Source organism: Phalacrocorax carbo, chromosome 28 (genome assembly GCF_963921805.1).
Source record: "Phalacrocorax carbo chromosome 28, bPhaCar2.1, whole genome shotgun sequence".
NCBI classification, from domain to species: domain Eukaryota; kingdom Metazoa; phylum Chordata; class Aves; order Suliformes; family Phalacrocoracidae; genus Phalacrocorax; species Phalacrocorax carbo.
The window spans coordinates 963,426-1,091,504 of record NC_087540.1 but is presented as its reverse complement, the minus strand read 5'-3'; the positions used below and the strand labels follow the sequence as shown (position 1 = coordinate 1,091,504).

Sequence of the window (128,079 nt, the reverse complement as noted above, 5' to 3'; positions counted from 1 at the left end):
GAACATCCACCCACCCCTTGGGAGCTCATGGGGTCCTGGCCATCGGCGGGGCAGAGGGCCATGCTGAACCCACAAGGGCTGCAGGTTTCTCATGTGGACGTGGCCAGGAGGGAGAAGGTGAAGAGGAACAGGAGGCAAAGCCCAAGTTTTCCACAGCCCCTGGCTGCAACGTCTCACCTCGGGTAGGGCTCAGTGCTGCCTTGGGCTCAGACCTCTTCATGGGGTGGCCAGCAAAAGGAGCAAGGGGCAGCCCTTGGCCCTGCTTTTGCAAAGCCCAAGAGACCCCCACTGCATCCCTTGGTGGCTGAAGCCTCCATGGTTTCGGTGTCTTGGAGGCTGGGAAGTGGCTCAGGGCAGTGTCGTCCCATCCCCACGACATGCCAAAGGAGGAGGCAGTGGGTCAGGTGAGGGAGTAACACCCAGGCTGATGCTGATGCTGGGTTTTACCCTGCTCCTGCCTCAAATCCTGCCTTGGCTTTGCCTTGGAGAGGGTGGGGGGATGGGCTCGGCTTCCCTGCCTGGTGGGTGATTGCAGGGGGGTGTTTCTTGCCTATGGCACAATTCGGCACGTTGGCAAAGAGCCACCCAGCTGGCTGAGCCCTCCTCCTGCCCCCACAGGACATGTGGGGGCCCATCCTAGACCCCAGTGTCAGGAGATGCAGTGGGTTCCTTGGGCCGTGCCTGAGCCATCATCTTGCTTAGATGAGCTGCAAGGTCGGTGTCAGCGGGGCGGATGCTCAGGGCAGTGCAGAGGTGCAGGGCTGGGGACCAGGCTGGCTGCAGGCAGCACCAAAAAGTCTTACCGGGCAAGGCTTCTGCAGCAGGCAGGGTCGCGGCACAGCAGAGCGGCACCTCTCTGCCAGGCCATCCCCACCGCGGTGTTATGCCACGTCTGCCAGTTGGTGCCTGGGCCAGGCAGCCTCCCTGGAGATCTTGTGTCTGGAAACTGGAGAAGCCTTGGCGCTGCCCCCGCCACCTCCCCGAGCAGCAGGGAGGTGCTGCTGTCAGCCCAACACCTGCAGCTCAGCCCGGCTGTCAGCCTGCTAACTGTTCCCGTCCAGAGCGCTTGGCGCTCTGCCTCAGGAGCAACGAGATCCCGGCGCCAGCGATGTGCCGACAAGAGCAGAGGAGTGTTTTGTGCTCGGGGGAGGATGCCGGGGCCGTGCAGCTGGGCTGGAAGGGCAGCGAGAGGAAGGAAGGATGGACCACGGGTCCATCGCAGAAGCCCGGCTCTGTGCCCGGCATGCTCCGTGCAGAGGGGCTGGGATGCAGGAGCTATATCACTTCCATCCTGAGTCTCCAGTAGCCCGTGCTGTGTTTTTGGTCCAATGCTGTGAGTTTTTATCTGCACAGGGCTCTGTGTTCGTCTCCATCCCTGTCCCACCTGATCCTTGGTGGCACCACATTAGTTTGCTCCGTGCAGGGGCTGCAGCTGGTTTCCAATTCCTGCTTTCACCCAGCAGCCTTGTTGGCAGCGTGTCCCGTCTCCTGGCTGGCTCACCAGGACTGTCCGCTGTCCGGGAGCGTTTTTCCCCTCTCTCCTCCCTTTGTAGCATGCTGTTGGCAAAGGAGCCCTGCGGGGGGAGAAATGGTCCGGCGTAGGGTGGTTGCTGCTCAGGGAGAGGGAGGTGACGCTGTGCTTCTGTGCCACCGCCGGGGTCAGGACATGGTTGTTTCTCCCCACACCAGCATCAGGTGGGAACAATGGGGTGCTCGCTGCAACCCGGAGCCCCACTGGGTGCCCAGGGACAAGCGCTGCAGGCAGTGCAGCCCCCGGTGAGGGCTGTCTCCTCTCCCCATCCCCGCTGCATCCCTTGGTAGGACGCCAGCCCGTTATGGGAGCTCGGCACCATTTATTACCAGGCTCTGCTCTTCTAATGAGAAGCAGTTTCTGAGCCCTGGCGCCGTGCCTGTAAAAATGAATCTGTGCCTGTGCTTTCGGTGCCATGTGCTTTGCAGCGAGAGCAGGGATCTGCAGAGCGGGGTGGCATGGGGCAGCGAGGGGGTGCTATCCCTGTGGGTGAGCACCCCCAGACTGCTGGGAGCCTGAGAGCTCTGAGCTGCAGCTGGACGATCCCCACGCCACCCTGGGTCTCCAGGCTGGGGACTTCTCCGAGACAAGTGACATCTCTGTCATAAGTCCCGGCCTCTTCCAGAAACCACTGGGTGAGGGTGGCTGCGACGCTGGCAGCCCCCAGAGCCCACCCGCCTCAGCGTCCCTGTGGACAGTTTTTGTCCCAGGTCTGGACTCGCCTCTTCTGTACTGCACACGTCAGACACGAGATGGTGCTGCCGTTCGCTCCTGTTCCCTGTCTGGGAAGCCAGGATGTGCTGAGCTGAGCCTGGGACCCTGTGCTGCTGGGAGAGCACCCTGCTGCTAAACACAGCCTCTCCTGGGGGACAGATCCAGGGTCGCCCATGGTGTGTGTGACCCTGCCGTCGCTTCCCGGAGAGCTGGCGGCTCCCCTTGGCCACCGCGTCTGCGGGCTGCAGGCAGGTGGGGGCAGAGAGGCTGGGGGTTGCGGGGTCACACAGAATCCCAGAATGGCAGGGGCTGGAAGGGCCCCCTGGAGCTCACCCCGTCCCACCCCTGCTGCAGCAGGCACCCCCAGAGCAGGGGCACAGGGCCGCGTCCAGGCGGGGGGTGAATGTCTCCAGGGAAGGGACCCCACAGCCTCTCTGGGCAGCCTGTGCCCCTGCTCTGGCACCCGCACAGGGAAGGGGTTTGTCCTCATGTTCAGGGGGAACTTCCCGTGTCCCAGCTTGTGCCCGTGGCCCCTTGGCCTGGCGTTGGGCACCGCTGAAAAGAGCCCGGCCCCATCCCCCTGACACCCGCCCTTCAGATATTTATAGGTATTGATGAGATCCCCCCTCAGCCTTCTCTTCTCCAGGCTGAACAAGCCCAGGTCTCCCAGCCTTTCCTCACAAGGGAGATGCTCCAGCCCCTGATCACCTCCGTAGCTCTCCACTGGCCTCTCTCCAGCAGTTCCCTGCCCTTCCTGAACTGGGGGGCCCAGAACTGGATGCAGCCCCCCAGATGTGGCCTCACTGGGGCAGAGCAGAGGGGGAGGAGAACCTCCCTCGCCCTGCTGGCCACACTCCTTTCCATGCCCCCCAGGTACCGCTGGCCCCCTTGGCCCCAAGGGCCCAGTGCTGGCTCAGGGTCACCTCGCTGCCCCCCAGCACCCCCAGGGCCTCTCAGCAGAGCCGCTCTCCAGCAGGTCCCCCCCAGCCTGTGCTGCTCTGCGCAGCGAGAGACAGTTTCATGCCGTGTCTTTGCCGGTGCGGAGCCCCATGGGGCTGGCTGGCTGTGCTGGCCTCTTGCTGCCACGGGGAAGGGAACCAGGGTGGACCCAGCCACGTGGCTGCAAAATCACACAGCTGGTCAGACCCTGGGTGTTGGCACTTGCTTGACAGAGCTGATGTCTGTGCAGAGCACGTGGTGTGGATGATGCTGTGTAATCATTAATAATGCATGGCTTTATTTGTATTATGGTAGTTTCCAGCATCCTCGGACGAGAGCAGGGCTTGGCCTTGCAGGGGGCCATGTAGATATGTCCTGCCAGAGGGGGTGCGTTACTGGACCTGTTGGTCACCAACGCAAGTGAGCTGATCAGAGGCGTTAAGATTGGAGGCAGCCTGGGCTGCAGTGATCGTACACTGGCGGAGTTCGCAGCCTGAGGGGTATGGGACAGGTGAAGAGTAAAGTCAGGACCCTGAATTTTAGGAAAGCAAAATTCCAGCTGTTAAAGAAGGTAGTCAATAGGAGCCCCATGGAAACTGCCCTCGGGCAGAAGGGAGCAGAACAGACCTGGCAGATCTTAAGAACACTTTCCGTAGATCACAAGAGCTCTCAATCCCCAGGTGCAAGAAATCGGGAACGGAAGGCAAGAGACCAGCATGGCTGAGTCGAGACCTGCTGGTCAAACTAAAGAGCAAGAGGGAACTGCAGAGGCAGAGGAAGCAGGGACAGGTTCCCTGGGAAGAGGATAGGGATGCTGCCCGGTTGTGTAGGGATGGGGTCAGGAGGGCCAAGGCGCAGCTGGAGCTGGATTTGGTGAGGGATGCAAAGAATAATAAGAGCATCTATAGGTATGGCAGCCAGAAAAAGGAGGTCAAAGAAAGTCCCTCCCACTGTAAGAGAAGATCAGGTTTGAGACCGCCTGAGGAGCCTGAACATACGTACGTCCATGGGACCTGACCGATGCGTCCCAGAGTCCCGAGGGAACTGGCTGATGGAGTCGCCCAGCCACTCTCCATGATATTTGCGAAGTCACGGCAGTCAGGGGAAGTCCCTGGGGATGGGAAGAAGGGAACATTGCACCCATTTTTAAAAAGGGTAGAAAGGAGGACCCAGGGAACTCCCGGCCTGTCAGCCTCACCTCTGTGCCGGGGAAGATCATGGAGTAGACCCTCCTAGAAGCCATGCTAAGGCACATGGAGGACAGGGAGGTGATCCAAGGCAGCCAGCAGGGCTTCACCAAGGGCAAGTCCTGCCTGACCAAACCAGTGGCCGTCTGTGATGGAGTGACCGCATCAGTGGACAAGGGAAGAGCTACGGATGTCGTCTGTCTGGGCTTCTGTAAGGCCTTTGACACGGCCCCCACAGCATCCTTCTCTCTAAACTGGGGAGATACGGATTTCATGGGTGGGCTGTTCGGTGGATAAGGAATTGGCTGGATGGTCGCATCCAGAGGGTTGTGGTCAAGAGCTCAGTATCTGGATGGAGACCGGTGACGAGTGGTGTCCCTCAGGGGTCCGTACTGGGACCGGTGCTGTTTACTAGCTTCATCAGAGACATAGTGGGATCGAGGGCACCCTCAGCAAGTTTGCAGATGACACCAAGCTGAGCGGTGCGGTTGGCACGCCTGAGGGGCGAGGTGCTGTTCAGAGGGGCCTGGGCAAGCTCAAGAAGTGGGACTGTGTGGGCCTCATGAGGGGGCTTATAAGAAAAATGGGGACAGACATGATAGGACAAGGGGTGATGGTTTTAAACTAAAAGAGGGGAGATTCAGACTAGGTATAAGGAAGAAATGTTTTATGCTGAGGGTGGTGAGGCACCAGCACAGGCTGCCCACAGAGGTGGTCAATGCCCCATCCCTGGAAACATTCAAGGTCAAGTTGGACGGGGCTCTGAGCAGCCTGATCTAGCTGAAGATGTCCCTGCTTGTGGCGGGGGGTTGGACTCGATGGCCTGTAAAGGTCCCTTCCCACCCAAACTATTCTGTGATTCTATGATTCTATATGCTTAAAGAGATCATCTTCATCCAGAGAAACTCCCAGGTGAAGAGCTAAGATGGGAGAAGGCTGGGAGAAGGCACTTACCGCAGTCTGAGGCACGGACCTGTGCATCATGGATGGATGAGCTTTGAGGACTTCATGGCTCGCTGGAAGGTGGAGGGGATGTTTTATGGGGTTGACTGAGTCCTGCAGACCAGGCATGGCAGAGCTGAAAGGCCAGTGGGGGGGGGGCGGCCAAGCTTTGCACGGAGAAGTGCAAAGATAGAAGTGGAAACTCACCTCCAGCACAGGAACGGGAGGCCAGTTTGGTGCTCTCTGTGTTTGTTGCTGAAGCCAAGGGTGTTTCCTGCCTGTTCGTGAGTCATTCCCAGTGGGTTTGTCCTCCAGCCCCTCTTGTGCAGTGGTTGTTGGGGCTTGTGTGTGTTACCATCATGGACAGCTGCCGTTGGGCCCCACAGCCTCCATCCTCTTGGCTCTCTGCAGCAACTGGGGTCTCCACCGGTGCCAGCACGGCCAGCACATCCCCCTTTCCTGGTACCACAGGCTCCATCCTCCCCAGTCCAGCTCAACCCTCTGGTTTCAGCTCTGCCATCAGATCAAAGGCAGGGATCTCCCTGGCTTCCCCCGTCTCAAACCACGCTCTGCGAATTTGAAACAGCGGCTGAACCACAGGGCTTGCAGATCCCAGCCTGCAGCCACAGGGCACTTGGCAACAAGCAAACAAACAGCCCGGTGCTGAGCTCGGCCGCTGGGCTCCATCACACCGCAGCCCGTAATTAATAGTGAGGACAGAAAGGCCCGTTTGGCTGCTTGGCCTCTCCTGCCCGGCACAAACCCGAGACGAGGCACTTTTACATCACATTTTTCCTTTGATGTGAATCTATTCATTTCCAGCCTCCGCTGCCTTTTACATCCAAACCCCATTAGGAAAGCTCCCACATACGCAGAGATGCTGCAGGATCAGCTCAGATTAGCAGCGCCAGCGAACCTCAGCCGCGTGGGAGCTCCGGCTTCGCCCCGCGTTGCCAGCCTGCAGCTCCCCTTGCAAACCACAGCCTGGGCACTCCCTGCTGCCATTTCAGGGGCTCCAGTTCCTTTCCCAGAGCCAACATGCAGAGCTTCCCCCCCATGGGGCAGATTTGTCCACCCTGCTTTGGGGAAAGACTTTTTTTTCACCCGTAGCAGAGACAAGAGCAGCCTTGGGGTTGCTCTAACTCAGTGGGGTCTGGGCTGGAGCAAGCAGGTGGTAAATCCTGCGTCCCCCTCGCTCGGACAGTCTGTGCCATGCTCTGGCCATGGCTTCGTGCAATGTCCTGCTCTCATTTCTGCAAGTGAGCCCGTTTCTTTTTCTCCTGTAATCTGCGGGACTACCCCAGCACTTCCGTTTTGTGCTATTTTGAGTGCAAGTTTTTTTTTTAATATCGCTTTTTTACAGCACTCAAGTGTGATAAAGCCAGACAACCCACATCCCTCTCCTCTCCCACCCCAGCAGAAAAGCTGAGCAGGGCTGGGAGGGAGGGGTGGTAGTAAATAGCAGGAAAACACCCCTGTTGCAGAAAGCTCTGTAAAGGGAAATGAATGAAAGGCAGCTGCTGACGCACCCGTCTGGGCTCACGGTGTTTGGCCGGCGCAGCTTCCCCTGTTGAAGGGTTATGGAGAGTGATGGTTCATCTCCAGGAAATACAGAGGGGTGCAGAGGAGGGAGGGTGCTCGGCTGCAGAGCAGCCCCCACCACCCAGGCCCTGGGCATGGCTTGTGTCCCCTCCCGGTGCCCAGCGGCGCTGCGGGAAGGTGGGTTCCCCCTCCAGGAGCCTCTCCGAGCAGCTCTCCGCTGCAGGAGGAACCCAGGGGATGCTCAACATGCCAAGTGCACGGGGAGTGTGAGTCAGGCCTCGGGGCCGGGAGATAAATCGCCATAAACGCTGTGTTTTTCCCTTCGGATCCTGCTCTCTGAGCTTCTCAGCGTTGCTCGGTCACGCTTTAAGTTGCCTCCGCAGCAGCAAGGGTTGCAGATTTAGGAGGAAAGAAGGGAAGAATTGAGATTTCCGTATCCCTGTGATTCAGGGCTGAAAGAAGCAAACACTGTCTTTTGTATGAGAAAACCTCCGGGATGTTTCTTGCAGCATGTAATGAAACTGAGGCGTTCGTTGCTCTAGGATTCAGGGTGGCCAAAAGGACAAAAAGGCTCAAGAAAGGGATGAGATGGAGTTTTTGGTGGAATAGCGAGTTTATGAAGCATCTCTGGCACAGGAAGACCTCAAGCTGCTGGTGGCTGGATGCTCTGGGGCTAGATTTCCTTCTCCCAGTGTGTGAGATGGGTCATCCCCTCTGCTCCCGGGTGGACATGGATGCTGGCCTCTGGAGACCTGAGCCCTTCTCCAGGGAGCTGCCAAGAAGTGACAGAAGGAGCCACCCCTGGCTCTGAGACAGTGGCACCCGCCCAAGGGAACGGAGCTGCGCGGGGACTGCCGGGGAGGTGGGGACACCGTTTGGAAACACGGGGTGCGTCCGCTCTGTCCCGTCTGTGCCAAGGATGCCAGGAGGGACACGCCGAGGCTGGTGTGTGCCGACGCTCACGGGCCATCCTCTGCCTGGTTCTCCCTTTTAAAGGCAGCAGAAAGGGATCTGAATACCCACGCAGCGGGTACGGGGCTCCGGGTGTTCGTCCTGGCACTGTCCCAGCCCAGGTACCTTGTCCCTGGCCCCATCACTGTCCCCATCCCTTCCCCAGGGCTGCGGGAGTGACTGAGCGATGCCCGGAGGCGGCTCTCTGGTACAGGGCAGCCTGGCCCTGCACAGCCCCCAGTAATACAGGGATTTTTAATCCCTGTAGCAGCCTGGAAAGCAGGAGCAAAAGTGCTGGGCTGGACACTGTGCGCATGGGCAAAATGTGAAAGTAGGAGAGGTCACCTCAGAGGTAGGATTAGTTCATCCTGAAACCGTCCCTGGAGTTATTTGTCTCGTGCGATCCCAAAAGTCCCAGGCAGTAGAGACCTTCGAGCGTGTGGCTGTTTTACCATAGCAGCAGCAACAGCCCCTGGCTGCAATTTCTTGCACCCACAGCCATCCACCTCAGGGCTTCCCCAGGGATGAAGGAAAGGCACCGGAATCCCAGCAAACCTGGGCATAATTTGCCCTGAGGCCGGGTTTGGGGCTGGGCTGGAGTCATGGAGGATGCTGGGGAAGCTCAGCAGGGTTGTGGTGAGCCCTGGAGGCTTTTATCCACCTTTCCTGTGAACCTTTGGCATGGCAGCCAGGGAAGGCTGAGCACTGCGACTGTCCTGGATCTTCTCCAGCTCCATCCTGCACAAACATCCCCTTTGGCACCTCCGCTGCCCTCCGAGGAAACTGGTGAGCTGCCACCCCATTGACACAGCCGGGGATTTCTCTGGCCTGGGATGAGGGCAGGCAGATCTGCATCCTGCCCATGGCGTTGGCTGCCGGACCTGCCAGGGCTCGGAGGCGCCGGTGTTTTGCATGCCAGGGCGAGCTGGCACAGCCTGCACGGGAGGAAAACCTCCGCAGCCCTGCAAACCACATCCCTGCCCGTGCATCCCTGGCTGTGCTGCAGGCTGCCCGCGGCTGCATGAGAGGCAACACCGCGGGACCATCCTCAGCCCAGCCCAGCTCGAGCTGTGGCCGGGGGGTGCTCAGGAGGGAGCCCCCAGCCCCGTGCCTTCACACCACATCCCGGCTGCAACCAGCCCATCCCTGCCTGGGAGCACCGTAAGGGACACGGCTGCTTTAGACCTTTATATAGCACAAATAGTGAGAGTGGCCAGGAATTACCACTAGCAGCTCTGCTTTTTTATTTGCAAAGCCTCTGGTCCCCCCACTGTGCCCTGCCTCGAGGCACCGCGTGTCTGCGGAGAGCACCCGCTGCGGGAGATCCCCCAGCTCCCCGCCGCGGCAGAGATGACTCTGCTGCCGCCTGTGTGGGAAGCAGAGATTAATTTCCAGCAGTGGTTAAGGTTGCCCTAATTTGCCCCAGGTGTCTGGGCAAAGCGCAACGGGATTTTTAACTCTTTCGAGCCCCCGCCTCCAGATTGACGGGGGGTGAGCCAGGCTCCCGCCAGTCAGCTGCAGGTATGGGTGTCGTTCCCGAGGTGGCATTTAACGGGGTACATCCCATGCTGGTGCGTGTGTGCGTGCCTCCGTCCTCTACCCCATGTTGGCCCGGGCTGGCGCCAGCCCATTGTGTTCGCTTTTCCTGCGCGCGCCAAGCTCGCTGCTTGGGGGAGAAATGGTCGTAAAATGTGAGCGTGACCCCAACCCAGCAGCGCCGGGGGGTTGTGGGGAGCAGAAAACTGGCTTGCTCAGGATTTTACACTCAGAAACTTGCTCCTTTCAGTGAAATGGGATATTTCGGGTGGGTATACACATGGTCTACTGACTTTATGGAAAACAGATTGATTTGCTCTGTAGGAATGACCCTCAGCAACGCTGGGAAAGGGGCAGGAGGGCTCAGCACCCCATCCACCCCGATCCCCAGCGTACTTAACGTGCGGGTTGGGTAACGGGGCCACAAAGCAACGTGACACCAAAACAGCTTTTCCTTTAAAACCCTCCCCTCGTGGGGAAGCCATGAGATATATTTTCCATTGGGCTGCCTGGAGCGGCCGCATCTTGCCTCTCGGCAGCCCAGCTGCAGCACCAGCGCCCCTGGGTTTGGCGAGAGTTTGGCGAGCGCAGAGCGTGCTGCAGGCCCCGGGGCGTGCTCCCCTCTGCCCCAGCACTGTGCGTGTGCTCCTGCCTCTGCCGCTGCGCCCGTGGGTCCCTGCTGTCTTGCTAAAGGGGGATTCGAAGGCTGGATTTTAGGGATGCTTTTGCACCACTTGCGGGTGGACACAGGCACCCCCTTGGGCGTTGCTGCAGGGCAGGCGTCTGATGCAGCCCAAGCAGAGCTGTTCCCATCTCGGGAGCTCAAGCAGAGCAGAAGTGATTTGTTCCAGTGCCCCAGAAGGACACAGTAGGGACCCCATGATCCTGTGTCTGTACCCATGGAGCCCCATTCTCATGCTTGGCATGTCTGTCTGTCCATCCGCTCTGTTACAACAGTTCAGCTGCTGATCACGGCGGTTCACAGGTGCTCGTGGTTCCTCGGCTGTCTTGGGCAGAGGGGCTTGGACAGGATTCGTGCCAGAGTGGCTCCGCAGCTGCTCTCATTTCTGCTGTTGGCATATCAGAGCACACCCATCAGCTCTGCCCTGGATGCCGCTCGCTGCAAGTTTCAGCCCTCTCAATAAATACAACTGGTAAATCTATTAATTTTACAGCTCTAATTGATGTATTGCTGTAATTACTTTTTATAACAAGGCAATTAAGCCCTATTAAAGATTATTAGCTAATTAAAACTCCTCTGTACACAGACACCAACCCCCTTATGCGCACAGATCGTTGGTGGGGGACACTGGAAGCCCATCACATTCGGGGCCTTGCAGGTCAGCGCAATCCATGCCATGATGCGGTGGGTTGGGATGCTGGATGGGGGGGAGATCCGGGTTCCCACCCCTCCCTCTACCACCGCCTCTCTCTTCATCCTTGGGCATGTCACTTAAAGCCAGAGCTATAGGGGAGGGGGACTGGTGCGTACGCCCAACCCTGTGATTTTTGGCTGTCTGGGATCAGATGGGAAAAAAACTTGGAGACTGGGATCTTCTCCTCCTGGGAATAGGGCGGTTGGGAACGTAGGGTTAATGGTACTATGTCTTGTTGGCCAGGAGAGAGGGTTGGGAAGGGAAAAATCCCCACTTGGAGTTGGGGTGTGTCTGCTTTGGAACGGAAATAGCTGGAGAAACGGCCCAGTGCTGGGGCCGGGAGCAAGGGGAGCGCATCGGCCGGGGAGAGCGCTTGGAAGGCGTCTGTGGGATCGGGGTGGCTCGTCCTCGATTGCTCTGTGCCTGCAAAAGCAGGTGACAAAAAGTTGCGCGCGGCCTGGGAAGTGAACCCCAGGGTCCTTGGAAAGAGCCCAAAAGAGTTGAAAAGCCATTTGAAAAGCAGTCCGCAGGGCTCCCATCCAGGACACCGCCTGACCCAATGGCACATCCCCTTTCCCTGTCCCTCCGTGCTGGAGCAGCCGCATCGTGTGGGGGTCCCCAGAGCTGCAGCTCCTCCTGCTGCCCCCAGAGCAGCTGCGCTTCATCGCTGCCCACATGTGCACATGTAAGCTTGCATTGCAGCATTTGCTGGCACCCAACGTTTCCAGGCTTTGTTTTTTGCAGGCCAAAATGCTTTGGAGGCTGAAAGGGGGTTGAAATTCCGGGGATGTGACTGCTTTCTGCCTTCTGAGTCATGCCAAGGAAGATACAGCCCATACTGAGAGGTTCTCCTCAAGCCACACAGCCTCCCCGTCCATCCATCGCCCCTCGCCTGTCCCCCTTCTCTGCTGCAGCACCATGCACGCCGCTCCCGCTCCCTGAGCACTCGTGGAAACCGCAGGAATTCACGTTTGTGGGCCGACGCGTTGCGCCGTGCCCCAGCCTGTGCTGCGCCGCAGCGGGGAAGGGAGGTGCGGAGTGGAGCCTGTCCTCCTGGCTTGCCTGTGACGCAGCCTGGCTCATCTGGTTTAGATTAAACCCCTCCTGCCTTGCACAAGTGACAAGCGCCTCTGCCAGACGTGAACCAGCCAGGCCCAGTGAGCGGCTCACAGCTCTGCCGGCGATGGGCTCCTCTGCCTCCCCGCACGCGTGCCGGGTCGGGATCCTCCTGCCCTGGTCTGAGGCAGGGCTGAGGGCATCACCCCTGCAAACTTGCTTGGGGCTGGCGGGGAAGACGGAGCAGCGCGGGGCTGTCTGCACCCAGGAGAAAGGGGGCTTGCGTGGGTGCGGTGTCAGGGGCACCGCTGTCCCGTCCCGGAGGGGCTCTGCATGGAGCAACTAGTGCAAAGGAGACAGAGCGTGACCCTCTTTGGGGCCTCTTTACTCTGGGCTGCCGACGCCACCAAGGAGGATTGCAAGAGCCCTGCGGGCTCCCCAGCCAGCAGACTCCCTCCAGGCCCCCCCTGTGGCATCCTGCCCCCAGCCCAGGGGAAACCCTCAAAGTCAGCCCCCCGGGGCAGCAAAGCATGGGATAAAGTGCCAGGGTCCCATGCACGGTGGGAGCTCTGTGTGGAGCACAAGGAGCCGGGACGTGCTGGGGGCTGCCAGAGCAGGGACAGGCTGTGCGATGACCCTTAGCTGTCATTTTTAGCTATTGCCCAAGCTGGTCCCTCCCTGCCTTTGCCCTGGCCACAGTTTCCCACGTTAAGGCAAGGAAGCTTTAACCCTGCTGTCCGTGTCGCAGGGGATGCTCTGGACCCTGGTGAACATCGCCTGCTCGGGGAGCACCCGGAGGCAAAGGGTACAAAGCTCTTTCCTTCCTGCCCCAGGGTTACTTTTTAAAACAAAACAAAGCTGCAGAGTGGAAGGAGGCTGTTTGCGTCCCACAGTGCCCTGCGGCTTGGCAGCCGCCACGCTGGAGCCGTGGGCCAGACCCCGCCTTCCGCAGCAAGGCTGCGCGGCACGGCCGTCCCGGGGGGCCGCGAGTCCCCAGCCTGGCCCACCGTGGTGCCAGGGCCACCATCACCATCCCTGCCCACGGCCCCTGCCTGCATTGCCAGGACCCAGGAACCTGCATGCTCTCACCTCCCTCGGGGCCGCGACATGCGCGGGGGTCCGCAGGGCTGCAGTGTGTCCCACCCCAGGGAAGAGGATAAGTGCATGGGGGAACGTGGGGGAGGAAGGGCAGCCCGGGACTCAGGAGGAGGCAGAAGGAGGGAGGAAAAGGGGAATTCAGCTGCAAATGCAGAGAGGAGGAGGACTGAGCAAAGGAGTGGGGTAAAGAGAGTAGACACCCCCGGTACCAGCAAGGAGACCAACGCTGGGTGGGTGGTGGCACGGTCACCCCCTGCACACAGCACCCAAGGGTGCCTCTGGGTGCAGAGAGGGACCCCCAGCGAGCAGGGATGGGGAAGGGGGTGCAACAAGGCTGGGGGAGCTGGGCACCCCAAATACCCCCGCAAACCTCTCCCCATGGCTGTGCCCAGGCTGCCCCAGCCGCCGCCGCCCCCAGCAGCTTCCCAGCATTGGGCTGTTGCTTTTTGAAAGTTGGATGCTGGACTTTTTCGGCGGTCCCTCTCCCCACCCCGCTACTGTTCGCTGGCAGCAGTGACTCATCGGTGCTAGGAGAGGAGCGGGGATTAATCATTCATAAAACGCGCATGCACACACGTGTGCGTCTGTGTGTGTTTGCGTGTGTTGCTCTGGTTGCTGTGTGAGTCATTCCAGCCTGCCTGGGGGCTTTGCGGCACTTCAATCAGCTGGGAAGCGAATCCAGCTTGATTGCAGCGCCGGGCATGACGGGCTGGGCCAGCCGTGGCTCGGCAAGCTCCGCTTTCGCCGTGCCTTTGGCCTTGCGTCTCGCCGGCTCCGGAGCCCTCCGTCTGCAAGGGGGTGGCTGGGGTGGGTCATGCTTTGGGGCGGGCACCGCCGCCCAGGCTCTCACCAGTGTCCCCAGCCGTGGGGTGCAGCTCCCTTTCCAGCTTCCCTCGCTTCAGAGCCCAGTTTTGCCAGCAGGAGCTCTCAAAGGAGGAAGCTGGAGCCTCCACGACCACTACCCACCGAGTCCTGGCTCAGCCCCTCGTTTCTGGGGTGCAACGGCATTGCTCCTCTGTTCCCCTTGCCGTTCCCAGTTCTCCCTCGCCTTTGCGGTGCAAAGCACCGGGGGACGAGGTCTGAGGAGGGGACACCCCCACCGCGGGAGCACTGGGGAGTGCCAGGAAGCATGCGACGGATCTGGAAGTCATGTGCCGCCAAGACTCAGCAGCGCTTCGAGGGAGGCAGGGCACCCTGCACCAAGCAGGGCTGGGAATCACCTGTGCTGGGAACTGGAGATACTGGAAGAATGGCTGAGCGCTGGTGGGACTGGGAATGGCTGGCACTGGGAGGTTGGAGAATGGGAAGCAGTGCAGGAAACTGGGGCAGGAGAAACTGGACTCAATGGGTGCTCAAAATTGGGGGAGTTACAAACCGAGGACATCTGGCATTGGAAACTGGGAGGAAGGATAAAACTGGGCACAGCTGGTGCTGGGGAGAGCTAGGAAATGGGAACAGCAAGGGCTGAGAGAGCAGGGCAAAGCTAGTGCTGGGGAAACTGCGTGTGTACGGGGGGGGGTGTTGGGGTCCTCTGGTGCCCCAGAGGGTTCTGGGGTACCCTAGGTAATGGTGTTTTGGGTGACCTGGGACTGTGTATTTGGGTCCCTGGTGCCCAGAGTTTGGGGTGCTGCAGGGTCCTGTGCAAGCCGGGGCTCCTGCATTCGGGTTATGCCAGGACCCCCCAGCACCCTGGGGTCAGCTCCTGCCCTGTCCTGTGGGACAGTGGTATCCTGGGGGTGCCCAGCCTGGGGGTGCCTGGCTGCACCCCATTGCTGTAGCCTCTCTCAGGGTGCACTTTGCCCTTGCCAAGTCCCCCTAAGCTGAAAGCCAGCCTCAGCTGGGGGAATTGCACTAGAAAAGGGGACACCCTGGGCTGCCCACCCTTTTCCCAGGGATGCTTTTCCAGCCTTTCCCAAGCAAGGGCCTTGACTGATGCAAGTGGGTTGTCTCCACCCAGCTTTCGGATAACTCCACCCGCCGCCTCCTCGCAGCTCCTCCTCCCTGTGCACAGCCCAGCTGGGATATAAGCAAGTCACTCAGACAACCAGGAGCAGCCGAGACAGCTGGGTGGGCGGTGTGGGACACCGAGCTGTGACCTGTGCCGTGTCCTTTGCCTTGACACCGGACCCCATGGCGACGCCTTCGCAGAAGAGGAGCACCCGCAGCGGGGCTTCGGGGACCCCCTTGTCCCCGACCCGCATCACTCGCTTGCAAGAGAAGGAGGACCTGCAGGAGCTCAATGACCGCTTGGCCGTCTACATCGACAAGGTGCGCTCGTTGGAGCTGGAGAATGCCGGCCTGCGGCTCCGCATCACCGAGTCGGAGGAGGTGGTGAGCCGTGAGGTCTCGGGCATCAAGGCCGCCTACGAATCGGAGCTGGCGGATGCCCGCAAGACCTTGGATTCGGTAGCCAAGGAGAGAGCTCGGCTGCAGCTGGAGCTCAGCAAAGTCCGGGAGGAGCACAAGGAGCTGAAAGCCCGGTGAGTGCCCTGGGGACGGCGGGGACCGTGGTGGGATGGTCACTGTCGTCATGCTTGGCAGGGAGCCGGGAGGGAGGAAGGAGTGACCTGGAGGAGGCAGGGAGAGGGGAAAACCTGTGACTTGGCTGGGGCAGGAGTGTCTGTGGCAGGGACCGAGAGAGGAGGGAAGCTCTCCCGGCATTCCCACTCTCCCTCCAAGCGCCATCTTTGGCCGGGATGCCCTTGGAGGGGGGATCTGGGAGCAGAGCCACGAAAACTCGGGGCCGGGGCGGAGTGGCCGTGCCCCGGGGTGCTGGGGAGGGTCTGTGCGGCGTGGGCGCAAGTGCTGGGCTGGCGGCCCCTCCGCATTCGTCATTCTGGAGCTATTCCTAAACACGCTCCGGCGCAGACCGGGAAGCGGTGCCAGCCAGCTGGCTCTGTCCTGCCCACAGATCTTGCTTGCTCGTCCTATTTTCCTCTGCTGCCTTTGGCACCCGTTAAAGAACCTGCTCAGGTTTTGTCTCCCTTAACCCTCCCTGTGCCGAGCTGTTCCCACTCTGTGGGGTCCCCTGCTTCGGGACAAGCAATGCCGGGGCAACGCCTGCACCGCTTCCCCATCAGCTGGCTCTGGGTGAGGTGCTCCAGGTCTGCTTTGAGGCTCAGATCCCCCCAGCCCCTTCCTGTCGGGTTTATATCTTTCTCCTCCTGGCATCAGAAATGCCCAGCTCGTCGCCACCTCCCTGCTGGTGTTGGGTGCCTCTGCCCTCCCCTCCTCGGGACTGGCAGATGCCCAGCGCAGGCGCCCTGAGGACACGGGTCCCTGCATGGGGCTCCCTGGCCGGTGTCACGCTGCTGGCCAGGCAGGGACGGGCCGCTGGGCTTCCCCGGGGCTCTGCCAGCCCGTGCGGCGCCGGGACCGCGGCCCTGTCACGCTCAGCTCCATAAGCCTTGCTCCACCGACGGAGCAAGCGAGTCCTCTTCTGTCATCAGTTTTGGCTCGGGGCAGGGTCCGGGCTGGGCAGCGGTGGGGCAACCCCCTCTTCCTCCATTTGATCTTTCACTTCTTATTCTGGACGCCTCGTTCTGAGTCTGTACTAAATGAGGCTAAAATTAACTTCCTCAGAAGATGCCATAAATATTCTACCTACTGGGATGGGAGTGAAGCCTTTTACAGCTGCCTTTGAAAGCAGCGCAGTGTTTTATATTTAGCTTTCTGTTTCCCGTGCGCTGCTGCGGCTCCGTCCCTAGATAAGGCGGCTTTGCCTGTGTCCCGCTCGCTGCGAGGCAGATCCCTGCTTGCCAGATCCCAAGGATCTGGGAGCTAGCGAGTTGAGGAGCTGAGCTGTCTAAAAGCTTTTGCTGCGTTATGCAAACCCAGAACTATCTTGGCCACGATCTTTCAAGGGCTAGAAAAAATGCCCGGCCTGCAGCTGTCCCTGGCTGAGAGCTGCGTGCTCAGCCTGGAGCCGCTGTGCTGCAGAGCAGTTCCTGCGAAAAATGCGTGAAGCCTTTTCCTGCGACAGGCTGCGCCCCTGGAGCTTGCCGTGCCTCTTCCCCAGTGCTGACAGATTCCCCCTGAAAACACGCTTTGACTCGAGGGGGATTCCCAAAGAGCAATTCTTGGTTTGGAGGTGGGTTTCAGTGGGGTTTCAGACCGCTGTTTTCGGAGAACGGGTGGTGAGCATGGTTTCTGAAGGAAAGAGATGTTCCGATGCATTGAGTCGTCTCTGAGTCACGGTTTGTGAGGTGGAAGAGCGGCTCCTCCGGGGGAAGCCGGTGCTAGCCATTCCTGCCTCTGGCATGCCCCTGCTTCCTTGGGCGGTGGCATCGGGGCTGCTTTCCACCCCCCGCAAATCCTTGCAGAGGGGCTGCAGCTCATCGCGTGTCACTGGGGACCCTCTCGATGTGGCTGAGCCGCTCAGGGAGGGGCATGGATCAGCTGCCAAGCAGCGAGGGTGCTCCTAGGGCTCACTTTGGCTGGGGGGCCCCGAATCTTTCGGGCGTAGGGGAGCGGGGCAGCCACGAGCCCGACCCTGCAGATGAGTCAGAGCCATTCGGGGGGTCAGGAAGGACCTGTGTGCGGCTCTCGTAGCGAGGCAGGCGGTGCAGACGTTGCTCCACTCCCCGTCACCCAGCTGGGCAGGGATGTACTGGTCCTGCCGGCTCTGCCTGCCCTCCCCGAGCCCCTGGGTCAGCGCCTCGTCCCGGGCAGCTTCACAGACCTCGGTGCCGCGACCCTTTGGCTAATAAGCAGCTCGGCACCCTCTGCTCCCCTCGCTGTCCCCGTCACCCCGGGGGAAGCGCTGGGTATCTCCTACGGGGCAGGCGGCTCTGGGGCCACGTTATCGGCGCCCGCAGCATCGCTGCTGCCTGCGGCCGGGGTTGTCTTGCCTGTGCAGGAGGGAGGGCTGGGGGTGCCGGAGTGTGGCGTGTCGGGCTGTGGGCACGGTGCCCGGCGCTGGTGGAGTCAGCGGGTGCTGGGCCTGCCCTGGGAGGGAGAGGAGCTGGGTGTTCCGCCTGGGGTGGGGGAAAAGGTGCTGGCTGGAGGAGGGGGACAGGGTGTGCCAACAGGAGACAAGTCTCACCAGCTGCTGATGCACTGGTGCGAGAGCCGTGTGGGTGGAGGAGGGTCTGGCCAGCCTGGGGCAGGGCTGGGTTGTTTGGCTGCTCTCGATGGCTGGTCCAGGAGGGGTTTCCCAAAGCACCCACCCTGGCTCCTCGCACCAGGGGACCCTCACCCCTGTGCAGTAGGGGCTGGCTGGGCCCCTGGACAAGGGACCCCCCCTCTGGGCACCTGGCTCTATGCCATGCGTGTCCCTGGCTCCTGGGCCTCCCTGTCGGCTCCGTAGCCCTGTGTGGCCGCTCACTGTGCCGGAGCCACGTTTGAGGTGAAGTAGAGGCTGTGGCAAGGGTGGCTGGTGACTTGGGGGTGCTGGCAGTGCCTGGCATTGTGCCCTCCCAGGCTGTGGGGAGAGCCAGGAACAACCTGAAATGTCCCTGTCCCAGGCGTCCCTGACCTGCGGTCCCCGAGGAGGGGCAGGTTTTGGAGGGCACAGGCTCCAGCTCAGCACTGGGCTGCTGCGGAGAGATGCTCTGCACCCCGGTCCTGCCCATCGCCCCCTCTCTCTGAGCTGGCTCCTGACTCACGGGGTGAAAACAGGAGCCGCAGCCCTTTCCTTGCTCCGCCTGATCCCAGATCCTCGAGGCAGAGGCGTTTGTCAGTGCAAGCCCCGGTTTGGGGGTGCGGGTGGGTATGGATACAGCCTGTGGGTACCTCCATCCCCAAGAGAGGAGTCCTGGGGGGATCCTCAGTGCCCCATTCCCAATGGCAAGGGGTGGCTGCGCTGTGGCCGCGCTGTGGCCGGCTCCTTCCTCCGAAACAGGAACCAGGCCCTAGTTAGCAGTGCGGCTGATGAGCAATGGCTTCCTGAATTGCAGCCCCTAACCTGATTAAGCCACTGCCTTGGCAGCACCTCTTCCTCCAGGCCCAGATCTCATCCCTGGCCTTAACAAGGAAAAATCTCCTGTTTTCCAAAGGTTGTTGCGATGGTGAGGGGGCTGGAGCTCGTCCAAGGGCAGAGCGAAGCATGTAGGAGGGAGGGTGCCACGTTGGCTGGGGTGAACCCCACAGCCCTTCCCCATGCCAGATGGATTTTGCCCTGTGCTGGGCTCAGTGATGACCTTCCAGAAAGCAGCAGGCAAATAGGACCAGTTTACTGAAAAAATAAGCGTGGGGGAGGGGGGGAAGCCTCCTCGCCGTGGGGCTGGGCGCTGCCGCTGTGTCGCCTTCAGCAGCCGAGCAACATGCTTGCGCTGGAACATTTTGCGTGGGGGAGAAACCTCAGGCTCCTGCGCTGTTCTCCCCCCCTCCTTTGTCTCATAGAAACTCTGCCAGGGAAGGAACAGTTTGGCTTGGAGGAGGCTTTGCCCTTTCGGAGCAAACAAAGAACAGCTTGTGCAGCTGGTTGATGCTTTGGGGGAGCAGGCAGCGTGGAGCCAGGGCTGCTCCGGGACACCCCAAGCCCCTCAGGGACCCTCTTAAACACCACCACCCGAGTCTCCGGCGCTCCGGACAGGTTTATTTTCCCCTGACATCCACACCCGGCAGCTTGGGATGGCTAGGGATGCCTGCCCTCCCTGCGTGCTGCGGGGCTGAAAGGCAAAGCCATGGTGCTTCGAGGCTGAGGCTTTCGTTAACCCCCGGCCGCTTCTGCGGCGGGGTATTTCTTGTCTGTGCAAACATCCAGCTTCCCTCTTTTCCCGGCTCCCTGAGCAGGACGATCTCAGGTGGAGGAAGGGGCTCCAGCCCTTTCATTTTGTGGCTCTGCTCTCTGGCTGTGTTCGCCGGTGTTTTCCAGACGGGGCTGTGACCCCATCCTGCTGCGGGGCCGGGCCATGCCCTCGCCGTGCAGCCTGTGCCTGGGGATGAGGGCAACAGGAGGAAATCCCGTTGCCTTGAACATTTTCATGACAATAGGATCCACCCTGGCAAATTAAGGATTTTAACCTCAGAGCTGGGGGATTAAAGAGAAGCAATTGCAAAGGGAGACGGGGCCGCTTTTGGTGTGGGAACGCATCCATCCCCTGTACAGCGCCTACTGCGGCGCGCCCCAGCCTGCCCTGGCCACGCTTGCTGCCACAAGTGTTTTTCAGCCTTATGCGTGTCACTTCAGTTGTCTGAATCCCATTAACACTTAAACTTTGGAGCCCAGCTGAAGTGAGAGCCTTTTCCAGTGCGGTGCTCGACAGAGGCATGTGAAGAGAGCGGCGTGGCCGGGGTGGGGCACGCCGAGCTGCTGCCAGCTCCGTATTTTGCTAAATTCATGCCCTTTGGGAGCAGCAGTTTCCTTCCCTGATGCTGACAGCCAGGGTAGGAGGAAGCCACCAGAATATTGCCCCTGGTCCTGGCCAAAATCAGGGCTGGCATGGAGGAGTCCCTGGGAAGCATCAGCCATGGGGATTTGGGATGGGCTGTCCCAGGGTAGAGCTGGGAATTGCCTCCCTCTGTCCTGCCACCAGCTATGCCACCCGTTTCCCCATCCTGCCATCTTTGGGAGGCTGTTTGCTGAGCCTGTTCCTCTGTGACTGGCTCGGCGTGTTCCCGAACAGCCAACGTTGGTGCCGTTTGAAACCCGTATCTGTCCGCAGCTGCCGTCGGTCGCCCGCAGCCCCTCACTGGGGCGTCGGGGCTGGGTGCCCACCTGCCTCCGCTCCCTTCCTCTCCCTGCCAAGGGCTGAATAGCCCCAGTGTGAAGCTGAACAACTGCAAGGGGCTGGCACGGCCCCCCGGCCCCGCTCGGTGCGGTGGCAGCTGCCGCCCCGTGCACTGGCCCTGGCTCCTGGCCGTCCTGGAGAAGCCCTGTTTCGGTATACGAAGGGTATGGCAGCACGTCTGCGAGCCCCCACGGGGCAATCTGGGGCTGTGAGTATTAAGGGGAGGCAAAATGGGTGGAAGTTGGTTAATGGAGTGCATTGAACCGAGCCCACAGGGATGCCACAAAACCAAACTGGGGTTAAGACACCTCTGTTCCTGAGCGACGCTGACTCAGCATTGCCTGTTGTTAATCGTTAACCAATTTCCTTTCTACAGTGAAGGTGAAGGTGCCTGTGGCTGGGGTTATCCTCCAGGCTGTAGCCAGCTGTGATGCTCTGCTGCTGCCTTCCCATGTTTAGAGCCAGGAGGTGCAATAGCGATAGGAACAAAGCTCCCCAGCAGCTGGGGGAGCGTGCACGGTGAATGCCCCACCGCCTGAGCGCTGCCCTGCTTAATTACAGGGCTGTGCCCTTGTGGGCATTGGTGCCGTGTCCCAGCAAAGAAGCGATGGAGGCAGGGTTAGGAGCAAATAACGGCTCTTCTGAAGCTTTTGAATTTTTGCATCGGGGCTTCAAGTGGCCCAGAAGCACCTCTGAGGGGGGAAAGTTTCTGATAGCTGAGGTCTCTCAACCCTCTTGGACAAAAGCCACCTCCAGCCGCTTGCTCTGGCTCTTGCTTTCAACGTCCGTGTCCTCCTGCCATCCAGCTCGGTGCCCCCAGCCCCGCCTGAGCAAAGCTTGGCGTCTCCCTGCCGTGGTGCTCAGCTGGAGGCCGAGCTCGGCAGTGCCCATTTGTTGGGGTTTTATTTAATAACAGTTTAGGGACATGCTTCTCCATTAGAGCCCTAGCTCCGAGTCACGTGAGCCCAAAAAAGTCCAAGCTCTTGGCATCGACAAGTAACGTGGGCTTCAAAGCGGTGGGAGCCCAAAGGAGACTTGGCCCCGGTGCTCATGGGCACCCGGCTCTGCCCCAGCACTGGCGGCGGCCCGTTGCCCCATTGCAGTTCCCACTCCCCGCTGGGAAGAGCTGCTTGTCTCGCCTGCTCCTTGCAACACGGTGGCCGAGCAGAGCTCTGGGCTTGCTGGTGGCTTTGGGGAGGGCTCTGGGTCCAGTCTTGGCTGTGCTTGCAGAGCCTTTGCAGCCCGGCGGTGAAGCAGGACGTGAACGGTGGCGATAAAACCTCCGTGCCACTCTCCATGGCATTTTTTTATCTCCTGCCCTTCTCTGTGGGGACAGGGAGGAAGACTGCAGCGGGGCACGAGGGGGAGGATTGGAGACTCGCACTGGGGCACAGACAGGGAGATGAGTCACATGCAGCTGCGTGTCTTTGAGCTGGAGCAGGGTGCGGCCGCCGTGGGGCCGTGCTTCGCCCCGTCTTCGGGAGGCCCCCGCCGCTCCGGCAGTCACGCTCGCCTGCCCCTTCCTTCCCGGCATGATGGGTGCTCGTGGATAACCCTGGCAGCACCTGGGGGGGGTGCAAGGATGCCCCCCCGCAAGGCACTGTGCCGCGCTCACTCGCCCCCCCATGCCATCTCCCCACAGCCCTGCGGGCACTAGGAAAAATTAGGGGGAGTTTTGTAAAGCTAAGCCTTCACGCTGCGGGCTTTAGGGGGGGAAGCAGAGCGCTGGGGGGAGCAGCTTTCCTCCTTGGCATCGTGCTTTTGCAGGCTGGCTTGCACCCGGAGCCACCATCTGCAGGGCAGAGATGCAGACCTGCGGCACGCGCGTCCCAGCTAGCAGGCGACGCTGCTTTTTGCAGCCCGGCCTCGGCTCTGTCGCTCTAGTGCAAAAGGCTGCCGGACTGGGGCTTGCCCTGTGCCTATGTGGGCATGTGGGGCTGAGCGGGAGGGAGGTAACGGGGAGGCTGAAGCCTCCTGCGGTGGCCCCGTTTGCAGGGCGATTCTGTGCGTGCAGCAATTGGGTCTAAATTGTGCTTTCTAGGGATGCAGTCCTTGCGGGTGGGGGAGCGGTTGTTTCCCGCACCCGCATCGAGCGGGGCCTGGGCTTCATCCCGCCACAGCGCAGAGAAAGTGGGCAGAGGTGTGCTGGGAGCATCTGCCGCGCTGGCTGCGTATGGCAGAGCGCGGCAAAGCACCGGCGTGGGTCTTTGCTACTTGCTTGTCCCTGCTCCAAGCTGCGCTTTCCCATCGGCATCGCATTCAGAGCCATCCCGGCAGCCCCCCTGACGGAGGCTGTGCAGCCGGGAGCTCGCAGCGCCAGCGGTGACTCACGCCGGCAGCTGAAGCGGGCAAACAAGGCGGCTCCCGGCGCGACTCACGCCGGCCTCGATGCTGCTGCTGCATGCAAACAAACCTTTGGCAATGTAAACACCTCGCCCACCTTTATCTGCGCTCTGGAGCTGGGACAGCAGACCTTTTTGTTCCCAGGAAGAGGGATGGCAGCTGGAGCCAACAATTCCCTGCTTTGTTCCTTAGGCAAATTTTGCCGGCTGGAAGCTTTGCTTACCCACGTTTATGGAAAATGGGCTGAGCTGCTGCTGCTGGAGAGGAACAAGGAGACCTCGAGCTTGCTCCCCATTTTGCCTCCCTTGGGTCCATCGTGCCCAGGGCTGCTGCTCCCAGCTGCGGATCAGTGCGATGCAGCAGGCACCGGCTGGGGAGCAGCTTTCTCCCCGCAGCGTAGCCGGGACAGCGAGCCACCTCCTCGTTGCTTTCCATCACCTCCCGTAGGGGCTGCAAAGCTCTGCAAACAGAGATGCTGGCGGGCCGCGCGTGCGTGCAGGGGGACAGGAGGCCACCGCCGCACTTTGCATGGTGGCAAAGCCTTTCCTTGCTCCTGGGGCTGGGATTTGCATCCTTGTTCCTCCTCTGCTGCCCCAGGTCCCAGCGAAACACGAGCTCGGAGCTGTTTTTGTCCCCTGCCCCAATATGCCCTGCCCCAAAGATATGATTAATATGAGTGACTCATCTCACTGTTTTTAATTACATTGGTAAGGCCTCCCCCCCCCCATGTCAAATCCCCGAAGGAAACAGTGGAAATCCGCGCTTTGTCCTCATCCTTTATGGTGGTGTTTTATAGGCTTTGCACTTCTCATTCATCAAAAGAAGGGTGTAGTAAAGTAGATTTAATGTTCTGGGATTTCTATGGAGGTGCAACGCCAGGAGTCATTTGAGGGGTAAAAAAAAAAAACAAATTACATACAAAGCTTTTCTATTAAGTTTGAACCCAATTATTGCAAAAACTGGAATTTGCTGTCTCAGAGCAAGATAGTCAAGACTGAACAAAACACCTTAAATTTCATTCAGTCCAAAATGTAATTGTTGCGTGAATATTTGTCCATTCTATTAAAGATATGAAATGGCGCTTGTGTGTTCGCAGAATTGCAGCGAATACTTTCAATTTCCTTTTTCTCTCCTCTTCCCAAAGGCAGAAGTATGCACGACGCAGGCTTAAGCTTTAAACAGGCTTTTATATTATATACAACACTACATATTGTGAGTAAAGCCTGGACTGGAAAACCAAGCTTTCTTCTTGCACCTTTTCTACCGAAGCCTTGTCCTCAGAAGATGGCAAGCGAGCATCGTGGAAGGTGGTGTGGCCATGTTTGAGCTACGTCTAAAAAAATTCTCTTTCCAGCACAATTCCAGTCTTTTTTTTCCCAAGTTCCTTCTTCCTGATGAAGGACATTATTGCTTTAATCTATATTTAAGATGGTTTAAGTCCAGGCCATCAAGTGCCTTTTAGATTCAAAATTCATGCCTTTTAGATTTAAAATCCGTGCCTTTTAGATCTAAAATTCTATGGGAAGCCAGCAAAAGGCAAGCAGGCGTGTTCATAACACATGGTTTTGGGTCGTGCCGAGCTTGGGCTGGCAAGCGGGGATTGATGTGTGTTCGCTCATGGTTTTCCGAGCGGTTGCGATGTTCAGGTTTTTAAAGTCTTTGGTGATTTTTTTTTTTTTTTTCAATGGGAAATGCAGTTTTTGCAAGTGAGGAACCAGCCCTCCTCTGGAAATCCCAGGATCAGCCGTGCCCTTGGCACCTGCCTAGGCAAAAACACGAGCCAGGTTTTTTCCTGCGCACCGTGCAGAAAAATTGCTGAGCCCTTCAAAAGCAGCTTTGGGGACAAACCTGGGGCTGGACCAGTCTCGCTAAATCAAGTTTCAACGGGTGGCATTTTGCATGTAATCCCAGCCTGGAGGCCTGGGCCTCTGCTTGTTCCAGGTTACCCAGGGTTTTGGTGGCGAAGGTGGGTCCGTAGGGAAATCCTGCCCTGGTTTTGCTCGCTCGCCTCTGAGGCTCAGCCGTGAGCGGTGCCGGGGTCTGCGCGCTCCTGCCGCTGGTGGCTCCCAGCAGCCCGCGCTCACTCGCGCTTTGCGTCCTGTTTGCATCTGCCTCCTGCGGTTTGCTGCACCCTGGAGAAGTTAAAGGCAGCTGTGAAAGAGGGTTTCACAGGCAGCCGGGCACCGGCAGACCCGGAGGGAAGTTGTTATGCCTGTGCCACGCCGGGGCACGCGTCGGTAGAGAATAAATCCTGCCCCTTGTCTATGCAGACATAGATTTACGCCTGATGCAAACCTCACCCGGGGCCCCCAAAAGCAGAGGAAAGCCAAGTGCCGCCCGTTCCCCCATCGACTCCTACATGGGAGCCAGCAAAACCCCTTTTTACATCTTCAAAACCGCAGAGCCCTGCTGTTACTAGGGGGGACTCGGCCCAAACAGCAACATCACTTGATGACTTGGGATTTCCATTTCGGGCTGCTGGCAGAGGCTGGGATGAGTCACCAGCGCTGGCGTGACAGCCCAGAACGGGGAGTGAGTGACACCGGGGCTCCCCAGCCAGCGTGGGGTGCTCCAGGCTCTATAATCTACTATTTATTCTCTGAAATCGATGTTTCTGGCTTTTAAGCAGCGAGGGGGCCATCGGTCCACGCCGCGGTCGCGTGCATCAGTTCGTTGCAGTGCTGGTGAAGCCTAATCGCTTTTCTCCATCGTGAGAGGCGAGGCTGCGGGGAGATGCTGCGTGGGCGTGAGGCGTGTGCTCCGGCGTATCCAGCGAAAGGAGACAAGCTCCTAAAGGCTTTGTGGGGTGTATTTGGAGCTGATTCCTGGAGGTATCAGCTATGATCGGATCCAGGCGCGCTGGACTTTGTATGCACCCGCACTTCCCAGCAAGGCTCCTGGTGGTGGGGTTGGTGGAGGGACAGGAATGACTAAGATTTTGGGAACCTGAGACTGAAGGGTCCGTTTGCATCCCTGCGAAATGCTCTTTGGTTCCCAACGAAGCAGCGGTTTTGGTTCGTTTTTAGGATGCCAGTTCCAGGAGGGGGAAGCCCAGCTCTTAGAAGATGCCAACAAGCTGTTCTCGCTGCGCTGGGGCCACCTGGAGCTGAGCAAGTCCCTCGGCCCCAGGGATGAGCGTGCCAGGAGCGTGCAGCATGGCCGGCCCCAGCCCTGGCACTGGGAGGGGGCTTTGGCACAGCTGATGCTGGAGGGTGGGGACTGTTTCCACGCATCCTTGAACACAGCCAGCACTGGCATCCCCTGGCTGCCATTTGGCAGGGGTTTTGGTGCCTAACAGGATGCTGGCTCCGTGCAGATGTTGTCCCTGCTATACATCGCGCTGGCTATTTACAGCTTCCCTGCTAGGAGACCAGCTTACGTTTATCCTGGTGATTTGGCAAAGGCACAGCGGCACAGATGAGTCACGAGCTGGGAGAAGTTGCTTTGCCACATTCCCATTGCCCCACCGCAGACATTTTCCCGAGACCGCCTTTCCTCATGCCGTCCCTGCTGCTTGCCCTGTGGGACCCTTGTCTTTTTTTGCAGGGGAGCAATCCCTGTGATGGGGGAGCGGACCCCGCCACCCACCCCGGGTGCTGGAGGCAGCACAGTGCAGAGCAACAAGCTCAAGGTGGGGCAGAGCCGGTTTTCTGGGTCCTCCCAGCAATCGGCTCCATCACAAACCTCCTTGGGCACACGATGCCTCTCTCGCCTCAGTTTCCCAACCTGTAAATATGTCGCAAAGCCTTTTTGGGAGTAGCATTTCCCCAGTCCTGTGGCTGGGTTGCAGGGGAGCGGGCTGGTGCGTCACCTGGCTCCGTGACAGCAAGGTGAGAAAGAAACCCCGCAGTCCCTGGGGATTTGCAGACTTGCAAAAAGATTTCTAGATGGGGCATGAGGCTGCGAGCTCCCCTGACTCGGCACCTTCTCTGGGGTGGGGCGGCTGCGATCGGGAGGCAGGGAAGGAGGGGAATGCCTGTTTCTCCCACTGGCTCCATCCCACCCCGTTGGTCCCCCCTTCGCGCATGCGAACGCTGAACGGCAGCTGCGGGAGCGGCCTCGTGCTTCCCAAATGGCTTGTGGTGATGAGTAGTAGGGTGAAACCAAAGGGTGTTTCCTAAAATGCATCTCGTGGGCTTTGGCTTCTCGGAGAGGGTTGGCACCTTCCCGCCAGCCTGGCAGGGCTCGCGCCCGAAGCTGCTCGCCTCCCGTGAGCTCCGGCGGCTCTCGCCTGTCTCAGCTTTTCCAGAGGGAGTGCCCAGATCTGCCAGGTTTCTGGGCTGGTATTTCGGGACAGAGTGAAGGGGAGCAATAGCAGATCCCGGGGGCTGTCGCTGAACCTTCTGCAGGGACCGACCACCCCAGGGGTCTTCAGCCCTGGCCCTTTTTGAAGCCATCGCATGAGCTTTGCAGGCTTGTTGCTGTGCCTGTGCTGAGTACAGTCAGAGGAGGTCCAACTTTCCATTAACATTTGGATTTTCTGGCAGCTCAGCTGCAATTTTCTTTTTTTTTTTTTCTCCTTCCTGCTTTTAAAGGCTAAAAATAAAATGTCTTGAGGCCCCTTTTCCCTCCATCTTTTCTCTTGAGACATTTGTTTCTTGAGGATTTGGTGCCTCTGTTGTGTTTTCTCCTCTTGGCTTTGATAAATGCTTGTTTTTACACCCGACTCTCCTGGCACAGGGGGTTAGATCCTGCAGGATGCTGAGCCCTTGGCCGCAGGCACGCAGCCCTTCGGGGTGGATCTCTGCTTCCCTTTTGGCTGGCAGAGGATTTGGGATCTTTTCGGCTCTAGCAGGCAGGATGGGGAGACGAGTGAAACCCCCCGGGAGGAGGAGGAAGGTCCCTGTTTGTCCCCTTGCCAAGGGAAGCGGGAGCGACGCAGCTGCCGTGAAAGTTTTTATTTTTAGCCCAGCGCCAGCTGGAGCCCGGGACGTTGCAGGGGAAATAAAAGCAGGACCTGACGGGAGGCGAGGGGAAGACCCAAACCCTGGCTGGGCAGGAGCGGGGATCACCAGGGCTTGCGCGGACCGGTGGGCACAGGGGTCCCTGGCGCTGGAGGAGTCTTGCAGATGTGCTGAAATCCTGTCTGGAGGCTGCTGTGTTTTGAAGGAACGTGGGGGGAGATGCTCAGGTCCCAGAGGGCTGTGTCACGCAGACCTCCGGACTTGCTGGAGGAAAGGACAGGACAGGATTCGTCTCGCCCCTCTCCTGCCTGCAAAACCGCTCCCGAACTCAGCCCTGCAGCCACCGCCGCTGCAGCCCAGCCTCCGAGCTGCCGTCTCTGCTCCTCCCTGGTGTAACGCGGAGCCGAGCACGGGAGGCTTTTAAGGAAAAGGGGTTTGTCCTCAAGTCTTGTGGGACTTACCATGGGGCTTTCTAGGCATTGGTGCATTTTGCCCTGAGCAAAATCCCTGCAGTCCCTGGAGAGGGTGAATCTGTCACCGCTGCGGAGACACAAGTGTTAACCACCTAGTCGGAGCATTTTCCCCTCCGTATTTCACTTATAAATAGCACTGGTGTCCCCTAAAGAGCCGGAGGCTTCAGGATATGCCTGGCACTGTGCATGCCACGGGCACCACCCCGACGAGCCAGTGACCCCCGGCTGTACCCAAGTGTCTGCAGCCGACGCGGGGAGCAAAGAGCTACAGAAGCAAAACGCCAAGGGCAAGCCCTTCCCAGAGTTAAGCGGTGGTTACCTCGATCAAGGACAGCAGGATTAAACCCTGCTGGCAGTGCCGGGGTGGCCACGCTGGCTGCAAGGGCGAGCCACCGCCAGATGGGAAAACTCAGCCTCAAATGTTGCTTGGAATGAGCCGAGGAGGCTCCGGGTCTGCTCCCAGATGGCATTTTTGTCCTATGAGTCACTGGCATGAAAGGAGCGGGTTGCACGGGAAGTACCCGCTGGCGCGGTGCTCGGGCTGCCGGCTCTGGCGAGCAGGACCCCCGCAGAAGGGGGCTAATCGGGTATAGCAGGGCCTCACGCTGCGTGAGTATCTCAGGAAAAAGTTCTCCCTGCTGGGTCAGGTCAGAAAGAAATGCAGAAAAAATCTGCTCTTGGCCGAGCAAAGAGCTTCCCACATACGTGCAAGTCTGGGAATGCCAATTCCTGCCATCCTGGGGTCCCGGTTCCTTGTGGGCAGGAGGAGAGGAGTCAAACCACCTCCTCAGCATCTTGCTGCTGACGTCCCCCGTCCTGCCCTGGGGCTGGATCCTGCAGCTGGGGCAGGCTGAGCAGCGTCTCTGCCACAAGCCCCTCCCTGGTATTTCTTTTACTCATGACCTAAGAGCGCGGGTGCATGCTCACCGCCCCAGGAATGTGCACCGCGCGCCAGCCTGCAGCCAGCGCTCGCCCACGGCCGAGGGGGCACCGCAGCCGGCCGCCACGAGTCCTACACCCGATTTTGAGGGAGGTGGGGTGACAATCTCTGCCATGAGCCGGCAGTGTGAGCCACCCCAGCGCTGATGGCCGCTGGGTGCCTCAGAAAGAGCATTGGGTCTTTTCTTTTTATAGGCCCTACCGAAATAGCATCAGGTTGCGTTTTGGTGGTTTAGTTGGATCAAATTGCCTAGGCACACAGCGACGTGTCTCAAGGCTGCTGTCTGTGAGAAACGGCCTTGACCTGCTGCCAGAGGGCTTAAAAAGCAAGGGGGGAAATGGAGGCAGGGGATGGTGCGGGGGCTCTGAGGTTGCACAGCAGTGCTGGAGGATGGGAGACCCATCGCAGTCCTGTGCTGGGAGGGGGCTGAGCCCGGCCTCGGGCCAGAGCGGGCTGGTATTGCTGCTCTGCACCCACCAAGGGAGCTCATGGTGACACCCGTCCACACCTGGGGCAGCCCCCGGCCCCGGCTCATCGGCCCACACCCTCCGTCTGCTCCAGGGAGAGCTCCCAGCACTGACGAGGTGTCGCGGGTTTCTCTGCGCTGCCGCTGCCAGCTAAGTAGGGCAATTCTGGCTACAGGGGAGCTTCTGCACCCTGCAGCACCCTCGGCCCTCCCCAGCTGCTGCCGCACCACGCAGCACCGTTCTGCACCGCGCCGCACCGCGCTCCACCGTATCACGCCACGCTGCACCGTGCCACGCCATGCCGGACTGTGCCACGCCGCACTGTGCTGCACCGTGCCGTGCCACGCTGTGCCACGCAACAGCATGCTGCTCTGAGCCACGCTGTGCCACACCGAGCCACGCACGCTGCACTGTGCCACACCAAGCCACGCCACACCGTGCCGCACCACAGCATGCCACACCGTGCCACACCACGCCACACCAAGCCACGCCACATCGTGCCACACTGTGCCTCACCATGCCATGCCATGCTGCACTGTGCCACACCGTGCCACACTAAGCCACACCATGCTGCACTGAGCCACGCCACAACACCGTGCCACACCGTGCCACACCACACCGTGCCGCACTGAGCCATGCCATGCTGCACTGTGCCACACTGTGCCACACTGTGCTGCACCACGCCATGCCACGCCACACCGTGCCACACCAAGCCATGCCATGCTGCACTGTTCCACGCTGTGCCACACCGTGCCGCACTGAGCCATGCCATGCTGCACTGAGCCACACTGTGCCACACTGTGCCACACCACAGCACGCCTCACCGTGCCACGCCACACTGTGCCACACCAAGCCATGCCACGCTGCACCGTGCCGTGCCACACCGTGCCACACCACACCGTGCCACACCAAGCCATGCCACGCTGCACTGTTCCACGCCGTGCCGCACCGTGCCACGCCACTCCGTGCCGCACTGAGCCATGCCACGCTGCACCGAGCCAAACCATGCCACACCGTGCCACACCACAGCACGCCACACCGTGCCACGCCACACTGTGCCACACCAAGCCATGCCACGCTGCACTGTTCCACGCCATGCCACACCGTGCCACGCCACACTGTGCCACACCAAGCCACGCCACACCGTGCCGCACCACAGCATGCCACACCGTGCCACACCACACCAAGCCATGCCATGCTGCACTGCGCCATGCCACACCGTGCCACGCCACACCGTGCCACACCAAGCCATGCCACGCTGCACCGTGCCATGCCAAACCGTGCCACACCACACCAAGCCATGCCATGCTGCACTGTTCCACGCCATGCCACACCGTGCCACGCCACACTGTGCCACACCAAGCCATGCCACGCTGCACCGTGCCATGCCAAACCGTGCCACACCACACCAAGCCATGCCACGCTGCACCGTGCCATGCCACACCGTGCCACACCACACCAAGCCATGCCATGCTGCACTGTTCCACGCCATGCCACACCGTGCCATGCCACACCGTGCCACACCAAGCCATGCCACGCTGCACCGTGCCATGCCACACCGTGCCGCCCTGGCACCGGCCTGGTCCGCACTGACCTCTAGTGGGTAACAGCCTGCCGTGGGTGTGCGTATTGCACCCGGGCCTTACAGCCCTGAGACACCTCCTGCTCAGCCAGCTTTTCCCAGCCTTTTCTGGTTTCCAGCCGCTAAAGCGGTGCGGGACCAGCCGGCCCCTGTGGTGGGTGGCTGTTAGGTACAATCCTGCGGCTCTTGTGGGGACAATCGGAGGGGTGATGCTCCGTGTGCTTGGGGCGCGGGTGCAGGGTGCAATGCATGGTTTGTCCCTGCTGTGCCGCTCACCTGTGCCGTCCGGTGCGTTGCAGGAATGCCAAGAAGGAAGGGGACCTGCTGACTGCCCAGGCACGCCTCAAGGATGTGGAGGCTTTGCTTAACTCCAAGGAGGCTGCGCTCTCCACTGCCCTGGGCGAGAAGAGGAATCTGGAGTCTGAAGTGCGGGACCTGAAAGCACAGGTGGCCAAGGTGAGCGGTGGCAGCCCCGTCCCCAACTGCTCCAGGGACCCCCCCAGGTCCCCTCTGTGGGACAAGGGCATGGCTGGGCGGTGGGTCCTCGGCTGGCGCTGGGTGCTGTGCCTAGACAGTCCCCAGGAGCCCGCCGTGACGGCCCTTCTCAATTCCCTGCAGCTGGAAAGCGCCCTGAGCGAAGCCAAGAAGCAGCTGCAGGATGAGATGCTGCGCCGCGTGGATGCCGAGAACCGGCTGCAGACGCTGAAGGAAGAGCTTGAATTCCAGAAAAACATTTACAGTGAGGTGAGCCGCGCCGCGCCGCCGTGGTGCTGGGCTCGCTTGGGATAACGCTCCCTGTGTGTCGTGTCCCCGTCCCCAAGCCAACCCCACCCCGAGGTGACACCGTGTCCCCTGACCTGTCCGCAGGAGCTGCGGGAGACCAAGCGCCGCCATGAGACCCGGCTGGTGGAGATCGACAACGGGCGGCAGCGGGAGTTTGAGAGCAAGCTCTCCGAAGCCTTGCAGGAGCTGCGGAGCCAGCACGAAGCCCAGATCAGGCTTTACAAAGAAGAACTGGAGAAGACCTACGGGGCGAAGGTGAGCAGCACCTGCGCGCCGCCGTCCTCTTCCCACCCTGCCCCGCGGGGTGCTGGTGGGCAGGGGGTGCTGGGGATGCTAACCCACCCGTCCTGCCCTCCAGCTGGAGAATGCCAAGCAGTCGGCTGAGAGGAACAGCAACATGGTGGGTGCTGCCCACGAGGAGCTGCAGCAAACCCACATCCGCATCGACAGCCTCTCCTCTGAAGTCAGCCAGCTGCAGAAGCAGGTGAGTCAGGACCAAGGGATTCTGCTGGGTATCCACCGCCGGGGATGGTCCCCTCCTGGGGATGGCCCCAGGTGGAGCAGCCACCCTCACCTTCCCTCCCCACACAGCTGGCCGCCAAGGAGGCGAAGCTGCACGATTTGGAGGATATTCTGGCCCGGGAACGCGAGACCAACCGGCGCCTGCTCTCCGACAAGGAGCGGGAGATGGCCGAGATGCGGGCACGCATGCAGCAGCAGCTGGATGAGTACCAGGAGCTCCTGGACATCAAGCTGGCTCTGGACATGGAGATCAATGCCTACCGCAAGCTGCTGGAGGGCGAGGAGGAGCGGTGAGCACAGGGCACTGTACCTGGTGGGCTCTGCGGGTTCCAGCCCTCGTGTCCTCACTGGCTCCGTCTCGCCTTCTCCCCCTGCCCAGGCTGAGGCTGTCCCCCAGCCCTTCCTCCCACAAAGGTGCATCCCGTAGCCACATGTCCACCCCGGGCTCCTCCAAGAAGAGGAAGCTGGAGGACAGCGAGAGTCGGACCAGCTTCTCCCACCATGCCCGGACAAGCGGCCGCGTTGGCGTGGAGGAGGTGGACTTGGAGGGCAGATTCGTCCGTCTCAGGAACAAGTCCAACGAGGTGCGTTTGCCTTCAGGGAGGATCCCTGGGATCCCTGGGGGTGTGGTTCGGCCCCGCTTCACCCCATGGGCAGGAGGTGAACTGGGACAAGCCGGGGAGGAATCAGGGGATCTCATGGTTGCTGCTCTCTCTCTCTCCAGGACCAGGCGATGGGGAACTGGCAGATCAAGCGGCAGAATGGGGATGATCCCCCCATCACCTACCGCTTCCCCCCAAAATTCACCCTGAAGGCTGGCCAGGTGGTCACGGTGAGTCACTGCCTGGTGAAGGATCCAGCTGCGATCCCAAACCCAGCCAGGCTGTTGGTGACACAGAGCAGCTGGAGCCAGGGCACAGGCTCCTTGGCATGTGGCTTTTTTGGGGGGTCAGACCCACATTCCCGGGGTCTGGACTCTGCAGACCTGGGACATTGCTTTTCTCTGTGCTTTTCTCCCTAGATCTGGGCGTCGGGGGCTGGGGCGACCCATAGCCCCCCCAGCAATGTGGTGTGGAAAGCCCAGAGCAGCTGGGGCTCCGGGGACAGCCTGCGCACTGCCCTGATCAACTCCAACGGGGAGGTGAGAACCCGACAGCAGCACCACTCGGGGCGCAGGGGGGTTGGCAGACACCGAAACCCCCCAACTCCTTTCCCGTCCCCTGCAGGAGGTGGCCATGAGGAAACTGGTCCGCACCGTGATCGTCAACGATGAAGATGAGGATGAGGACGATGATGAAGTTAACATCCACCACCGCCATCACCACGTGAGTATCGTGCTGGGGAAGGTGCTGGTCCCAGGGGGGTCTGTCGCGGGGGTGCTGGGGGAGCTTGGCTCCGCTCCCAGTCAGGGTGGGGGGCGGCTCAGCATCACACAGGAGAGGCCTTGTGGGAGAAGGTAGTTGGGAGGCTGCTGTGGAAACAACCACACGGGAGAAGCCAAGAGACCTCTGGCACCTGGAGAAGATTACCGCTTGCCAAAAAAGCTCTAGAGACCTTGCTGGAAGCCATCTCCAACCCTGAGCGACCTTGACCTGCCACGAAAAGGGCTGGAGGAACCAGGAGGGAGGCTGAGCTGGTACCTTGCATCGCTTGGAGGCAGAGGACAGGATGGCGGCAAGTTGATGGACAACACTGCTCCGCAGCAGCTGCTCCATCCTCTCCGCTTCACAAGGGTGCTGGAACGAATCCAGAGGTGACTTCGTCCTTCCTCTCAGCCCATCGCTCCCCTCACAGAGCTGAAATATGCACGAGGAAGAGCGGCGGGCAGCGAGCAGGCAGCGTGCCAGGAGCAGAGCTGCAGCCGCTTCTCCCCATATCCAAGAAACCTTCCCTGGCCGCAGCCCAGGAGACCCGCCAGCCCGTCCCGCAGGGAGAGGTCTGTCTTGCACGCAAGACGCCCCGCGGGAAGCATGCACGGAGAGATGCCGTCACCACCACGCTGTGCCTCGACACTGGTGAATCTGCCAGATGCCGCTCCCCGGGGCTCTGCGTGACAGGAGGAGGATGGGGCGTCCATCATCTGCTTTCCTTTGAGTTCTCTGCGTCTGAAGAACCGTGCCGAGATGGATATCGATTATCCCTGGGTGGAGGAGCCAAGCTCCTGTGGGCCGGTGCTGCCCATTCGTCTGGGGGCTGAATCCTTTCCAAGAGCGAATTTCCCGTTGGAAAGCAGTCAGCTTGCGCTCTCCCCGGCAGCGAGGAAGAGGATGCTCTTAGATAAGCACAAGAGAAGCACAGTTAAGATGTCTCCTGTGTGCTGAGAGCCCAGGGTGCAAGGAGAGGGCAGCAGGGGCAGTTCACCCATCTGCAGCGTGCCAGCCCCAGTAATACGGGATTATAAATATAATAAGAAGATTATTAAGAATATTTTATGATTTTTAAATGACATGATGGAGAGGATGGGTGGAGCGCGGACCATCTTTGAGGATTAACATGAAGAGCCCTCCTGGGTCACACTGGTGCTGCTGGGGTCCTCTGGGCAGGGTGCTCAAGGCAGAAGATGCTCGGGTGGGCGCCTAAGGTCATTTTGTCTTGTGTGTGTCGTCCCCCCCACCCCATCTAGGGTAGCTGTGGTGGCTCTGGGGACCCCGGTGAATACAACCTCCGCTCGCGCACGGTGGTCTGTGGCACGTGCGGTCAGCCGGCAGACAAGTCCGGCAACCAGAACACCGGTGTCAACACCATGTCCTCGGGCTCGTCCACTTCCAGCGTGACGGTCACCCGCAGCTACCGCAGCATTGGTGACTCCGGCAGCATTGGCCTTGGGGACAGCCTGGTGACCAGGTCCTACCTCCTGGGCAACTCCAACCGCCGTAGGCAGGTCAGTGCCGTTCCCACAGCCCGGGTCCAGGTTGTCCCTGTGCTGCCGGGTCTCCGCCCTGTCCCCGCATCATCCTTTCTCAACAAGGCAGCGCTGCAGGGGTCCTTTCCCCTCCTTCCTCTCCTCCTCTCTGCTTTTCCTCTTGCTCTGGGCACCTGCGGGCTTGCACAAGCCTCTCTGTGAGGGGAGCGTGGAGTCTGGGAGCGATGGGAGAAGGATGTGGCTGTAGCGTCTCCCCGCCCCATCCCACGCCCAGCCCCCTCGGCAGCCCCAGAGCATCCCTCATCCTCCGCGGCTCCTGCTCCACCACCGCCGAGCATTAGTCGTGCTGGGAACGGGAATATTTCAGCACTTGAATGTTAATACCCTCAATATTAGTCAATATTATTACCTTCATATATTACCACTAATTCTCAAATTTCTGATTTCAGTGCTCGAAATACCTCAGCCGAGCAGTATTTATTAACCCCGAGGGTCAGGGCGGGCGAGAGCCAGGGGTGCTCATAATCTGGGCATCCAGAGGGTCCCGCTTGGACTCCGCTGCCCCCTTTGCAGCCAGAGCAAATGGATAGTAACCCTGGGTTAGTTCTCATTTTCTTCTTTTTCTTTCTTCCTCCCAGGCTCAGGCCGTGCAAAACTGCAGCATCATGTAACTCCGTGGCACCATTCCTGTGTTTCCTGGCCGTCTTGAGCTAATTTTTTCCCAAAGCAAATTTTTTTTTTTCCTTTAAAAAAAAGATATCAAAAACCAAAGTTGGGTTTTTTGTTTTCTATAGCAGGAATTTTATATATATATATATATTAAAAATGCTAAAAGATGCTTTGATTTTTTTTTGTAAAGAAAAAATCTATTTCTATAAAAAAAAAAGAAAAAAAAGCTTTTCAGCTTCAAAATTTTTTTAAAACTTCAGCCAAAGACACCAAAGAATTGTGTTTACTGAACAGCCATGCAAGAGGAGATTGTAGTTTAATAGCTCTTTAGATTATATCATTTTTGCCAAAGCTTTTTATATAGGATTGGGAGAAGCGAAGCCATCCCCGTCAGAGCCGCGTGCGACAGGCACCGCGGCGCGGCAGGAGGGGGTCTGCAGGGGTGCTGGGGCGGAGGCGCTGAGAGCCCCGGTGCTGCTGCAGCTCATCCTGATGGCGCCGGGGGGCCCGTGCCGTGGAGGGTTGCCGTCTCAAGCAGAGCACAGTGCCTTTGCACACACACACCTTTTTTTTTTTTTTTTTTTTTTTTTTTGGACCTGAACCCAAAATTTCCTTTCTTTTCCCTTGTTAAATTCTTTGTTTCGCTGCGGTGCTGGCGTGGGGGGCTCCCGGCAATGCCCCCATGGCTCTCCACGCCCGCGCGGGCATTACCCCGTCTCCCAGCCCCGTGCCCGCACGCACCCCCATCGCTCCACGTACTGTATTTCCCATCCAAGGCACCACTTCCCCTTTGGGTTTTCTTTTTTTTTTAAGCAGCCGAGTTGTGCCTTAACCGAGGTGGGGGCAGCTCCGGAGCAGGGCTGGGAGCCCCACGGGACCCCACACGGCATCCAGGGTAGATGGGGAAGTGAAAACCCACCGGAGCTGTGTCCTGGGACCAGATGGATTTGGCGGATGGGGTGATGGACCGCACTCCTGCGAGCTCGGACCCAGTGGGACCCCCTTGGCCCTCCTTCCTGGGGCCTGCCGCATCCAGCGGGGTTCACCCCTGTTCTTCCCAGCTGTGGTTAGTCGGGCTCTTCTCCGGTGGCAGGAGCGCAGAAGCCCGTTTCACGGCAGGATGAGGCCAAGGATGCTCAGTCCAGGACAGGGCTGGTTTGCCAGGAGGGCGCTAAGGGAGGCTTTTTGTTTGAGCGAGGGGAATTTTGGGGACCCTCTCTGCAAGGGTCCATCCAGCCATTGACAGAGATTTCAGCTTTTTGTCGACTGAGGAACGCCCGCAGCATCCCCGCCTCGAGTACAGCAGGATCAGGTCCCCAGCGCAAGCCCCCTACTCTGGCGGGGTCTGGTGAGACCACGTATGTATCTGTGCTTGCAAAGCTTCTGTATTACTGCCTGTATTTTCTTCCAGAATCAATACAGCCGAAGCCTTCCCACCCCGTGTGCTGTCGTCATTGCTGTCCTGGGCAGGGACTGAGGGGGCACTTTGCTGCACCCCAGCGTGGCGCTTGCTTTTGGCCTGGGGGGTAGTTGTCTCTTTTAGCCCCACAGCCAGAGCTGGGGCGCTGCACCCTACTGTGGATAGGGGGAGAGCAGGGTGGCCCCGTTCACCCTGACTCAGCCAAGGGGGTGCCTGGGGAGGGATGCTGAGAGCTGGGGCCGCCGGGGTCCTTGCAGGGACAGGAGCCCCCAGACCCGGCACTGATGCAGAGAGGTGCTGGTGGGGAGAGGACGGCATTTGGGGAGAGGGCTCAGAGATTTCCACCCCCTGGGGTTTTAGGGAGCAGACATTCCCCTGGGTGGGATGGATTGGGGCAGTACAGACCCTGAGCGCTCCTACGATGGGGATGGCCCCGGCACCCTGCCAGGGGGACTCCCCTGCCCACCCCGGGGCCGTGCCAGGCACTGGAGCAAGGCGGGAGGAGATGCTGGGGAGAAGGAGAGAGCCATAAAGCCGGCGTGTAATCGGCTTTACCGGGCACAGCGCTGGGGAGCCGTGATGTGAGGGAGCGCGGGCAGGCGGCCGGGGCGCAGGCACAGCCAGGTAGGTGCCCAGGGTACCCATCGTGGGGTTACCCCCCACCCCAGTGCTCAGATGCCTGGGTCCCCCCAGCCACGTGGGGTCACATTGGCCCAGACTGGGGTACAAGCAGGGCTGAGCCCCGCAAGGGCAGTGGGCACCAAGCGGCCTCTGGGGCATCATTGCCACCTTCCAGCTTTGGGCTGGCTTGCGGGCTCTCACCGAGGCACCCATTTTCCAGGAGGGGGGATCTCAGAGGTGGGTGCTCTTGGGGTGGCAGGGGACACACTGGCTTTAGTGCCACCCCCTCCCTGTGCTCCTTTTGCCCCCCGTCTCTCTGCTAGCTCAGGGATGCCAGCGCGGCAATGCAGGACGGGTACCCTGGACAGCTGGCAATGCCACGGAGCTGCAGCATGTCCCCTCCATCGTGTCTGGCCCCGAGGCTGGAATCCAGCCTGACCCTGAGCCCTGCACCACCAGGCCCCAAAAGTCATGAGGTTGCACCCAAAATAGCAGGTTATTGAATGGCTGGGGGGAACCAACCATGCTGCTGGGACTTCATGCTCCTGCCCAGCCATGCTGCGGGGAGAAATTAGGTCAGGAGGCAAGGGGAAATGTCACGGGTCCTCCCCACACCCCGTCATGGGACCCAGGCACCCTGCCATGGCTCCACGGGGACCTTGCACACCCCCGTGGGGACCTTGCACAGCCCATGGGGAGTATGTATGGTCCACAGGGACCTCACACAGCCCACGGGGAGTGCACACGAGAGTGCCTGTGACAGAACTCCAGCCGAAGCACCGAGTCAGGGTCAGCTTTCTCCCGCTCCTCCTGCAGTCCCGTGGGCTGAGCCGGGCTCCGGGCTCCCGCGGGGAGCTGGCAAGAGGGAAATGGGAGCCCAGAGCAGGGGGCCGGGACGCAGCCTCGCTCATTTGTGCACTGAGCGTCAGGGTTTCTGCGGAGGCAACCTGGGATGTACGGCTGGGTGGGAGCACAGTTTGGGTATAGCAAACAAACATGGGGGGCACACGCTGGGGACTGTCAGGCTTTTTGGGGGAAACAAACCTCACACAAGGGAGCCTTGGAGCAGTCAGTGGGACTGACCCCAATGTCTGGCAGACACCAGGGTTTACCCAGCTGGGACACAGCTGAGTGAGTGCTGGGGGCTCCGCAAGCCCCACTCTGGCCCCCTCCAGGCCCCTGCGTGCCCGGGGGGATTAAGGTCAGGCTGCCCCGCTAATCCCAAGGGTGGTTTAAGATGTGAATTTATGCCTGCTGCCACCCCACCAAGGTTGCACCCTAAGGTGATGCATGTTGTGGGACACCCACAGAGCACCCCTGGGGAGACCAGGCAGCCTTGGGGTCTCTCCCTTGGGGTGGGAGGGCCCAGGGCAGCTCTGCCTCCCCGCAGCAGGCTCCAGCTAAGCCTCCAGTGCCGGTGGGCCGGCAGGCACGAGGCACAAGCTCCTTACGATTCCCAGGCAAAGGCTCCTGACCTCCAAGCCCTGTGGGAACCAGGGCAGCAGAAAGCGGGGAGCAGCCGAGGGGGCACTCGGGCCTGCTCCCCAGCTCTGGGTGGGGCAGGTACCCCCAGCACGGGGTGGAAAGGGGCCCCTGGACAGGCCTGTTCAAAAGCTCGCTGCTTTTGAGGGTGTTGATACTGGCACCCCCAGCCGGTGCAAAGCAGCAGGGCTGGAGGCGTTCCCAGGCGCTTCATGCATGGCTGTGCAACTGCAGGCTGGGGACAAAGTGACTCACCTGAGGTTGTGCAGGGAAGGCTGTTGCAGAGGGAGGAAGCAGTGATGGCCGGGGATCCTGTTTTGGGGCTCCCCACTCCCACACAGCTCGGAAGGGGAAGGAGGGCAGGTTCCAAAGGAGAAGTGGGATCTGCTGGCACCGGTTGGGCCAGGCTTCCCTGCAAGGGAATTTTGGAGGAGGGGAAGTGCCATCAACCATATTTGGGTCCTGAGAGTGCTGTGGCAGCGCGGGGGTTACGCGTGACCTGCACAGGACCAGATCCTGGCTGCTGATGGTGCCATGGCTGGGCCCCAAACCACCTCTGGGGCCCCCCCAAAGTGAGGTAGCACCGGCAGCCAGAGGCAGCATGGCTCATCCAGGACAGGCGAGGGCGATGGGGGGCCTGAGACAGGGAGGCTGGGATGGGGGTGCAGGGATGCAGTGTGGATATGGGGGTGCAGGGATGGGGGTGAAGGGATGGGGTGCAAGGATACAGTGTGGATATGGGGGTTCAGCGTTGGGGATGCAGGGATCTGGTGTGGATATGGGAGAGCAGGGATGGGGGTGCAGGAATGGCGTGCAGGGATGCAGTGTGGATATGGGGGAGCCGAGCTGGGGGTGCAGGGATGGGGTGTGGATATGGGGGTGCAGGGATGGGGGTGCAGGGACATGGTGCAAATGGAGGAAGCAAAGATGGGGAGGAGGGACACGTTGTAATTAGGGGGGGCCAGGAATGTGTCAAGGGAAGTGCTGGACGGGACACGTGGGTGCACGGGGGGGTGGGGGTGCCTGCCCACATCTGCGAGGGGCAGCGTGCGTGGGGTGTGCGCGCATGTGTGTGCACGGTCACGCGTGTGTGTGTGCACGGTCACGCGTGTGTGTGCGGGTCTGCGCGTGGCAGCGTGCACGCCGCTGTGCACCCCATCCGTGCCTATGCACGAGCGCGGGGTGCGCAGCCGTGTGTCCAGCTGTCGAGCTCGTCCGTCTGTCCGTGCGTGGCCGCGGCCGGGGGTGCGGCCGGCCGAGGTGAGCCGTAGCCATGGCGACGGGAGCGGGATCCGGTGGCCCCGCAGGGATGCGGGTCCCGCCAGGCCTCCCCGGCCGGCCGGGCGCGGGTGCTGCCACAGGTCGGTACCACCGCACCGGGAGCGGGACGGGGCTGGGGGCGGGCTGGGAACCCCTCCTCGGCGGCGTGGGGCAGAGCCGGGGCTGGGGGCTGGTCGCCATAGTGGGGACGGGCTTGGGGACCCCCCGGACAGCTCCGACACTGCCGGCAGTGACAAAGGGGCTGAGGTCCCAACCCCAGAGAGCCCCCCTGCATCCCCCACCTTGCATTCTTGCTGGTGCACCCCTCCCATATCCCCCTTTCTTCCTCCCAGCTCTCTCCTTTGCATGGTTCCACATCCCCTCTACCCTCCAGTTCCCTGCTGTGCATCCTCCTGTCTCTTTCCTGCACTACCCACATCTGTCCCCACCCTTTGCATCCTGCCCTTTGCATTCCCCACCTCTTGAATCCCTCCCCTATCACCCCCCCAGATTCCTCCCCTGCATCCTGCCATACCCTTACTGCATCCCCCCCCCGCCCCCTTGCTTTCCATCTCCCCCGCACCTCCTCCTGCTCCAGGTCAGGGGGGCTCGAAGGAGCCACCCCCGGTCTGAGCTGGGCTGCCCCAGCCCCTGACTTCTGCCTGGGTGTCGGAAGGACCCCTGCACCCCCCCTATGCCACAGGGATGCTCCTGCGTGGGGGGACATGGGCAGGGGATTGGGGTCAAGCGGCAGGGATGGACCACATTCTTCCCTGCCACAGGGGGACCCCAGTTCCCAGCTGTTTGGGAAACTGAGGCACAGGGAAAGTGTCGGCAGCCAGATCAGTGCTGATGTGGCCACATCTGCCCTGTGCCATCGTGTCTCACCGTGCTGAGCACATGGGCTGGGTCTGGCTCTGTCCCAGGGCAGGTTAAACCGCTCTTTGCAAGGAGGATGTGTGTTTATTGGCAGCATAATATTCCCCAGCTTAGAGGGAATCTGGAGAGAGGGTGGGGCAGGGGACCAAGTCCCATGCACCCATGGCCATGGCGAACCCAACAGCACCAGGGAAAACTAAACCACCCCAGTGTTGAGAGGCCCTTGGTGATGCTCACTTCCACGTGCCAAATCGAGCACAGGGAGGCTGTAACGCTCCCCCTTCCCCATATCCCCAGCCAGAGGACCCAGAAAGGAGGAGGGACAGGGCTGTGATGGAGCTTCAGCTCCCCATGCTGCTGGAGCAGCCTTGAGGCTGCTCTCGCTTCACACCCTGTATCAGAGCTGGCTCACACCAGGGGAACACTCTCCAGGGGCTTTCCCCAGGCCCGCCATGGTCCCCATGAGCCTTCAGCCTTGCTGAGAAGCCTCAGCTCCCTTTCCCATCCCTCCTCCTCCTCTGCCGGCCCCAGTGGCTCTGGCCCAGGGCAGAACAATGCAGCTGGTCCAAGCCTCCTTGCGGCCCCGTTTCTCAGCCAACCCTTCGCCAAGTGGGAAATCCGGTGCAGAGTAACCTAGTTTCTGTACTTACAAGGAGCTTTCTGTCCTGGCCAAGCAAGGTGGCGGGGAGAGCGCTGCCCTCCCAGGGCTTGGTGTCCCAGCAGGCGGATGGTCACACTGGGGGAGGCAGGTAAGGAGGCCCCGACAGGGCAGGATGCTCCTTAGCCTTGTCTGGAGCAGGATATTGGGGTACCTCACATGTGGTTATGCTGTTGGGGGGGACCCCAGGGCTTGGGGGGGACCCCAGGGCTTTGGCTTCAGTGGGTTTCTTACCCACAGCCATCCCAGAGCAGCCTGGAGTAGAGGATGGAGCCCCTAGGGAGCCTGGCAGCCGGGACAGCTGCGGGCTGTTTTTTGCAGTGATGCTCAGCCTCATGGGGCTGTTTGTGGGGGACGATGCTTGGCCCTGGGGGGGCTGTTTGTGGGTGCAATGCTCAGCCTCATGGAACTGTTTGTCAGGGGCGATGCTCGGCCCCAGAGGACTGTTTGTGGGGACGATGCTTGGCCCTGGGGGGGGGGGGGCTGGTCAGAGGGGTGATGCTCAGCTCCAGGGGGTTGTTTGTGGGTGTGATGCTCAGACCCACGGCTGATCCTCGCAGTCAGCAGGAGAAATTACATTGCTTTTCTTGAACCCCAAATATTTCCCCAAAGCCAGGAGGGGAACCCAGGCATCCGGGCACCCCAGTTGGAGGAGCAGAGCGCTCCAGCTCCCATCCCAGCTCCCTCCGCCAGGCTTCGCTGCCCTCCCTGTGGGGATGCAACGCAGGCAAGGCGGGAGCAGGCGCCCGCTGCCCCAACCTGCTGAGGCTCGTCCTCTTCCAGCAGGACTTTCTGGTTCCCGCAGTCCCTGGCGGGGCCACGCTGGGCTGGGCTGGGCTGCAGCGAGCCCTGCCACGAGCCGGGCTGGGAGCCTGGCAGCACAGCTGGACCTTGGCGGGGCGCTGGGCATGGGCCCGCGAGGGTCTCCAGGCCACAGCCCCCTGTGGCCAGGTGCCTGCCGGGTGCCGATGCTCCAGGGGCGGAGATGAGCCAGCTCTGTCCTCACCCGCCAGAGAGGTAATGCTGCTTGTTGGGGACTCGGTGGCTGCCTGCAAGGGGTCCTAGGGACCACACGGTTCTTGAGATGTTGCTCTTTCCCCATTGCTTCTGGCAAGGCCTGCAAGAGGGGGGTGTCCCATCCCACCCAACCCCCTCCCCAGTTTTATGGACCCTCCGGCCACTGATGGAGCTGCACGGAGGAATTCCTCATGGGGTCGGGCACTCCGAGGCTCTGTTGGGGCAAAAGCAGGAGCATCTGGACACCCCTGTGCTGGGGGGTCCCGGTGCAGTGCGCCCAGCAGGGCATGGGGACATCTCCGCCTGTGCCAGGGTGGCAGTGGGAAACTCTCACCCATATCTGGGGGCCATGTGCAACTTGAGGCGCCAGGGCCCCACATCCCCCCCCCGCACCGGGTGCTGGCTTCCCCCCAGTCCTCTTTCATTTCCTCTCAGTGACACACAGCCCTGGCAGCGCTTGCCCTAACCCTCACCCGTCCTGCAGGGATGGTGCTGGGACGCTCAAGGGGCGCATCCCTGCCGCCCCCCGCCATGCCCGCAGCTGCCCTCTGCCTGCTCTGTGGTGTGGTGATGCCGGTCGCCATGCTCTGCGCCGAGCCCCAGCCCCGCGTCGCCTTCTCCAGCGGTGAGTATGACACTGTGAGAGCGAAAGGGCCGGGGAGGCGATGGGGACAAGCTGGGCTGGGGGGGGGACATCGGCCGGGGAGAGCACCCACCTTCAGGGCTGAGCATCCAGCATCAGGGACCCATGGGCTGCTCTCCATCACAGCCTCCCCGTCTCGTTACCCATCTCATTAGCCCTGCGCCAGGCTGGGGAGTGAGGCAGTGGCTACGGGGCTGGGGACAGGTGCTGGTGGCAGCAGGATGATCCAAAAGTCTACGGTGCCACCGCAGGGGCAGATGTAATGAGGCTGGTTGGCACCCACCTTTGGGAACGGGAGCAGGGTGCGCCCCAGAGATGCTAGAGGGTGCCAGCTCTAGCAGAGCGATTTTGGCACCCACCTGGCACCCAGAGATCTGCGCAGGGCCACCCTGGACCGAGGAAAAAACTGCCTCCTCGGTGGGACAGGGCACTGTGTCCTGCCTTCGTGTCCAGAGAAAAGGCATGTGGCAGAGAGGGGCTTGGCAGTGCTGTGGGACCGTGGCGTTCCCACAGGCAGGAGAGGTCTGTGCCCCCACAGCAGGGCCGTGCCCTCCCGAGGCCCCCGCCTGCGCTGCCACTTCCTCTTCCCCTTCCCCATGCAACTGTTCTGAGAATTACAAAAAATCTCCATTTTCTTTTTCCCTGTTTTGATGGCTGGTGGGGGCAAACAAGAAGCCTGTGGCCCCAGATGTGCTTGAGAGCACCGTGGGGGCTTGTAATCCCCACCCGGGCTGGCATCTGGCTGTGGTGCATCCCCCAAACGGAGCATCGCCCCATGGACACGGCCCCGAAGCATCACGGGCAGAGCTTGCAGCCCAGCACAGAAAATTGCACTCTGTTTCTTACTGGACAGCAAAGCAGTGTCAGAGGGCGAGGGATGTGAGGGCTTTGCAGCCTGGGGACGTCCAGCTCTTGCATGCAGGACCCAGAGGGGACAGGAGGGGAGGTGGGGACCTGGAGGGGGAAGTAGGGATGGCGATGGGGGGCTGTGGGGGAAGCAACGCACCTCATTTCCTACGTGAGGTGACACAAACCACAATGGCAGCCATTGCTGCATCCGCCCAGAGTTGATGCTGGTGGTGGTGCTGGGACGTGCGTGTCTCTTGGTCCCCATCATCCCCCTTTGCTCATCCCAGGGGACCCCCAACGGACCCTGACCCATTTCAGCCAGGACAACGTCTCCCACTACGACATCTTCCTCCTGCACGAGAGCGAGGAGGAGCTGTACGTGGGGGCGCGTGACCGGGTGCTGGCCCTCACCGTCGGCACCCCGGGCAGCATCCGTGCCAAAGCCTCGGTGAGCAGCGGCCGCTTTTTGGGGAGGTTGGGGGGGTGCCCTCCCCTGTGCCTCGGTTTCCCTGCTCGGGCTGGGCAGTCATGGCCTGGCTCAGGAGCTGTGGGCTTTCTCCTTTCCCTCTGCAGATAATGTGGGGACCCACGGCCGAGAAAACCTCCGAGTGCGCTTTTAAGAAGAAGAGCCAGGATGTGAGACAGCACCATGGAGGGCTTGGGGAGGGGGAGGGGGAGGTCCCACCGAGCTGCAGGGGTGCTCAGCCCCCACCTCTGATCTTTCACCCCCTCAGACTGAGTGCTTCAACTTCATCCGGGTCCTCGTGGCCCTGAACCAGACCCACCTCTACGTCTGCGGGACCTACGCCTTCAGCCCCGCGTGTACCTACATCGTGAGTGTCCCCCCAGCCAACGACGGGGAGGGGGAGCCCTCCAGGCGTGTTGCGGCATTGCTGTGAGAAGCCACAAAACACTGGCCCGGGAGCACCAGGGGGATGGGGGATTTGAGCTAACTGCATCGCGGGAAGTCCCCTGGATGTGGGGTGCTGGATGAACCTTTGCGTTTCATGCACTGAAGGAGCCCGTGGTGTTTCTTCTAACCATGGCTGCCAGCAGCTTTTCATCTGCCAGGTCAGATGCAGGTGGTAAACCCCTCACTTTGGGTGCCAGTTCCCTCAGGTGACCGCAGACATCCTGTCCTGCCTCGGTTTCCCCACTTGCTGCGCATGTGGTGAGCTCTGCAGCTTCCCCACAGGCCAGAGGGAGTCCACAGCCATTTCTTGCAGATTTTGGGTTTGTTTTAACTCTGTCAGCTGATTTTTCTGCCCTTTCTCACAGCACCTGGAGAACTTCACGCTGGTGTCCAACAGCAGAGGACAACCTTTCCTGGATGGGAAGGGCCAGTGCCCCTTCGACCCCCAGCACACCTACACAGCCCTGCTGGTGGGTGAGTACGGGGCCAGTGGCCCCCATGGGTGGGCACCCATCCCTGGGATGGAGCAGAGGGTGATGGCGGGAGGGTCCCAGCGTGGCTCACCCCCACCCCATCCCCGAGCAGACGGCGAGCTCTACGCCGGCACCATGAACAACTTCCAGGGCAACGAGCCCATCATCTCCCGCTCGCTGGGCAGCCGCACCCTGCTCAAGACAGATGCCTTCCTCCGCTGGCTTTCGGGTGAGCAGGGAGAGAGTCCTTGGGAGGACCCCTGGCCCCCCTCACCCTCCCCGTGCCAGGGGGTGCCTTGTTCCAACTCCTCACCCACCCGCCCTGGCCGTGCCCCACAGCCGACGCCGCCTTCGTGGCCTCCTTCAGCATCCCTGGAGATGACAAGGTCTACTTCTTCTTTGAGGAGACGGCCGATGAGTTTGATTTCTTCGAGCGGCTCCTGGTGCCGCGGGTGGCCCGTGTCTGCAAGGTGGGTGTGGGGACGGTGATGGGACGATGATGGGGGACGCTAGGGGTACCCAGCTCCTGTCTCCCCGGGGCTGAGCATCCTCCCGGCTCCTGCAGAGCGATGTCGGGGGGGACAAAGTGCTGCAGAAGAAGTGGACGACGTTCCTGAAGGCCCAGCTGGTGTGCTCGCAGCCCGGCCTCTTCCCCTTCAACGTCATCCATCACGCCTTCGCTCTGCCCCGCCGCGAAGGCGGTGCCGACTTCTATGCTGTCTTCACCTCGCAGTGGTGAGTCCCAGCACCCAGGGGTGCTGCGGGTGCACCGGGGACCCGCATCCTCCCCGTGCCTCCCTTGCTGTCCCTGCAGGCAGGCGGGCAGGGCGGGCAGCGCAGCCGTCTGCGCCTACAGCCAGGAGGCTCTGGAAGAGGTCTTCGAGGGCAAGTACAAGGAGCTGAACAAGGAGAGCTCCCGCTGGACGGTTTACAGCGGCCCCGAGATGAATCCTCGGCCGGGCAGCGTGAGTGCTGCCCACCCGGGGGACACGACCCTCCCGGGGGACACGACCCTCCCGGGGGATGATGCTGGTCCCCATGGGGAGGGCTTTATCTGTCCCATTTTGCCCTGTGTGCTTGCATTGGGGTGAGACGGTGTTGCAGGCGGGGTGGGAAGGGGGGGGCGTTTCTTCGCACCCAACTGATGCTGGCGCGGGGCAGCCTGGTGGCATGTCCCCCTTCCTCCCTGTGCCTCAGTTTCCCCACGTCAGCACTGACTCCTCTCTCCCTGCAGTGCTATATGGGTCCCTCCTCTGACAAAGCCCTCACCTTCATGAAGGACCATTTCCTAATGGATGGGAAGGTGTCACCCACCCAGGGGAAGCCGCTGCTGGTGAAGACGGATGTCACGTACACACGCATCGCGGTGGATGAGACTCATGGTGTCTCAGGGGCCACCTACCGTGTCATGTTCCTGGCCACAGGTGCATTTACTTGGGGGTACACACAGGGTGCCTGGTCACCCCTCCTACCCCTTCCTTGGCCCCCCCCAAACCACCAGTGATGTCCCCTGTGTTCCCGCAGCGGAGGGTTTCCTGCACAAAGCCGTGGAGCTGCCTGGGGGTCCCCACATCGTGGAGAGCATCCAGCTCTTCAGGACACCAGAGCCGGTGAAGAACCTACTGCTGGCCCCAGGGAAGGTAGGGGATGGGGATGAGCCAAGAGCCCACCCCAAGCCCAGCATGGGTGTGCAGCGGGGAGGCTCAGCCCGATGTCTCTCTCTCCCCAGGGCATCCTCTACGTGGGCTACTCTGGTGGCGTCCTCCAAATCCCGTTGGCCAACTGCAGCCTGCACCGGAGCTGTGCCGAGTGCATGCTAGCGCGGGACCCGTACTGCGCCTGGAACAGCCTCGAGGGCTCCTGCCAGCCCACCCGCGCCGCCACCGCCAAGGACAGGTGAGCTGGAGAGGCAGTAGGGTGAGGATGGGAAGGGGGATGCGGAGGGGATGGGGGATGCTGATGCCGCTCTCCCGGCCGCAGGAGCGCGTGGCTGCAGGACGTCGAGGCGGGGAGCCCAGCCACCATGTGCCACCGCGGGAGGAGCGTGGCCATGCCCCGAGCCTGGGGGGGACAGGAGGATCCTGCCGCACATAGTTGAGTATGGGGACGCAGTGGGACGGGGTGGGGGTGCAGTGGGATGGGGGATGGAGGGTGGGAGAGGGCTCATGGGGTGCACTGCATCACCCTGCTCTCCCCCTCCACACCCCACAGAGTTGAGCCCCCCGCTTAACGCCATGGTCCACCTGCTGTGTCCGCGCCGCTCCGCTCTGGCCAACTACAGCTGGCAGCAGCCCGGGGGTCCGGGGGCCCAGGGAAACACGGAGCTGCTGCCTGACCACACGCTGGTGGTCATAATGCAACGGGGGACCGCTGGCACCTACAAGTGCCAGGCCACTGAGAACGGCTACACCTGGACCGTGGCTCATTACCAGCTACAGGACCCCAGTGGGGCAGCCCCCCAGTCAGACGAGCTGGCTGAGGAGGGGTTGGCCAGGGGGACCTCAGCCCCCGGCACCCCCCGGTCTTACTGGCCCCAGTTTGTCACTGTCACTGTGCTGCTGGCCGTGACGCTGGCTGCTGCCGCCTGCCTGGCCCTCCTCGCCTACCACGACCAGCTCAAAGCCAGGAGCAAGGTGCGGGGGTGCAGCACACCCCACAGCCCCTCATCCCAGCACCGGGAGAAGGTACCCCTCAACGGGGAGACTGGAGACCCCCCAGCACCTGTGGTCCCCACCGAGCAGGAGGAAGGTTCCTGCGCTTGCTGCCTCCAGCTCGATGGGGACATCGATCCTGATAACAACACGCTCCATGTCCCGGCAGGGGACACGGCGTGATGCCACCGCCGGGTTGGGGAGACTGTGGGGAGGCAATGGGGGGGTGTGGAATATGAATGTGAAGGGGTTTGTTTGGTTTTTTTTTTTTAATTTAATACACGTGTTTTAATACAAGGTAATATTTTGGGGTAGTGGTGAGGGGCAGCAGGGTGGGATGGGCCCGTGGGGAGGCAGCAAGGGGGTGAGATGAGGCAAGGAGGAGGGATGCGGGGAGAATAGGGAGCAAGGGAAGGGCATGGGGACAGGGGAAGGACGTGGACACAGAGGAGGGACGTAGCCGTGGGGGAAAAGATACGGGGCCAAAGGCAGGACTTGGCCATGGGGCAAGGACGTGGGGCGAGGACGTGGGGCGAGGATGGGCAGAGTTGGTGGATGCTGGCACTAGTGTCGCCCCAGGAAAAAAACCCTGGGATCCATAAAAGCTCCAAAAGGGAGAAAAGCTGAACCTGGATGGGGTCCGTGGGCCAACCCTGCAGGCACCCACCCTGCACTGCCAGACCTCCCCACCCCACTCCCACCTACCTGGGTGCTGGGGGGGACACACACCTCATCACCCTGACCCTGGACAGCCATGGTGGTGGAACCCCCCACTTCTCACCAGCTGCCCCCCCCAGGGTTGGCCCCTGCTGCTTTTTTGACGACATTGAGCCTTTTTTTTTTTTAAGATGAACCAGTTGTAAATTTTTCTGCTCTTGTATACTTGCTTTTTTTATTAAAAAGGAAAAGCTACCGCATTGTGCAGCCGCATCCGAGGAGCCGCCCCGGGGGGCAGCCCCAGGGCGCGCGGCCTTTTGGGTGTATGTGCACGCCTGTGGCACGCGGGAGCGTGCATTCACGTGCAGCGTGTTTGCAGAACGTGCGTGCACATGCAAGGTGAGGGTGTTCGAGGCGTGCACAGGTGTAACACGCGCATGCACGTGCAGCATGTTCATGTCCGGCGTGTGAGGGTGTGACGTACCTGCGCACATGCGGCGTGTGCATGGAATATGCGTGCATGGGCCGTGTGTGGGGTGTGAGAGGCATCCATGTGCAGCAAGGGGTGAGGAGTTGGGGGAGTACCTGCCCCCACTCCACAGGAGGGAGGAAACGGCCCTCTTACCCCCGCTCATCACTCCCTTCCTTTCTGTGCAGCTCTGCTGTTTTCCCCACCTTGCCGTGCCCTCTGCCCCAGCAGCAGCCAGCACGTGAATTCTTCTCGGGAAACAGAGGAGTCGCACCCAGTCGTTAAGGGCCGCTGGCCCTTTAAGAGCTGTAATTCGGCGCTGTCCCTTTAAGGTGAGGGCACCGGCGAGGCCTCCCGCTGTGCGCATGCGCCGTCCGCTCCCTGCGCGTCTTCCCGGGGCTCCGCGGGCTGCCGTCCTCTTTACTGCGGCCGGAAGTACGCGGGGCCTCTTCCGGAGCGGCGTCAGCCCTTCCCCAAGATGGCGCCGGTGCTCGAGCGCTGATTGCTCGGGCGGCGCGCGAGGTCCCGACGAGCTGCCGTTGCCGCCGTTCACTTCCGGCCGGCGGCCGCCGACGGGGAGCGGCCATGGGGCGGCGGGCCCGGCCGGCGGCGGGGCGCGGCGGGGCGGGGGGCTCCCGCCCGCCGGCCTGAGGTGAGCGGGCAGCGGAGGCCGGGCCTGGGGCGCGGGGCTGCGGGGCGGGTGAGCCGCGGGGAGCTCCCGGCGGGGGTCCCGCGGAGGGGGGCGGGGACCCTGGGGCGGGACCGGAGGACGCAGTTCGGTGCGAGAGCCGCTGCCTGAGGAGGCGGGTGCTGCGGCACTGAGGAGCCCGGCGGGGGGGACGGGGTGGAGGTCCCGTGCGCCTCCGGGGCTGCAGGAATTGAAGCTGCGGCGGAGGGGGGCCGCGCCTGCGACGTGAGCCCAGGTGCTGGGAAAGGCTTCTTAGAGACATGGAATGCCCTGAGCTGGAAGGGACCCGCAGGGATCCTCAAGCCCAGCTCCTGCCCCTGCACAGGACACCCCAAATTCACACCGTGGCTCTGAGGGCCTTGGCCAAGCGCTTCTGGAACATCGCCAGGCTGGTGCCGTGATGCCTCCCTGGGGAGCCTGTGCCAGGGCTCCACCACCCGCTGGGGAAGAGCCTTTCCCTAATGCCCAGCCTAACCCTCCCCTGGCACATCTCCCTGCCGTTCCCTCGGGGCCTGGCGTTGGGCACCAGAGAGCAGAGACCAGCCCTGCCCCTCCTCCTGCCCTCGGGAGGGGGCTGCAGAGCGCCATGAGGCTGCCCTCGGCCCCCTCTGCTCCAGCTGAACAAACCCGGGGACTCCAGCCGCTCCTCGTACGGTTTCCCCTCTAAACCCTTCCCCAACTCCGTGGCCCTTGTCTGCACAACTGCTAATCCACTCAGTGACCTTGAGAGGGTCCTGTGCCAAACTTTGCACATGTTCGCTGCCTTTAAAGCACCTCAGTTGGTTTGTTTTTTTTGTCTCTGGCCAAACACAAGCGCCGATAGCTTTACTTCTAAGGTAGGAGGGCAGCTTGCTGCACCGGCTGCCTGCCCCCTGCCCGCAGCCCCCTGCGTACAGGAGGTAGGGGGAAGGCAGCGCAAGGCTGTGGGTGTTGGGAAATGCTGGCCTTAGAGTGTCTCTGCCTCCTCATTTACAGAGAGACGACTGCTCGTGGAGGAACTGCAGATCTTCAGTGAGGCTGTTTTTATACCCGCTTCCATCCTGGGGTAAATTTAAAGGAGTCCAACGGTAAAGACTTTGAAAACGGAGCTGCCTACTTAGACCAGGTTCAGCGTAATGTGGCACAGATAAAAGGCTTCAGATTTGAGAGACTTGTAGTGGATTTGTTTGATCTCGTGCTTTCCCACTTGAGAGGATCTCCACAGGCAACCGCGTATAGCGGTGGGGGCTTAGAAAGGCAGCCTCGCCGCCTGCTTCTGGATGGTTCCCAGGCCGTCGTGCTAGGGCATTAGTATGCTGGGCAGGAGACATCCTTGGTCAGGGGTACACAAAGGCCTGTCTTTATTTGCCAAAGAATCATATTTAGATCCAGCTGCAGCAGAAATCGTTTGGAGAACGGACTGGTGGGGCTGCGTTCAAAAGGAGATAAATTGGCAGGGTCGCATAGTAAGTTGCGGTCTGTGTTTAGAAGACTGAAGCTGAATCGTGTAAGTCAAACCGCAAACTAGCAAGAGAGCAGAAGCAGGTAGTCTGCGTGGTGATCCTCTCCTTTAATTTCTGGGCAGAAATTCAAGAAATGCTTTTCTCTTCGTGGTGAGAAGTCACCACCTGTATAGATCTGTTGAAGTGTAGTTCTGGTGCGGCAGCTGTTCAAGCACAAGCTCCGTGGCCTCGGAGGGAAGCTGGGGTACTTGTATTTCCCTTTGGAGGGCAGGTCAGTTCTTTTGAGATTCAGCAATTACTTTTATATCCATCTCCCCAGAATTACTTGAAAGGTCATCAGAGAGTTACTGAAACTGGATGCGACAGGGTCGCTGCTCTGAGCGAAGCCCTCGATTTAATTTCTGGAAAAATAAATGCTCCGAGCAAAACTCTCGTCTTGGCAGAGCGAGAATTGTGGTGGCGGTGGTCAAATGGGAGCATCCCTGGTGATGCCAGGATGCCTTCCCTCTCGCCTCCCCGCAGGAGGAACTCGTGGCTTTGATTGCTTGCGCGCCCTGGGATTAAAGTGACATTGTCTTTCTAATTTCGATCCTGAATGGAAGTTGTTACAGTCCAAAGAAAGGACAGTTATTTCCTTAAGGAGGTTGTGGCTAAAATTCTAAAAACAAAGCATTACGGCACATAAAACTAAATAAAAATCAAGGATACTTTAAAGATAATTATTATTATTTATTTGTTTGTTGCAGCAATGAGGATTTTTCTTAGCAGGTACACCTTACCTTTCATGTGGGGAGCTCTGTTACGTATGGTTCAGTTGTTGGCTGGCAGAGGAATTTGGAGTGTGGATTAAAACCTCAGGCTTCACCAGGAAATTGCATTGGCTAGGCTTTATTTTATTTTATTTCATGAAATATTAAGCTAGTGGGACTCCTAACAAAAACAAGATGATGTTTTTCGCAGGTTCTGTGTGCAGATAATTCCTGTGCAGGAAGGTTTATGCTGTTTAATTATGCCTGTATTAGTGAACCAGTAATACTGCAATTATAATTAAAGCAATACAACTTTTGTTTAGCCAAGCCGTGGCATTTGTTATGCGTTATCTGTCAAGCCAATTGACTGCAACAATGAAGTGTAGTTTTCTTCGTACTAGGAAAAGCAGGGTTTACCCCACCCTCCCTGTTGGACCCAGATGCCCTTGAGTATTTTTAACTTCACCCTCCATCAGCAGGAGCCTCGGCAGCCTGTAATGCTGTTTGCTGATGTTAAGCAAGTGTTTTGTTGGCAGATAGGCAATAAAATGGCCTGTTAATAGCACCCTCCCCACCCATAATTTCATAACCATAATTTCTTCTCTGTGCCAAAGGTAAATAATTGCCCGTTGTTTTGTTTTTGCGTTTCTAACCAAATGGCTCTTGCCTGTTTGAGCTCTCTTCACGAAGCCTGAAATTTGGAGACATTTATGCTGTGCCCTTCCTGCGTTATACTGATAACGTAAAATGGCCCCCGGATCGGTGCACGGTGTTGGCTGCGCCTCCTGTTAGATTTGAGTTCTCGCTCGGTCTGGGCTCGGAGTGAATCTGTCTTCAGATCTCTGCTTTTGGCACACTCGCTCGAGTTTCTGCGCTCGCAAGTGGGGCTGCCTGGCGTTGCTCTGCTCTCCAACAGTTCAGCCCGTGCCTGTGCACGGGCTTCGAGTACCCATCTGCCAGAGCCTGGAATATGAGCTGTGGTGCAGCTGCAGTCAAGCCCTCTCTAATAATTCAGCAGTCGGTTATTCCTGAAGACTGTAGGCTTTTTTGATATGGAAAGAAAGTCCTTGTGGTCAGTGAAAAAATCAGTTTCATGTTGGGGTGGTTCTTTGAGATGCTCTTCTCTTTTTGCTTGTATATGCCTGGCCCTGCAAGGAGGTTAGCTTATTCCAAGCTTGGTTAATCATGCACCAGGTTAGAGCAAATTACAGCCAAAAGGGAGGCGGGTGGAGCTCCCGAGAGTCTTGTCCTGGGGAGGCAGTTGTTGGTGACTGCTGGGACGTGGCTGCCTGCGGGATGAGACACAGCGGTAGCGCATCAGGGGCAGGAGCTGGGCTCGGGAAGGGACTGCAGGAAGAGGCTGAAGCAGGATATCCCTGCCTTGTCCCCCAGTCCTTGGTCCTCTGAATGCTGCCAGAATTGGAAGGATGGCAGGTTTGTGAGCGCTTTCGTACCAGAAGCGATGATGCAGTACTGGAAGTGAGGATGAACTTTGCTCCCCTTAGCTGAAAAGCACAGTTAGGCACCGCTCAGCTGAGAGATCCCTGGCCTGTGATTTTTAACCCTTTTCAGGGTCTCTGTCATCAATGTGGAGGCTCTGCGTGGCTGGCTGCATTTGCCTTGTTCTCCCATTGTTGCTCCTCTTTTCACCTACCTCTTCTCCCTTCCCTGGCTTGCATCACCCTCCAGCTTTAGAAAGGTTGAAATGGAAATGCCCAGAAAAAAACATGTCTAATTTGTGCAGGGAATCTGGGAACACAAATGGACACTTGTCCCTTCCTTCTTTGCACAGAGCCTGGAACTGAGAAGTGATGTCCTGACATCTGGGAGCATCACAGACCCAGAATGACTGGGAGAAGCTGCTTTGGTTGCCAGTTCGTATTCCTGCGTGCTCGTTAAAAGGTAGTGCTTGCTGTGGGAGCAGCGCTCTTCCTCTGTAGGCCTCAAACTGCTTTGCAAAGCCTGGCAGGCTTTGCTTTGCAGCGGAGTAGTCTGGACCGTAGTGAGAACTGCTGTGTGTGCGGGCTGCTGTTAGAGTTTAACAAGTAGCCACGGTGACATCAAAAGGTGCCGCCATCAGCCACGTGACACGGCCGTGCTTCCTGAGGTTACAGTCCCACCGCTCTGCCAGCGGAATGGTTTATGCAGAGGTTCTCTGATTTTTCCCGAAGTACAGAGCAAAGTTAGGTGACGTAGGCTGCTTTGGCGAGCTCGGGTGCTTTGTCGTCTACAAAAAGTGTCTCTCGTTTCAGATGCCAGCACTTCCAACCTAGTCAGTCAACATAGGAGGGCTGCGCCTGGATCTGCTCTGTGCTTTTGAGGTAGATCTGGGGCGTTCCATCCCTCCTACCCCACTTCCAGGAGCCATGGAGGACAAACGCAACATCCCCATCATTGAGTGGGAGCACCTGGACAAAAGGAAATTCTACGTGTTCGGGATTTGCATGACTATGATGATCCGGGTGAGTGTTTACCCTTTCACGCTCATCCGGACACGGTTGCAGGTTCAGAAGGGCAAGAGCTTGTACAACGGGACCTTTGATGCTTTCGTGAAAATCCTGCGGACAGAAGGGACAGCTGGGCTCTACCGTGGCTTTCTGGTCAACACTTTCACCCTGATCTCTGGACAGTGCTACGTGACAACGTATGAGCTCACTCGGAAGTATGTGTCGCGGTACAACAACAACAACGCCGTGAAGTCTCTGGTGGCAGGCGGCTCAGCCTCCCTGGTGGCCCAGAGCATTACGGTGCCCATCGATGTGATCTCCCAGCATCTCATGATGCAGAGGAAGGGGGAAACCATGGGCAGGTTTAAGGTGCAGAACCAAGATGGCAAGCGGATGTTGGTCTTTGGCCAAACCAAGGACATCATTGTACAGATTTTCAAGGCTGACGGCTTTAGAGGCTTCTACAGGGGCTATGTGGCCTCGCTGCTCACCTATATTCCCAACAGTGCAGTCTGGTGGCCCTTCTACCACTTCTATGCCGGTAAGTGAAAGGAGACTTTGAACATGTCTTACCCCAGGAGTCCTAGAAGTCCCTCAGATCAACTCTGAAACTGTGGACCCAGCGTGATTTGCTCTCTCTTTGATTTGGGATGGGAGCAGAACCAAGCTATTTGTCTTGAAACAAATAGCTTTGTCCAGTTTAAACCCATTCTGCAGATCCTGGGTGGAACTTCAACGGGGCAGCATTGTTTTAAATGCAGAGTTAAAGAATAGGGGTCTGAGTGCTAGAGGACTTAAAACTGGGTGGTTCTAGGTCTACTTCAACTTTCTCTTCCGCTAATCCCAAATAATGCTTACTTTCTGCATGGAAGTGAGGAAGGCTGTTGTCTGGCATTGGGCAGAGTTTCGAAGCCACCGTGTAAGTATGACTCGTCTTTCAGCTCACGTGGACTCAGGAGTCTCCTCTGTGGCAAAAAGACTTCTAGAGCCACAAATCTCGTAGTAAAACCAAACAACAGGCAGAGACAAAGGCCAGATCTTATGTGGTTTTGTGTCTTAGGATCACGCTTCGGTTTCTGTAGCTTTAAAACTGGCACCAAGGCTTGTGATATAAAACTACGCTTAACAGCGTGTTCTTTCTCCCAGGCTCAGCTCTGGTAATCCCAAATACTGAAGATATTGGGCAGATAAGATTTATTTCTGCCTCCCCCCGCCCATGATAATCCTTTAGATTTGTCATGCAGCTTTGCCTGTGGTTTTTAGACTAATATTTACCTAATAGCAATCTGCCTAAAAGCGATGATAATGAGAGGCTTAGATTTCACTGTACTAGGCTTAAAGCATATCTTGGAAATCACCTGCTTCTAAAAATACAGGTGTCTTGAATGTCTCGCTTGCTTTTCAGAGGGCGCGTTCTGGTAACAACGGGGAGCATTGATTACGCCCCACTGCCGCATTTCAGTGGCAGCAGCAGCAGCTTGGGATGTTGGTGTCTCTGAACTTTTTGGGGGTGCTCCCTTCACTCTCCACGTCAACAATTTTCAGTACCAAAATCCGCTGCGTTAATTATAAGACTTTCATGCCAGAAAGGTTCAAAAGAACAAAAAGTCATCTAAGAACAGGCAAGTTGATATGGAGAGGGCGGAGCTTGCCTCTTTCAGATGTTTGCTCTCTCTCCTAGTCTTCTGCCATGGAAATCAAGGTGATGTTAAATGTAAGCCCCAGCTGTCAATGCATCTCTTCTTTGGCTGCTTTTTCTGGTCCCCTGTCCCTGGATAGCGTGCTGCTCCCGGCTGGCGGCAGCAGGGGTCACTGAACCTTCCTCAGGGCTCAAAGTACGCTGCTGGCAGCGGTTCGCATCAGCGTTCTGGGTCACGAGCAGAGCGGCTTCCTTCCCTCGTGCCAGATAGACACAACCACCACATCATCCAAATAAACTGGGACTTTTGGACTGCCTTCCGTACAGCGTTAACCAATAAAAGCGTGGGAGATTCAGCTCCTGCTTGCCAGGTAGTAGGAGCAGAATGAGGAAATCCCAGGCATGAGCAGTACATAGCAGGATGCCTTGTAGGTATCTCTTGGACGGTGTGTTCGGTGGTAGCGACAGCTCTCTGGATCTGTGCGAATCTCTGCAGACAACTTCTGATAGCCTTGTCTAAAGGTTTTCCCCCTGCCTTTTAAAGGGGGGCGTGAATGTTTCTGAGCTCTCTTCTGGGGACACAGAAGCTTATCCTGCCCTGGTTTTGCCCAGCAGGTCTGAGAGCTGGTATTTGAGCAGACCAGAGGCTGTACGATGGAGCACCAAGCCGCCAGGGTGTTTGCGGGCTTGCTTCCTGCGCTTTGCTGACTTTCTGGTTGCTGTAGAAAGCACCGCTTAGACATGCTGTGGGAGGAGGTGGCAGGTTGTAAGTCAGGGGTTCTGCCCGCTGCGGATCAGTCTAAATTAGGAGGTGGAGTTAAGGGACTGATAAGGAGCCACTTGTCTGAAACTTTACTCTCTCTCCTGTTCCCAGAACAGCTTTCTAGCTTGACTCCGAAAGACTGTCCCCACCTCCTCCTCCAAGCTATATCGGGGCCACTTGCGGCCGCAACGGCTTCCACGCTCACCAACCCCATGGATGTTGTCAGGGCTCGGGTGCAGGTAAGAGCTCAGCCTGCTTGGCGTGTCTGTCCGCAACAACAGCGTCACGCTGGGGTGGGGTTCGGTCTCGGCTCTTTGATCTCTGTGGCTTCAGTGAACGACTCCCCGTCTCTCTCTGTTCCTGGATTGTTTTGTCCTAGATGTCATGGTGCTTAACTTGCACTTGGCATTAATAGGAGGCAGCTCAGGTAGCAAGGCTGGCTTCGCCTACCTGGACTGTGCAAATGAGGTTTCCCAGCAGATGTGGCATCCTTCAGAAAAGCAGAGGTGCTTCTAGCAGTGTCAGTTTTAGTAAGACTCGAGCTGTCGTGTTGCTCCAGCCCCTTCTAGATGGCGCGGATGGGAAGGAGGAGGAGACAGGTCTAAGAATCCCACTTACTGCTGCCTCTTTAGGACTTCTTCCTTCCTGCCCCTGGGAATTCTGGAGACCAGATCAAGGTTATTGTACTGGCTGATCCGTAGTGTCTAAAGTCTCCAGCTGGAGCAGAAACCCAGGGCAGCTCAGCATGAAGTGTGGCAGCTCTGTGAATATTTGTTCTGGCTTTGCAGGTGGAAGGCAAGAGCTCCATCATCCTCACCTTCAAACAGCTCATGGCAGAGGAAGGCCCCTGGGGCCTGACGAAAGGCCTCTCCGCCCGCATCATCTCAGCCACTCCTTCCACCATCGTCATTGTGGTGGGGTACGAAACTCTGAAGAAGCTGAGCCTCCGCCCGGAGCTGGTGGATTCACGACATTGGTAGAGGCAGCTGTTGGAAGAGAAACCTTTTGAACCCTCTGAATTTGGACTGTTGCGGTGGAAGGCTCGGGAGGAGAGGCAGCTGCTCTCTCCTTTGTCTCTCGCTGCTTTCACAGGACAAGGCAGGAACGAGAGCAACTGCCGTTTCACCTCTTCAGATTTGGTTGTAATACGATGCTCTGCTGCTGTTTCTGCTTAAAACCATCAAAACGGGACCTTCAGCGATGCTGTTTACCTGTGACAGTTCACTCAAGAGCAGCCAGGTGCGTGAGCGCATCCTGGCAAGTTCTTAATTCCCTCTTTTTTTAAATTAAAGACTTACTGGCTGAAGCAATAAGCCAGTTTATTCTTTAAATTATTCTAGACTTTGCCAAACTTCCGAGGAAGCGAACCTAACAGGCTGCAGCAGAGCCCTCTGGTGGGTTGGGCGCTGACTGCAGCTGCGCTGTGGGAAGCTGGAAGAGTAGAATAGACAAGTCAAGTTCTCCAATCACCCACGTTTATTTCTAGATGTGAGACGAGAGTAACCTGGAACCACTTAAGACCTGATTTGCTGCATTTCGAATAGATCTGTACATACCTTTTTTTTGTATGTTCTTCAAAAATGTTTCCTATCTCTCATCCTTCAAACAGCAAGCTGGCTGATCGGCGAGTTGAGTTGACTGTAATTAGCCGATGGCGATTTTGACACCTAACCTGTGTTTTTAATCTGTTGTTATTTAATTTTTTCTATTTTAGGGAAGCTTATTCTGATTTCTGGGGGACTGAGTGGTTGTTCCGTGGCCTTGTTCAATGTGAGTGTCAATACTGCACGGTCAGGGTGGCTGCTGCCACTTCCCACCTTTAGTTAGTTTAAGCACAAAGAAATGCAGAGGTTAGAAGTGTCGGGTTGCTGTGCTGCCAGCGGCCGGGGTGAGAACCGAATGTGATTTGAGCTCCAGCTGGATGTGAGGTGGGGAAGGAAAAAAAAAAGCTTGTACTGGCTTTTGATCCAGTTCAAACCTGATTGGCATGTTCATATTGAATAAGAAGTAATGGTTCACTAGTAATTTAAGTTCAAATCCTGCTTATCCCGTTTGGGAAGGGCAAGGACTATGCTTTGCACGCTCTCACTGGATCAAAATTGTAAGCTACGGTCCGTGTCTTTTACCAGATGAAAACTTGCAGTCGAGTGCTGAAGCCAGAGGCAGCTCTTTGGGAGGGAGGAGGAGCAAAGGGATTGTTTGACTTCACTCTTCTGGTCTCGGTATTTGAGATTTGCCCCTCGCGCTGCCAGCCCACGCACGGCGCTCTTTCCGCTTAGTTGTGTGTCTGAGAGGTGAGAGAGAACGCCTCCCCGTAACAGATGTATCGCCGCCTCTGTTCATCTCGGCGCCGTAACAAGGAGTTCTTGGTCGTGGCGTTGATCCTGCCGAACTGTGGCTGCTGCCAGGCTCTTAGCTGTCTTTTCAGCTGGGACTCGCTAAGCGCGGCTCTTGCCTTCCTCCCGCCGCCTGCAGCTCGGCCCAGGCTGGAGGTGGAACAAGTACGGACAGATGCTGCTGAAGTTGGAGAGAGACTTTTATGTTTAAGGGCAGAACTTGGTTATAAGATACATTACCCTTTAATGGGGCTGCAAATGAGTCATCAAAGGCCTTTTAATCCCACCTGTGTTTTCTGCAGTGTTAAATAAGGCGATGTATGCCTGAGCCGCTGACAGAGCTGTTTGAGCTGTGTGTTCTGCAAGCTGCTCTCTGTCGTGGTTTGGTTGATTAAAAGGTGATGCCGGTTGGCTCTGTAATAGGGGAGTCTGCTCTAAAAAGGGGGAACAGCGGCGTTGAGAGATTGCAAGGAGGTATCCCAAGTGTACCATAGCCCCGTTCCCGCACAAAGGCGGTAGTAATACCAGTATTAAAAGGAAACACTAATAATCAGGCTGTGCTGATGACCAGCAGGGTAACTGTCGGTGTGTGTCACGGGAGTGGCAGACGGCACAAATATCGGGAGATGCTCTCAAGCTTGATATTCCTCTCTTAACCAGCAAAGTTCTTGATAACTAATAAACTTCAGAGACCTTCAGTTTGACACCGGAGTTCAGCAGCGCGTTAGTCTCGGTGAGCGCGCTTGCCGAGGGCGTCTGCCCGTTCCTGTCGTGTCACGGCGATGCTTGGTGTTAATGCTTCGCCTTCTGAGTAGCGCCAGGAGAGACCTGCCCAGCTGAGGCTGCCTGAAAAAAAACAAACAACGATGGTGACTGCACACAAAGCTGAACACACCAGAAAAAATAATAAAATTTAAAGAGAAACCAGGCGAAGGCGGGGCAGTATCTCCAACTGTAGGCGACCTGTGAGCCCAGGTCCTGCTTTACAGCCCGTGGTTGGCTCTTGCAGGCACTCTCTTGGCAAGGGGGAAGAATTTGCATTTCCCCTCTCTGTGCTGAACCTGGGTTATTCTTTCCCCTTCGAATTCCTCAGGTTTGATGGTTATATTTCAATAAATAAATAGCAGTTGGTTGGCGGGCAGGCTCGGGGGGGGGGGGTTTGCACAGTGATCTCAGCAGAGGGTTATGTTCGTCTCTCTCCTTCAGAGGCTGGCTCGCTGCTCCCGGCCGTGACGCGGCCGATGACGTGTGTCAGCCCGCCGTGATTTTTATTACTGTTTTTTGATGCTTAAAGCCCTTCTGCCCCGTCCTGGGGGGCGAGCTGGGAGGCCCCGCCCCCTCCCGGGGTCCCGCCCCCTCCCCGGGAGGCCCCGCCCCCGGCGGGCCTCCCGCTCGTCTTCGCAGAGGGGGTGGAGCTTGCCCATCCTCGCATGCGCAGTCGGGATGGGCGGGGGCCGCCGCGCAACCACCAATGGTAGCGGCGCCGCGCCGTGGCGGTGGCCAATGGGCGTTGGCGGCGGGGCGGTTGGGCGGCTGGACATGGCGGCGGCGCGGAGCGGCGGGGAGGAGGCAGCGGCGGGCGGCGATGGGGGTGATGGCGGCTCGCCCGTGTCGGCGGCGCCGGGCCGCGCCCAGGTGTTCGACACCGTGGTGGACACCTTCCTAGAGAAGCTGGTGGCAGCCGGGAGGTGAGGCGGGAGCGGCGGGCGCCGCCCGGGGGGGCTCGGCCCGAGGAGGCCCCGGCCCGGCGGTGACCCCCCCGCTCCTCCCGCTTCGCAGCTACCAGCGGTTCGCGAACTGCTACCGGTGCTTCTACAAACTGCAGCCCGAAGTGACGAGGAGCATTTACGATCAGTTTATATCCCAGCTGCAGACGTCCATCAAGGTGAAAGGGGGAGCAGGGCCTTCGCGGCGGGGGCGGCGCCCGGCCCGCGGGGGTCCCTCAGAGCCGCGGAATGGCGGGGGGTGGAAGGGAGCTCTGGAAAGAGACTCCTCCAGCAGCGTGCCCGGGCAGCCAGCCGTGCCCTGGGGGGCACCGAGCCCTGCATCGCAGCCGGGCGAGGGGGGGATTGTCCCACGCTGGGGCGGCCTCGCCTCGAGGGCTGTGGGCAGCGTTGGGCGCTGCAGGACATGAAGGGTATAAAGGTACTGGAGAGTGTCCAGACAAGGGCCACGGAGTTGGGGAAGGGTTTAGAGGGGAAACCGTACGAGGAGCGGCTGGAGTCCCTGGGTTTGTTCAGCTGGAGCAGAGGAGGCCGAGGGCAGCCTCATGGCGCTCTGCAGCCCCCTCCCGAGGGCAGGAGGAGGGGCAGGGCTGGTCTCTGCTCTCTGGTGCCCAACGCCAGGGCCCGAGGGAACGGCAGGGAGATGTGCCAGGGGAGGGTTAGGCTGGGCATTAGGGAAAGGCTCTTCCCCCAGCGGGTGGTGGAGCCCTGGCACAGGCTCCTCAGGGAGGCATCACGGCACCAGCCTGGCGATGTTCCAGAAGCGCTTGGCCAAGGCCCTCAGAGCCACGGTGTGAATTTGGGGTGTCCTGTGCAGGGACAGGAGCTGGGCTCGATGGTCCCTGTGGGTCCCTTCCAGCTCAGGGCATTCTATGATTCTAACACCCCCTGCGTGAGCAGGCACCCCCAGAGCAGGGGCACAGGGCCGCGTCCAGGCGGGGGGTGAATGTCTCCAGGGAAGGGACCCCACAGCCTCTCTGGGCAGCCTGTGCCCCTGCTCTGGCACCCGCACAGGGAAGGGGTTTGTCCTCATGTTCAGGGGGAACTTCCCGTGTTCCAGCTTGTGCCCGTGGCCCCTTGGCCTGGCGTTGGGCACCGCTGAAAAGAGCCCGGCCCCATCCCCCTGACACCCACCCTTCAGGTATTTATAAGCACTGATGAGATCCCCCCTCAGCCTTCTCTTCTCCAGGCTGAACAAGCCCAGGACTCTCAGTCTTTCCTCATAAGAGAGGTGCCCCAATCCCCTCATCATCTTGGTAGCTCTTACAGTAGGTAGCAAATACATTCCTGGAACAGCAAAACCAGAAAGTTAAGAGTGGTCCCAGAGATTCTTCCAGACCTCTTTTTCTTCCCCAGAAAGACCTGTAGAACCATTTAGGTTGGAAAAGGCCCTTGAGATACTGAGTCCAACCATAAACCCAATGCTGCCAAGTCCACCACTAAACCATGTCCCTAAGCACCACGTCCACCCACCCTTTAAATACCTCCGGGGTGTTGACTGAATACCTGGTGATTCCCGGGCTGTAGCCTTCATCCAGGGAAAAGCGAGGGCTCGCAAGTGGGTTGATGCCTGTGTCAGTTCAGTTTGGGTCCCGCTGAATCCCCGTGGTGTCCTTCCTTCACAGGAGGAGATCCAGGAGGTCAAGGATGAAGGGAATCTGGAGATGCTCTTTAATTCACTGGATAAGATCGTGGAGGAGGCAAAGAACCAGGAAGAGCCTGCATGGTACGGATGGTCTTGGGGAAGGCTGTTGGGGAGCGTGCGCGTGTGGAGGCAGGTTCCTTCAAGGGTGAAAGTCGGTCCCTGTGTCATGTCAACGTGCCCTGTAGGCCTTGTGCCGCAAGGGAATCTTTTAAACCTCGTGTATCTTAACAGCAATGTCGTTACGTCTGAAACATCCAAAAAAAAGGTTTTACCTGTGCTTCTCTAGGTCGTGTATTTATGCTTCCTCAGTGCAAGGAGGAGGTTAGTGCCGCTGAGACCGGAAGGGAGGTAAACTCAATTCTGAATAATTCGAAGTGCTGATGGAATGTTTTAGCCGCAGCTACTGTTCTGATCGCAGAGCTCCCATCAACACTTCTTGTCGGGATGCCTTGCTGAGGGGCTCAGCAGGCACTGCAAGTTGTTCACCCTGAAGGCAGGCTGGCTCTTGTAATCAAAAGCATTATCCCCATTCCTTGTTTCTGTCTTTGGGGAAGTTAATTACACCCTGCCTGTCTCCGGGACTCAACTAACGGCAGAGTTTTGGGGCAGATTTCTTCCGTCCCTTCAGGTGCGGCGTCAGGGGGCTGCGCAGCGGGGCGCCCCTTAGACGCGCGCTTCCTCGCTGTGCTCAGGCATCGAGAGCCAGGGGTAAATTGCTTCACGTCCCGGTTGTTCCCAGGCGTCCCAGCGGGATCCCGGAAGAGGATGTTCGCAGCGCGATGGTGCCGTACCTCCTTAAGCACAGGTCGCACCTGCGGAAGGTCCTGAAGGAGAAGGAGGAAGAGAACGGGAAGGTAGCGGAGTCTGTGCTTGCGGGGAGGGATAGGATTGCGGAGCTGCAGCGGCTGATACAAGCTCGCAAACATGCCTGGCAGGTAAAAATAAACAAATAAATAAAGACCCCCTTCTCTTTGCAGCACCAGCCTGAAAGAAATGCTGTTCCATGGCTTGAGTAGCAAACAGCTGCACTATATTTAAGCCCTCCACTTATCAAAGGCCTCGCCAGGAACCAAGTACTGCTAAACTCAGCCTGGGAGGCCTGGGCGTTTTCCCTGGAGGTCTCGGATGTTTTTTCCTGTGTGCCGGATGGGATGTTTCTGTGGGTTGTGTTCCGTACGTGCAGGGGATGGCAGTGTGTATCAAGCTCTGTTTTCTGTCAGCCTCCTTTGCGTCCTGAAGGCTTGCGTCTGTGGAGAAAAGCACTTTGCTGAGCTCAGTGGTGGTTGTTTTCCTTCCAGGCAATTAGTAAAGAGCAACGAGAACTCGTCATGATGTTCCAGGAGACCCAGTGAGGACGCGGGGAGAGTCTGCGTGTTTTGTGGGGGGTGTCGATCCTCCCCTCGGCAGCGCGGACGACGCGCTGGGAAGTGGGACTCCGTGCGTGGCATAAGCCAACCACGCAAACTCACCGTCATCTTGTCAGGCCAGAAGCAGCTTGCGCCGGGACTGCAAAGCTGCCGGACTTGCACGCTTTGATCAAAGTTTGTGAAGAAATAAAAAAAGACACATCGGGATCTTTGGAAATAGAGGACAATTCCCTATCCCCTGCTCGGCTCAGCAGGGAGGAGAACCCCGCAGATCTGATAGCCACAGCACGTCTGTACACTCACACGCCTCTTCAGCGCTGTGACGGGCATGATTCTAACTTGCTAAAGCCAAATTTGTGGCCTTTGAAGGTATTTCGGGTGCGCATTAGAGAAAAATCGGTGCCTTACGCACAGAGGCTGCGCCGTGCTCAGGAGCGAGGAGCCAGGGAGCTGTAGCACACGAGGCCCGCAGTCGGGTACACGCTGCCACGGCATTTTGTACAGCTGGGGTGCAAAGAGCCCCACGGGACTCTTGCCATGTTTTTGCAGTGTTCCTTTTCAGTACCCGTGTCTTTAAACAACTGTCGACCCGCGGCCTGTCAGAACAGACGTGGCAGCAGCCGCTTTATCGCATCGAGTTCCTTGGTGCCATTTATTCTTTCCAGTTATTTTCCAACCCCGCTTCCCTCCCACAGATACGCGCTGAGGGCGCTTCTCCGAGGACGCAGCGTGAAGCATCCGGGGATGTGCCGCCCGTGTGTGCGTGGAGCCGAGCGGAGGTTGGAACGGCCCTGCCTTGGCTTTGTGGGCTCATGGCAAAGGGATTTAATGCTTTCCCGTGAAACCTCCACGTTGGCTCCCGGAACCAAACTGGGTTGGGTTTTACCCGCCTGGAGTTGTTCTTTAGCCTCTCATCGGAAGTTTGCCAGCCAGGGGAGCAGGGACTCGCTGAGTCCGCCCGGCGGGGGGTGTTAGTGAAGCCCTGCAAGCGAGGTGTTCCTTCAAAGGGAAGAAAAGGTCCTTCCTCTGGGCTGGGCAGATCATGAGGAGAGTCTTACTGAGCCTGACAAGGGCTGATTGCGAGGCTGTTTCCAGCAGACACCAGATATGCCGAGGGCAGCTGGTGCTCTGCTCTTCTCATCCTCCGTGCCTGTTGTGCCCTTCGCCCGTTGGTGCGTGCTGTCCCGAGGAGAGGTTGTGCCCTGTGTGGTGGGGAAATACAAATTCTGAGAACAACAGTGGTGATTTCCACCGAGCACAAACCTCTGTTTTCAATTAGAGGCACCCAGAGCCTGCGATTGACTGACTTAGGCATATTTTCCTTCTGTCGTAAACAAGCCTTCCCTCGCTGCATTATAATCTAAATAAATTGGAGCTGTTGTTCCCCCGGTCTTGGCTCCCGCTGCGTGCGCTTGGCCTACGTACTCTATAGTTTATGGGTTTGTTTGACAAAGGCTCTGGCTTCAGCATTTCTCTCCTCCTCCACCCTAAAGCCTCCAGTTCCGCTTTTCAAGACAGGGCTGGGATTTATAGGATCTGAAGGTCTGGAAAGTGGTCAGGATCCCAAAGAGGAATGTCACCCCAGGCAGCCCCAGGAGCTCCCGCTGCTCGGAGCCTTCCTGGACTTCAGCAGGGGCAGACTGGAGGAGGGTGAGGTCTGCTGGGGTCTCGGGGAGGGTAGGAAGTAAAAGGATGGATGAACAAGAGATTCTACTTCTCCAGCCGCTCCACTCCCCTTCTCTGCTGCTCGGTGCCTGAGCCCACACCAGCAGCACACTTTGTTCTTGCAAAGCCCAGTTTTGGGTTTTTAAGAGGTGCGGAACCTCTTCCTGAGGTCCTGTTACTGGGAACGGGCATCGCCTGAGGCGCCAGCCCTGGCACGCAGCACCTGCCCATGGGATGCGGGATGGGAGAGCTGCGTGGAGAGCGAGGGCGAGGGCACCTGCTCGCCTCTCCGTGGTCGTGGCGGTCCGCCCAGCAAGGGGCTGTGAGGACAGTGCCACAGAAGGAGCACGTGCTGCTCCCCGAGGCAGAAATTGGCCCATGAGTCCCTGTTGGCCCTGTGTGGAGGGGAAACCCCCACGGGTTTTGGCAAGCTCTCCTAGTGTGGCAGCAGCCCCGCTGGGATCCAGCGGTGGGAACTGGGACAGACCGGTCAGTGACTGGGGAGCGCAGCGAGGAGTCCCGCCAGCGCCCCGTCTCCCGTCCTGGCGAGGGGCTGGGGGACTGGGTGCTGCCAGGCTGGCAGGGCTGGGCCCACCAGCAAATCTCCACTGGCCCGGGGCTGCGTTTCCCTCCCTATGGGCTCTGGCCGGTCACGGGGGAACCGAGTTTACCCCAAACCACAATTGCTGCCTGTGCTGGTGGCTCCCGGCCCCAGCGGATGTGCTGGAAATAGCCCTGGCAGGGCCACGCGGGCCCCTCCTTGATGGCGGTCGCGGCACCCTATAAAGCCGCTCGGGGACGAGGGGCTGCACCGAGCACGGCTCCCGCGCAGAGAGGCACCATGAAGCCCCTCGCCCTGCTGACCCTCCTGGCCCTCCTCACCCTTGGCCTCTGCCGCAGAGGTACGGGGTGTCCAGGGGGGCGATGGGGACTGGGGAGGGGGACAGGGGACCGTGCCCCGGGATGGGCTCTGCTGTGAGAGCTGGAGGCAGCAAAGGGGCTTGGAGAGAGCTTTGCTGAGCCTTGGGGTGGAGGGCGCGGGGCTGAAGCAGGGGAACAGGGCTCAGGGCTCCCTTTGCCAGGCTGGAGGGGCTCTGGGTGAGGGGTCACAATGAGAGGGTGGGATGAGAGCCCCCCCAAAGGAGGAGCAGGGTGAGGCGACAGCTTGCCTGGGGCCTTCCCGAGCCCACCGGCTGTCCCGACTGCTGCGCCATCCCTCACAGCCGCCGAGCGCTCCATCAGCGCAGATGACTCGCCCAGCTCCGAAGGTGAGTGGCTGCGGCTGGATTGGGCCCTTGCGCCCCGGGGATGGGGGGTGGCCAGGCTCCCCCTGACCCCCCCCGCTTTATCCCCGCAGCCTTTGTCTCCAAACGCGCCAGCGCCGAGGTGGTGCGGAGGCACAAGAGGAATTACGTCTATGACAGGTAGTGCTTGACCAGGGACCAAATCCCCCCTCCGCGTGACAACGCGGTGGGGACACACGTTCCCCAGCCAGCACGGACAGTAAGATCCTGCTTTTGGGAGGGGGCCCGCTGGCTGGGCCCTCCCCCCAGGAGCCTCCAGCCCCAACGGGTCTGGGGATCCTCCAACATCCCCTGCACCCCTTATCCACCCCCAGCAGCGTCTACGGTGTCGTGCGAGACCCACTGGAGGCCAAGCGCGAGGTGTGCGAGTTCAACCCCAACTGCGACGAGCTGGCTGACCACATCGGCTTCCAGGAGGCGTACCGGCGCTTCTACGGCCCCGTCTAGCCCCCACCTCCCCCCACAGCCGGGCCGCGGCCCTACGGGTGCTGGATTTGAGCTCAGAGCACCGACCTCCCCCGAGCAGCCCTCCTCTGACATCCCTTTCTGTTAACCGTGGCAAGAAATAAATGCACAAATGGTGTACCCAGCTCCTTTCTAGTCTGAGGGTGTGCGACCGCAGCAGACGTACCCCACGTCGTCCCCACGAAGCTGAGGAGCCGCCGCCTCTTCCTCCCTCTCCCAACACCCAAAGGCTCCGGGGCGTAGCGGTGTCCATCACCATCAGGTGCTTGTCCCTGGCAGCGCTGAGCCCAGCGCTTGCACCGCCACTATTCCAGTTTAATTTAAAGCTGCTTGTCCCAGGCGTGGGGTTACTGGGGGGCAGCGGGGCTGCTACACGTGCCCCCGAGCCCCGTGCCCCCGAGCCCCATGCCCCCGAGCCCCGTGCCCTTCCCAGCGGCAGGGGTTCCTTCGCAAGGCACCGTTTCGTTAAGGCCAGGGTTGGGGGCAGAAGTGGGGGTAGAGTAGGACACTAGTCCCAGGCGTGGTGCTCTGCCCTGCCGCAGCCACGGCATCCCAGCCCTTCCTGCACCCCCAGCATGCACAGACGGACAGACGGACACACACATGCAGCTTGTGCTGGGGGCTGCTGGGCTGTCTCTCCTATTGCCCCTGAACCACCTGTAGTGTTGCTGCTGAGTCCCCACGTGGGGTGACATGTCGCCTCTGCCCCAAATTTACCTCCTGGGGGGCCCTGCCCACAGATCCTGAAGGCCCACAGCACAGGATGGACAGACAGACACACTCACACACTCACCCCCCCCACGCGGGGTTACTGCACTGATCCTGCTGGGGAACAGGGCAGTGCGCTGGTCCGTGGCTGTGGGGGTCCCACGCCCTGGGGATGGGTGTCTCTGTGCGGGGCTGCTACCCAGGTTAGACATATTTAAAAGGTGGGGAAACTGAGGCACTGGGGGGGGTGGGGAGCTTGGCTGGCTGTAGGAGGTGCAGGGTGGGAAGGGGGACCACCTCATGGCACCCCAAGACACCCAACAGCAGGACCCAGGCACCTGAAGCCCTCACCCTCTTCTCCCGATGTGTGGAAGGGGGGAACTCGGGGGGTGCCAGGACATCTGGGTGCCCACAGCCCCTGCAGCCCAGCCACTCACCCCGCAGCGTCGTGGGTCCTGACAGTGCCCAGCCTCGGTGGGGCCGCTTGGGGTGCTGACAGAGCAGCAGCGAAGGCGCCGATGATGTCGGCGTTGCCCAAAAGGGCCAGTCCAGCAGTGCCAACGGTGCTGGGGAGCCTGGGGGTGGGTATGTGGCCCCACAGCCAGGCCCGGGGCGAGCACACAGAGCTGAGGGCTGGGTCCTGCTGGGGTGAGAGGCCAAAGTCACCCTGGGTGCTGGGACTCCTTGCCCAGCTCCTGCTGCAAGGGGTTGCTTTGGGGAGAGGGGGCTGAAGCCGAGGCACCGGGGGCTGCTGCGCTCCGGCACAGGCAAAGCGGCCGCGCGCCGGGCGCTCGGGCTGGTGGGATGCGGGGGAGAAGCGGGTGAGCAGTGCGACGAGGCGGTGGCAGCAGTACCACAGCCTCATTCCAGGCGCAACTGCGCCAGAAGCAGAAAAGGAGCTGTGGGGAGGTGGGGGAACACCCCGTGGTGGTGGCACCTGACCCCTGCCCTGGGACACCCCGACTCAGCTGGTAGATGATGTCGTGGAGGAAGGGGTACACCGACACCGCCGTCCGCAGCGCCTCGCTCAGCCGGGGACGCTCCAGCTCAGGGAAGCTGTGAAGGGGGACGGGGTGGGGGCGCGGACCCGTCAGCCCCAACGGCGAGGACCCCTACAAGCACCTTTGCTTTTGAGCCTGAGCAGGGACGGACACACCCCCCCCACCCACCCCAGAGAGACTCTGCAGGACCCCAAAGCTGAGAAGGAGGAAGCCTCCAGTCCCAGTTTCCATCCAGCTGCAGCACTGGTACTTTTACCCAAACCATTCTGGGAGTAGCAGGAGAGGCCGGTGCAGACAAAGGAGTTAAAAGCAGCCGCGGGGACAAATTAACGGTGCAAAGCGCTGCTGACCCAGTGGTCTGGCATCGCACAGGCACCATAGCCAACTGCACAGCCTGCAAGAGAAACAGAGCATCACGGGGCCAGTGGCTCCCTGTCCCTGCCCCCATCCCGCTGCCGGACGTCTCTGCGGTGGCTCACCCAGGCTGTGAGTCTGAGGGCTCCGGAGTCGCACAAGGAGCGGATACGGCCGGCGGGCGCCAACACGGGGCTGGAGGCGAGGGCGCAGCTGGAGGCGAAGGGGTAGAGGCAGACGAACCGCGGGTAGATGAGCAGGGGCCAGCGGTGGGGCTCCTGGAGGATGAGAGCACCAGAAGGGCCACACAAAACACCTGTGGGCACAGCATATATGGGGGTGAGCGCCATCCCTGTCCCCAGCCCCATTCCTGTCCCATCCTTGTCCCCATCCCCATCTCCAGCCCCTCCTCACCACATGCTTGTCCCCATCTCCTCAACGGTCCCTGTCCCCACACCCATCTTCATCCCCATTCCTGTCCCCACCCCGCATCCCCGTGCCCATCACTGTTCCTACTCACGTCCTCGTCTCTGTCCCTGTCCCCCACCAGGTCAGTAGGAAACGTGTACAGGTGTTGACTGTCTCATTCATCCTCTGGAAGGAGCTGAGGACGCCCTGACATGATCCCATCCTCCCAGAAGGTCTGTGGGGACAGTGGGGCTGGTCACGGGACACACTGGGAGGAGTGGGGCAGCCCCAGAGAGCTGCTCCGGCCTCGTGGTGGGTGGGGAAACTGAGGCAGGATGGGCTGGGAGTGTCTCACCAGCTGGAGCAAGGTTGGGTGGGGAGCCCAGGGGATTCTTCCACCTTGGATGAGGGAACTGGGGGGGGGAGGGGTGAAACCGCAGGCAGAGCCCCACCGTCACCCAGCCACTGTACCCAAGGCACCTGATGGACCCTCAAGATCTACGGCCACTTTATTGTCAGCATGTCAGGGCCGAGGGGCTCAGGGCTAGAGGAGTTGGGGCGCCAGCCCACAGCCCCTGTCCCATGGAGGTGGGACAGAGCCCACTGGGTGACGGGGATGGGGCTGCAGGAGCCAGGGCAGCCGCCCCCCAGGCTGGGGCTCGGCGCGGGCCAGTGGCTTTTGCCAGAGATGCGATTAACAAAGCCGGCTCTCTGACACTTCCAGATAGCCACGGTGGGGGTGGCGGGGTGTCTAAGCAGGATCGGGCCCCCCAGGCCCAGGATGGGGTGAGCGCCATGGGGTCATGGGTGGGGGCTGGCAGAAGTTGGGGCTGGGGGTGAGGCTGCAGCAAAGAGCCAGATCCCGCCCTTGTCCCCCGCCTCACCGCATCCCCCCTCCCCACGGAGGCTCCCAACCCTGTTTACCTGCTCTGGGGATGTCCCTGGAAGACGCGGGTTTAGGACCAGGCCACCGAGGAGGGGGAAAAGCCCCATGGATACCCTGCCGGCCCCCCAAGCCCTGGCCCAGCCAGACAGGTTGTGTTACGCAGGAACCAGGGTGAAGCAGGACACTGATCTGGGAGGCTGGGGACGCGTTGCCACAGTGGGGAAACCGAGGCCCAGCAAGGGGAAAGCAGCCCAGCAGCACGAGGGGAGTCCTGAGTGCCCCCCACCCAGCCCAAAACCCAGGTTTAGAAGAGGGGGATAAAAGTAAAAAAAAAACCCAAAACAACCCAAAAGAGCCCGGAGACACCTCCCACCGCCCTGTGTGCAGCAGGAGGAGAGCGGTGCCAGGGAGGAGCGCTGGTGGGCGATGCTATACTGGGCATCCCCTCTGCCAGCCGCAGGCTGGGGGGCTCGGCCCCACCACTGCAGCTCACAGCCCCTCTCCCCAGGCGCCTCCCTGGGCTGCCGTGGTTCAAAGTGGCCAAAGGGTCCCTCCGTCGTCGGTGGAAGCGGCTGCCGGGGCCTCTCTGCGGGGGCTGCGCTGTGCCGGACACGCCGCTTGGCCTGCCGTGGCCTCGCTGCCTGCTCTGGCTGAAATCCCCCCCCGAACCCCCCCGGATGCAAGACCCCTCACTGTGCATGGGGGGTTTTGCCGCCCCGCGTGCTGCCGGAGGGGCGTATGCATCTCCGTCAGGGCAGGGGCTGTTGGCAAGCGGCTCTGGGTACCAGCAGGAAAAGGAAGCCTGGGGATGCGGCGGGCCCACTGCTGAGCGAGGAGGGGGCCCTGGCGACACAGGGTGCAGAGAAGGGGGAGTTACTGAATGCCCGTCTTTGCCTCAGTGTTTGCCGCTAAGGCTGCCCTCAGGCATCCTGAGGAGAGAGCACAGATCGGGAGAAGGGAGGACTTACCAGCGGGTGAGGAGGATCGGGTCAGAGACCGCTTGTGCAAACTGGGTCCTCGCCAATCCACGGCCCCGATGGGATGCACCCACAGGTGCTGAGGGAGCTGGGGGATGTTCTTGCTGAGCTACTCTCCATCATCTTTGAATAGCCGTGGGGGACAGGAGAGGTGCCCGAGGGCTGGAGGACAGCAAACGTCACTCCAGTCTTCAAAAAGGGCCAGGCAGCCTCACCTCCGTCCCTGGAGAGGGGATGGAGAGGTTCATCCTGGAGGCCATCTCCAGGCACGTAGGGGACAAGAAGGTTATCAGAAACAGTCAACATGGATTCACCAAGGGAAGATCGTGCTTGACCAACCCGACGGCCTCTACGATGGCGTGACTGGCTGGGTGATGAAGGGAGAGCAGTGGGTGTTGTCTGTCTTGTCCTTACTAAGGCATTTGACACTGTCCCCCACAGCATCCTCACAGGTGAGCTAAGGAAGCGTGGGCTGGGCGAGTGGACGGGGAACTGGCTCGACAACAGAGCTCAGAGGGTCGCGATCGATGGAGCAGAGCCTGGCTGGAGGCCTGTCACTAGTGGTGTTCCCCAGGGGTCTGGGCTGGGTCCAGTCCTGTTCAACACATCCATCAGTGACCTGGATATTGGGATCGAGTGTCACCTCAGCAAGTTCGCTGACGATCCCAAGCTGGGAGGAGCGGCTGATGCACTAGAGTCCGTGCTGGCACCCAGCGAGCCCTGGCCAGGCTGGAGAGCTGGGCCCAGGGGAACCTCAGGGGATTCAGCCAGAGCCAGTGCCAGGCCCTGCCCCTGGGGAGGAACAACCCCCCGCACCAGCACAGGCTGGGGGGGACCTGCTGGAGAGCGGCTCTGCTGAGAGGCCCTGGGGGTGCTGGGGGGCAGCGAGGGGACCCTGAGCCAGCACCGGGCCCTTGGGGCCAAGGGGGCCAGCGGTGCCCTGGGGTGCATGGAAAGGAGTGTGGGCAGCAGGGCGAGGGAGGTTCTTCTCCCCCTCTGCTCTGCCCCAGTGAGGCCACACCTGGGGGGCTGCGGCCAGTTCTGGGCCCCCCAGTTCAGGAAGGGCAGGGAACTGCTGGAGCAAGGCCAGCGCAGAGCTACGGAGATGGTCAGGGGCTGGAGCATCTCCCTCGTGAGGAAAGGCTGAGAGACCTGGGCTTGTTCAGCCTGGAGAAGAGAAGGCTGAGGGGGGATCTCATCAGTGCCTATAAATATCTGAAGGGTGGGTGTCAGGGGGATGGGGCCGGGCTCTTTTCAGTGGTGCCCAACGCCAGGCCAAGGGGCCACGGGCACAAGCTGGAACACGGGAAGTTCCCCCTGAACATGAGGACAAACCCCTTCCCTGTGCGGGTGCCAGGGCAGGGGCACAGGCTGCCCAGAGAGGCTGTGGGGTCCCTTCCCTGGAGACATTCACCCCCCGCCTGGACGCGGCCCTGTGCCCCTGCTCTGGGGGTGCCTGCTCCAGCAGGGGTGGGACGGGGTGAGCTCCAGGGGGCCCTGCCAGCCCCACCAGTCTGGGATTCTGGGATTCTGTGACTTTAAATGTCAGCGAGCTCTTCAGCTGGGGGAGCTGGGGCGGGTGATGGAGCCAGATGCCAGGTCCACACAGGGACCCAACACAAACACCCACCAGCTTACACCGCGGGGTTCCGTGAGCGCTGGAGATGAGACCTGGGAGATGGAGAGAGGTGGAGAAAGCAAAAACAAGTTTGGGAAACCATCCCCAACTGACCTGACCGCGTCCTGAGGGCACAAGGAGGGCTGGGGGTCTCAGTCCATGGGAGCAAATGCCAGCAAAGGCGTCCACGCTGCGGCTGGATGCTGCACCGTTCAGGCGTTAGAGGGTTGAACCGAGTGGGATTGATGCTTTCAAAGCCCTCCTCTTTGGGGGTTTATTTACCCCTGGAGGGCTCATGCTCCTGGCTCGGCTGCAGGCGCGGGGCACAGGGCAGGGAGCCACAGTGCCCCAGGACGAGCTGCTCAAATCCACCGCGCTCGGTACGAAGAGGCTGCTCTGCGTACAGGGCCCCGGCGCACCGGCAGCCCTGGCCAAGGGGAAGCTGCCTTTCTCTGGTCGGCGTTGCCACGAGGCCGGTGGGAGGGTTTGGGGTGTCGCCTGCCTTCAGAGGGACCTGCTCTATCTGTGCGGGGATGGAGGTGCTGAAAAGCCCCTCCAAAATAACCCGCATGAAGCACAGCAAACCCTGGGCAGGGACCTATCCGAGGCGGGGAAATCACATCTCTGCGCAGGGAGAAGCGGGATGCGGAGGCACAGAGAGGGAGGAAAACGGCCGGTGAGCGGGGCTGCCGAGGGGGAGGCTCGTGGGGCTCCCCGAGAACTCGGCCCCAGCTCTTGGTCAGGGTTACAAGGCTTTGCTCCTGCTTCAGCTGTGCAGGAGCGAACCCCCTCGGTTCGTTTCCAGCGTGAGGGGTGTGGGGCACCCCCTTGCAGCAACACGCCGCCTACACCGACCGAGGAGGGAGGCCCGGAACTCGGTAACGGGGCAGGTAGCACACCCACAGCCCCTGCCGGGGCATTAATGCCGGGCTGCGACTTGGCACAGCCCCCTCAAGCTGGAAGAAGCGTTTCCAGCCCCTTTGGAGGGGACAGAGCTGGCAGCGACGGGTCCCTTTTGTGCCACTGCCGGCAGCGGCGTTGGGACGCAGGGCACGTCTCGCCTCACGGGAAGTCGCCCACGGCTCATTCTCCCGCTGGGGGCTGAAAGCCAGATTCGCCTTTTCACAACCCCCCTCTCCGACCTTCCTACTGCTGGCAGCCTCCAAAGAACTGGAGGGGGAGAGTAAATTATATTGTTGCCTGGCTCGATGCTTTCCACTGGCAGAGCAAATAAAGGAACTTTGGTGTAAATGAACACAGGGAATGGAAGACTTTCTTCTTTTCCCCCCTATAAAACACCGCCCCCAGCTTCCCTAGTCACCAGCGCCTGGCACGGACTCTCAAAAGCCTGACTTCAAGCGTGCTGCCCAGCTCTGCCCCCGAAACCAAGCCTCCTGAAGGCACCTCGAATTAACGCTTACAAGTTACGCATTTTTAAAAATGCGTACTTTCTAAACACCCCGTTTAAAACCAAGCCGAGAAGCCACCCAATAAACCACTGCGGTTATTTTTGCCGACCACAACGTTGCTGGGGTTGGGGATGCTCCTGCGGGCAGCAGCATGCAGAGCCCTGGCAAGGGGATGAGCTCCCCCGAACGGCAAAGGCCAGGGGGCAAAGAAACAAAGGCTGTTCCGTTGTACAGTGCTGTTATAGGGATAAGGAAGGGACCCACCTCCATCTCATCCCATCAAATGAAAAGCAAACCAAGGTTACGCCTCCCCTCGCTCAAACCAAATAACATTCAAAGGGGTTGGGAATGGCAAAAGTGAGGGGTTTTTTTCTGAAAAGCAGGAAGTTTGGTCGGCAAAGCGCACGTCTGAGGGCGGATTCACGTATCAAAAATGGACTCGGCTCGGGGGCTGCGAAGGAGGAACACGGGCTGGGCTGGGAATCACCACAAAAGAAGAGGTACGAACATCTTGGATTTTATTAAGCTAGTCAATGCGTTCAGATCACAGTCAACAAATGCCGTGAGAGCCCCCGAGCTCCTCCTCGTCCCAGCTGGGGCCCGACAGCCATCCCGTCGGTGCCCCGCTGAGAGCTATCTAAGCACAAAACCACAGGCTGGGCTTGTTTTGGGCTACAAAAGGAGGACCGAGGGAGAAACGATTGTCCCTCGCCTCTAACCAAGCACCAGTCCTCTCCCTGCCAGCAGACAGAGGCGGGACCAGCGACACAGGGATCCTGCGCCAACACTCCTGCCTTTCTCTGTTCTTGCAGCCGCCCCATTCTCCCCACCTTTTCTGCCCCAGCCAGCCTGGCTAGCGCCACTAGACATCAAGAAGGGGAAAAACAAAGAAGTTGAAGATGCAAGCAAAGGCATTGCAGGTGGCATTGAGCCCAGCAAGGATGGGAGCAGGAGGAAGAGTCGCTTGGCACAACCCGTGAAGCCACCGAGCAGAAGTCCCCCAAGCACGGCATGGGGACAGCCCCCAGCCCCTGTGCTGCCTCCACGGCCAACCCGGCAAGCCTCAACCACCACAAACCACCCAGCTTCGGCTCACCCCATAAACTCCCGAGAGCTCAGCAGGGTGATAAGGAAAAGAAAATCAAACCCAAGAAACACACAAAACCACATAAAAACCAAGGCTTTCGGCCCAGAAGACTGTTTTGGCTCTCCTTCCCAGCACACGACTAGCTCGGGGCTGGTCTTCGCAAGCTTCGAGTTGGTACAGAAATAGCACCATATGGCTTAGCAGCGGAGCAGAGCGGCTTTCGCACAGCTCAATCGTTGCGTGACGCTCGCTTGGCGAGTCAGCTCGCTCCCAGGCTGGCACGACTACGCTGCGGTGAGCTCTGGGGAAAGCCCAGCCACGGCGCTCAGGAGCCACGGGCAGAGCAGGAAGCCAGGATACAGAGAGCCTCCCCACGGACCTTCGAGTCTGCTTTAGCCCTGCTTCGCATCAGCAACCAACACGGGGAACAACAGGCCAGGGAAACCGGCCTCCTGCTTTCGGCTTCTCGGTGGGGATTTGGAAGCAATGCACCAAATGCTGTGTGGAGCAAACTGGCACAGGCCCTTGGACATCGCAGAGCTGTATCGATTTATACCCAGGGAGGAGACTCCGACTCCTCGTGAGCACTGGGATTGGGGCTAAGAAGTGTCTTCCTTTACCCCAGTCTTAAAGACATCAAATTGAGCCTGGAGGACACAGCTTGCCCTCTTCCCTCAGGCCGCTTTGCAGCTCCGCTGCTCCGGAGCTTTGAAATCTCCCACTTTTTCAGCTTCATGTATATGACTGGGGACGTACAGCCAGAAAAAAAAAAACCTCATTGGGTCCTCAACCACAGCTGCACGTTCTGGAGAGGAAGCAGGGTGGCACTGGGATCCTTCAGGTACCTCATTTGGAAGGTTCCTACCCCTCCCCACTCAGCCCAGAGGTGCGATGTACTGAAAGGTGGCACTGGGCTGTTAAGCTTCCCTGTTGAAGGGCTATGGCCTTGTACGCTTGGAGAGGAGAAAAACCTTCAGGGTAATATTAAAACAACCACTCGGGAGACCAGGGCAGTTACTAAGGGATGGTTTTGAGGAAAGTAAGGCAACAGCCTTGCTGCCTTTTAGAAAGAAGCCCTCTGATTTCACGCCGTGGCCCCCAAGTGGGCTCGCTGCAGCTCAGCAACCTCTCGTTACAGAAACATCAGGTTTATTTACTTTTGTTCTTAAACTGCCTTCTGCCTCCAGCCCAAACAAGCCACCAGCCTGGTTCGGGGCACGGATGGACTGCGTTAGCCCATCCTCCACACTGGACTGTGACCCCCTCGCTCCCACCTCGTTCAGCGCCAGCACCAAGCTCATCTGCTGCCCTGACCCCTCAGCGCTCGGCTCCCGGCTCGCAGCCTGCGCCACCCGTAGCCTGGGGAGCAAAACGAAGCCAGCCGCTTATGATCGGCATGACAGGTATTCCCTTTGGGTCGCTGCTTTATTTGCTCTGCTCTTTTCTCCCCTCGAGATCCAGCTGTGGCCAAGGGAATACCTGGCCCAGAGCAAGGCTGAGGAATGGCTCCAGCTCCTCGCTATTTTGATTCCAGCCAAGCAATGCTCTTTTCTTAACCAAGCCCCAGTGCTTTGCACTACTCAGCCAGAGGGGAATGACAGGCCTCTCAGGGCTGCAAACAGCCAGGCTCCAGCTCAAGCAGGCCTCCAGGAGGGAGCTGGAGACTGCAGCCCCTTCTGCTGTGCTTTGCAGTAAGGAGGTGGATGGTTTTCTTCAGCAGAAGTTAAAAAAAAAAAGCAGAGGCCCCCATCAAGGAGTGTGTCTCGGCCTGGGGAGCACACCCCAAGCCATGGAGAGCAGAAGGGGAGGCGACTCTGCTCTCGCCTTCACCACACTGCTCTAGGTCATACGCTGAAGGACAAGTTCCACAAGGTGATTCTCTTTTCTTTTCCCACACCATCAAACAAAAATAATGAGCTGGACACACGGCTTCAAATAAAAACACCAACAGCACTGCAGGCAAGAGTGACTGACCAACTTCACAGCCCATCTTAGGTCTCTAGAAACACCCAAGATGAGCCAGAGCCTTTGACCTGCCGTTCTGCTTATGTTTCCTTGGCTTAGCCTAGAAAAGCACCATGAGTTTCAGAAGAAGCTGCAAAAGGAAAAACCTGTAAGGGAAACGCTGCCGCCCTACCCCGGCTCCACCTGCCTTTCAGACCACAAGGTACGGACCTTGTAAGGCCAACTCCAGCGGTAACTTAAAGCTCAGCATTTCTCTCTGCTGTGCTACAAGGCTGCATGCTGCAAAGGAACTGAAACTGGAATAGAAATGAATCCTCTGGGACTTATGCTGGTTTTTTGTGGGTTTTTTTTACGTTTTTACCTGAAAACAAGGAACATCCTGCCACTCCAGTACAATGCGTCATGCTAGGAAGTCTGCACAGATTGGAGTATGTTGCTTTCCATATTATATCTTTCCATATTATGCCCCTTTTTTAGCAGCTTCTGGCCGGCTCATGTGAACAAACACACAAACATAGAAGACTAGTGGTTTTTACTTGCATAGCTGCTGTTAGTTCATGTGGATGGAGACATCTGTTTCTCGAGTACACTGACACAGATGAACTACAAAGAGGCCGTTCAGCCTATCTCCCACCGCTCTGCTTTCCCGGGAGCAACCCGCTTCTTCATTTCCAAGCATCAGCGTGTGACAGGATGTCAGACACAGGTTGCTTGAGGTGCTGTCAGGACGGAGGACGTCAGGATGTCCGGAAGGTCCCTCCCAGGTCACACGGGGGATCAGCTCTTCCAGCATCCGTCCAGGTAGCGTCATCCCTTCTTTTGGGGATGCTAAAAGCACTGAACGGTTGGGAGCTCCGTCCTGGGCAGTGGCGGTCGCTGCGCTGCCTTTGCCTACCCTGGAGGGGCGTGAGGAAGGGGGATACAAAAACTCAAGTTCTGCCACCCTCTCTAGCACGGCATAGCAGCAGTGGTGTGTCCGAACCACCAGCAGAAGAGATAATGGCTTTGAGATCCTCCTTCCTCCTCCACACCTCATTGCAAAATTTAGAAGAGAAAAAGAAAATAAAAAGGAAAAAAAGGAAAAGGGCCGGGGAGGGGGGGAAGAGAGGCATTGGGTCCTTCGGAGATGTCTGCTCCATCCCAGGGCCACAGCACTCAAGCGAAGTGGTTGCGCCTTATCGGTGTTTAAATCCCACACGGCTCTTCTCTCTCTTGCAGCAACTCTGCCAGATTCCACTCCTCCTCTCCACTGTGTAACGCTGGAAGCAAAGAAGTAGGAGGGACCGGGGAAGGAGGAACACAGTCCTTTTCACCTCTCTCAAGCAGCCCGGCCGACCTCTCGTCGCTCATGAAGCATGCAGCTTGTAAGCAGAGCAAGGACGCGCCCCCAGCCCATGGGGGCACTTCAGACTGCTCTCTCCTCGCAGGCCAACATCCCTTTGCACTGAGCCCGCTCCATCGGGGACAGGGAAAGGAAATAAATATGCTTGTTCGAAGAAAAAAAAAAAAATTATATTAAGCGCTTTCCCCCCCGTTTTAAATAGCATAATTGTTTCCTTTTCTCTCTGACACTGGAAGAGTATCCAGAACCCCAAAGGAACTCCACTTTTTTTTTTTTTAATATTATTTATATATATAAAAACTAAGAATTAAAAAGAAAAAACCCTTGAAAAATCATTAATTCAAAGGAGGAGGAGGAAAAAAAAAAAAAAGAATATCTGCTTTCCTGTCACCAGATTGCCAAACAAGAGCTAAAAGCTCTTTGGATCTTCTTTCCCAGGCTAGGAGGGCTCCGTTTCTGCTGCACTGGTTTGGTTTCATTTAAGTCAAGTCCACGCTTTAGAAGCCGCCTGCCCGTTTCAGATGACCAAGCAAGCTTTGGGGAGGAATGAGGGGGGGAATGAATGACTGCCCGCCTCTCGCCCACCTCTGCCGAATGGGAGAAGGGCAGAGCTCTGCCTCGGCCGTGCCGAGGTGCCTCTCTCTTCTCAGAGCAGTTGGCGCCGTCGGAGATGTACAGCCGTCTGGTCGGGATACAGGTGGAGGGTGTCCGTGTGTCCAAATCGGATTTTTTCCTTTTTTTAATTTTTTTTTTGGTAATTTTTTTTTTTGTTATTGTTGCTGCTGCTGCTTCTTCGTGTCTATGTGTCGTCTGGATTTTTGTTTCCTTCGTTCAGACGCTGCACGTTCCGAGAGGGGGAGAGAAAGGTACACCAACCTGATGCCTTTCTGAACATCAGCCCATCTCTTTCCACTGCTTGTAGAACTCCAGAACATTTTTTATTTCTACGCTGGCATTGGCGGCTGCCTGGATGGCAGACTGCAAGCGAAGAGAGACAAAACAGGTTATTTTTTTTCTTGCCCTGTCAAGAGGGCTGCCCTTCACAACTTGGGAGATTCTCAGGCAGGGTTTGTCATGGTTAAAAGGCCCAATTCTCTCTCCTTCGTGCAGAAGTTGCTCTGGCATGAGAGGCCTGCACAGACATGCGAATTACTTCTCCCACCTCCCCCGGGATACTTTGCACCACAAAAGCATGATAAATCACGGGGCCTTCAAGGAAATAGGGACCATGACATATAAACTAAATTTGGGAAATCCAGGACAGTTATTACCCAAGGCAACAAACATTTAAAAAAAAGAAAACCTCTTGCCCATCAACCAGATTTTAATCCTGCTAGGAAGGAGAAAGACTCAGCTCAGCCAGCCGAAGAGCTACTGACCTGCATGGGTGCTGAGAACGTGCTTGGGTCCTCCAGTGGAAAGCCCGTGATGATGGTGACCATTCCCGTGGTGTCCTCCTCTCCGCTTCCTTGCGACACCGTCAGTTGTTTGCAGCTGTCCAGTATTTTATAGAGATTCCTGCCAGACAGAGGCAAGAGAAGAGAAACAGAGCGGAAAGGCAGAGTGAAGACCACTCGTTTGTGCAAACAGTTTCATATACGCTCAGGAGGACATGTGGAAAGCGGGACTGTTCCTCTGTTGCCTGTTGAGGGCTTTTCTGAGACCCTTCGTAGTCCCAAGCGCTCGGTGCTATGCGAGACGCACAGATGGATGATGCCCTAACACTCTCTCTAGGGGATTTTATAATTACTCACGTAGAGCACCAAATCAAGCAAGCTGCATGATGGGTCCCAGTGCTAACACCTCTTCCCAAAGCCGCCTGCCTGATGGGAATCAGGCTCAGACATCCCCAGATGCTGTAAATCTTACCAGGCATCTACATCTTGTCTCTTCAACTTATGCCTCTCAAAGCTCTTCCCAACATCTTTCTGGCAACGAATGTACCTAAGGAAAGATGGGAGTCACTGAGCTCACATGGAGACCTTCATACAGACTGAAGTCAACGCTCTACAGCAGGTCCACCGTGTGCTGCAGGACTCTCACAATGCTGGCTTTTCTCAGCCGAAATACCACCCAAAGGCCTGCCCCAGGAATCCCCTGTGAAGCCCCTTCCATCTCCTCCCATCTCATCACCATCGCTGCGTGCGGTTCCCAATACCGCAAGTGTTCCAAAGCCCACCAGCCCTGACACAGGCCTTGAAGATGCAGTTTGTCTTCACAGAAGCACAGCTGTTTGTCCTTCTCCAGCTAACCTGGGCAATAAAGCAGCACAGCTCTTCCAGCACTCCCAGCAGTTCAGTAAAAGTTACTGCTCAGTTTTATACACTGATAAAGACATGCAACTCCCTCCAGATCTCAGAAGCAGGTACACTTCGTGGCTGTGCTGCAACTACAAGCGCATCTGGAGAACCAGCTGCCGAATATGTTGCTTCGCCACCTTCCCCCTCTCCAAGCGCATTCCTGAGGCTTGGCTTTCCCTTGGCAGCACAGGCTGCTCCCACCACCGACATTTTCTTCCTCCCCAAATTACACCCATTCCAAAAGCAAGGCAAAACACTCTCACCTGTTTCCCTTTTTAAATTCTGCCTCCAGATAGCGGATGCTGTCCCGAGCGCCTGCGTTCTCCTTTTTCAGGAAGTCTAAGCCATCAATCACTAACAGGAAAAAAAAAAAAGCAGCAAAAACATCTCGCTAACAGCTATACTTCTACAAACTAATCCACATGGGTCAAGAATACCTCGTCCCACTGAACTGCCTCTGGCGCCCAGCGGCAGCAGCTGCCACAGGAGGGAGACGAAGCAGAGGGTGAACAGGGCGCCTCTTTAGAGCTGTTCTCCAATACACTGTGTTAGACTCCAAACATGGGCCACACATAAAACAGGCCCCAAAAGTGACACGTGGAAATGGTGTTTCGGCTGCTCCAGCCGAAGGAAAGGACGACGGCAGCAGGAGAGAGACACACCGCCTTGGCCCATGGGGCTTGCTTCCTAGCAAGGAGGGAACGAGGGGAAGGCAGACTCAGTTACTTCACGCGGAGTCCCCATACCTGTGCGAGGGATGATGATTATGAACCTCCCGCTGGTGGCCAGCTGTTTGACAACAGCCAGGTGCTGGCAGAGGGCCTGGGTGTCCGGGACAAGATAAGGAGACATGGCTGACTGTGCTTTGGGCTGCTGGAGACTTCCCTCCAGCTGAGAAACCTCCAGCTGAAAAAACACAGGCAGAGACTCTTGTTTCACATTCACGCTGAAACAAATGATCAAACAGGGCAAAACTCACCCTGCAAAGCTCCGTCAGGCCCTTCCAACCCCCCCCAGCACACGGAGCAGAGGGCTGGGTGCAGGCACTGGGTCAGAGGAAGGTGACTGCCCCACTCTGCACTGCACTGGTGCGGCCCCACCTCGAGCACTGCGTGCAGTTTTGGGCACCTCAATGTAAGGACATCAAACTCTTAGAGTGTGTCCAGAGGAGGGTGACCGAGATGGTGAAAGGTCACAAGGGCAAGACTTAGGAGTGGCTGAAGCCACTTGGCTTGTTCAGCTTGGAGAAGAGAAGGCTGAGGGGTGACCTCATCGCAGTCTACAACTTCCTCAAGGTGGGCAGCAGAGCGGGAGGTGCTGATCTCCTCCTCTCCCTGGTGACCAGCGACAGGATAGGAGGAAATGCAATGAAGCTGCATCAGCGGAAGTTCAGATTGGACATTAAGGAAAAGGTTCTTCACTGAGGGGGTGGTGAGGCACTGGAACAGGCTCCGCTGGGAAGTGGTCATGGCACCAAGCCTGTCAGAGTTCAAGGAGCCTCTAGACGACGCTTTTAGGCATACGGTTTAGTTTTAGGCAGCCCTGCACGAAGCAGGGAGTTGGACTCGATCATCCTTACGGGTCCCTTCCAAGTTGAGATATTCTATGATTCTGTCTTTGCAGAACAGACTTACTGCCTCTGTGTGGGATGGGGGCAGAGAGCTCCCCCTTCCCTTTGTAGTTTCAGACATTTCAGCCACTACCCTGCCAAGTTTTCAGGCTGGAACCACCATCTCCTACCTGCAGGCGAAGCTGAGCCATATCTCTCATTAGCCTGTTCCGACGAGCTTCCTCTGCAGCCTAGTTACAAAAACAAACTTCCATATCAATTAGCAGGAAACACACAAGCTGACACTAGCGCACGCTTCCACAGACAGGGTGAAAAGGGGACACTTTAGGAGCAAGGCTTTCATCTCCCACCAAAGATCTGTGATTATAGTTACAATCTAACAGTAATCTACAGGAAATTGGGCCCAATACAGAGGATTAGCCCACCTCTGCCAACTCACCATGTGAAACTGGGCTTGGGCCTGGTGCAGCAAGTTGTCTTGCTCTGACTGTGCTATGCTGATGAAGATCCCGAGCTCCGAGTTGAACTGCAGGATGCTGCCTTGCAAGTGGGTAATGAAGTGGCCAAAGCTCCGAATGCAGCAAATCCGGACAACGGACTGTAAAGAAGCAGACAGGCGATCACCAGCTGTATCTCCCCCGTGGGGGTTGTAGCCTGAGCCAGCTCCGACCCTGAAGCTCACGCGTTTTGAAAAGGCAGAAACTGCTATTAAAAAAAACCCAAAGGAAACATTTCTGATGGAGATGTGCTTCTGAAGACAAGAACTGCAGGAAAGCCTAGAACTGGCCAGAAAGCTTAGAAGTGCTTGCAGTCTGGGCTTCCCCAGCACAAGAAAAGCTGAGAAAACCTCAACAGGCTCTCCCCCATAAATCTCTGCCCAAGCCCTCAGTGCTGGGAAAAGGAAGCAAACAAAACAACAACCTAGATCTGATTCTGGGGCAGGCACTACCCTTGGCTGGGCTGCTGAGCAAAGGCAGCAAAAGGTGAGCTCACGTGGGACGTGAGATGGCCGCGCTTTGCTCCAGCTGCTCCGGCAGCTTGAGATGACGTTCAAGACCTCAGGCGGCTGGACCATGATTTAACAAACATGGGTCCCACGTCATGTGTCAGAACAGTGCCCTCAAATCGAGGCAGAGGACGTTAACGTGTTCCCCACTCCACAGGAATCAGATTGCTCTGGCAAGGCAAGACAGGAGAAGAACAGTTGCCTTTTTCTGCACACCCCCACTACCCAGAAATGATCACCGTGGCCCTTTGTTCTTGGGAAAACAGACAGAAGCGCTCTATGAGGGCATGGAGTGCCACGTGAAGTGAGGTTTCTCTATTTCATTTACTAGAGAGGAATCACAGGAAGTATACTGCAGCTCCAACCAAATTCCCCTCATTCAAGGTAGAGCAAAGATAACAAGTCTTCTGCCCCGAATCAGAAGACTTCATGGAGCAAAGCTGTCAACATGTGACTGTGCTTCCGCTCATAACGACTCTGACAGGCAATGTTCTGAAGCCCGATTTTTGGATAGGCAGATGACCGCAGCAACCACCAACACCACAAACCCATCTCAGACTCAAGAGTTTAAATCAGTTTGGAGCCTTTTTTGGCAAGAAAGAACTAGATCTTCGTCTGCACAGCTAAGACAGGCTGCTCCTCCAGAAAGGGAAATGCAGCTCATACCAAGATTCAGGATTTACCCTGACTCACCTCCTCAACTGCTGAGAAAATGGGCCGGTCCTGCTCAAAGTTAAACCTCTTGTGTGCGTTTTTCAGAGGGGGAAGATTTCGCAGGGCCACATCTTCTGGGAGCAGCAAGTTGGCTTTCAGGTCCGGGAGCTCAGCACCACTCAGAACGTCCTTGACTTCATTACATAGGGCCAGCCCTGGAGAGGACGGAGGGGAAGCACAGCAATACATGGTGGCTTAAACAACCGATGTGGGGACAAAGAGGAAAACTGCTTTAAGGCACACAAGCTGTAATGATCAAGGGCAGATGTTTTAAATTACACGTGTGCTGTGAGCATGTGTTGAAGGAGGAACGCAAAGGCCACCCACAATATGAAGAGTAACTGTCCCAAACGACTTGCTGAGGTGCACCGCTTCAGCAAAACTGTAGTTTGGAGGGTGAGCGTCCCCATTCGGTCCAACAGACAAGCGTCCCTGTTTAAACTATGCTCCTCATGAATCTTTAGGCTGAGGTACAGGGCACATCATGAGCACCTGGAGCTTCAAAACTAGCTTTCCCTGACTGCCATGACACAAATCGCACCCTTACTTACAGTCTTGACGGTTAATTCCTATCACGCCGGTCACACACAGACTCGGTGCACACAGGTATATTCTCAGCTATATACAATGCGTTAATAGAGCTAAAGTCTACGGGGCAGTATTTAACTGGACTGGCGTTTAAAGACAAAAACAACACGTGCATGGTGTCACTTCCCATCGTGCTATAAGCAAACTGCACTAGCAAATCCCTCACCCCGGGATCTATCACACACCACGGGAGTCACTGATGACTAGGCTTGCTGAAACATTACATTGCCACTTCCGTCTCCCGTACCTGATTCCTGCAGGTCTGCAGCAGAAGGCAGGAGGTTCAGGAGCACAGACAGCCTGTTCCACAGGCTCTGAGAGCTCTGCAGGAACAGAACACAGAAGGCCACAGAAAATATCAAGACAGATGTACGCAATCACCAGGCTGCTCGGGCTTTCCAGCATCTTTCAGAGACATCAGAATGCTTTTATAAAGAGTAAACTTCACTACACTTGTCAGGTCAAGATTATCTTAATTCAGCTGGTGAGGTATTTGGTATCACCTTCTGTCCGTGACTGGGACAGTAGCTTCAATATGCCCGTAGCATCCCAGCCCGGGGGAACTGAACAGATGCAGCCTTGGACCAAACACCGAGCACAGTCCCCACCTGAGCACACATGATGATGAGGTCCGTGTTTGTCCTCAGCCAGTCCAGGAACACCTTGACAGTGAGAAGCAGCCCTTCGTTGGTCACGATCTCTAGCTTCTCCTGAAGGGACCGCTCATTCCTGCAGGATTTGTTACTTGAAATGCTTTCCTCAGAGTCAGACACATCATCTGGAAAATAAACGGAAAAGCAGGATGGCAGACATTAAACCCCTTGAGAAGCCAAGCCCTACTGGTATGAGAACAGTGCTGGGTTGGTAAGAGTTGAGTTGGACTTCTCGGTGCCTGCACATCCTCACAAATCCGGTTCCCTGTCCCCTGTGCTGTTGATAAGCATGCATTGCTGTTGCACTGTCTTCTTCACTGGGAGAAGACTGATAAAAATCTCCCTGTGAAAGTTTCACAGATGCCTTAACCCCTGCAGCAGCTCCAAAGACGCTCACTAACAGAGCAGGGGGACGCAGCACGCATTGGCACGAGGACCGTATCATTTACTGCAGAGAACAGAGCCAGCAATCGCTGTTTAGGTCAACAGGCACCGATCTTTGGACTACGCCAGAGAAGAAAGTTGTAGGGCTATTTTTTGACCCAGGGCCCAGGTGATTTTAAATGTTGAACATACTTCACAATCTTGTAATTCTACAGACACCTGGGGATCTCAAAGCATGGCCATGAAATTGCATGCTAGCTACATGAATGACCTGAGGTTGAGGTAGCAGCAAGCTGGGAATCAACGATGCATTCTGCCACAGTCCCTTACTTTAATTGCAGTAATTTCTGCCTATTAGCACATCAATTATCATTCAACAATCCCTCAGAATCGAAAGGAAGGAAGTAATTTATTCAGAAACCATCCCTGATAGAGTGTTAAGACCATTAAATAGCTTGAGTTTTGAAACAGCACAGCTGAGGCAAGGAGAGCTCAAAGCTAAAAAGCACACGGGTTAATTCATTCAACCTCTCATCTTCTGCGTCTATAAAAGTATCATGGCCACACTATTCAAATGTGATCCTGGAGCTGCAACATCTGTGTAACTCATTGAAGGAAAACGTTAAATAGACCAAAAATCGTTTGTTTCTTCCTTTACCCCCATCGCTTTCAAGTGGCTGTGAAGTGATGCCGCGAGCCAGTAAACATTAATATGATCTAATACTCCCCCCTCCAAATCCTGGCCCAGGCAAAGCCTGAATCTTGCCAGTGCTGCAGGCCCACTGAATTTGGCAGCATGACGCAAAAATGTTTCCTTGCTCCAGGGAAGCTGGGAGGAATGACAAACAAGACCAAACAGGCCCATGTGGTTTTATCTGAAATACAAACAACTCCCTGTAGTGCATCAGATCTCCCTTTCAAGCTGTTTTCCCCAGAACGTTACTCAGTGTGCAAGTTGCCTGGTAATAGAGACGTTGCAGCTCCACCTGCTGTGCATCTGCAGTTTGGTTCAGCCCTGAGCACGCAGCGAGGCAGTGTTCAGAGGGTCACAGAGAGAGGCCCTCAACTCCTCTTGCATGCACTTAGGTCTCATCTTACAGACAAGCTCCTATGACAGCTTTGCAGAGTTGATAATCTGACATCTCCTAGAGAACTTCCTGGACAGCAACTGCACCGGCCATCACCAGAAGTACTAGTAAGTGTCTGGTTACAAAGGTTTCACATGGGAGAAGGGAAGATAATCCAAATTTTTAATCCCTGCTGGAATATTATGAGAGCTGCTCAGCCTTTAGCCTGTTGAGCAGAACAACAGGTAACCCTGGCTGGCTGCAGGTGTTTCCTTTGCTCAGTGCACATGTTCCTGGGTGTCAGGCAGAAAGAGTAAAGCTCGTCCTTCAGGAAACACCCAACCCAAGACCTGCCCAGTACTTGGGCAACCTGCTCCTCCAAACCTGGCCAGAGCAGAACTTGCGCCAGAGAAGGGGTGGGTTTCAGCAGACTGCCACAGCTCGCAGTTTTCTACACAGAACTGCAACAACAAGTGTTTCGAAGGAGGTCACCCATCCTTACCTTGCTCTGTCAAGCCGGGCTTCTCCAGATCTCCGTTGACACATGGCTTGCTTTCTAGTCCATCCTTCAAGATGGGTGGTTCGCTGCTTGGTTTCAGAAGGATGTTGCTGAAAGTGGGAGCCAAGCGAAAGCAGCGTTTGGTCTGAAACAGCTGGGTAGACATGGCCTGGAGATTACTGGCTATGCTTGTGTCGTTAGTGCTCAGGGAAGCTGGCCCATTGACTGCTGGATCTGGAGCCTCAATTTTAGAGATGCTTGGGCTCTTGGAGTCCCCCAGTCCACTGCCATCCACACAGTTTTTTAAGGCCTCTTTGGGCCCGCTTTTGCCTCGGACGCTTCCCTCCTCACCTGGTTCATCCTCCATGTCCTCCAAGTCGGACCGAGATTCTTGGCTGTTCATGTCAGAGTCTGTCTCCACATCAAAAGCAGCTTCTGCTTCCTCATGACTCTTCTCTGAGCCACTTTCTGAGCCATCGCTGCCCTTTGTGGAGCCCTGGCTGGAGTCAGAGTCAAAACCCTCGCTCAGGTCACTCTCATCCACCTTCTGCGGGTGGCGGCGGCGGCGCAAACAGGAGAGGCGGGAGTATTTCTTGCTTTTCTTGCAGTCATTTTTCCGTTGTTCCTCACTGGGCTGGTGATTGGCCAAATCAGCTTCAGCTTCCTTCTCAATCGAGTTCAAGGGCTCCCGCGGCTCCTGGTCATCTGCAGGCATTTAAAATGAGACCACAAGTTAAGAAAGTCCCGATGCGTCACACAAGCTGCTTGCCAGCCCTGAGCCTAGGGAACCAGTAGCACAAATTTCAGCCATCACTTCTGTTGGTGCCTTTAACAAGAGAACAAGAAATGGCAACCCTAGAAAAATGACTCACTTTCTAAAAGGCACCCAGAAAGACTTGGGAAGCCTGGATTCCTACTGCCCAACCCGTGCTGCTCCAGTATCAGGCAGCCGCAGTGCTGAATGCTGCCAGACCAGCATAAAATACACAGTTGAATCTGAAATCTTTTCCCCAGCCTTCTACAACCCAAGAGCCAAGTGACTCACCAAGCAGGACAAGGGCATGTGCCAGTCATCTTGATTAAGCCACTCCACCCTCTAACTAGACTGAGTTGACCTAAACCCTTCCTTGACCCACATGCTCACAGCCCTTCCAGCAGCCCTGTGTCACCCTGACAGCTTCAAAACCCATGCAAGGGAGGAGTCATTCACTGTTGCTTTTGACCAGGACAACTCTAGTCTTGTCTTCTGTGAAAAGTTACAAATTGACTGTTCGCAGGGGAAAGATTCAGCAGTTTTATTTTCTGCTCAACAAGATCCCCCACAAACCGAAGGTCTGTTTTTGTCTGCGCAGAGATGAGGTGTGCTGAGCAGGGCCTGCCTCCCTTAGATGCTGCTCCGCCCGGGTGGTTTCACCTGAGATCATCTCCTCAGTGGAGGAGAAAAGAGTCCAGTAAATAACAGCAAATAGAGAGAGAGAAAATAAGGAGCATGGGTTGGGGTAAGCAGATGACGAATGAGCTGCCAAGAGATACAGAAAGAGAACTCCTTACGACAAGGAAAGCACCATTTTCATCCTGTGATGATTCTGATACTCAGAGAGCGTCTAAGTGGAGACTGTCTCAGCTGATGACCCATCTTCAGGGATTTCAGCCCAGCAAAGACCAAGACGTCCCTAACACCACTCAGGCACTACACTACAAAACCCGTGCCCAGGAGATTTAGGAAAGAAAAGTAAAAGCCAGCCCTTTAGGCAGGCAAGTGGGGAGTCCCAGCTTATGCTGTCTGTTCCTCTTACCTGTGCCATCACTCTGAAAGGCCGGGACTGGATTTTCCCCTTCTTCTAGCTCTGCCTGCAGGCGAATATTGACGTGATTTATCAGGTGAGAGAAGAGGGCCAGCGTGAAAGCGATGGCCGCACTGTACTGCTTTGAACCTGCAACAAGACAGCGTAGTGAGGTGGAGGAGGCTCACCACTAGCCCAAAACATGAACGCCAATTAAGACAACATCTTCAGCCTAACCGGACCGCTGAATGTCAATCGCTGAATTTCTGAATGGCTGAATAAAGCACTGGTTACCTGCTCTCTTGAGGCTGTGAACACTCATAAGGCAGATGATCACCATGCGAAAGATCAGGAGATCAGGAAGGAAGGAGTAGCCACTCTCATACTCTTCTTCATCTTCACTAGTTGAGCTCATATTAGGAGGTGAGGGCAGGTAGAACAAGCACAGGTTGAAATCCTCCAGCACAGACTGGCAGAGAGATGTCAGCTCAGAATCCAGAGAGCTTAACAAGGGGAAAAAAATAAACAAGAATTATTATTCAAGACTCAAGCTCCTGGCAACGTCTGCATGGAAACTGAACCAAAATTGGCAGTTAGGCTATCCTTTAGCACTAGACAGGATGAAGCACCAGGGAATATACTGCAGGCAACAACAGCTTTGGGAAGTAAGTGAGATGAATCGGATTATGTTTTCCTCTCCAAAGCTGCTAAACTAAAGACAAACAATAACTAGAGCACCTCCCTGCAAAGAGATGGGTCACCAAAAATACATGACTTTTCCCCCGAGAGCTCCGGCAGCAGCCATTAAGATGCACAAGGCACTTCAGTGCTAAAGGTAGCAAAAGTTTTGGATCCACTGCTCAGTTAAAGGTTTACACTGCAGCGCACAAACTGGGGCTCTCCTCTTCCTCCTCCCATGGCTCTAACTTGCAGCCCTGCACGAATACTCCAAAATCCCCTGTAGGCATTAGCTGCTTCGAAGGAAGCACCCACGGCACACAGCATAATGGGCTATGGGAGTCTCCTAGTTACAAAATAAACCCATCTGCAAAACATCTAGCAAATCCTTTTCAGCGGGCAAAGTGCTTGGGAAACTAAAGTAATTTCCGATTTTCTTATATGCTAAATATGTCTCAAGCGAATATTAAAAGAGTCTTGAAGTTCCACTCTGGTATAAGTCAATATTTGAAAGCTAATCCCATACTGGGCTGCATTAACAAGGGCACAGCCAGGAGGTTGAGGCACTCACAAGACGGCAGCTGGAGTACTGCATCCAGGCTTGGGGTCCCTGGTAGAAAAAAACCAAACCAAACAGCAAAACACTGACAAACTGGACTTAGTCCAGCAGAGAACGGGCAGGGGGAATAGAGAACATGATGTATGAGAAGAGGAAAAGAGAATCCCAATTGTTCAGCCTGAAAGAGAGAAGGCTTGGGAGGTATAACCTGTTTTCAGGCACCAAATAGGTGGTTAGAGAGGACAGAGTAAGACTCTTCTCAACAGTGCCCAGCAAAAGGAGGGAAGTGATGGATACGAGCTGCAGAAAAGGAAAACGAGACTAGATGCAAGGAAAAAGAAATTCCACAGTGAAGGTGGTCAAACACTGGAACGGGGACCAGAGGTGTGGAATCTCTGCCCCTAGATCCATTCAAAACTCAGCTGCATGAGGCTTTGAGCAACCTCATCTGACTTCACGTTTGAATCCTCCTTCACAGTGGACCCTACCCTGGGGGAGGACTGGAACCCTAGAAAGTCCCTTCCAACCTAAACTATTCCATGATGACTTTAACTGTAGCCTGTGTATAAGCCCTTTAAAACACCTGCTCTATTTCAAGCAATAAGAGGTTAATTTACAATCACCTGAAAACCTCCCAGAAGAGACAGAGAAAATCAAAGATGACAAATAAAGGAAAAAAAAAAAAAAATCACACAGCTGTACAAAACTTCCCTTTTATTCTAAGAGGAACAGGTTAGGCTCCTTGTTTCTCTGAACAAGGTATTTAGTTACAGATTTCCAACAGCCCTGCACGCGTACGGACGGTGACTCTTTGCTGTCCTATCAGCCTAAATCCAGCGCTTGCCAGGAAAAAGCATTTGATGACTGAACGAGGCAAAAACACACCAAAGGCGCAGCGCAGCACAGAGATGAGCTGCGAGGCTCAGGAGTTCAACCTTCACTCAGATACTGGCTTGATTTAGCAGAGTCACAAAGTATTTAACCCTTTGGTATTTCAGCCTCCCTTGGAAGACAATCTCCTTCGCTCTCCCTGCAAGGTTACATGACTAAAGTCTTGGACCTTTTAGCTGAAAGCCTCAGCACAGGCCCTGTATCCTACAGGGAACAGTCTCTTCCAATTCTGAATGCCTGCCACCGTGGGTTGTCAATAGAAGATATAATCCGCTGTAACCTTACCTGCTTTTTGGCTGCAGAAGACTCTGCAGGTACATAAAGCTCACCAGCAACCTCTTAATGTCTTTGCCTCTAAAAAGATTGAGAAGAAAACACTGTAAAGCAGGGCTCTATTAATAGGTAAGTCGGGGCTCGAATGAAAACTACATTCTGATGAAACTTGAGAAAAAAGACAGCTTATATGCTTCTAACTTTCACCAATATGCCTCAACCCTCATGAACAGTCACCAGCTCCAGGGGAGAGCGAGAAAATCTCTTGCCTCAAACTCTACACCTGGCCAGTATTTAGCTTTTCTCCTGAAATTATGACCCAAGAGATCAAGAACGGGATTTAGACTGGAGCTCTCAAAATTCTGGGAACAGTCACTGCCTCAAACAGGCCATCCACCAGTTCCCACCTCCCAGAAAGACACTCCTCTGAACCCACAGGACGACACTGGTGGCACTGCAAACCCTCAGCCTGCACCCCTCTCCTTTTCTTTTCCCTCTCACCGTTTCTTGCTTGGAGACAACTTCCTGGTTTCACATTTCTTCAACTGGTGATACATTTTGGCTGCTTTGTCGTACAGCCGCTTCAGGTTCCCATAGGCACCTTCAAAGGACACTTCAGACTGGATACTGAGATACCAAAACAGAACACACCAAAAGTTAGTTTGCCACAAGGTTGCTCATATTTTATGGCTTTAATTCACTAGAAAGTTATTCAGGCATCTAAGCATGAAGATGGGTACCTAGTGCTTTTGTTTGAACACACTGGGCTACTTAACTCCCACTGATGTCTGCAAAGGCCACCTCAAGCTGCACCACAGCTCCATCTGCAATGTTTACACACCTTTTCAAATTCGTGCCTTAGGGCCCTGTTCAGATAACTGAATTCCACCCACCTCACTCTGCCGGGTGCCTCACTCAGCACCTCCACCCCCCTTCAAACTGGCTCTCTAGCACAGGCAGAGGGTCTCAGATGAAACCCTGCCCTCCAAGTGCAGCCCCGCACATGTATTTTAGCGACCAGCGTGACTGTTTGGTTTGACCAAGGCTCGCTCTTATGATCAGTCCTGCTCAAGGGTGAAATAAACCCTTCTCTCTTCCCCCTCCCCTGAAACTCATCCGCTGAAAACAGTCACAACTTCAAAGTAAAGGAGAAAAGAATCTGGTACCAGTATCTGCAACGCACTGATTCTCCATCCAGAAAGCCAAGATCCTCACAGACACTCACCAGCGTAAGTAGCAATAGGTAGCTTCCACGTTGTAGTATTTGCTCCCTGCCAATGTCCCCAGCTGGTTAAAGGGCATGCCTGTCATCAAAGAGAGCAGCAACGGAATTAACTTACAACTCTCCAATGGCCCTGCTGGAAAGCAGATCCTTTCCCTCTCACTGTATTTCCACACAGGAGGGAAGACAAGAGACACAGGCACTAGTAAAGCTGCAGTACAAAGGTCTGGACTGCTCAATCCTTTTGCCAACCAGGTTTGTTTGGTTTTTTTTTTCCCCCGTTTTATAGTGCTTCTAGATCCTCCCCACCATCCTGCCAGTTATCTACATAAGAAAGCAGAGCAAACAATGCCTCGTCCTCTGTATTAATAATGCCATGGCCTTGACTCTGCATTCCTCCCGACACATACTTCTTATCAGCATTTAATAATTTAATGATTTCATGTTCCAGCTCATTGGGGTTAATTTTTGTCACTTTGGTATTTGGGATCAGCCTATCAAACAACTCGGTGAGAACTCTGCAAAGACAGCACGGAGAAAACACTCTTCTGGAATCGCACACTTTTTAAGGTAAGACAGGCCCTCAACTCTTGCCACAAGGTGTTCTCACAAGGCAGTCACTTCTGAAGGAGAAACCAGCATGTGAGGCTTTTTTTTTGCAGGGGCAAAAAGAGGGAGATGACCGATAATGCCCTGCTCCTGGCAATGGACAGCGGGATCTTCCCTCAGCCAGACAAGCACAATTTTAGCACATTCATGGAAGTCTGAGCTTCTCAGAGGTTTTCAGATGAGTAAGTTGAGGTCAGCAGCCAAGAGCACCTTTGCTTTAACTCCTCTCTTTGGCTTGCCAGCAAGAGATTGTCAGAGAAGGAAGTAATTTTAACCAGAGGATAAAACCATTCCTCTCTCAGCAGCAGGCCATAAACCTGACCAACGTCGTATCACAGAGTATTGTTCTTAGGTTGCAGCAACATGATTTTAATGACTAAAAATTCATGGTAACTCACTCACCAATTTGTGGTGCAACAGAAAGGGCTTGATAGTAAAACCGCTCAGCCAGCAACTCCGTGTCCACACCTGCCAGTTCATTCTGATAGCGAGCTGAAAGAAAACCACACACCGCACATCAGAAACCAGAAGGAGCGTCTTCTCTTCCCTTCTGCAGAGAAGCAGTTTCCCTACAGATTAAAAACACCACAAAACTAGAAATACCGGCCAAGTCAACAAACCCATCAAAGAACCGCTCTTGGCAGAACGCAGAAACATACAGGGGTTGCCAGGCCTGTCTGAAGCACTTTTAACTGCACTGTTCCGCACATCCCAACCACTGCCACTTCAAGCAAAGGGGATATCCCACAACACTTGTGGCAGGACGTAAACAAAAGGAGGAAATTCTTCTGCTCCATGCATTTAAGTGCCAATTCATTTATCCTTGAAAGATAAATTCCAGTACTCCATTTTCCAGTACCTCAAACAGACTATATTCTACTACAGCTGAGTGTAAAATCTAAAGCAAGTCAGCTGACTTAATAAAACACCTGGCTGTGGATAGATTGGACTTATTTTCTCTCTCTCGTTTGGACAACAGTAGGCATTTTGGAAACCTTAGGTGAAAGCATTGTGAAGAGGCGAGCACATTTTCTCTCCCACCAGCCAGGTAAGTCATTCTTACTACCCCTCCCCCCAAGACTTTTATTCGCAATGCCATTTTTAGGCTGATTTACGTGCAACAGTAACGCCAAACAGCTTTCAAGAGCTTGAAGGCTGCTGCGTGTCAAGCACATTTACCCGCGCCACACTTGAAATAGCAGTTTTTCACTCAGTTATGTGTTTTCTCCCTGCCTTCGCTCCCACACGTTCACAATCAAGCAAGAAGCTGACACACTGCAGGAGGTCGTGACTGTGGGATAGACACGTCTGCTATAAAAAGGATGACACGCAGCCAGACACAATGACAAAGAACCTGGGGCTCTGCAGCAGCCTACCGCTCTGGAAATATGTGCAACATTGCTTAACAAATCTGATTTTCAGTCACATTCGTGCTGGTAACAGCAGCTCCATAAAGCAAGTCTGAACTGAGAAGTTGGCCCGCTTTGAGTTTCCTTCCCACTGTCCAAAAAACATCAATAAAAGCAAAGGCTTCCATTCTTACACAGCCACGGGTAGAGCTGTTTATCAACAGCTAACTCCTCACCTACATGCCCTAAAACAAAGCTTCTGCAATTTGTAGCGGTTCAGTTAAGCACGACGATTTCAGCTTATACCAGTCATTGGCAAATGTGTCTGAGGGGAACCAGTGTCTGCAAGTAACTACGGCTGGTGACTAATGATGGACTCAGCACGGTACAGACACGATCTTTTTGACGTATTAAAGGTTGCCCTGAAAGACGATGCTGTTCTTACCTAGATCTCCCAGATAAACCAGACATCTGTGACATGCCATCTGTGCCCACTCCATCTCCTTCTCTGATGCAGACACAGGTTTCTTGCAGCCTACATGAGAAATATGAAATCACATACACCATTAGGTAAAGGCTGCTGGAAAGACACACGAGCAGCCTACGCCTCTGCCCAAGACCCAGCATGTCACCGGATGCAAACAAAGACTTCATGGTCAGACCACACTGTTGGTTGCCACCTGTGGCATCTTACAGACCACCTGTGGCATCTTACAGACCACCTGTGGCATCTTACAGACCTGGTTCACTCTTGTGGTTGAAATGTGGAAAAAGAATGTAGAAAATACCTGCAGACAGTGATACTCACCCACCCCCACTTCAATCCCCTGCCGATTAGGGGCAGTGCATGCCACTGCATCTCTAACAGTCACTGAAATGACTGTCACTCAGGCTTTGTCTACAAGGTATGCCGCAGAGACCTGGCTCCTTTTGCACTCAGATGAGAGGACAAAGGCCAATTCCTGCCTATAAGCCATGTGATTGTGTTAACACAGCATAGAGCACAAGCCAATAAGGCCTGTTGAGAGGCTGATTTTGTTAGCATGACTAATGAGGCCTTTGGACAGGAGCTGGCGCAAATTCCTGGAAGCCAGAAAGTCTGAGCACTCTTGCACCTGGCAGTAGCATACATACCTTCCCCAAGGCTGAAGATGGAAACAAACGCACTGTCTCAAGACCGAGACCTAGGTTTGGGACTGGCCAACCAAAAAGGGAAGAAGAGAAGTAACACAAGGGAAAATCAGGACAGCAAATCTGTGTTGTAGACAGGGCAGCTGCAGTCGGGTAGGAAGAGCAGCCTCCAGACAAAACTGCCTTTGCGTCCAGAGGAGGTGAAAGGGCTGGAAGGAATGTCCTCTGAGGAGCAGCTGAGGACTTTGGGCTTGTCTAGTTTGAAGAAAAGGAGGCTGAGGGATGACTTCATTGCTCTCTATGGCTTCCAGGGGCGGGGACGTGGAGAGGGAGGTCTCTTCTCCCTGATACCCAGTGACAGGACACATGGGAATGGTTCAAAGCTGCACCAAGGGAGGTTCAGACAGGACACGAGGAAGCGTTTCTCTGCCGAGAGGGCGGTCAAACACTGGAATGGGCTTCCCAGAGAGGTGGTCGATGCCCCAAGCTTGTCAGTGTTTCAGAGGCATTTGGACAATACCCTTAATAACACGCTTTAACTTTTGGTCAGCCCTGAAGTGGTCAGGCAGTTGGACTAGATGATCTTTGTACGTCCCTTCCAACAGAAACAGCCTAGTCTATTCTATACTGAACTTAAAAAAAAAAAAAACCAAACCAAACAAAACAGTTCACACAGGGGAAAGTGTCAAAAGAAACAGGGGCTCCAGCCAGCTGATCTGAATGAATTTAAGCCATCAAACATGACTCAGCTCCTGGGAGGGGCTGCTGCTGGCAAGACCATCTTCCCACCAGCACCTTCTCCCCAGCCAGGTGGGCCACGGTTCAGCCAGCGATCAGGAGGCAAAGGCTACCGCGTTCACGCTTCCCCTCCAGAAAGCATTCACTGCCACCGGGCAGACCCGTGTCATGGCTTCGGTCTAGGTTCAGTCTTCCTGTTGCTGAGGACTTTCACCTTCTGGAGGAGAAAATTTCCCTCAAGCAGGAATCCCAGAGGAAGATTTTAAGACCAGTCCAGCCTGCAGTCTGAGTTGGCTTAGTTTAAGGGAGTGGAAGTGAAATCTGGAGGCTTAAGTGACCAGTGAGAAATAGTTCCCACTTACTAACAGGCATTCAATGAGTTGCATTATACAAACACACGATCTTCAAATCTGTGTCCATGGATGCTGTTGGACCCGTCTCCTCCCTTTCTTTTTTGCTTGGAATCCTCTTGCTCCCACCTATATAACCGTCAAGTTGTGTCCACCCTAATTTGTAGTTCATACAGGATTCTTACACATCCATCTTTTTCCGGATGTGCAACGTTACATCTCTATTATCCAGTTACGTACTCATCTGCTGCTTCCTTTTAATTAAAGATCCTAAACGCATTAAGAAACCTGAGTAAGGGGAGCCTTTCAAATGCAATCAGGCACCACAGGGTACAAACCCATCTGGAATGCACACTTCGAGAATTTATTAGTTCTGCAGTACTTAGATACATTTCTCAAAGCAACAGTTGCCAGGGACATCTGCCTTCTAAAGCGGCATTTCAAAGCCGATCGCGATACAATCATCTCCCAGAATTAAGAATAAGATACCAGCAACTAAAACGTTCAATTGCTGAAGACCTACTAACTTCTCTTACCCAGTTTCTGCCATCCTCCCCCCTGCCAGCTTGAAGAATGTCGATTAAACCCTTGCTAATACAGTTCACAAGACATACAGAGGTTCCATTTCTCACCTGGACCCACCCAAAGAGAAACATGTGCCTTGAGGCCACTGAGCACAGCCCAGGAGCAAAGGTGAACAACCCATTACAAGGCAATCCAGGATGTGAATGCACATGCAGTCTTGAGCTGTTTCAAGCCTGCAAACACTCTTATTCTTCCTCCCCTAATAGGCAAGATACCTCAAATTACCCTGCATCTGAGGGCAGGCACAGAGCAGTCACCTGAGACAGCTAACATACCTTACCTTACTGTGTTACAGAAGCTTCCCTCACGTTCTCAGTCCAAGATTCAAAGCTACCCACAGTACCACTAGGAAGCACATGAAGGGAGCACAGATAGAAGGAACACCCAAGAGGAGGAACACTGTCTTCCATCTAGTGAATAGGATGTCCTGACAAAAATCTGTTGATTACAAGCACCTACTCCCCCAACGGCCTGTTTGTCTGCTTTAATTAAGCTTTTAAAAACGTTCTGTACAGCCAGAAGCGCTCTTCAATTTTCCATAAAAAATCTGCCCTCACCAAACACTTTCTAAGGAATTTTCTAACAGATTTTCTTCCCGTTAGAAACCCTTCCTTCTTCCCAGGTTTAGTGTTAAAAAACCCCAACAAAACAGTGCCACGGAAAAGCGAGCAGGGCAGGCAGTCTGTTCTAAACAGATAAATGGCTAATCAGAGGGGGAAAAAAAAGATAATCCCTTGAACGCTGAAACAAAGATGGACTAGAGCAAGGGGATGCCACCTGTCTGGGGCTGAGCCCTTACCCACGAGTCCAACAGACTAGGCACTAACCTATTAGAGGGTCCGTTACGTGCGTCCAGTCAATGCAGCACTGCAGCTCCAGCTGATAGTGAGACTGGATGTAGAGGAGAAGGTGCTGGTAAAATCCTATGCCAGCAACTAAGTGAGTCCGGTACGCACACTCCAGAGTGCTACGGCTGTGAATGTGCTGGAGGGAAGAAGAATGAGAATATGTTAACACAGTCCGGGTAACATTTTAGGCTGGCCACCCAAGTTACACCAAGTACGAAGGAAGACAGCTCAGCTGTAATTGGTTTTGCACAGTTCTGTGCCTCGTCTTGCTTCACACTGTTGGATTTAGTGGTATTAACTAAGGGTCAACATCAAGAAGAAATACTTGCTGCAACAACAAATGAATAAAATCGAGGTGTCTGGTTAGAGCACCTTAAATGCATTCAGGCAACTCGATCGCCAGGAGAGCGCTCATGGCCTTAGAAAATACGTGTGAATACTGGGAATATCTTCCAGTGATCAGCTCTAGTGAAAACAATCAGCACTGACAAAGCCTCTTAAGACCATTGTTCTACACGGAGATGTGTCTCTTTTGAAGATGGGAAGACAAAAATTAAGGAAATTATGTCGAAATATCCTCTGCAATGGCAGCTCTCTCAGCAGATCGTTGACGCTTACCTGCCCACAGCTAGACAAAAAGTGTATGTCAGCTCCTCGGTTAAAATTCAGGAGTGCCTGGCTTCCTGCCCTGTGCTCAGACCACAGCTCCTCCAAGGAAATGGAGCTTTTAACTTGCTCTCACCCATTGCACAGCCAGAGACTCTCTCATGCCCGAGCCATAGATACCTGCCTTTTTATTTGTTTTAATGAGCTGGATAACTTCATAGTAAACTTTTCTCCAGAGCAATTCTTCTGCTTTTCTTCCATAATCAACTGGATGCAGGAACATCAGCTTCACACACAGCTCCCGCAGCCTGAGAGAGAGAGCGGAGCATTCACCTTTAGCTACAGCAGCTTCAAATACTGCTCCCGCTACAAAAGCATGGAAGAGGAAAGTCTGAATTCATTACGATGGATCAGTAGGCCACCTGGTGATGGTACAGTTTGTATCACTCCCACACAGGAGCATCGGGAAAAGCCATACACCTAATGGGTCACCATGGCTCAGCTGGCCATCAGTAGCTTCCCGAATTGCAGTGATGTCAAGAATTGTCTTGACGGCTTAAAAGTTTAGTAAGAAAAAAAATCATCCCTGCTAGGCACTCTCTGAACCAGGTAAAAGATTTCACACACATATAAGAAGTTTCTTCACCACACAGTTTTTTAAAGGTAATTACACGGAAGGCATTGGCCAACATGAAGACGACTTATTTGTATTACAACACCACCCAGGAAAGCCTCCAGCCATGGGCTGTATGGTTAGGCGCTGTTCAAATACAGATCTGAAATCTAGCCTCTGCTTCAAAAACCTGGAGGGATCCCAGGTCAGCCGAATACACTGTGAAACTGCAGATTCAAAACCTCCACGTGTAGCTTCTCATGGATTTTCCCCAGCCAAATATAAGAAACAAGTGCCCTGCCCAACTTACTTGTTCCTCAAGCTGATGTTCTCTGGCTTGAACACTTCTTGATACGCTGCCTTATTACCAAGGATGAGATCTAATCGATGAACGGCCTCTACCACTGCTCTGCAAAGTAACACAGAAAGAAGAGTTTCAGAATAGCAGGTTGTCTGGGATTATTCCATGAAATCTGGGATGCCTACACAGAACCATACCAGCCTAGTTAATTCCGTTATTAGCAAGCCGCATTATACCACCGCATAACGTTAACCGATTGCTTTTCTGCACTCTATTTTAAAAGGCTTATGGAAAGAAGAAAAAAGCAGAGTTACATACTTTGTAATGATTTTGCTGCAAATCAGCTGTTTAATCTCCAGTTATCACGGCCTGCCTCGTCAAAAATGTCAATTATTTCTACACTAGCCAAGTCAGAAATGTCTTTGGACGCGTTAGCAACTTTTAACCTCAGCAATTACATCATGCTACACATGCACTCAGATTAATGTAAATGTCTTAAACCCTATGATTAAAAAATTGATTGATTTTGAACAATTACTGTTTTGACAGGCTGAGTCAAATCTCCACCAATTCCTGTTTCCTTACCAACTTCTCTACAAAAAAAGGCAGCTCACGTCATTCTCATTTGCCAAAACTTCCCGATCTTCGTTGCAGTGATTCATTCGTTAAAGCCCTTAAAGATCTTTCAGTGATAGGTAACAGAGATATTCAAAACCAGCCTAAAATATTAAATTTGTTACAACATTTTTTCCCCTGAAAGCCAGCAAAAAGGCAGACCGAGCAGCCTCCGAACAACTGAGTCATGCAAAAAAATACGTCTGTGAATCACTGCCCAAGACTCTCCTCCTGGAGGAGGAATACCACACCATGTGTAAAATCTCAAGCACTCCAAAGCTTCTCGCTGTGAGCAAATCAGGCTACAATTCCAGAACGATGCAGTGAAATAAAACCAGGGACTCGCAGAAGCTGAGAGAAAATACCCTCATCAATAGCTGTTGGATAAAGCAAAATCGACCAGCCATGTTAAGCCCTTCCTACCAAGAGAGATCATCTCTAAACCTCCGCCTTTGTTAAGCTTCTATTTGAGGTCAATAAACTGACTCCTGAAATAAACTTTTCCCAGCTGTCGACTCTCCATGTTCCTCTTCAAGAGTTATGTCCTCCAAGCCATTAGCTATCAAACTCCACAGGTACTAGTAGATAGCTGCAAGGTTCAGGGGGAGAACCTCTCATTCCTCCCTTGCTCTAATACCTTTACTGCTCCTGCTGGTGAGCCTGCCACACACAGAGACTTGTTTGAACAAGAAGCTGAAGACAAGCAAGATCCACTGTAAACAGAGAATGAGAAAGACCTGACCAGAGCAAACTTCTGCAGGGAAGGACAGTTAGATGCTGCTACCAGCCTGCTCCCCCTCCCCAAAATCTCCATCGTCCGCAGAACACAAACTCCCTCGTCACACTCCCAGCACAATGCAATGACTGAACCCTCTTTCCAGGCACATGTGCAAATGGTTGCCGCACTGAATACAGGGCACTCGCATGGCACGTGCAAGCAAGAGCATTCAAAACCATGTGCTAAGGAGGTAGGCTAAAACCACCACCACTTCCTTGAAAACTACAGATATTACTCTAAAGTAACAGCCAGTTTCATACAGCAGCCCCTTACTAGCAAGGCAAATCCCCGTCCACAAACCCACCGCACCAAAAGGAACCTCCCTGAAAAAAAAAACCCAGAACATTCAGGAGCTCAAAAAGAAAATGTGCCATCGCATGCTATGTCACGGGAAGCCTTTGATCCAAGGGTAACTGGAAATCTCGTTTGTTTTCAGTAAACCACAGAACCCGACAGAAGAAAAGAAGTGTAAAGGATAGGAGTGCCTTACACAATGGCTTGGGAGACCAAAACACCAGAGTCGAACCAACTTCTTCCCAAATAATCATGAAGAACACCAAGAACAGAGTAAGAATCACACACAAAAGTCTCCTACTAACCTTGATATCCACAGCCTCTTCTGCTCACCAGCATCTTTCTCATATGGCCTGAAGGTCCTTTACAAACTCTAACAACCGAATACCCTCAACAGCAAGGAAGGCAGGCAAGTAAAATGCTTTTTGGTTTACAGGTAAAAAGGAAATAAGTACAAAGCATTCACCCAAGCTCAGAGCATACTGGTGAGGGGGCGAGAAAAAACAAACACGTTTCATCTCCCCAAAATATACCTCCACAAAGCAGCAGGCAACAAACGTATCCTCACTGCAACCTGTGATTCTAATGTCCTGTCACTGTAACTCTCAAAGACCCTCAGCAGGAAACAAACAGCGTGGCTCACAGGGAACTGATCCATCTCCTATGCAGAAGAGTGACCAGAAGAAAGGGGAACTGCTTTTTCATTTGATTCCCGGAGAGAAGAATCTATCATCTTCTATTCCCAAAACAGGCAGTCTCTACATCTTCAAAATAGCTGTAAAAACACATTCACTGTGCACTGAATTGGCAGCCGCTGCGTGTCTGATACAAGCTTGCATGTCACCGACACCTCAAGGTGGGAAATGATTTCGCAGTGGCTACAAGCAGTTGACACCTGCATCCAAGAATATGGTCAGCCCTTAGGGTGGGACGTCACACGTGCAGGTGTGAACCCATGTGTCCAAACCCTCATCTGCAAGCTAACTGTATTTGAAGGCTCAATGCCGACTCCTTCTCCTGCCATTTATTCAATTCAGATTCTTTTATGGACACATGGTCCAGGTTCTCCTACTGTCAGTAGCTCACATGCCAAACAAGCCTCTATTTTTTTTTTTTAACATCTTAAAAAAAAGGGGTCACAAAACCTCATCTAAGAAACCTCCTGCGTTCAGCAGCGACAGAAACGCATCTTGATACTGCGCAGCACGACACCCATGCAATGACAGGAATTACTCAAAAAGCAGTCGCCAGAACCCTTTCCAAGTTGCAGGCAAACAGACAGCTATTTGGCTGCCAAGAGTATCAGTGGGTAAGAAATGTGATCAAGCAGTTAAGGAATGCCTACTCACAGGCACAGGACTCAAACGCCTGCCAAATGCAAAGTGCAGAAAAGTTTCCTTCCAGGGGCTATCTGAGCGGGGACACTGCAGGGTGTTTCACCCTCCCCTCGAGCGCAGGGGGGGAGGCATCCCGGCGGGCGTCTCCCATACAACCCTGTTTCCTACAACAGCCAGGGACGGGCACATGGAGACACTGGCTGCTTCTGCTATTTTTTACAGGTTCATAAAGAAACAGAGAGTTGGTGACTTGAAAGCAGCAAGGTTTATCTTTTAGGATGTGGGTTTCCGAGCCGTAAGGCAGACCCCAAGCTAAAATGTCTTCTTATCAGCATGAGCTCCACGGTGCTGCTGGAGGCGGTGGAGGCAGGAGTAAAGAGCAATCTGTGGCAGCCAGTGACGGCCCGCAAGGATCCTATGTCCGCAGCGGTGAGGAAAGGGGACACAGTGAGGATAAAAAGGTACAGGAGCCAACCTTCCTTCAAAAATGTTAGGAAACATCAACACAGGTGCTACAGACCATGCACTGATCAAAATGCAGTTTTGCCCCTGTGCGTTGGGTGGCTTGAGACCACGGGCTGACTTCTGCTTAGCAGTTAAGAGGCCAAATTTTGTCCCAGTAACCATTTCTATACCTGCTGGGTTTAAATGCTGCTTTCAGACAGGACATCAGAACCACAGAGGAGGCAAGTCAGATGCCAGTCTATTAAAAGAACCAAGCACGGCCCATCATGCCAAGCAGTGTGGAAACGGTCCAACGTGAAGGCCTCTTCAGCCACACGGACACCGATCTACCACTTTCCTTCTGTGCCACTAACGTTCTGGGATGGGGCAAGATGGCTGGGAGGATTATTTGTCCTCTCTATATTCCTTTACTTAATACATCACCGAGAGCCACAGCCTCTGAGGAGTAAGACATTTCTCAGGAAAAGGACTGCAGCCATTCATTTGTATTCTGGCATGTGTCAGTACACAAATAATACTGCCCAGAACAAGGCTGGCAGACAAGAATAGTAACGCAAAGCCAATGAGCTAATGGTTACCCAGAATCCAAAAAAGAAATCTGTAAAATTAATCCAGTCACCCTACGCTAAAACATAGACTGTAAAACAGCAGCCAGGATAATCCAGTTGCCACGTTCTGCGGTGAAACTTGGGGATTATCAGTCCAGAAAGACTTAAATGGAGAAGATCAAAGACCATCCTACAAGCAGCAATGGGCAAACCTCATCTCCAAAAGGACACTCCAATGGCCAACATACTCACCAAGGACTGTGGAGACCTGAGCTCAACCCCCACTGCTCTCACAAGCAGACACAAAGCTGATCCCAAGTAAGCACAGTTTATAGCCAGGACTGTGACATTCTAACATCTTTGATTCAAAAGGCACTGTTTAATCTGACGGCCAAAAGTTTCCAGAGAGAGACAGCCATCACACAAAGCACAACGAGCTTCTTAGAGGACAGGAAGTTACCGCTTCATTTATCTGAACTTCAGGCTGAAATAGAGAAGAATTGACAGAGACTGTTATGGTAGAAAGCTCACTAAGAGAGCTCTCACCTATGCAGCAAGAAAATTTGTGGCCACTGCAGATATTATAAATCCTGCACTAAAATCACAATACTTACTTCCAGCTGAGAGAAGAGCCATCTCTACAGGAGTGTGGTTTTCTTCTTCGGCTGTAAAAATGCCATAAAGCATCCACACACCTTATTCTGACATAATAATTTAAACAGAAAACAACTGCTTCCTTGCCTTGATGACCAATCTCATATGGGGTCAAGGGACATTCCCTTGTGAGCTTCGACGGCACAGTGAGGTACCACTTCTCAGGTGAGGTAAGAACCACACACATTCCTGGTCCACTGTGACCAGAGTAAAACACATCTTAAACCATGATGAAGGTGGTTTAAACGAAACACATTCTATTTTGCAAGCACATACATCCTCTCCAATCCTGTCCACCACGCCTCGGGTGGGAGCGGGCAAGGTGTTACGCTGCACTAGCTCAACTACTAGCAGGTGTGGGAAGCCACCCCCAAGATCAAACGGGATATCTCAATGTGACAGCAGATACTGAGCTCCACAGCCCCGGAGGCGCTTCCAGCACGACGATGCAGCCCACACCTCCGGTAAGCCAAGCCATGGTGTTTTACCACTGACCTTGCAATAAGAAACAGAAATGAACCCAATATAACTTCAAAGCGGAGGGAACGTGTTTGTACGAAGCGCATCAAGGAAACAAACAAATTTGAGTAACTACCACTCAAACCTGCTATTACTGCTTTGGACTTTCAGGCAAGGATCTTGCAAGATTTCTCAGAGGGAAGCAAGCCTTGCCCTGTTTTAGAGGAGGGCAGTGAGGTTCCACAAGATGAAAGGACATGCTCAATGTCACCGAGCAAGCTGGCAAGACAAAAAGAAAATAGACGCCAACATAAAATCCACCTCTTGCCTTCATTGTTTTGCTCATCTTAGAAACCACACTGTCGCTGCTGAAACTCCACTATGTATCTGCTCTACTGATGGAGAAACTGAGACAGAAGGGGACAATTTCTGGGCCACACTCACAAAACAAGTCATCAGCAGAGCAGAAGCCAGGCATCTCAGCGCTGACGGCATGGCACCTCATCCCTTCTGGGTAGGGCTGACCAAGGCCATCATTTTTTCCTGAATCTTGTCTTCTGATGCTATTTCCAATGCACCGTGCAGAGGTGTAAGTGAGAGTGGAGTCCCAGGGAGTGTTTTAGTAGGAAGACCTGCAGCTGGAGCAGTCTTGCACTCCATACAGCAGGAAAATACCCTGGCTCAAGCTCCTCTTTGTCACACCCTCTTCTCCAGTGCTTCCCTCGTAATCCCTGTTTGCTGCCAATGCCAGGGACCCCCTCTCCAGCCCCCCTCTCCCTGGATGCCCCCCACATCTCGCCCTTATCCCACTGCATCCCCACACCTCCTTCCCCCTCAGCCTCCACCACCTCCTACCTCGCGTCCCTGAATTCTGCGTAACCCCTTCCTCCATCTCCCATGTCCTGACCCATCTCCCTGGGTGCCCCACATACCCCTTCCCCTGATCCCCTTCTTACCCTCCCACCTGCCTCCCTCTCCCCCCCCATCTCTCCATAGTTCCCCCATCTTCCCCCACCACCCCTCGTTTTGACTGTCCCCCCTGGATCCCCCACACCCTTTTTCACCAGTGCCATCCCCCACCCCGTGTACTGCTCATCTCTGGATCCCACACAACCCCCTTCCCCCTATTCCCTTCCCCCGAGTCTTCCCTAATTTTCCCCCTTCTTTCCCTTAGCACTGCCCACTTCCCTTGGATCCCCCCCAGATTCCTCCACCTCAATCTTCCCTAAATCCCACCATTTCCTTCCCCTGTTTCCCCCAGCCTTCCTCAAATCCCACCATCTCCTTTCCCCATCTTTCCTGAATATCCCTCCAAACCCCTTCCCCCGGTTCCCCCCAGTCTCCCCTGGATTCCGCCCCTCTCCAGGCTCCCCTGGGTCCGCCCCCCATCTCCTCCCCTTCAATCTTCCCTAAATCCCCCCACTCCCCCTCACCTAGGTCCTCAGTCTCCTCTGGGTCCGTCCCCCCCTTCTAACCCCCTGCACCCTTGTCATCCCCGGTCTCCTCTGGATCCTCCCCATCTCCTTTCCTCCCGCCTGGGCTCCCGGAGCTCCCCGGTTCCCCTCCCCATCCCCTTCCCCCGGGCCCCCCCGTCTCCCCCCGATCGCCCCCCAGCCTCCTCCGGACCCCGCCCCACCTCCTCCCGTCCCTCTGGCCCCCCGCGTTTCCCCCGGTCCCCTCACCTCCCCTGACCGCCTTCATCTGCCCCCCGCGGTCCCTCATCCTCCCCTCGCCTTCCCCTCCCGCGATGTCCCTCTCCTCACCGGTACAGCCGCTTGGTGTGCAGCACCTTGGCCTCCGGCTCGCCGCTCTCGCCCGCGGCCCCGCCGCCCTGGCTCATGGCGCCCGGCGAGGGCAAGGCCCGGCGCAGCCCCCCGCCCCCTCAGCACCGGCCGCGCCGCCCCGCCGCCCCCCGCCGCCGCCGCCGCCCCCGGGCCCGCTCGGCCGCCATGGCTGCGCGGCTGCCCCCTGCCCCGCGCCGCTCCCGCGAGACTTCCCGCGAGACCGGAGCGCGGCGGGCAAACATGGCGGCGCCGGCCTCACCTCGCGAGAACTTGCCCTCTCGCCGCACCAGCACCTATTGCTGGCAACATGGCGGCTGCGCGGCGTCATCTCGCGAGAGTTCACCCTCCCCCCGCGACGCACGCACAAGGCCGCCGCGCCAGCACTTAGTGCTGGCAAATATGGCGGCCGCACCGGCGTCAGTTCAACGAGCCGGACAAGGGCAGAGGCGCTGATGGCTGGAGCCGGGCCTGAGGGCCGCGGGAGTACCCCCGCGCCTCCCCGGGGGCGGGCCGGCACCAAACGCTGGGTCCCTGGGCCTGGTGGGCCCTATGGCTCCCCCACGCCATGGGCCTGGCAGGAGCTGTGGGGCAGGCATCCCTCTACCTTGGCACCTCAGGGCCAGCGGGACGCTGGGGGCTCAAACGGGGGCCACCCTCCATCGCTGTGGGGGTGCAGAGCGGCGCGGCTGGACGGGGCGGTGGGAGGAATTCCTCCCCAGCCCCGGGACTCCCGTCGTGCCACCGTGTAGCAGGAAGGCAGGGTGCTGCTGGCTGGGGTGGGGGCTCCCCAGGACCCCTCGTCTTTCTGGTGCTTCACCTCCTTGGCGTGACCATGGCGTGACCATGGTGTGACCAGCCCGGACGGAGAGCCAGGCCCGTCCTCTCTCTGCCATGGCAGACAAGCACTGGGGCTTCTCCTTTTCCACCAGGCCCTGGCCCTGCTGCCAGACCCCCCCCAGCACAGAAACCCCCTGGCAGGGGGACGTGCTGCGCTGCGCTCGTCCCTATGTGGTGGTTGCCCCATGCCACAGAGGGGCACGGGATGGGGCTCAGGGGGGGCCAGCACAGGGCTGAGGGGCCACCTCAGCACCACATCGGGCGAGGCTGTTGCGCCTGCCCCTTTCGCCCGGCCCCACCTTAGCTGGTTAAACAGGTTTGAAATCCAGACGGCAGAGAGACGTGGAAGCATTTCGCAGGCTCCCAGCACAGCTGCCGCTGCCGCACAGCCCCCAGCCCCATGGCCCCCCACCTCTCTCCAAGTAAGTTTTGCAGCAAGGGGAGCCGAGAACCGCCTTTCTCCCGTGTCCCACGGGGCGAGGAGTGAGTGGGGTGGGGAGAGGGGAGGTGGAGGTGTGTGAGGAAACAGGAAGCTGCTTTAGCCATACTCCATTGTGTGGACCTCAGGTGAAGCCCCGCGCCACTCTCTGCCTCAGTTTTTCTATGCCTGTGGCCAGGCCGGGGCTCTTTTTGGAGGTGCAAGGATGAATGTGCCCAGAAGGGAGAAAGAGAGAGATTTTCGTTGCAGGGGCTCCCATGCCTGCAGCCAGAAACACTTGGGATGGGCTAAAATACAGGGATCCCCTGCTAAGAGGGAAAAATGTGAGATTTCTGCCTGGATCTCCGGCTCCCCTGCAGCAAGTGGCACCCAGCAGCCTCCTGTGCCTGTCCCAGATCGGCCTCAGCCACAAGAGGCAGCAAATCTGGCTCATCCTGGCTTTAGCTGTGGTTCCTAGATGCGGCCTGGCTGGCTCTCCCCAGGTATCGGGGCTTGGCCGATGCTGGCACGGAATGGAATGGCGGGTGGAGCCAGTTGCATTGGCCAGGCAGTGTCCAGCTCCCCCGAGTCACAAGGCTCGTGCCCAGCCAGAAACCCTGGGATGTTTAGCCATGTGGGGGAGCAATTCCCAGGCTGCCCCCATTTTGTGGCCAGACCGACACAGCCGGGGCTCACCTGGCACCCAGCTCTGAGCAATGGTGCCCACATGCCTGGTACCACATGCCTGGACCCCGCTGCCGTGGGCTGGGAGCAGGAGGTTGTGGAGATCTGCTTTCTCCTAACAGTTGAAAGGCAGGCAGGTGCTGGGGACTCCAGGTGTGGCGGCTGCCGATTCGCATCCCAGCTTGTAACTGAGGCTCTGTGTGTGACCCCAAACCTCTAATTTCTGCTGGGTTTTTTGTCTTTCTCCTGGCACAGGGTGAAGTGGAAGGGACAGGAATCTAGTGCTCTCTTGACAACCCAAAACATAGGAGAGTTTCTTGCCAGTCCCCAGCTGCATCCCCAGCAGTATTGAGCCGGCCACTCTCATGGCTGCCGCTGATCCCATCCCGCCCCCTGAGGAGTTGGCTTTGCTGGAGGTGGGGAAGGTGGCCCCGGCTGCCCACGTGGATAAGGTGCCACCAGCCCCGGGTGAACACTCAGGGGACCCTGATGCCACCCTGCCATGGGACCGGTGCCAGCAGGGCGCCCGGGGCCAGCCGGAGCCTGTGGAGACCAAGAGGCGCTCAAGTCCTGAAGGGGGCCGCGAAGACCCCGAGGAGGCTGCTCTTACTGGCCCCCCAGCTGAGGCCGAAGATGAGGAAGCCCCTGGGCTGCCCATGATGGCAGCCCACGTCTTTGTGCCCATCGACCCACAGTGCATTGAGCGGAGACCTGACAAGCAGAAGAAGCAACCCGCCCCATGGCCCCAGGAGGAGGGCAAGGAGGGCTACATCCCCCACAGTGACAGACCCCACAGCCTCCGCCAGAAGCAGGTCTTCATTCCCATCAGCCCCTCGCGGTACAGGGACCCACTGGGCTTTGGGGAGCGAGTGTCCAAGCCACCGACTGAGGGGCTGCAGTGCCCGTGCACCAGCGACTGCGGCACCGGCAACCTCCAGGCCGTGGCCTCGGTAGTGGGGGCCCTGCTTCTCTGCCCCTGCCTCATCTATGGGGCCTACGTCTTCCTGCCTTTTGATGCCCCGCTGCTGCCCACCGTCAGCGCCCGCCTGGTCTACACACTCCGCTGCGCCGCCTTTGCCACGTTCCCCATTGTTCTGGGTGAGCCACGGGGTTGGTGTACAAAGCCCTTCGCCCCCTTCGCTGGGTTGCATTAGCCCTGGGTTGTGGGGAGTGGTGAGCAGAGCTGGGGCTGAGCTCTTTGCAGCTCTGTGCTCCCACAGAAGCAGCAGACTGAGTTTTTCTACCCTCTTCCCACCCCATTGCATCTCTCTGGTCCTCCCCTTGGGCCCAAATGCAGTTTCACTGGGCACCGGCTCAGCCCCTCTCTCTGTCCCCCAGGCATGATCGTCAGCGGCATCTCCCGCTTCTGCTCTTCCGCACTAGAGCCCTTCGGGGAGCTGCAGCAGGAGGTGGAGATCCACCGCACCTACGTCTCCCAGTCTGTCCATCTTTTCATCCTCTACTTCTTCAACATGGCTGTGCTGGCCACCTACCTCCCGCAGGAGGTCCTCAAGCTCATCCCTCTGCTCACGGGGCTTTTTGCCATCTCCCGGTAAGTGGTTCCTTCACCCTACCTGGGCTGCTGCCATGCCCAGGGTGCAAACGGGGTCTGTCAGTGCTGGCAAACACCGGCATGCCTTGGTGCAAACTCCTGCTCCGGCAGCACCTCACCTGGCCAACGACAGCCAGGCATGCCAGCGCAGGGGAAGGGTTTGCTCCATCTCTCATCCCAATTCCCACAGCGGCCATGCCTGGCAAACCCTCGCTGGGGTCAGAACCCCTGAGCGAAGCTGGGTGCCAGCCCCAGGGCATCACCCTTGCTGAGCCTGCACCTCCGTGTCCTCTCCAGGTTGATTTACTGGCTGTCGTACGCCATCGGGCGCTCCTTCCGTGCCTTTGGCTTCAGCATGACCTTCCTGCCCCTCCTGGCCATGCTGCTCTGGAACCTGTACAGCATGTTCATCCTGGAGCCCGAAAACCTCCTTGCTGTGGCAACGCCAAAGCCTGAGGACCAGTCCAAGGACAGTGGAGCCAAACTCCGGTACTGGGGGTGAGGGAGGCCCCAGGGAGATGGGGTGCCTGGACCCCGTGGTGCAGAGGGGTTGAGCCCTCCTCACCGCCCTGCTTTGTGAGCCCTGAAGGTGGAGGGGTGCAGGCAGATCTGGCTGGGCCCTGCTCCCTGCCTGGACCCAGCAAGGTTTTGCTGGGCACCCAGGTTTGACAGAGCTGAGCTGTAAAACCCTCTGCACTGCACTGGGAGCTTCCTGCAGGAGGGCGAACAGGGCCTGGAGCAAGAGCCAGTGAGCTCTGTCCCACAAGGATGCATTGGGGTGGGATTTGCCTAACCTGCTGGAGCTGGCTTTGCCCAATAAAGCCCCTCACCAAGCGGCTCTGTAGCTGTTTTGGGGAGGGTGGGTTAAATTCCCCTAGGAATCGCTGCTGCCAGGACTTCACCCACAGGATGCCATCATCCAGCCCCAAAATGATGTTTCCAGGAGGAAACCGTCCCATCTCCCAGTGCTACAACAGCGTCCCAACCCTGCATCCCGTCCCGGGTCCCTGCATGGGAGCGTGGCCAGTCCCGCCCGGCTTGTCCCTCCTCCCCCTCTTCCTCCTGGCCGAGGTCCAGCAGCTGGTTCACCAACCAGTTGGCCTGGTAGGAGGGAGGGAGCCCTGCCCCAAGGAGGGAGCAGGGAGACAGCAGGATGGGCGAGATGGCACCAGGTTTGGGCTGGCGACGGTTGATCCCCGCCCAGGGGTGGTTAAAAATCCACCAAATAAAGGGAAAGCCCTTCCATCCCTAGATCTGCCGAGTGTTTGGCTTGCCCTGCCTCCCGTCGCCAAACGCTGTATCATGGAGCCGTTCGCCCGCTGCAGCCCAGCTGGGTGAGAGAATGGGAACAGTCTGACTCTTTCCAATGCCCTTCTGAGCAGGGATAGGGCTCACAGCCTGGGCTCACGCTGACCCCACAGCTCATAGGCAAAACCGCCCCAGAGCGCCACACGCTGCTGCAAGGCACGAGTCAATCCAGGGGCAGGGAGCCTCCCTCCTCTCGGACGCCTCTTTTCACACCTTGGCTCCTGCTGAGTTCCAGCACCCTTTAATTCTTGCGAGGCCCAAGAGCTGCTCTCCCCGTGCTCACCCATAATGTAGCGTTTGCACAAGAAACTGCTCTTAGAAATTCATTTTATTTGGTCAAAGACAAGTCAGTGATGGAGAACGTGAAAAACGCAGCACACTCCCAAGTGACGCGATACCTCTGTGAACACAGAGCAGCCACGGACCACGCTTGCCTCATGGCTTCAAGCACCTGGATAGCACCTCTGAGCCAGCCCTGCAGAGCCACTGGCTGCAGTTAACTGAGAGCAAGGCTGGGTCAGCCCCTTGCGGGCTGACAGGACACACCTGAGCTCAAGCAGCAGCTGCAAAGCAGCACTGGGTTTCCCTTTTGTACCGGCAGCCCTCACTGAGGCCAGCACAGCAGAAAGTGCCTGTTGGGGATTGAGGAGTCCCGTGAGCCCCAGCCGGGTTGAGGGGGGCTGTTCTGGGATGCCCCCAGCACAGCAGGAAGCAGCAAGGCACCCTGCACACCGGGAGCAGAACCGGTCCCCAGCGCTGTCCCCCAGCCCCGCTCCTGGGCTGGAGCCACCCGAGCGGCCCTGGAGCGCTCTGGACGTGGCACAGCCCAGGCACAGCCAGTCCCAGCTGTTGCTTGGCTGCAGACACGACGACAGTGGTTTTATCCCTTGGGAGAAGAGAGAGAGATCTTCTCGCAAAAGATCTTTCCGTGGCTCAAGGCAACCCTGACCAGCTCCTCTGGGTCACTTCCCTTGGCCGGATGGATCAGGAGAAAACAGAGGAGGAAGAGTAATCAGTTGCAGGACCTGGGCAGCAGGAGGGAGCAGGACAGAGGGACACGTGATGTGGGCAATTGCTGCAAATGTTGCCCTGGTCCCCTTTGAGCCTTGACTGCAGGGAAAGAGGGAGGACAGAGAGAAGGTTGCAGGCTTCGGAGCCCCTGCAGCAGCCATGGTCATTTCCTGCTGACAAGAAGGGTCCTGGGGGTCTCCCCAGGGACGATCCTCCTCAGTTGATGGGCTCGTACTCAGAGTAGCGTTTCCTCTGGGCGAAGAGGACCACGCAGCTGCCCACCAGGAGCATCACCATGGGGGTGCCCAGCGCCACAGCCATGATGGAGATGACGAGGGGGGAGAAGGTGTCCTTGGGGGGCTGCCCAAAGCCCAGCAGCGCTGACCTGCAGGAGGGGACGAGAGAAATCAGCCACAGAGATGGGGATCAACTGTGTCCCACAGGTGGAACAGCTGGGGCTTTCTACCCCGACAGGGTCAGATCAAGATTTCTTGGCAGGATCCCACACGGGGCAGGGGAAGGGCCTCCCGGACTGGGGGAGAGGTGAGGGAATGCCTCAAAAAACTGCAAAACTCCTTGCTAAGAGTTCACAGGAAAACACAGACTTTTGAAAGGAGGTAGTTATTGAACAGAGAAACCCTCTAACATAGCAGTTCCCCAAATGGCAAGTTATTAGTGGCTGGGAGAGCATTATTTCATGCATGACAGGTCCCACTCACCAGATAAGGTAGCGCTTCTCCTGGTAAACCTTTCCATCCTCTCCCCCAAAAGAGATATTGATGGCGCTGATGGTGTAGGCGCTGCCCACCCTCTCCCCAAAGTAGGCGTGGACAATGCTGGACACGGGCAGGGTCCAGTTGGCTGCTTGCAGGCCACGAGACCGGCACTGGATGCTGTCCTCGCGCCTGGGGGTCTGGGAGCCATAGGCTGTCGCTTTCCACTGCAGGAAGCTGAGCGTGGAGCTGTCGTTTTGGGACTCAGCTACCAGGGAAAGTGTCTGGTGGAGGGAGAGGAACGGGCGGTGAAGCGAGGACAGGGGTTGGTCTGCACGGCAGCGTGAGCCACAGCCGCAGCTCGGCCAGGCTGTTTGCCTCAGACCCCCCTCACCCTCGTTCCTGCAGCCGTCCCCACGCCCGGCGCTCACCCCACGCTCACCTCGAAGATGGTGGGGGTGTACTCATCGTCGATGGAGCGTGCCGAGCGCAGCTTCTGCACCACCCCCGTCTCCTCCACCATGGCCACCTCCAGTGCAAATCGGGAGCTGTTGCCCCGCGGAGCCACCCCAGCCAGGACAAACTCCACTTTCGAGCTGTTTGCCGTGTGCAGGAGGCTGGGCAGGGGCCCGTCACGGCCACTGGCCTCGTAGGCTGTCACCTGCAGGGGACCCAGGTCAGAGGGACAGCACGATCACCGGCTGCGACACCAAGGAGCAACGTTCCCTCCCTAGACGGTGCTTTGGATACGATATTCACCGTGTTCGCCCTATAGCATCCCGGCGCAGTCCGTACCCCTGCGGGCTTACCCGGAATCCCAGGCTGCCGTTGGAGAAGCTGCCGCTGGGGTCAGTGGCCGGGATGCCTGTGAACTCGGCTGTCAGCGCCGTGTGGTTCAGCGTGCGGTTGATGCTGTCCCAGGAAAAGTCAGACAGGTCGTACGTGGGGTAGAAGAACTCTTCCAGCGTTTTGGCCTCGCTGTACTCAAACACCTGGGGGGAAGGAAGGGGAGCGGGGCTGGGAGGCACCAGCAGGGGCTGTGGACGCCCCCGCTTTGCGGTGTGGCCCCCGGGCCACCGTGCACCAGGCTACCACTGCCACCAGGGAGAGGGAGGAGGCTGAAAAGGAGCTGTCCTGGCCAAACATCTCAATGCACCATCACTGCTGAAGCCAGAGGCAACCAGGGTAGGACACAAAAGTGTGTAAGCGAGCAAGTGCCAGGCCCTGCCCCTGGGGAGGAACAACCCCCCGCACCAGCGCAGGCTGGGGGGGACCTGCTGGAGAGCGGCTCTGCTGAGAGGCCCTGGGGGTGCTGGGGGGCAGCGAGGGGACCCTGAGCCAGCACCGGGCCCTTGGGGCCAAGGGGGCCAGCGGTACATGGAAAGGCGTGTGGGCAGCAGGGCGAGGGAGGTTCTCCTCCCCCTCTGCTCTGCCCCAGTGAGGCCACATCTGGGGGGCTGCGGCCAGTTCTGGGCCCCCCAGTTCAGGAAGGGCAGGGAACTGCTGGGGAGAGGCCAGCGGAGAGCTACGGAGATGGTCAGGGGCTGGAGCATCTCCCTTGTGAGGAAAGGCTGGGAGACCTGGGCTTGTTCAGCCTGGAGAAGAGAAGGCTGAGGGGGGATCCCATCAGTGCCTATAAATATCTGAAGGGCAGGTGTCAGGGGGATGGGGCCGGGCTCTTTCCAGTGGTGCCCAACGCCAGGCCAAGGGGCCACGGGCACAAGCTGGAACGCGGGAAGCTCCCCCTGAACATGAGGACAAACCCCTTCCCTGTGCGGGTGCCAGAGCAGGGGCACAGGCTGCCCAGAGAGGCTGTGGGGTCCCTTCCCTGGAGACATTCACCCCCCGCCTGGACGCGGCCCTGTGCCCCTGCTCTGGGGGTGCCTGCTCCAGCAGGGGTGGGACGGGGTGAGCTCCAGGGGGCCCTTCCAGCCCCACCAGCCTGGGACTCTGTGAAAAGGGGCTGTTGTGCTACAGCTGGGAAAGCTGCCGACCGACTCTCTCTGCCCCAACAAGCCCCCCCCACCATGGGGCAGCTCTCCTGGAGCAGGGCCGCCTTCCTCAGCGGTACCTTGGTGAAGACAACGGCAGCGGAGTAGACGACACTGCTGGGAGGGTCGATCCAGATGGCACCTGCAGGAGCAGGCGAGAGCAGCTGGTTCCAGTTGATGCCCAGGGTGCTGTTCCTGCTCTCCGTAGCCACCAGCAGCACCGTGGGGGCCCCAATGCTGCTCCAGACGTAGTGCAGGGTGTCGCTGGGCCCCACCGCCCGCACGTGGAGCAGGTTGACAGAGGAGTTGTTCCAGCCAGGGTTGTACTGCATAGACACCTGCCGAGGAAGGAGAGGTCTCTGGGGGACTCGGTCCTGCCCCACGGCGGAGAACTGCACGGGTGCGTGAGTTGCCTCGGCGTCCCTGGGGGCTTTGCAGGCCACGGAGCCCCGCCACGGGCCAAACGCTGCCAAACCGGCGGGGCCAGCGCTTGGCCCCCGGCCGTTTCGGAGCAGCGATCCGCTTCCCGGCCCCCGGCCGCGGTGCTCCCGCCGGTGGCAGGACGGGGCGGGGGGGGGGGGGGGGGGGGGGGGCGGGCAGGGAGACCCGAGAGAGCCCCTTCCCTCCCCAAACCCCCGCACGTTTGGGTCACGGTGTCGGCACCGCCGGGAGCGGGCGGGCGCCGGCCCGGCCCCCCGCAGGATCGGGCCCCCCGGGGGAAGCGGGGACACGCTCACCTGCCGCCCCCCCGCCGCCGCGCCTCCCCCGCCCGCCGCCACCAGCGCCGCCAGCAGCAGCGCCGCCGCCGCCGCCATGTTGCGAGCCCAGCCGCTCACGTGACCGCGCGGGGGCCGCCCCCTTAAAGGGGCCGCCGCCCTTCGGCAAGGGGCGGGTTTTTTACCACCCTCCCTCGTGACCCGCATTAAATGCACAAACCGACTGAAACGACGTGTTTTATTTTAGGGGCGAACAGGAGAAGTTACACTCCAGACACTTAAATTAAGCATCGTATCTCCACCCAGAGCAGCGTCACTTACACGAGACAGCAGCCCCTTCCCCACCTTCGTGGTTTCCCCTCCCCAATCCCTCCCGCAGGCTTCAGCCAAACTCTGCCCCAGCTCCATCTCGGGCCGGGGTCGCTTCATCGAGCTCTTCCCCTCGTCGAGTCCGAGGTGCCCGGTTCTTCCCAGCGCTGACTCAACCCATTACTCCTGGGCTGCCTCCGGCGCAGGGGGCTGCTTGCTCTGATCATCACCCTTCTTTTTGTGCCCCGAAACAATGTCATCGATGCGGAGGAGAAGAACTGCAGTCTGGGGAGAAACCCCGGCCCCGGGGCTAGTCAGGAGCTCGTCCCAAAGAACAAAACCCAACCCACCCGGCTTTCACACCAAAAGAACCATCTGCCTTCGATTAAATGACCCTCCCGGCACAGCACGGGCCGGGGCAGCGCAGGGGAAAGGGCGCGGAGCCCGGCGCCCCACGGGAAAGGGGACACGCGTTATTTCTAGCTGATTACAAGAAAGAAACGCAGCATCCCTTCAGAAAACTGCCTTTGATCTAACCCCGGCCAGCGAATGCTCCAGAGGGGATCTTTTAACATGGGGAGTGGCTCACATGAGGCCGCCAAGACCATCGAAAAGGGCAGAAGCTCCCAGAGCCACCCACTGGACTCCAGCACGTGACTGGTGCCAAATGTCCCAGCCACGGCTCCGGCTGTCACTCGGAGCAGCCCATCCCCGTGAGACTAACCCGCTTGCAGAAAAAGGTGGGATGAAACACAACAAATTTTAGCCACAGGATTAAAAATCAACCCCTCCGAAAGCCCAAGTATGGGCTCCCACGGGTGCTGCATCCCTTGTCACCACACCCCCTGCGTCTGGAACAGCGCCACGCACCCCGGGCTTACCCCAACACCCGAACGCACACCGGTTACACCCGCTTCTCCCAGGACACCCGACAGAGGCTCTGAAGTTCCCCCACCTCTCCTTACCTCTACCGCTGTTTTGTAGGTCTGCAGTTTGACCGCTAAAGGCTCCCAGATCCCCAGGTCCTTCATATCGACTAAGGCTCCAGTCTCGCCGTTCACGCCCCACGTCTGGCTGCCTTCTTGAGTGTGTTTTGCCTGTAAGCAGAGCGAAAGGTCACCACCCACGAGTAAGGCGGCAAATGCTTCTTCTGGAAACTCAAAGTGACCACGGGCTCGGGCGGGGGGAAGAGTAAAAGGTCGTTAGAATTTCCTCAGTTTTGGAGTTCATACAAGCGCGTGTCACCGAGCACCACCTGAAACAATTGTATCAGAAGTCGGAGATAGGCTCTCTTGTGCTGCCCCATCTGATCTCAAAGGAAGGTCTTGATTTTATTCATCCTCAGGGTTTTGTTGGTTTCTTTTTCAACTCTGGTACCCCAAACAAGCTATTTAATTCCATTTTCACGCTTTCAAATTTGGCACCAAACTTTAGTTAAAATGTCTGCAGCCCAGCTAATGCAAAAAAACCCAAGACAGTCTTGCAACAAGGTGGGGGCTGGTCTCTGCTCCCAAGTCACCAGTGACAGGACGAGAGGAAACAGCCTCAGGCTGCATCAGGGGAGGTTTAGGTTGGAGATTAGGGGAAATTTCTTTACTGAAGGAGTGGTCAGGCCCTGGCACAGGCTGCCCAGAGAGGTGGGGGAGTCACCGTCCCTGGGGGTATTTAAAAGATGTGTAGCTGTGGGACTTGGGGACATGGTTTAGGAGGCCTGGGGGAGTTGGGTTGGCGGTTGGACTTGATGATCTGAGAGGTCTTTTCCAACCTTACTGATTCTATGGTTCTACAGATCTTGTTACTTCAACACAGCTTTCCTTTAATGTAAAACCCTGCTGCAACTACTACAACAAGCTGCGCGCTCCCCGGGCGCCCGGCGATGGAAGGACGATTGGCCTGAGGGGGTACAACGCGGCAGGAAGGGGCTGAACCCCTTCAGACGACCCCGTGCCACGCGCCTTACCCTGAGCGAGGTCAGCACGCGGATGGTACTAGCACCACAGTTCTGGATCAGTGTTCGGGGAATGACTTCCAGAGCCTGGGCGACGGCGCGGTAGGGCCACTGCTCCACGCCCGTCATGCCTTTGGACTTCTCAGTCAGCGCGTGGGAAACGGCCATTTCGGTAGCCCCACCTCCTGGCACCAGCTGCGGGTCCATGAGGACGTTGCGACACACCTGCATGGCATCCTGCAGGTTGCGCTCTACCTCCTGCAACAGGCGTAAAAACACACATTGGGTATTAGGAAAAATTTCTTTGCTGAAGGAGGGGTCAGGCCCTGGCACAGGCTGCCCAGAGAGGGGGCGAGTCACCGTCCCTGGGGGTATTTAAAAGATGTGTAGACGTGGCACATGGTTTAGGAGACCTGGGGGTGTTGGGTTGGGGGTTGGACTTGATGATCCCAGAGGTATCTTCCAACCTTAACGATTCTATGATTTAGTGGTTGCAGGGAGCTGTAGCACACCACCAGCTGAAAAGTACAGCCCACCAGACAGGAATTCTTTGTCACTCCAGAACCCAGAGGAAACTTGCGCTTGCTTCATCTGCACACAGAATCCCAGAGTGGTGGGGCTGGCAGGGCCCCCTGGAGCTCACCCCGTCCCACCCCTGCTGGAGCAGGCACCCCCAGAGCAGGGGCACAGGGCCGCGTCCAGGCGGGGGGTGAATGTCTCCAGGGAAGGGACCCCACAGCCTCTCTGGGCAGCCTGTGCCCCTGCTCGGGCACCCACACAGGGAAGGGTTTTTTTTTTTTTCCTCATGTTTAGATGGAACTTCCCATGTTTCTGTTTGTGCCCGTTGCCCCAGTGGACAGGGCCCACACGAGCTGCTCAAGAGGAAGCAATAACTTATTGACACCAAGAAGTTGGCCAGGTGCCGTGGCTCAACCCCAGCCGGCAACTCGCCCCACGCAGCCGCTCGCTCGCTCCCCCCTCCTGGGATGGGGGAGAGAATCAGGAGAGTAAAAGTGAGAAAACTCATGGGCTGAGATAAGGACAGTTTAACAGGGAAAGCAAAAGCCACGCACACGAGCACAGCAAAACAAGGAACTCCTTCGCCCCTCCCCTCGGGCAGGCGGGTGCTCAGCCATCCCCAGGACAGCAGGGCTCCATCACGCCCAACGGTGACCGGGGAAGGCAAACGCCATCGCTCCCAACATCCCCCCCTTCCCCCTCCTCCCCCAGCTCCATGTGCTGAGCGTGACACCGTGTGGTGTGGGACAGCCCTGGGCTCAGCTGGGGTCACCCTCCCAGCCGTGTCCCCTCCCAGCCCCTCGCTGGTGGGGTGGGTGAGGAGCAGGAAAGGCCTCGGCTCTGTGCAAGCCCGGCTCAGCAGGAACTAAACCATCCCTGGGTTATCAGCACTGCTTCCAGCACAAATCCAAACCACGGCCCCACACCAGCTACTCTGGAGAAAATTAACCATCCCAGCCAGAACCAGCACACCAGGACAGGAGGCGAAGCAGAACATGTGAAAACTTACTGCCAGGATTTCCTTGCTGGCTCCACGCAGAATGATAGTGCAAGCCTTGGGGTCTTTGCAATCAGTGATGAAGGCAAAATACTCATCTCCTATTTTTTTAACTTCAAAGAGCCTGGCTCCAGTTCCCACATCCTCCTCCCGCAGCTCATCCGTGCGACTCACAATGCGAGCTCCGCAGGCCCTAGCGCGCAAACAGTCACGTCAGGCGCTCGCCAGTAAGAACTGGGGTGAAAGGGTGCGATAACGATGAGGGCGCCAGGCCAGGGAGGGCAAGGACGGGCTCCAGCGAGGAGACACCGTTTACCTGGCGATCCTGTTGTTGTCCGTCTTTCTGACTCGGCGGATCGCGGTGATGTTGGCTTTCATCAGGTAGTGTTGGGCCAAGTCTGAAACCAGGATTGTGCAATTTTAGTGACGAATCGGCGGTATCATGACAAACTTTGCATGTCTTTAAAGTAAAAGGGCTTACAGGAAATAAAACCTAAATGTAGCTTCTTAAACCAAGCCGCAAGGGAAAACTACGGTGCAGCTTTCCATGCTTCACCAGACTCATCCTCCCTTATATTTTGATATCGTTTCCAAGTGCTGGAAAAGCAAGTATTATTCTAAATGTCCACACTCAAGAGGCAACTTCAAGAACCAACTTCAATGCCTGCAACGTAGAACTGTTTGCTAGGAAGCTAAAACGCAAACCAAAACCAAGGTCATGTTAAAAATTAGGATTTGGGGGGGTGCGTTTGTGTGTTTTGTTTTGGGGTTTTTTTTTAAGTTACTGAACAGTGCATTTAACACAACATCAACCTTACTAGGACGAATTCAACACAAAGAAGGAATGCGTATATTATTACCAGAAATTCCTTTTTCTGTGATGACCAGATCTGGCTTGACTCTCATCAAATCCTCGCAGATCTGCTGGATGTATTCTTCCTCCATCTGCAGGATGCGGGCAAAGTCTTCCTCCCGCGTTATTTCAATATCAGTCTGCGCAGAAAGAGATGTAAATAAATATCTTACTCTGTTCCTCCCAAACCCTTCACTGGAGTTAGACACAGATCCCCTGGCCCGAGCGATCTTAACTCCTCCAATACTGCCTGGGGAAGAGTTAAGGACGACACCATGAAAAATACTGATCAAATAAACCGTGACACTGTGTCAGCTTAAGATTAGTGTTAATTAAGGCACAGAAATATTCCTTTGACTCTTGACCGTCACTTAGATGCAGCTACGGTGATTTTTCGTTTCAGTAAGTAAAAGCACTGCAGCCTCAGATGTATTTTTCTACCTTTTTCTCCAGCAGACCGACCCCACAGCAGAATTAGCCACTACATGCAAAAGGTCTCTGAAAGGCAGAACGCGAAGAGAACCTTTTGCCACTCGTGCTTTTAACCAGCTCTGTCTGGATTTGGTCACTTTACTCGTCTTAAATCAAGCTGCCGGCAGCTGTGACAGGACTTGCTTTACCTGGCTCTCTCCTTTCTTGTACTCTAGCGAACAATCCAGAAGGACGATGCGCGGATTCTTAATAAGGCGACGCATCCTGGGATGAGTTACATCTTTATTCACCATGATTCCCCGTAAAACACAGGAGTCTTCACTAAAACCACCTGGAATCTGACACGAGAAAGGGGGAAAATGAGGCAAGCCAGGCTACTCCACGAAAACCCATGTATCTGCGCTCCCGAAACCATCCATCCCACGTACTGGAAAAGGAGAGCTCTCCCATGTAACCACAACGCGCCCAGGTCAGTCTGAGTTAATTTTAGGCGGGCGCTGCCTTAGATTTAAGTGAAAAGCTGTGGAAGAACTTGAGAAACCGCTCACATCCTATTGCCGGGCAACATGCGCTTGGAAGATGGAAACCAGAACAACTTTTTGACAAATATTCTAGAAGAATATTGAAATCACTGCCCCTGGTTTCACTGTAAACCAGCAAGGCTGACAGCACTGACTAAAATATCTTCAAGGGTCATGTTTGCGGACTGCAGAGCAGTAGCAAAATATTCTTCCTACTGCATCCTAGGAGCAACTAGCTCAGGGGGAGAGAGGGGCACACAGCTAAGAAATGGTTGAAGACGTACTCACCTTTTCTACTTTTGCATATTTTTTAATATCAATTTCCCTTCTGCCATTTTCTTCAAACTCCACAGTCTTAACAGCATCAAGAGCAATGCTACAGGCCAAGTCAGACCAGCGGTTTATTGCCTTGGTATTTATAGCACTCTTTATTATTTTAAGCATCATCTCTTTGTTGTTCACGTCCACTGGAGTGCTGACACAAAGGAAAAAAAAATAAACAGTAAACTGAGTATTACTCCAGGCTACAATCTATCCATAATCCCATTGAGTCCCTCTCCAATTATATTAAGTTATATTTTATGAACATGATTCCCTGAAGAATCATCTTTAAGCAGCACAGAAACGCCACATCCCTTCCCTCTAACTCCCACCAGCCCGTACATACCCAATTTTCTTTAGAATACTGATCATGTCATCCAGAGCCTTGCGATAAGCCCCAATGATCACAGTTGGGTGCATCTGCTGTTCGAGGAAGTGTTCGGCAACAGAGAGCATCTCTCCAGCTGAAAAACAAACCCATCCGAGTTCCCCAGGCAAGCTGGCAGAACCGTCGGCAGTCAGGACAGAAGAGCACGCCAGACTAAACAATATCTGCTATCCCCGTAGAAAGCTCTAACGTCACCCTTACCTTTCTTTATACTTAACTGCGCTTATCTCAGGGAAAGAACCCAACTTCCCAAAGCACAGAGCTGACCACCTAAGGGCCTGATGAACCCAAGGGCCTGATGAACCCAGCACGCTCTTCCAAGGTAAACACCAAAGAGATCAATTTTAGGGTTGGTAAATAACGACTATCTGTCTCACTAGGGCACACTTACTGGGCTCTAACAAGCAAAAAGGGCAAGCTTCAGCCTTAACCCTGTGTAAGGGGTTTGCCTTATTCGCGCTCCTTACCAAGGATAATTACAGATGTGGTCCCATCTCCAACTTCTTCATCTTGAGTACGGCTGATCTCAATCATTGATTTTGCAGCTGGATGCTGGACTTGAATCTGTACAGGAGCAAGGGATGAGTGTTTGTTCCACAATACTAGAGCTGAAACTTGCATTGCTCAATGGAACAAACACCACAGCTTTTAAACGACCAAAGGGGTTATGTCCAACTATGGCAAAGATTTTTCTTCCTTTTTGAGACCAGAAATAAGCCCCTGTATTTCATAATATTGTGTCTCCCACAGTTTTTCAGGCATTACTGGTTTTTGTGGTGTTATTTCAACAGCACTTGCAGCAGAAGGACGACAAAGATTTCTTGGTCTAATTATCTGGCATTGTAAAAGCAAGCACCTACTCATAAGGTTTTGATGCAAGTGAGACCTTCTCGCTCTCTGCAGCTGCCTGAGAGGGGCTGGAGTGGGGGGGGGTCGGTCTCTGCTCCCAAGTCACCAGTGACAGGACGAGAGGGAACGGCCTCAAGCTGCGTCAGGGGAGGTTTAGGTTGGGTGTGAGGGGAAAATGCCTTCCCTGCCAGAGGGGTCAGGCCCTGGCACAGGCTGCCCCGAGAGGTGGGGGAGTCACCGTCCCTGGGGGGGTTCAAAACACATGTAGCCATGGCACTTCAGGCATGGTTTAGGAGGCCTGGGGGTGTTGGGCTGGCAGTTGGACTTGATGATCCAAGGTCTTTTCCAACCTCAATGATTCTATGATTCTAGCTACAACTACCATAGAATTTACACCAGTCTTGTAAAACCTCCATGAAAACTGATCACCCCTAGTTTTCTGAGGCGGAATAGCGTTTGCTGGAAATACTTAATTCCTCCCCAGCAAGCACCCTTTCTCAGTACTGCTGTTTAGTACTTGCTGGCTCTCAGGACAGAAGATGAAATAACAGTTCCAACAGCAGCTACGGAAACGTATCCTGGACGATTCCAACTCGCACATTAAGCAAGACAATCCTTTAGAAGGAACTTACTTCTCTAAGAATAGCATTGCCATCATTGGTCATCACAATCCCACCCATGGGGTCCAAAAGCATCTGCAAACGAAAGAGAAGCAAGATTTGCACCGACCTATAATACACGTAGTGCTTCCGCTCCGTACGCGGCACGGGTATTTCACCAAAAGTTCCTACCTTCATCATAGCTCTTGGTCCTAAGCACGTTCGGATAATGTCAGCAATAGTCTAGGAGGAAGAGAAGAAATGAGGCGATACAGGAGGGCATCAGAGTCTAAAACACCCCTAGTCTATATGAAACAAGCAGCCACTGCCAAATTTAAGCAACCCAATGACTCTGCAGGTGCTTAGATGCAGCAGAAGTTAAGAATTGTGTGGGAATGAGAACATGGGGATTACACGAGCACTAGCACCACACTAAATTATCTAAATCAGGCGTCAACACTTACACGCTTTGGGATTTTGCAGAGAAGGAGGTTTTGGTGGGTTAAACCCTTTAATTTTCAGTGTTAAAATAATAGGTGCAATGTAACTGAATATGGATTTTCTATGCTGCTTCTACTCTGAATTCATACAGACTAAAGAAAACCTGCTTCAGATCCAGTTTTCCCTCTTAAGTATTTATATATGTACAAACACACTAAAAAAAAGAAATCAAAATAGCCTGACACGAGAATATGGTACCTTAGCAGCAGTGATGTTTCCAGCCTGGACTTTTCTTCCAGACTCACGTTTCATATTCTGACCTAAAGCATACAGGGGAAAAAAAAAAACACACCATATTAAAACAGAAGTATAATTTTGATCTAAGAAGTCCAAGACTGAAACAGCAATACTGACAACACATCAAAGACACCCTCTCAGTCACACACACTTGACCAGTTCTAAATGAAGAGTTTATAATATAAACACCACAGCCACTATAATAAAGCGTATTATTAGAAGAGCATCAGTGAAAAACAACATTCCTTGTTATAAGAGCATTCCTGATTAGCATCATAATTCAACTGAGACAAAACTTGGCAGCCCTGAAATACAACCTTTTCCCCCAGGAAAATCAAACCGCGGCGATTCCCTGGAACCCGCAAGCTCGCACAAAGCCTAGGCACTGCCGGACCGTAGTTTTCAGTCAAAAAGAGTGACAGATGCTCGTGCACAGTTAGCAGAACATTGATTTAAAATTAAGTTTTACGCATCGGTACTGCTCGGCCTTTGGCACGTTGGGGTGAACAGCCACTGCTCTACCACAGGCTTACGCCATATCTGGGGAGCAGCTGCCAAGAGGCTCTGCCCTAAAGAATCTCTAGGCTTGGGGCTGCTCTTCTTTTAGTACAAGCCTAGACTGGGCGAGCCCAGCTTTACTTCAGGAGTGGACCTTCGTGCATACAGATTTATAAAACAGAACAAAATAAAGGTCGGGCATGAGCACAGGCTGCCCAGGGAGGTGCAGGAATCACCATCCCTGGGGGGGTTCAACACACATATAACTGTGACACTTGAGGGCATGGTTTAGGAGGCCTGGGGGCGCTGGGTTGACGGTTGGACTCGATGATCCGAGAGGTCTTTCCCAACCGTAACGACTCTATAAAGCAACAGCAAAAGCGGCACCAAGAATAAGGTACGCATAATACAGGGGCCCTGGGCTACAACAGCCTCCCCGCGGGTTAACGGAGAGCAGATGGGAAGGAGAGAATGAGAGACGCCGGCGGCAAAACCCGGGAAGTCTCGTACTGGAGGGTGCTGAGGAATCAGGCAGTGCAAGGGGCTCAGCTGGGGCAGCACGAAGCAACGTGCGGGGAGGAACAGAGCTGAGAGAAGCCAAGGTCTGCCAGGAGGGGCTTAGCGGGGAGCAAAGCGGGGCCACGGGCGAGGTGGCGGGTGGGGTCGCGGCTCCTCGGGGCGGGGCGGCGGCAGGGAGAGCCTGCGGGGACCGAGCGGGGGCGGTGAGGGGGCGCCGGGGCCCAGCGGCCGCCCCCGGAGGAGAGGAGCGGGACCCCCGGAGGAGAGGAGCCCCCGGCCCAGCTGGGGCCCGCAAGAGAGCGCCCGGCCGCGAGGGGGAACCAACATGGCGGCGGGAAGGGGAGAGGAAAAGGGGGACCGGGCGCCTCCCGCCCGCCCTCCAGCCCCGGAGCCCCCCACCCCCCCGAGCCCGGCCCGGCTGGCGGCGGCACTCACTGAGCACGAGGACGGGGCGCGGGCCCATCATCGCGGCGGCGGCTCGATCGCGGCACCCGGCGCGGAACCTTCTGGAGAACTGCCGCTTCACCGTGCCGCGACACCCTACCCCGCCTCCTGCCCGCAAGGACCAATCGCGCCGCGCACCGCGGACCCGGCGCCCAATAAGAAGGCAGAGCTCCTCCTCCTCCTCGGCGCTCACCGCGGTTCGGTTGAGAAGCGACGCCCCAGAACGTGGAGCCGCGGCGCGCTGGGCAGGGCCGTGTGGTACTGCGCATGTGCGGGCTGCCGGCACTGAGCGTAGGGACGATGCGGGGGGGGGGACTCACCGGACATAGGCAAAGGGGATGAGCAACCGTTGAGCGGTGGCATGGGGGACACTTTCCTTCCGCCTTTTACGTTGCGTCTGGAAGGCACCGGAGCCGGGATGCGGGTCGCGGTCTCTGAGAACCGTGTGTAAAAGGGAAGTCCTCAGCGCCCACCCCCCATCCCGTCAGCGCTGTGGTCTCGCCCACCCCGCCGCGGCGCACCATGGGAGAGGCGCGCTGCCGCGCGGCATGCTGGGAGCGGTAGTTCCCGGCGCGGCCCCCCCGCACCTC

At 56.8% G+C, this 128,079-nt stretch overlaps 10 protein-coding genes across 18 annotated transcripts; 6 read left to right on the top strand and 4 right to left on the bottom strand.

Annotated features, from left to right (window-relative positions):
• Positions 1–14,767: 14,767 nt before the first annotated feature.
• On the top strand, positions 14,768–37,527 carry LMNA (lamin A/C). Its single transcript, XM_064474675.1, has 12 exons — positions 14,768–15,352; positions 31,554–31,710; positions 31,873–31,998; positions 32,122–32,292; positions 32,396–32,521; positions 32,629–32,849; positions 32,939–33,143; positions 33,284–33,391; positions 33,581–33,700; positions 33,786–33,884; positions 35,183–35,440; positions 36,061–37,527. The coding sequence occupies exons 1-12, from the start codon at positions 15,003–15,005 to the stop codon at positions 36,091–36,093; spliced, it is 1,974 nt and encodes a 657-aa protein (XP_064330745.1). The 5' UTR covers positions 14,768–15,002; the 3' UTR covers positions 36,094–37,527.
• A 6,321-nt stretch (positions 37,528–43,848) lies between these two features.
• SEMA4A (semaphorin 4A) lies at positions 43,849–49,871 on the top strand. The gene is made up of 14 exons (XM_064475145.1): positions 43,849–44,053; positions 45,208–45,368; positions 45,494–45,556; positions 45,655–45,753; positions 46,199–46,307; positions 46,419–46,535; positions 46,646–46,776; positions 46,872–47,041; positions 47,121–47,271; positions 47,541–47,730; positions 47,831–47,946; positions 48,036–48,202; positions 48,287–48,399; positions 48,518–49,871. Exons 1-14 carry the CDS (start codon positions 43,915–43,917, stop codon positions 49,138–49,140), a joined length of 2,349 nt encoding a protein of 782 aa, XP_064331215.1. The 5' UTR covers positions 43,849–43,914; the 3' UTR covers positions 49,141–49,871.
• Positions 49,872–50,522: 651 nt separating this feature from the next.
• On the top strand, positions 50,523–60,567 carry SLC25A44 (solute carrier family 25 member 44). Of its 7 annotated transcripts, XR_010376543.1 has the most exons (7): positions 50,523–50,735; positions 51,747–54,441; positions 54,755–54,864; positions 55,215–55,950; positions 57,923–58,050; positions 58,600–59,581; positions 59,941–60,567. XR_010376543.1 is itself a non-coding variant. In XM_064475151.1 (6 exons), exons 4-6 carry the CDS (start codon positions 55,329–55,331, stop codon positions 58,789–58,791), a joined length of 942 nt encoding a protein of 313 aa, XP_064331221.1. In that variant the 5' UTR covers positions 50,523–50,735; positions 51,747–51,816; positions 54,755–54,864; positions 55,215–55,328; the 3' UTR covers positions 58,792–60,567. The 7 variants fall into 7 exon arrangements, 6 of the variants coding, with proteins under 6 accessions (XP_064331221.1, XP_064331220.1, XP_064331217.1 ...); XM_064475151.1 differs by having other exon boundaries at positions 51,747–51,816; positions 58,600–60,567; XM_064475150.1 differs by having other exon boundaries at positions 51,747–51,838; positions 58,600–60,567.
• A 1,090-nt stretch (positions 60,568–61,657) lies between these two features.
• On the top strand, positions 61,658–66,273 carry PMF1 (polyamine modulated factor 1). The gene is made up of 5 exons (XM_064475153.1): positions 61,658–61,835; positions 61,927–62,032; positions 63,497–63,597; positions 64,256–64,451; positions 64,815–66,273. Exons 1-5 carry the CDS (start codon positions 61,687–61,689, stop codon positions 64,866–64,868), a joined length of 606 nt encoding a protein of 201 aa, XP_064331223.1. The 5' UTR covers positions 61,658–61,686; the 3' UTR covers positions 64,869–66,273.
• A 1,065-nt stretch (positions 66,274–67,338) lies between these two features.
• Positions 67,339–68,346, top strand: BGLAP (bone gamma-carboxyglutamate protein). The gene is made up of 4 exons (XM_064475061.1): positions 67,339–67,450; positions 67,772–67,816; positions 67,906–67,972; positions 68,167–68,346. The coding sequence occupies exons 1-4, from the start codon at positions 67,390–67,392 to the stop codon at positions 68,297–68,299; spliced, it is 306 nt and encodes a 101-aa protein (XP_064331131.1). The 5' UTR covers positions 67,339–67,389; the 3' UTR covers positions 68,300–68,346.
• A 1,341-nt stretch (positions 68,347–69,687) lies between these two features.
• PAQR6 (progestin and adipoQ receptor family member 6) lies at positions 69,688–71,310 on the bottom strand. The gene is given in 5 exon segments (XM_064474706.1): positions 69,688–70,082; positions 70,295–70,420; positions 70,553–70,696; positions 70,966–71,023; positions 71,260–71,310. Coding segments are annotated over 5 exon segments (774 nt in total).
• A 7,935-nt stretch (positions 71,311–79,245) lies between these two features.
• Positions 79,246–108,466, bottom strand: SMG5 (SMG5 nonsense mediated mRNA decay factor). Of its 3 annotated transcripts, XM_064475215.1 has the most exons (23): positions 108,304–108,449; positions 106,985–107,103; positions 101,400–101,498; positions 100,661–100,784; positions 99,850–100,006; positions 96,664–96,753; positions 95,272–95,361; positions 94,264–94,342; positions 93,540–93,665; positions 93,051–93,119; positions 90,932–91,140; positions 90,650–90,787; positions 88,857–89,558; positions 86,859–87,028; positions 86,498–86,573; positions 85,642–85,817; positions 84,382–84,540; positions 84,113–84,172; positions 83,119–83,278; positions 82,636–82,726; positions 81,942–82,016; positions 81,452–81,590; positions 79,246–81,050 (listed from the first exon to the last, which is right to left on the bottom strand). In XM_064475215.1, the coding sequence occupies exons 4-23, from the start codon at positions 100,757–100,759 to the stop codon at positions 80,967–80,969; spliced, it is 2,949 nt and encodes a 982-aa protein (XP_064331285.1). In that variant the 5' UTR covers positions 100,760–100,784; positions 101,400–101,498; positions 106,985–107,103; positions 108,304–108,449; the 3' UTR covers positions 79,246–80,966. The 3 variants fall into 3 exon arrangements, with proteins under 3 accessions (XP_064331285.1, XP_064331284.1, XP_064331286.1); XM_064475214.1 differs by lacking the exon at positions 106,985–107,103 and having other exon boundaries at positions 108,304–108,466; XM_064475216.1 differs by lacking the exons at positions 106,985–107,103; positions 108,304–108,449 and adding an exon at positions 103,383–103,401.
• A 959-nt stretch (positions 108,467–109,425) lies between these two features.
• On the top strand, positions 109,426–112,649 carry TMEM79 (transmembrane protein 79). Its single transcript, XM_064475335.1, has 4 exons — positions 109,426–109,583; positions 110,519–111,361; positions 111,602–111,815; positions 112,113–112,649. The coding sequence occupies exons 2-4, from the start codon at positions 110,629–110,631 to the stop codon at positions 112,315–112,317; spliced, it is 1,152 nt and encodes a 383-aa protein (XP_064331405.1). The 5' UTR covers positions 109,426–109,583; positions 110,519–110,628; the 3' UTR covers positions 112,318–112,649.
• Positions 112,650–113,433: 784 nt separating this feature from the next.
• Positions 113,434–117,681, bottom strand: GLMP (glycosylated lysosomal membrane protein). Its single transcript, XM_064475334.1, has 6 exons — positions 117,576–117,681; positions 116,919–117,176; positions 115,657–115,839; positions 115,290–115,508; positions 114,854–115,131; positions 113,434–114,519 (listed from the first exon to the last, which is right to left on the bottom strand). The coding sequence occupies exons 1-6, from the start codon at positions 117,651–117,653 to the stop codon at positions 114,351–114,353; spliced, it is 1,185 nt and encodes a 394-aa protein (XP_064331404.1). The 5' UTR covers positions 117,654–117,681; the 3' UTR covers positions 113,434–114,350.
• A 97-nt stretch (positions 117,682–117,778) lies between these two features.
• Positions 117,779–127,617, bottom strand: CCT3 (chaperonin containing TCP1 subunit 3). Its single transcript, XM_064475333.1, has 14 exons — positions 127,481–127,617; positions 125,990–126,051; positions 125,483–125,533; positions 125,324–125,386; positions 124,310–124,406; positions 123,801–123,918; positions 123,422–123,608; positions 122,801–122,950; positions 122,188–122,320; positions 121,644–121,725; positions 121,340–121,520; positions 119,824–120,069; positions 118,829–118,960; positions 117,779–118,148 (listed from the first exon to the last, which is right to left on the bottom strand). The coding sequence occupies exons 1-14, from the start codon at positions 127,509–127,511 to the stop codon at positions 118,044–118,046; spliced, it is 1,638 nt and encodes a 545-aa protein (XP_064331403.1). The 5' UTR covers positions 127,512–127,617; the 3' UTR covers positions 117,779–118,043.
• Positions 127,618–128,079: the final 462 nt, after the last annotated feature.

What these genes read in the sequence shown, in the direction of transcription:
- LMNA (XM_064474675.1), top strand. Translation starts at nt 15,003, where the DNA reads ATGGCGACGCCTTCGCAGAAGAGGAGCACCCGCAGCGGGGCTTCGGGG. An exon ending in AGAAGACCTACGGGGCGAAG is followed by an intron (nt 32,293 to 32,395) that starts GTGAGCAGCACC and finishes CCTGCCCTCCAG; the next exon opens with CTGGAGAATGCCAAGCAGTC. An exon ending in TCAGGAACAAGTCCAACGAG is followed by an intron (nt 33,144 to 33,283) that starts GTGCGTTTGCCT and finishes CTCTCTCTCCAG; the next exon opens with GACCAGGCGATGGGGAACTG.
- SEMA4A (XM_064475145.1), top strand. Translation starts at nt 43,915, where the DNA reads ATGGTGCTGGGACGCTCAAGGGGCGCATCCCTGCCGCCCCCCGCCATG. An exon ending in GCATCCGTGCCAAAGCCTCG is followed by an intron (nt 45,369 to 45,493) that starts GTGAGCAGCGGC and finishes TTCCCTCTGCAG; the next exon opens with ATAATGTGGGGACCCACGGC. An exon ending in CTTCCTCCGCTGGCTTTCGG is followed by an intron (nt 46,536 to 46,645) that starts GTGAGCAGGGAG and finishes CGTGCCCCACAG; the next exon opens with CCGACGCCGCCTTCGTGGCC.
- SLC25A44 (XM_064475152.1), top strand. Translation starts at nt 55,329, where the DNA reads ATGGAGGACAAACGCAACATCCCCATCATTGAGTGGGAGCACCTGGAC. An exon ending in CTTCTACCACTTCTATGCCG is followed by an intron (nt 55,951 to 57,922) that starts GTAAGTGAAAGG and finishes TCCTGTTCCCAG; the next exon opens with AACAGCTTTCTAGCTTGACT. An exon ending in TTGTCAGGGCTCGGGTGCAG is followed by an intron (nt 58,051 to 58,599) that starts GTAAGAGCTCAG and finishes CTGGCTTTGCAG; the next exon opens with GTGGAAGGCAAGAGCTCCAT.
- PMF1 (XM_064475153.1), top strand. Translation starts at nt 61,687, where the DNA reads ATGGCGGCGGCGCGGAGCGGCGGGGAGGAGGCAGCGGCGGGCGGCGAT. An exon ending in AAGCTGGTGGCAGCCGGGAG is followed by an intron (nt 61,836 to 61,926) that starts GTGAGGCGGGAG and finishes CCCGCTTCGCAG; the next exon opens with CTACCAGCGGTTCGCGAACT. An exon ending in AGCTGCAGACGTCCATCAAG is followed by an intron (nt 62,033 to 63,496) that starts GTGAAAGGGGGA and finishes CTTCCTTCACAG; the next exon opens with GAGGAGATCCAGGAGGTCAA.
- BGLAP (XM_064475061.1), top strand. Translation starts at nt 67,390, where the DNA reads ATGAAGCCCCTCGCCCTGCTGACCCTCCTGGCCCTCCTCACCCTTGGC. An exon ending in CCTTGGCCTCTGCCGCAGAG is followed by an intron (nt 67,451 to 67,771) that starts GTACGGGGTGTC and finishes CATCCCTCACAG; the next exon opens with CCGCCGAGCGCTCCATCAGC. An exon ending in TGACTCGCCCAGCTCCGAAG is followed by an intron (nt 67,817 to 67,905) that starts GTGAGTGGCTGC and finishes TTATCCCCGCAG; the next exon opens with CCTTTGTCTCCAAACGCGCC.
- SMG5 (XM_064475214.1), bottom strand. Translation starts at nt 108,380, where the DNA reads ATGAGCCAGGGCGGCGGGGCCGCGGGCGAGAGCGGCGAGCCGGAGGCC. An exon ending in TCACAGCCTCAAGAGAGCAG is followed by an intron (nt 90,788 to 90,931) that starts GTAACCAGTGCT and finishes GTCTTGTTGCAG; the next exon opens with GTTCAAAGCAGTACAGTGCG. An exon ending in GAATTTAAAAAGGGAAACAG is followed by an intron (nt 82,017 to 82,635) that starts GTGAGAGTGTTT and finishes ATCTTTCCTTAG; the next exon opens with GTACATTCGTTGCCAGAAAG.
- TMEM79 (XM_064475335.1), top strand. Translation starts at nt 110,629, where the DNA reads ATGGCTGCCGCTGATCCCATCCCGCCCCCTGAGGAGTTGGCTTTGCTG. An exon ending in CACGTTCCCCATTGTTCTGG is followed by an intron (nt 111,362 to 111,601) that starts GTGAGCCACGGG and finishes TCTGTCCCCCAG; the next exon opens with GCATGATCGTCAGCGGCATC. An exon ending in GGGCTTTTTGCCATCTCCCG is followed by an intron (nt 111,816 to 112,112) that starts GTAAGTGGTTCC and finishes TGTCCTCTCCAG; the next exon opens with GTTGATTTACTGGCTGTCGT.
- GLMP (XM_064475334.1), bottom strand. Translation starts at nt 117,653, where the DNA reads ATGGCGGCGGCGGCGGCGCTGCTGCTGGCGGCGCTGGTGGCGGCGGGC. An exon ending in CTGCCGTTGTCTTCACCAAG is followed by an intron (nt 115,840 to 116,918) that starts GTACCGCTGAGG and finishes CCTTCCCCCCAG; the next exon opens with GTGTTTGAGTACAGCGAGGC. An exon ending in ACGGCAGCCTGGGATTCCGG is followed by an intron (nt 115,509 to 115,656) that starts GTAAGCCCGCAG and finishes GGTCCCCTGCAG; the next exon opens with GTGACAGCCTACGAGGCCAG.
- CCT3 (XM_064475333.1), bottom strand. Translation starts at nt 127,511, where the DNA reads ATGATGGGCCCGCGCCCCGTCCTCGTGCTCA. An exon ending in GCGCCCCGTCCTCGTGCTCA is followed by an intron (nt 126,052 to 127,480) that starts GTGAGTGCCGCC and finishes TGTATGCTTTAG; the next exon opens with GTCAGAATATGAAACGTGAG. An exon ending in AGTATTCTAAAGAAAATTGG is followed by an intron (nt 123,609 to 123,800) that starts GTATGTACGGGC and finishes CCTTTGTGTCAG; the next exon opens with CACTCCAGTGGACGTGAACA.